A 138,242-nucleotide genomic window follows, 5' to 3' on the forward strand; every position below is an offset into this window, starting at 1 on the left:
CGGAGGAAGATCGGCAAAGGAGGTTTAGGTACTTTTGCCCTGCGACGAATCTCAAAACAGAGTCCCAGGAAAGCTCTAATTTGTTGTGCGTACCTACAATTATTGGTAAACGCCATTCGGAACAGTGTTTATAATTTCATTTCATTTCATTTCATTTATTAATACAATAATAATTTAGTCCCCACAACACGTGCTTTTACGTGCGTGGATTAAATTATTATACATCTGGATCAACACAGCTACGGTACGTTACAAACTTTCCTGTCCTGAAAAGCGTCGCAGCACATTGTTACAGGGTTTTTTTTTGGGGGGGTCCTCATATCGGTGGGACACTTTCTTGGCTCTTTCTTCTGGGACGTGAACTTTATATGACTCTATGGCACCGTTTTTGGACAAATCCAATAGATCTTACCAATGTTGCAATAGAGTCCAACTACCATCACATAAAGTTCGTTTCCCGCAAGAGTCAAGAAAGTGTCCCATAGCCAGGAAAACCCCCGAAAATAAAACCCCTATAAGCCGGTATCGGTTCGTGTTAGTTGCAGTAAGCTTGACACGAACTGCGCAGTTCGCAAAGCGCAGTGGCATAGTTTTCGGAGCATATTTCGGAGGGCAATTTAATAATAAGAACATGCAAATAAGATTAGCATACACCCTTAGGTACATTACACATACATCAGCACATACAATTCTATGAGCGCATTGTTAAATTTTCTAGTATTTTCAGGCCACAGTGTACTGGTTCTCCAAGTGTCGGAAGCGTCCGTAAAATCCTTCATCCCGCCTGCTTGTTGCCCGTGTGTTGCCAATTGGCGCAGGGGCAAAAAGGGAGGGCGAAAATCACGCGGGTGAAGGATTTTAGGACCCTATATCCATCAGGTGTTTAAAAGCTAAAAGTTTGTATCCTACCATCGCGTAAAACACGATTTGCCTTAAGTCTAAACTGGACTGCTCCACTCAGTGCGACGGTCTAGGGGTAGGGGTCGAGCAGCGTACATAAACATCAGAAAGTAAGGTTCATTTTACGATGACAAAACATAATAATAATAATAAGTTGGGTAAATTCCGATTCCGGATCATGAAATAATAAAGGCATAATACTCTCTCTCTCTCTCTCTCTCGCACTCTGCTCCCCTAGCAAACAGCGAGACCGAACCACGACGCTACTCTACCAAGCCGCAGCAAACTGCTTTGCCCGACCTTATTTTTTGCTCAGGAACGCAAAACGCTGCTGCCCCCGCCCTAGATCTGACGCGTATAGATCCGGCCACTGTATCGGTTGAAGCCCCGGCCGGAGCGTGGTCGCTGCGAGCCGCCAAAGTGGCTGGGCGGATCGCGATAGTGGCCACTGCTGCCAGCACCGCCGCCACCACCACCGACACTGCCCCCGCCGCCACTAGACAACCCGTGCCCGAAGTGCTTACCGCTGCCGGGGCCGCTTCCACCGCCGACGCCACCCCCCACGCCGCCATCGTGCATCTGGGACGAACCGGACGACCAGCCGGAGCCGCCGCCATTGCCACCGCTGCCGCTGCCACCGCCTCCCCCACCGCCCCCGTTACCACCGCCACTGCCCCCGGCGGCACTCTGCCAGTGGCCCCCGCCGCTGCCGGATCCACCGCTGCCACCCCCGACGGAGCCACCGCCTCCACCGCCCCCGCCACCAGCGCCGCCCGATCGGGCACCGCGGTCGGGGAAGTTGCGCCCGCGGCTCCGGTTCGTGCCGCGGATCGTGATGATGTCGCGCGACAGCTTGTTGTAGCCGGTCGGTCCGGTCGGCTGGGCGCCGCACGTTTCGAGCGCCAGGAAATCGTCCACATGCAGCGAGGGCGGACGGGACGTGTTGGGCGGGCGGGACCGGAACAGATCCCCACGGGTGGTGGGTGTGCGCGAAAATCCACGCCCGCGCAATGGTGTTGCTACAAAAATAGAGAAAAAGAAGCGGGGGGAGAAATTAGTTTCAGTGCAAACAACGGCAACAAACACAGCAGAAATACAGTGGATCCCCGCAAAAAGAGGTCAATCCGTTCCAGTGACTCGCTCGTTATGCAGGAGGCTCTTTTCGATGTATGAAATTTGTACGAAAAATGAAATAATTCCTCTAGAATCAACCGCAAGTGTGCTGGTATAAAGATATATAGGATAAATATACTAATAGTGCTGCACATTTGTATAAGTACAGATGTGCTTTAACAGATTTAACGTGTCGGGAAGATACATTTATGAATGTTTTAACACACAGCAATTGGAATATAATTTTATCTTCGTAATCACAACCATTTTTACCATCAAATACAACAAAATAACGAACAACTTCTATGAGCAGGGTATTTAACCTAGTCCACCAACTCTATGATTTTAATACAAGGTTTCCCACGGTTTATTGGTTGGTTCCCATATTTTTTTGGTGCGTTCCCACGATGTTTTGTCCGATTCCCAGAATTTTTTGGTTCAATTGTATTGATATCCAATCGGACGATACCAATAAATTATGGGAACGAACCAATAATCTATTGGACACGATGTATATATCGTGAGACGGGCCCAAACAATTATGGGAACTGACCAATAAATCGTGGGAAACCCTGTAAAAGTCTCTGATTGATGTTCAGATAGATGAAACCTAAATCTGCTCGTTATACGAGAATTTTGCTCGTTAAGAACGGTATGCCCTTGTGAAGGGCATTTAACATTTGCTCGTTATAAAGGAGTTCCACTGTAAACGGGGCAACGACTAAAAAACGAATAAAAATGAAACATCTTACCAAATATCTTCTTCTCCGGCCGTCCCGTGCTCGGTTCCACCTCGACGCGCCGCGTGCGGAAGCAGGGCGCAGTCGTCAGCCGGTCCCGGTTCGAATGGGGCGACGCGGACAGGTGCAGCAGGCGCTTGCAGTCGGCGGTCAGGTTCGTGTCACCGGACAGGCACACCTTCGCGAGGTCCTGCAGGTCGCACGGGATCTGCTCGCGCTCGAGATCGTCGTCGCAGGGCGTAAAGCCGAGCCAGTCCGTCGCCTTCAGCTGATCGTCGCAGTCCTCGCTGAGCAGGTAGACGCTGCGGGAGCCGTACTGCGTGACGATGCCCTCCGCCTGGGGCAGCGGATCAACCGTGACCGCACTCCAGTCGATGGGGGCGCTTTTGGCCGCTTCCGTTGTTGCTGTCGCCGCCGCCGCCGCCACTGCCAGCTCGATCTGAGTGCGCAGGAAGCTCAAATTGTCCTTCAGGCTGTCCGTACCGGGCTTGGGTGGTTCGGCAGCCGCTCCACTGTCCAACTGCATCGGTTGCTCCTTCGCCTCACCACCCCCGTACAGGTCGAGCAGCTCGTCCACAAACGGTAGCATTTGGGCGAGCAGCGCATCCTCCTCACTGTCGCACAGCGGCATCAGCATGCCGAGCTGGTCGAGCGGCAGCTTGACCGTGCGCTTGGGCAGATTGACGCAGCCGTCCGTTTCGTACGCGGCCAGCGACCGCCAGAAGTCGCTCAGCAGCACAAACAGCGCCCGGTACGCGTCGGGACCATCCCGGGCCTTGCGCCAAAACTTGTGCATCACCGCACACCAGCCGTCCCGCTTGCGCATCAGGTTCGCCATCAGCGTCACGAAGGTGGTGCTGAAAAGGGGGTAGAAAATGAAGAAAAATGTCACATGGTTTGCCGGCGGGTGGAGAGTAAGAAAAAAAAAAAAAGAAGCAATGCCACGCCTTACTCGTGCTCGGTGAGCAGCAGCATGGTGCGCAGGGCGGCCATCAGGACGCCGAGCCCGATCTCGGCGCCGGTCACGTTGGTGGCGCACGCGCCACAGAACGCCTCGATGATGTCCTTCGGGGGCAGCGAGCAGGCGAGCTGCAGGGCCGGATCGATCGTGTCGCCAAACATGAGCGCTATCTCCGCGTCGAACAGGCTCTGGAAGGTGAGGTAGATGTGCTGCTGCGTCTGCTGGTGGGCCGGCGTCTGGCCCGGGTTGAGCAGCACGCCCATCAGCATGTCCATGATGCGGCCGGGCAGGATCGACAGTACGGAGATTTTGACCGACGCGTGGCAGACGAGCGTGGCGAGGAAGCTGACCAGCCGGGCGTGGCTCGTGCTTGCCAGCCCGCCGGGGAGCAGCGGCTCCTGCACGATCAGGTCGGCGAGCGACTTCGAGACGAGCAGCGTCATGTTCGGGGCAAGATCGGACAGCTGCAGACAGACGCGGCTCAGCACGGCCAGCATCGGCGTGTAGCTGGAGGTGCAGAGCGTTTGGATCAGCTCGCCGATCGAGGGGCTTTGCGGGTGCAGATGGGCCGACCAGAGCTGCCGCTCCTGAATCAGCCGGCTGAGCTCGGGCGGGGCGAGCGGCTGCCGGCAGTGGATGGGCAGCGGCAGGGGCAGCAGCTCGGACAGCACCAGCAGCCCGGGCAGGAAGTAGTTCGGGCCGGCGAGCGTGAACCGCACCAGCTCGCCCACCATCTGCGTCCACAGGCTGCGATGGACGTTGTTCGTGTCGAGCCCTTCGGGCGGCGTCGGCTGCGTGTACGCGAGCAGTATGCGCACCGTTTCGCGCTGCACCTGGCGTGCGTCGGGCCCGGCCGCGGCGACCGACGGGACGCACTGCATCAGCGTGTAGGTGCGGAGCAGCGGCTCGATCAGCGTCAGGTCGCGGAACTCCGTGTTCCGGCACTCGATCAGGTAGGTGACGAGCTTGCGCAGGATGTAGACGAGCGGGCAGAGCAGCTGGGTGAGCAGCACGCCCTGCTGGCTCGCCAGGCTGGACGTGTGGATGGCCGGCTGGTCGAAGTGGTGCGTCAGCTTGTCGAGGATGGCGAGCAGCAGCGCCTGCCCGTCCGCCGAGTAGAACTGGAGCAGCGTGTACTTGTATTTGAACTCGGCGTGCCCGCCCGGCTGCTCGTAGTCGTCGTACGGCGGTATGCCGAGCAGCCGGACCAGCCGCAGCGCGGTGATGAGGTCGCCCGGGAAGGCGGTCACGTACTCGAGGCTGCGGCGCATCAGCTCCACCAGCGGCCCGATGTCGACGTACGCGAACAGATCGTGCAGCTCGAGCGGCTTGAGGTAGACGGCCAGCTCCTGCAGGGTCGCGCTGACGCCCGGCTCGAACTGCTCGTGCTGCTTGGCGAGGGCGAGCAGTGCCGGCCCGTGCTGGGCCAGATAGCCGACGGCTTCGCCGTGCCGCACGGTACAGTCCACCAGATCGACACAGTAGCCGACGATCGGCGAGCGATGCTTGGTGGCGGCCGCATTCGTCCCCCCGACGCTCTCCTTCGCCACCGTGCGCTGCTCGCGCTCGAGCAGCTCCAGCAGCACCGCCAGATTGTCGTCCATCGAGAGCACCTCCACGACGAAGCGGCGCCCGGGCCCGCAGGACAGCTCGTACAGGGCGTGCAGCCCGTCCACCAGCCGGTCCCGCTGCTCCTCCAGCTGATCGTTCGATGGGGCGACGCTGCCGGTGCTCGCGTTCGCGATCGCGTCCAGATGGTAGATCGTCTGCACCTTGTACACCAGCTCCACGCCCAGCAGCTGCGGGCGGGACAGCTCCGATACCTGCACCTCGTCGACGGTCGGTGCACTGCGGCCGCCCGGCGACTGCTCCCCGCCGGCACTGGCCGGCAGCCGCTGGAACAGCCACCGCAGCAGCAGGTTCGTGTACGGCAGGCTGTCCACCAGGTAGCGCAGCTTCGGCACGCTCTTGAGCAGGCAGGCGAGCAGGTTGTAGATCAGCTCGCACAGGGCCGGCGGCGTGCCGGGCAGATCGAGCAGCAGCACCAGCGACTCCACCAGCCGGTGGATCTTGAAGAACTGCACCACCGTGCGGCTCACGTTCAGCGACGACGCGATGTCCTTGTGTATCTCGAACTTGGCCGACACCGGCAGGAAGCGTTTCGGCTGCGCGAGCGACACCTCGTGCAGCGAGATCGCGCTCGTCAGCTCGGTCAGCGAGCTGCGCAGCAGCTCCATCAGCTCCTGGTCGGTGCGCTTCGCGCCTCCCTGCTGCTGTTGCGGTTCGCCACCCTCCTCGACCGCGCGCACGTACAGCTCCTCCACGGTCGCGTGTATCAGCTCCAGGTTTTCGTACAGCGAGATCTTGCGCAGCAGCGACTTCAGCGCGAAGCTGATGCGCGTCGACGGGTTCTCCTGCAGCAGGTCGAGCAGTATCTGGTACCCGTTGTACGACGGCGACAGGAAGTAGTGGACGGCGGTGCGCGTATCCAGACACGCGTAGATCGTGCGAATGATCATCAGCTTGATCGAGAGCGCCATGTGCGGCTGGGAGTACAGGCCGAGCAGCCGGTCGAACAGGTTGAACTCGTCCGGCCGGGCCCGCCGCAGCAGCAGCGCGATGAATGGTTCGTGCGGGCCGAGAAACTCGGCCAGCCGGATGCCGCTCTTCATGTGGCGCAGCTTGAACGCCGGCTGCGGCTGCACCATCGCCCGCTCGAAGTCCAGCCCGACGCAGATGCAGTTCACCAGCCGGTCGGTCACGCCCGGCCAGCCGGTCTGGATCCAGCGGTCCAGCTGCTGCTGGCAGGCGTCCCGCGCGTCATCCTTCGCCAGCAGCTGCCCGAGCAGGTGCACCAGCTGCTCCGCGTAGTCGACGAAGCGCTCCTTCCATTCGGCCGGCTCGCGCTCGAACGCCCCGGTCGCCGCCCGCCCGTACCGCTCCTGCCCGAGCAGCTGCTCGAGCTGACGGAGCAGCTTCTGTTCGCCGGGGCCGAGCAGCCGCACCGGGTCCGCTCCCGCCGGCACGTACCGCTCGAGCGTGGCCCCGAACGGGTCGAACTGTTTGGCGGGCGGCTCGTCTAGATTTTCGTACGCGGCCGGACCGGACGATCCGCTGGTTGGGGCGGGGGCTCCCGCTCCACCGCCACCACCGGTTGCGCTCTCCAGATCGTAGTCAAAGTCCTCCGGTATCTCCTCGTCGCTCAGGATCGGCTCGAACTGGTCCGGCACGGAGGCGGCATCCTCGTCGGGCAGGGTTGCCGCTGGGACGGTGGCAGCACCCGCCGGCAGCATGGTGGTCGGGGAGGCGACCGGCGTCACCGAGACGGAGACGGCATCGCACACTAGCGGGGGCGGCGAGACGACACGCTCCGGCACGTGCTGTTGCTGTTGTTGCTGTTGTTGCTGCTGATGGTGCTGATGGTGGTGGTGGTGGTGATGGGACGAACCGTGCTGCTGATGCTGGCCGCCGTGGTGCGCGTGCGAATGCCCATGCTGATAGTGATGGTCGCGCTGGTGATGGTGGTGGGACGAGCTGCGACTGGACGCCGCCGACGAGTGATGCTTCGCGGAAGCGGACGGGTGGACGGGCAGTGGTGGCAGCGGTGGCTGCTGCTGCTGCTGCTGCGGTCGACCACTCTCGATCGCCGGCTCCATCATCATCAGCATGCTGCGGCGCTTGCGGCTGCTCCCGGCGTACTTCGCTCCGTTCGACCGGTGGTAACCGCCGTCCAGCTCCATCTCCTCGTCCAGATCGTCCTCCACGTCCTCCACGTCGTCCACCAGCTCCTCCGGCTCGTCCTCCTCCTCCAGCGACGATTCATTACGGTCGGGCGAGCGGGGCCGCCGCGGCGATCCGATCGGCGAGCGGGGCCGTGGCCGCCGCTCCTCCTTCTCCAGCCGCTCGAACGATGGTTCGCGGCGCGGGCGCTCGTACGAGCCGCTGCGCAGCCGCCGCGACGATCGATGCCCTCCCGATGACGACGACGGTGTCGGTGGTGGCAGTGGAGGGTGGGCAGGCGGGCCGACCTGCTGCTGCTGCTGTTGCGACGGCGGCTCGATGTAGTCCGGGCTGCGCGACCACTGGTCACGCTGCTTGCTCGCAGCGGCACTGGCTCCCCCGCCCCCACCGACACCGCTACTCCCGCTGCCCGGCATCGGCCCGTAGTCCTTACACAGGCTCGGCGAGCGGGAGGAAAACTCTTCCCGGCTGCTGTGGCGACGGGCCCGGGGCGACCGCTCATACGCGTACGGCGGCCCTGCACCCTTGGTGCGCTTGTCTGCGAGCGGGGGCGGCTCGCACTCCCCGGGCAGTATCTTGCCCGCCTCGAGCGGCTCGTAGATCGGTTCCGGCGGGCTGGCTGCGCTGGCTGGCAGTGGGTGCGCGGTCGCGATACTGGAGGAGGTGGCGGCGGCCGCTGCCGCCGCCCGGCGCGCGTACGGCCGCGGATCCTTCGGTGCGTCCTCGCTGTCGTCCTCCGGGTACTCCTTCTGCACGAACACCGTCTCGGCGGCCGCCACCAGCCCGGGCAGCGGCGGCTCCTGTATCCAATCGCCGCCCGGCCCGCACGACGGCTCCGCTATCCCCCCGCCATGGTGCAGATGGTGATGGTGATGGTGGTGGTGGTGGTGCAGCAGATGATGGTGGTGGTCCGGCCCGACCAGCAGCTGCTCGGCCGGCTGGGGCGTCGTTTCCCTCGGCGACACGATCGGCTCGGCGATGTTCGTCGTCAGGATGCCGTACACCGCGAGCGTCATCGTCGTGTACCAGCCCTTCAGCACCAGCCCGTCGGTCGGGATGCGGCGCACAAACTCCTCCGTGCCCGGGCCCGTGCCTACCGCTCCCGAACCGCCGCCGCCGCACTGCAGATGAATGCAATTGTTCTGGTTGTACTCCAGCTCGCCCAGGCTCTCGAAGATCGGGGCGCCCGGCTTGCCGAGATCGTTCACGTACAGCTGGATGTGGAAGTTGGACGGGTTGGTGGCGCCCAGCCGGACGCCGCCCGGGAAGTCCGCATGGACGCGGGCGCCGAGCGGGATGATCCGCACCTCCGTGATGTAGACCGGCTTCGGGAACTGTACCAGATCGAGATTTTGCTGCGAGGTTTGGGTTGGTTTTTAATTGCCAAAAAAGGGGAACAAAGCGGAAAAGACAGGGAAGAGAGAGAGAGAGAGAGAGAGAGAGAGAGAGAGAGAAAAACACATCATTTTAGAAAGAATCGTGGCAACGCGGCAAAGGATTTTCGAGCGAGAGCTGTGCCGACGGTTGGCACACAATTTAAAAAAAAAACCCCAACCCGCCCAATGGGGGCTTTGGCAGCGCCTGTGGATGAGGTTTTATTGCTGCGTTTGCGTTGAACATTTTTTACGACCGGTCTCCTCCTCTTGCCGGATACGCTTTCGATCGTCGTTCTTTGGGCGCGCTTTGTGTGCATCGAATCTCGCGGGGCCTTCTCTTCGGCACCGGGGGATGAAGCTTGCTGCTTCCAGGGGGGGGGGGGGGGGGGGGATCCGAGTTGTCGGCAAGCCAGTGGAGGTGGGGGATGCTTGAAAGATGACGCCACCGCGTCCCGGAGACGGCCATTTTATGCCGCGAGTTTTATGGCCCTGTTCCCTTGCAAACGCTGCCGCGCAGTTCATGGTTGATCGGGTGTTTGGTTGAGTGAAGCCGGTTGATGCTGATGGACGTAGCGATGGACCGGCGGGCACTATATGCAGGGGGAAAATCGCCCTTTTGCCTATCAACTGACACCTTCCGGGGAGTTTAATGCTGCCGTACCGCAACCCTGGAGGTACACCCGCATCACAACATCCCATCGCTAACCCACGCTCACAGGCCGCGGATCGTCTCGGCGTGTGGGGGAGGAGGGAATAAACCAACAAAAAGCAACACACACACAAAATGCACCACCACAAACCGCTTACCTCGTACGTGTCATGAGAAAATGTGTCGAAAAACAGCAACTCCGGCAGTTCGGAATCCATCGTTTCTGGGGGGGGGGGGGGGGGCTGGCCGCCCTTACACCGCACAACCGGGTACACCTTCCTGCTGTCCGCTGTGGGTGGTCCACCTGGCACACGGGTCCGTGTTGCAGCGGGTTCCTGCTGCAGCCGAACTCAGGCCATCCAATGACGACGCGGTCGCCCGTGCAACTTGCCACACACACACCCGCTACACGCTCACTTCGCACAAAATAACACACAACCTTTGCACGATTTGCAGCCTTTTTTTTTTGGTTGCGGCGAGCTTCGTTCGCGGACAGTAGGACGCGCGTTGCAGACAGCCAGGAAAAGAATGATGGCGGCTGGCAAGTTTGCTGATATCAGCGTCATCGAGCTTCTTGTGTCTGCGAGGAGAGACCGCGGGGACGGGGCCCGGAGCGCTGTCAGTTGGCCGCTTTTTGACAGGAGAGCTGTCAGGGGCGCAGGCGTGTCAAACGTGTTTGGTGAAATGGAGAGATATTCACCACATTTCAGTTCAAACTGGTAGCTGCACGGTTATGTGTCGTGAGTATAATGATAGATTTAGGTTGCAACGTTTTCCTCATTGCTTCCTCATTCTTTATTTTCGCGGGAGGGTTGCCGGAAAAACGGGTAAATTTTCCGAAGCGCTTGTCCTAATCATCATTTGAAATGACCGTTGCGCCATAAAGCATGTGGTGAATTTTAATTTGAGTGTGTTGTGAAACTCAAAGGAAACATTTTACTCAATAAAAAAAGGTTATCGTAATGGTTCATTGTATAAAACTATTTTCCTTGTGGTGCATTGAAATAAGCTAGAAATATATATATATATATATATATATATATATATATATATATATATATATATATATATATATATATATATATATATATATATATATATATATATATATATATATATATATATATATATATATATATATATTTTTTTTTTTTTTTTTTTTTTTTTTTCAAATTTACCTCCTTCTTTACCTTCTGCTGCAGTGGCAGTCAAATTCCTTACAAAGGTGACATTGCGTGCTGAAGAGGATATTAGAAAAAAAAACGGTTATCAGAGCATATTTTCTTAACAAAAAAAACGTTATAATTCGTGACACATTTCAAATATTCCCATTGGAAAAACATGAAGTCGATCAAAACTGACTAGGTTTTACCAGAACATAATATAAATTTCAAAACCAAATTAGGAATATGTGATAAAATTTTGACTCATTATCCGTGTTATTCGAGTAGCCGAGCAAGGTCCAGTCCCAATGTATGAGCAATGTATTACACTAAATAAATAATGTATTCATCAACCCCAACATGCATGATAAAGAACAAAAAAAAACATTATCTTTCTCTCTCTCTCTCTCTCTCTCTCTCTCTCTCTCTCTCTCTCTCTCTCTCTCCCCCCCTCTCTCTCTCTCTCTCTCTCTCTCTCTCTTTCTTTCTTTCTATCTTTCTCTTTCTGTCTCTCGCCAGGTCTCGCATCACCTGATCCAGCCATCGAGTACGCTGTGCCTCATGCCGAACTAGGGATCGTTGTCGGATACCTTCTGGATGCAGCATCAGTCCGGCATCCTCATAACATGCCCCAGCCATCGTATCCTACCAGCCTGCGCTACCGTCAGGATGCTCGGTTCGGTCGTACAGCTCTGCAAGCTCCTGGTTCATCCTTCTCCTCCACGTCAGAGGATGCGTCACTCAAACATGCCCAGAGTATTTGCCTCGTCCTGCAAGACTTATGTTCATAGAGGACCACCGGCCGAATCTCACATTTCGTGCGGTCTCGAAGTCTTCCTCGACTTCAGCAGATGATGTAGCCCATGGTATGCTACAATGATCCTCAATCAAATTCTTGCTGCTTCGCGGTTGCGTAGTCCTGCCGATGATGGCGATGTTATCCACGAGGCCAAGGAATTGGAGAGACCGGTAAAGGACACCTTCCAGGGTGATGTGGAAGAGCAGACAGGAGAGCCCGTCGCCTTGCCTCAGACCCCTGTGAGATTCGAACGATTCCGATGTCTAGTGCGATACTCTCACCTTGCACTGCCCCTCCGTTCATGATGACCTCTAACAGCCTGATCAACTTCCCAGGAAAGTGATACCGTTGCATGATGTTCCATAGCTCATTCCGGTCTATGGTGTCGTAGGCCGCCTTGAAGTCGATGAACAGGTCTGGCGCTCTCTGCACTTCTGGAGGATCTCCCAAAGAGTAAAAAATTGCTGGGTAGTTTGGTTTGGTGGCTGCCGACGAAATTTGTAACAAGGGGCGCAAGTCTGCAGAACAGGATCTGGGACAGGATCTTGTAGGCGGCATTAAGGACCGTGATGGCTCGAAAGTTCGATCAATCCAGCATGTGGCCCTTTTTGTAGACTGGGCGAATGATACCCAGCTTCCACTCCTCCGGTAGTTCTTCCTGCTTCCAGATTTTCACGATCAGCTGATTCAAAGGCAAGCCTCTGCGGCCCCATCTTGAAGAACTCGACCGCCAGCCTATCGCTGCCAGCAGACTTATTGCTCTTAAGCTGCTTGATGACGCTGACAATCTTATCCAGAGATAACGGGGGTACCTCGTCGTCTGCACCAATGCTGTCGATGCTGTTACTGCTGTGCTGGTGCTGTAGGGGAGTTGAATAATACCAATAATAGTAATAATAATAATAATAATAGTAATAATAATAAAAATACTCCAATCACGTTTTACGCAGAATAATTTATTTCCTTCGAATTTTTGGGTACGAACGGTACCGGTATACTAGGAACTACATAGGGAAATACACACACACACACGCACACACAAAATACTCAATCTTGCTATCTTGTACCACAACACGGTCGGTAAACATTACACTGGGAGGGGGAGTTAGGGGGTTTAACATTTATTAGCACTTCCGCCTGGAGAAGTTTGTTACTGCGCTGATGTAATTATTATCACATTTCATACATTCCATCGCCTGGCCCCGACATTCCACGCTTGCCATCCTCTTTTTTTTTGTTCCTTTCCTACTGGGCGACGGGGTGAGGGGTTAGATAGATCCATCTACCACGTCCCACTTACGCTTAGCTCAAGTAAGACTAGAACGGGGAGGAACACAAAAAAAACCACACACAAGCTTTTCGGGCTGTCCTCCTAACGCTTTCATCGAACAATGTTTCCTCTTCTTTTTGTTGTTGTTAAGCAAAACCAAACATTCCCACAAGATATGCAATAAGTATGTTTTTGTTGTTGTTTTTTACTGGTAACGATAAGTAAATTTGAAAAGATTTCATCCTTTCACGACGACTGCAAATAATATCTTCAATTGGTTGCGTTTGCATGTTGGCCAGCCTGCAACCGGCCACCGGAGGGGTGGGCGGGCTTAGGCTCAAACGTTCTGGCACGCTACATTCGATGTAGTTTTTGTTTTTGTTTTAATTGCTGTGACACAAATTAATTTTAAATGGAGCTAAGGGGGGTTTTAAAGGATACGTGGTAAGATATGTGGGTAGAGTACATAACACCACGTCAATACGGGGCACCTAGCAGCTAGCATTGATTAACATAAGAATAATTATTACAACGATAAAAACGTAAATAACACAGAACAAAAAAAAAACACATCGAGGCACCACCCGGTTCGGGGGAGGGAGGCGAGGAGCCCTCGGAACGGGGAGAAGAGATGGCAACTGGGTTGGATTGGGGAGTTTTGGGGGATTGTTATACAATTAAAACGGGGATTAGCCGTGTCAAACCAAAAACAGACAAACAGCGGCGGAGAAATTACATTTCCACACCGCAATCCTTACTATCTCTCTCTCGATCGCTCTCGCTTTCTCTTCTTCTTTCTCTCTCTCTCTCTCTCTCTCTATCTCTCTTTTCTTCTCTCCCTAACATGTCTTCTAACAATCCTCGGAAGCGCCACCACGTGCTCATAAGTTGTTCAGCTCCTCCGAGTTGAGCATTTCAAACTCACTGTCCTCGTCCGCGTCGGTCGATTCGTCATCGGTGCCCTCCTCCTGCACCGTCTGCCCCCGGAGCGCCTGTATCGTGCTGCCGAGCGAGGCAACCGACTGAAGAATACTATGGTGCGGCGATGGCTGCTGCTGCTGGTGCAGGGCGCCCGCGTCCAGCAGACGCCGGTACACCGTGTCGACCAGCACGTTGCTGGCCAGGCTGGTGGCGCTCATCATCAGCATCGCCTCACCAGTCGGCTGCTGCCTGCTGCTGCTGCTGCTGCTGCTCCCTTTGGCCGCCGGTCGCCGGGACGCGCCGTCCGCGTCGTCCTCGTCGTCGTTAAAGTTGAGCCCCCGCGACATGTTGTCGTCCGAGTCGGACGAGCTGTTCGCGTTAAAGTGGCTGCTCTTGAACTCGATCGGCTGCTGCTCGCCCGGCCGGCCGTGCGCCCGACCCGCCTTCCGCACCGCCGGGCCCTCGGGGCAGAACAGCTCGTCGCTGCTGGAGCCGCTCAGCTCGGCCGACTCGAAATCGTTGCTGGTCGCCTCCGGGATGAGCGTCCGCAGGTACTGCTCCTCGTCCTCCTCCGCGCTGTTCCCGCGGCCACCGGCCGCTGCGGCGAACCCGTCGGCGAGCGGTGTCGTGTCCGCGCCCTGCTCACCGACCTCCTGCAGCAGCACGCGGCTCACCTCCGTCAGCTCCGGCACAAACTCGTCCATTTCCTGCTGCTCCTGCTGCAGCGTATCGTGCAAACCTTTTGTTGGGAGGGGTGAAGGGGAAGGAAAAGCAAACATAAATATTTCGACATTGATGAGGGGTGAATTCGGTCGGTGTTACTTACTCGGCGCAATGCTGAGCGGACCACCGGGCACGCCGAACCGATCCCAGCACACGACCAGCCCGGCGACGCCCAACGACAGCCACAGGGGCAGCACGTAGCACACCAGGTAGGTGTAGGTGAGGCAGCCGGCCACACTGCCCGCCACCATGCTGAGCGGGCGGGTCGTGCGCAGCGCCCACACCTTCGCCGCGAGCTCGGCCAGCGGCGAGCCGGCGGTTGCGGAGGGGGCCACCACTTGCTGGCCGGCCGGCCGGTCCCACAGGAACCCGATCGCAATCACAAACAGTATGCTGAACGGACGAAACTCGGGCCTGCGTTGGGTGGGTGAGAAGAGAAAGCGGGGGAGGAAGCTTAGTACGCTGGAATGCCGATTTTTCGAATTCTCCGTGAGACGGGATCGCTTGCAAGTACATTTAGATCCTTTCGCAGATTGATTCGCAGATGTGCTCTTTGGAGAACATTCACGACTCCAATTCGACTCCTGCTATTGTTAGTACGATTCCGGCAAAATCTGAAACACTAGTTCCGCCCGGATTTAAAGTCGTCCAGATTCGCCCGGAGTCGTTTGGAGTCGTCCGGAGTCGGTCGGAGTCAACCGGAGTCAGAGTCGGAGTCGTCTGTAATTCATATACAGGCCTTTGTTACAGGATTAATTTAGAGGTCTTACGGTAGATGTTCGGTGGATTCGTTTTAGGTCGTTATTAGAACAATTTGCTATTCTGTTTTAAAATGTTGAAGAATGTTGAAGGAGAATGCTAGAGTAATGAATCTGTTAGGGTTTAAAGTAACTAATTGCCGCTGGAATGGCTTCATGTCACAGCAAACATGTCACAGAACCTCTGAACCTTTGAAAATGGTGAAGTAAAAACAGATAGCACGAAGGCATTGCCAGTCCTTAGCATCGATTCTTAGATAGATTTTCGAAGCAATGCAATTCACACCACCAGCATGGCCGGCTAAATGTGGTACTATGGCCTGGCGATACAATTGGAGATGCATACTAGGGACGGGTAACTCTCTGATTTGAGATTCGTGAGTCTGAACGAAGAATGCTTCTTAAAGAATGAATCTGAATCATGAATCGCTCTTAAGCTCGACTATCCATGAATCATCCATGAATCATTATGAATCTTGGAGGTCTTGGATAATGGAGGTCATTATGATTTCTGAAAACTCATTCGAATCTCTGAAGATCGCCATGTTCACAAATCATTGGAGATGTATGATCTATTGAGACTAGAGCTACTAGAGCTAGATTCAGGATAATAGCTATATAGATTTATGGTTCTCTTTAGCTTTATAGATCTATAAATGCACGATTTCTGAAAAATCATTCGAATCTCTGAAGATCATCATGAAGTTCATGAATCGTTTATAGAGTTATGATCTATTGAGACTAAAGATTCACATAAATCATCAGATATTCACAAGTATGCTGAGATCATTCAATATCTTGAAAATCATAGATCTCCAGAGATTCGTAGTGTTTTAGAAATTCAAAAATCTTTAGAGATTCATCAGTCTTTAGAGAAGAATGATTCTTTGGAGATGCATGCATCTTTATGGATTCAAGAAGCATTGGAGATTCAACCATCTGTAGATATTGGATTCGACATTAGAATCACTCATCGCGGAAGCTTCACATGAATGGATCGCAACGAAAGATTCAAACTTCCGGAGATTACCGGCACCGATTACCATTCTGAAACTGATTTCCATTCCAGAAGTGATTCCAATCCCGAAGCTAGGAAGAATCGGTCGGTCCGTCCCAAAACTGTCATTTATCCCATCACTAGTTTGACTAGGCCTGCTGTGCCTGCCGCCTAGATTTGCTTGCCGCCTCCAAGGTCCAGTGTTTGGAAACCGCGGCGCTAGAGCCTGTGCGGCTCAAGGCTGGCGCTGCTGAACAAAGCACGCGGCGAACGACATTCGAATGCTTGTGAGCGGGTGAGAGGGTGGGGACAAAGGCAGACAACTGGAGCTTTGCTGCGGCGCTAAGGCCTTGCCGATGGTGAACCGGATCGCCCCTTCCCCACTACTACTACCCTTGAACGCTACACACCACGTGATTTGGCGCTTGCTTACCAGAGCATGTGAAGTACGTAGATGAGCAGCATCGGGCTGACGATGCCGCCGGCTTTAAACCACACGATGGCTTGCTGCACTCCTCCAGCCATTTTCGATATCTTCTCCCGTAACACCTTCATTCTGTTGCTGGCTACTGCTGCTGCAAAAACACACATACACACACAAAAAAAAAAAAGAACCGGATAAGAAACTGTTTTATGACTTTATCTATCTCTCTAGAAATTCTGGTATCCAGACGGTGCGATCGCGATTCGGAAACAAAAACAACGCGTCAACATAAACACACACACACACACATACACACATACAAGGGATCAAACATTGTGCCGTTGGTGAGGAGGGGGTTGTTCGACGACGAACGACTTGGCCTGACGCATTTCGGACGGTTACGACGCGGCCGCACGCTCGCTACGACGCACAACCGATCTCCGCTCCGCGGTGGCTTTTGTTTTGCCTGTGTTTTTGCGCCTTCCGTTCTCTGCATGTTGCTGCTGCTGTGACACACAGCTGTGTTTTGCCGTCGAACGCGGACGGACGGGGCGGCACTTAGTCACACACGCGGCACGGCCAAGTTGCGCGGAAAACGCGCAAAAATCACTCGCAATTTTATAAATAACAAACATCTTCCCCCGCGCCCCGAGCAGCACCCGGGTTTTCCATCCCGTGTTTTGACCCATTTTTGCCACCGCCCCGTCCCCCCTCCTCTTCCCAAGACGCTTTGTAGTGGCGTAGTGTTTTGTCGTGGAAACAACAAAGAAACGGTAAATTAAAGTGCTTTCTTTGATGCCGGGGGGGGATGGTTGAGAAGACCCATCATTCTGCTTCCTGCGCGGCCCCGCGTCATTCTCTGCCGGAAAGGACACACACACACACACACGTTCGAGAGCGTTCCGAATGTCGGTTTGTTTTTGGAACGAGGCGGCGTGGGGACCTTGTACGAATAAAACGCGCACCAATTGAGGACAGCGCGAGATGGGCCATAAATGAGTTTTTTTTTACCTTTTTGTAGACAAACAATACCCAATCCCTCCCCTCCTTCGACCACCCAACGACTTATTAGTACGCCGCACAAAAGCCGCTGATTTGCGCCGAGTCCGCAGAAATTGCACGTTGTAAACAATTACGCTTTTTTGTTGTTGCTGTTGTTGTTGTAATTTATCGAAAATGACTCCCCCCACCTACGCCAACATGTTTGTGTTTGTTGCTGCAAATGACGGGAAAGTAAAAAAAAAAAACAAAAAAAACTGCTGATTAGACGGAGGCGGTGGAGCCTTTCTAATTCTTGCAACGCATTTTCGCGCAAGTGCGCGTGGTCGCTGCGTACATCTGGAGCAGATGGGGGGGGGTCACTCGCGTACACCCGACAGAACACACCCACAATAACAACCCCAATGGGGTGGGTTGGTGATTGTGAACCCGATGGCATTGGCCTTGATTGCCGGGGATCGAAGGGAGCGGGTGGCTTGGGTGGCGCAACGTAATTTCTTGTTTACCAACGTTGCGCCTTATCACTTGGCGCGCTGGAAATCGTGTGCGCGAAAGAGGGACAGACACGCGATTTGCATGCTGCGTGGAAAGGAAGGGTATACTGATTGAGTAACTCGCCACCACCGCTTCCCTTCCCTTTCCCACCCCCCCCCCCCCCTCTTTACTGCTTCTGCTTTTCTCTTCGATCACGGCACGAAAATGTCACCGTACGCCGTTTTCACAACAAAGAATGCACACACACACACATACACACACTGATTTGGGAAAATGGAGGAAACAGGTGGAACCGTATCAGGCAAAGCAAAAACACACGCACCAAAACACATGGTGCAGAGAAAAACAAAACGGGAAGTAAATAAAGGAGCAAACACACCTTGGCGCACACTAACGCACTAATTTACCTTCGAAATTCGGCAGCACGGAAGTAACTCGTTGTTGTTGTTATTATTATTGTTCTCCTTTTTGTTGTTGTTGTTTTTGGGTGCTCCCGACCCCCGCTTACCGCCCGGGACGGTTCGATTTCTATTTGCTTTTCGCTTCGTCTCGCGGGCGCACACTTCGCCCGTTTGAGCGGTTTGATCGTGGGGCAGGGGTGTTCACTGTGTCTTACGTTTGCTGCTGCTGCTGCTGGCCAGCGCACAAATGGCGCACAATCGAATCGCGCCACCAAAGATCTGACTCCCCACCTCGTGCGGGGGCCCCGCGGTGACAGCGAAATTTCGAGCGCGCGCGCGCCCCTACCTCTCAAGCCCGCTCGTGCGGCACCCCCCAGTAGGGCTGTGGGTGGGTGGATGTGGGATTTTTTTTGTTTTGTTTGTTATGGTTCACTTTTTTCTCTCTCTGTTTCTCTGATTCTTTCACTGCACTCCGTTGCTCCGTGCGCCGAGCAAGTCACCTGCGAATGTATGAAAGTCAAGCAGATCTGCGAGCGAAACGACAGGGCGCTCCCCGTTGTGGCGGTGCCACTCTGTGCCGTTCGTTCATTTCTTTGCTCGGCTCTGTGTGTGTGTGGGGCAGGGGAGGGGAGAATGGATGAATGAAGCGGTTGACAGCTGACGGGTGGCCCCTGGGTTCACCGTAGCAATACCGTAGCAATAGACGATGCGCAATCTCAGATTGCGCATATATTTATCTGTCAAACGGGTCGGTTTGATATATTTATCTGTCAAAAAATATATATATATATCTCGGACATATAATCTTGAAAATTTATGCGCAATCTTGGCGCAATCTGAAAATGTATGGAAATGACGTTTATAGCTCAGGGTTGGCTACGCGAAATGACTTATGTTTTGATAAAACGAATATATGCGCAATCTGAGATTGCGCATCGTGTATTAATACGGATAGACGATGCGCAATCTCAGATTGCGCATATATTTATCTGTCAAACGGGTCGGTTTGATATATTTATCTGTCAAAAAAATTTTATATACATCGGACATATAATCTTGAAAATTTATGCGCAATCTTAGCGCAATCTGAAAATGTATGGAAATGACGTTTATAGCTCAGGGTTGGCTACGCCAAATGACTTATGTTTTGATAAAACGAATATATGCGCAATCTGAGATTGCGCATCGTGTATTAATACGGTCAGGTTCCGCGCTTGACAGCTCGGGCGCTGGGCAGAAACGCACCAAAGGTGTATAGAGACTGCGGTGGATGGGCGCTTCAAACTACCGAATCATACTTTTTGGTTTATTGCAAGTTGGTTTTATTTGTGTTGTGCAACCAAAAGCAATGCATTCAAGGAAGCAGATTCATTAACGATTGATATTGTATGCGTCACGTCCTTCCCAGGCCCGATTTTGATTGCTCATTTCTTTCCTGCTAGGAAAGCTTGGGACATGCAATGCGGTAAATATATGCTGTGATGTTTCAAAGTTGAGTTAAAATATTAAACGGATTAAACTAGTATTACTTTTCACTAGTTAATTGGCCCGAGTTACAGGGTTACGAAAATAAATTTCAAGGATCCTCTTTTTACTCTGAAGTGTACGTCAAAATTAACCGCTACCCCAAACCCAATTCAAACCAGGAACTTATGACGACCGATTAATTGACCGACAATCGAAACCGAAACCGGTCCTGGAACTGATACTGAGCTCATACCGGTCCATGAACTGATAACGAACTCAGCCTAGTCCTGGAATTAATACTGTCCGATGCGATCGCAAACTCAAAATTGTCCAGAAACTGGCCTTGAGCTCATACCGGTTCTGGAACTGAATCCGTACCCTTATGCAACCTGGAATAGATCCGTAGCTAATACCAATCCTGGAACTGATACTGAACTCATACTGATCCTGAAAGTGATACTGAACCCAAACCAATTCTGGAACTGATTTCGAACCCATACTAGATCTAGAACAGATCCCGAACTCATACCGGAACCTGATACAGAACTCTTATTCCGATCCAGTTCTGGAACTGATTTTGAACCCATACTAGACATAGAACAGATTCCGAACTCATACATAACTCATAACACCGACCACAAGCCCAAATAGTCCTGAAACTAATTCTGAACCCCTACTGACGCTGGAATAGATATCTAACTCATACCGATGCAGGAACTGATACTGAAATCAATACCGGTTCTAGAACTAATACTGAATCCATACCGGTTCCGGAATTGACAGTATTTAGATAAACATACAGTTACAGCATACCAAATATGAATTTGCTACCAGTTAATTCCCAACTTTGAGAACTAAGAGTTCGACTACCACGCAAGAGAATGTGTGCAATCGCGTTCAAATAGTCTTCTTCAGCCAGAACCGAACGCCGTGGGATACCCACTGTTGGCCGTGCATGACGACCAACAATCCCAAACTGACCACCAAAATCATCAAATTGCTAGCAGTATACAACCAACGGACTCATAACCAAACGCTAATGTGATGATACGATTCTTTCAACTCCTCCAACCCCTTTACACCAAGGTGAAGTTTGGCTGCAATAACTGACAACGGAAACAAACATTAAATAATTGTAGGTTTTATTTTCGTTCCTCGTTAGAAATGGTTGCGTCCCCAAAAGCTAACGCAAAAGCACGCATCGTTCGCATGCGTTCGCTCGTGTATGTGTTCATGTGTGTGTGTGTGTCTGTATGCCGCGTCTTCGCATCGATCCTTGTCCGGTTCCGGTCCTGGGTGCCACCACTGCTCGGGCGTCCTTCCTTCTCCGTGTAGTGTGTGCGTGTGTGTATGTGTTTTCCCTCCTCTTTCGGCTCCTACTCCTTCTTCTCCTCCTTCTCTTCCTTTTCCATTTTCTGATGTGTGCATAATACAAATGTAAGTCTTTGGTTTTATCACTCCCTAACGTACGCTACCAACACCACGAAGCTGTGGATCAGCTCCGCAGGAAACGCGGCCCGAGATCCTTTCGCGGGGCCGATCGAGGAGATGGATGCTTCCGACGCGGCAACCGCTTGATATGCGCTGCGCCTCTTTTGATATACATTGCTACCAAATGATTAGTGTTTTGTTTGTTTGTTTACTGCTACAGTTCATATGTCAATACCTATCTGCTAGTAGAGTTCAGTTCAGCGATACAGCGCACGCAAATTGATTTTTCACCCCGAGCAGCCAGCACCAAATCAACCGGTCGCGCCATTTTTTCACCATTTTTTTTTTTTTTGTTATCATGGCGAAGGAAGCGCGCCGGGGTTTGGTTCTGCTGGGACTTTCCTATTTCTCTCTACGATATATGTATATATGTATATACGCAGGAACCGCGGCCACGCATGGCGAGGGGCTGGTGGTGGGTGTCTTACAAGGGAACACACGGCCACATTCCGAGATTATGAGTCTTACATGCTATTTCGACACCGCACCACCGCACCCGTCGCAAGCACTTGGTTTTTGTTTGGTTGATGTTTGTTCCCCCCCCCCTCCCTCCTTCCCCCTCAGACTAACTAAATCGCTCTCTTTCGCTCTGTCTCCTACTATACGGGGCTTAAATTATTGTATCCTGCCCTCGCACGGGGAGCATTATGTTCGCCACTTTGCACTTACACTTTGCTTGTACCACTTCTTCGCGTTTACAAACGAAACCAAAAGAAGGCGTTTACTAAAATAATAAAAAAATTAAATTGAGATAAAAACTCAACAATGCCCTGCGTTGTTTGAATTGCTTCAAACGCTTGAAAGTGTTTTTAACAAAAAAAAAAACAATAAGAAGAAGAAAAACATACAGGAGTTGGAATAGAAGTGAAACAAGTAGTGCTAGAACACATTAACGTATGAAATTGTGTCAGGTGTCGCTACATACAGCCCTTAGCTATATGCAAAAGGCGTCGGCAAAGATCCACCCAAAGATTAACGTTTGGCTCTTGTCCGACAGAGACCACCACAAAGCAGTCTGCCGCTGATGTCCAAGAGAAGCGTGGTTGGTAGTAAAGAAAAAATGAAACTAATGAAAACAAGCAATCCTCCTCGTCGTCAGCGCGTGCGGGGGGGCCTTACTTTCACTGCTGCGATACACACCTATTATGTGTTACCACACTACTCTTGCTTCCTAGTTGCGCCTATTGCTCATCCTCGTTCTCCACCGTCCACACAGCCTGGGCTGGGCTTTTCTTTTACTCTAGGGGCACTTTTTTGTTTGTTGTTAATTAATCGTAACACGCTAAAGCCTATTCGTATTAAAAGCTCTATTCATAAACCACTAAACTAGTATATATTGTGTTGCTTTTGTTTCGCTACGACCTCTCCCCATCCCTTCAATTGTTTGTTTCCTCTCTCTCTCTCTCTTCTCAGGCAGTTTGTTGAGTGTTTGTGTGTGTGTGTGTGTGTGTGTGGGTATATGTGTGTGATCAGGATGATGCGCATACCCACACTCGTTTGGCGCGCACTTTCACGCACTGTTTTTTTTTTGTTGTGGCTCGCTAGATGTATTGTTTACATATATATAATTGTAACGCAAAGTGTTTTCTAACTAATATCGAACCTATGAGTATACACAGCGGGAGAATAAAATTAATTGCTGACTCAACGGGGCTGTCCCTTGCCTACCACCTCACACACACACACACACGCGCGCGCACAAGCCAGCTACGGGTCTCGTTCCCACCATGGGTTTGCGGTTGCGGGCAGCCAAACCGTCCATTTAACGAAAGGCCCCAACAGTTCAAGTAATTATATTGCAACGATTTGCTACGATTTTGTTTGACAGAAATAATAAATACAGTAACGGAAAGCAGAGGGAACAGCGTGACGCATGTGTGTGTGTGTGTCTGCTTGCAGTTTTGTTTTTTTTTTTTTGGAGCAGTCACGTGCAATAGCTATAAATTAAATCGGCACTAACTAGGGTTGGCTAGTGGCGGCTGCTATCCTTATTGCAGCAAACAGATGTGATAAACATATCCTAATTACAATGGCGTGAAAGAGGGGGGGGGGTGTTTGTGAACAGTAATGGTGAGGTTTAAAATAAAACAATAAAGCAACAGAAACAAATGAATATGACAAGAAAGCAACTACGCCTTACAACGGTTGAAAATTCCAACCATCATTCATCGTGCCTAAAGCATAACTTCTGTCTTGAGTATGTCATAAGAGTAAATGTGAGAGGATAGAGAGAAAACGAGAGAGAGAGAGAGAGAGAGAGAGAGAGATAGAGAGATAGAGAGAGAGAGAGAGAAAGAGAGATTAAAGGTACTAGGATAACTAGGTAAGATAAGGGCATGCTTTTGCATTGGGAGTTATTATCGCGGGGTGGGTGTGTGCATTGGAAGATCCGAGATAAAGATTATTGCTAGTTTAGAAGTGGGAGTTTGTGTGACCTTTTCTTCTTCTTCTTCTTCTTCTTCTTCTTCTTGTTGGCTGGCCAGTCACTGAGCATTGGTAGCATAGCATATGTATATATATCTATATACGATTCCGATTACGATTCAGTCCGGGGTCGCGGGGGAAGCCCTAGCGCACGAACCGTGGTGCACAGCCGCCCCTGGCAGGCGGCGCACACCCGGCTGCCCTAATACTATTGCTTTTGTCTATTGCTTTGGTGTTGCCGGGCGGCGGCGGCGGCGGCAGCCGTTCGTCCTCCCCGTGCATTTCGTAGTCCTCCGACACGAGTGCGCCGTCGGCCTCGTCGTCGTCGTCGTCCACGTTCGCCAGCTCACCGCCGTTCGCAGTCGTGGTGGTGGTGGTGCCGGCGGCTGCCAGCAGATCGACCTCGCCATCCTCCGGCAGCTCCAGCTCCTGCGGATCGAAGGCGGGCGGCTGCTTGAGCAGCTCGAGCTTTTCGTGCGGCGTGCGCTTTTTGCGAAACTCGTACACCAGCGGGAAGATGTGCTCGATGGCGGCCTGCACGAAGGCCACACTGGCAGCTGTTGAGGTGGAGAATTGGAGGTGGAAAGGTGTCATTAGATTCATTTTTGTATGGTGCATTGATTGTTACATGTACAATTGTTGGATTAAATAGTAAAAGGGGAAAGTAATTCATGGATAAATGGAAAAGAGTCGCCAATTTTAGAGTTATCGCACAATGCCAAAAGGTAAAAAAATGCATACATTTGATGCCAATTTCCCTTCATCATTGGTGAACATCTTCTTGAGCATTATACTTCATGGACTAGAACAATCAACAGGCACGTTTCTCTGTTAAAACAATTAAACACACGTTTTACAGGGTTTTCCAGGAGTACTGATTGCTTTAGGACACTTTATTGACTCTTTCTTATGCGAAATGAACTTCATGGATTGGGAATTGCGCTCTATAGCACCCTTGTTTGAAAAAACCAATAGCAATTTCTAAGGAGCCTGTCCAACAAGGGTGCCATAGAGTCCAAATTCCAACATATGAAGTTCACTTGCTATAAGAAAGGGTCAAGGAAGTGTCCCACAACTATGAGAACCCCTGTAATTACGAGAGGTTTCGTATGGCAAGGTACCATAACATATATTGTACATATTGGCCGTGGTTTGCGAGGTCATCACAACAACATAAATAGGTATTGCAAGCCCTTAAAATACAATTCAACAATGTCAATGGCAACTCGAATGAGATGTCACGTAACAAGCGATTGACAGTGTTGTGACTGTTGAGAACGAGACAAAAAATTGTATTTAATAAGTAAAGTTTTTACGGACTTTTTTTACAACTCAAAGCTAAATAGTATGAACAGAACGTATGAGTCCTTTTTTCATTAAAAAAAAAACAAATAAGCAAACGATAATTGTAATTACATATACAAACAAGCGTATATGATAAGCACCAATGCAATTACAACTATTAGTATACAAGAATACATATTGCAAAAATAAAGACACTTACAACTCAATTCAAAAACCAAACGGTCATGCGCTATTAGTCTCAGACTTTCCTACTGCACGTGTTCATAGAGGTCAAGTACGTGCGATGCTAAATTATTCTTCAAAAATTACGCTCGACAACTAAAACAACCCTGGTTTGTCCTACCTTACATCTACAGTAACATTAGTAACCTAAAAACAATACAATATCTTTGTTCTATTTTTTCAGTTTAACACTCAATAAAAATACAAACAAAAAAAAAACAAAACAATTCGAGCAACATGGTCGGCAGATAAACGCTGCTACGACGAACATGATTGTAACACATCCAATATATTGCGGAAAACAATGACGAATATGTTACTCATCAACTAACATAATTATTAAACAAAGTGTATCTTAAACAAATCCGAACACTGCGGCTTATGATATTATGTTTTCTCGATTCGAGTCGAGTCGAGCAACTTGTCTCGATTGCTTTTTGAAATATGCTTTATGTTACAAGAAGTATGCTTGGGAAAATCCAGCGACACGAGCATTCTAAATCACAGTAGGCGTCAAATCTCCAGTAGTGTTGGGTTTCATGAATCTTTCGTTGAGATTCCTTCATATGAATCTTCAGTGATGAGTGATTCGAATCTCGAGTCGAATCTTCAAAGATTCATGAATCTCTAAAGATTCACAAATCTTCAAAGCTTTGTGAATCTTGAAAGATTCATTAATTTTCACAGATTTAAGAATCTCCAAGGATTCACGAATCTCGAAAGTTTCACGAATCTTCAAGGATTCATGAATCTCTAAACATCCATGAATCTCCAAGGATTCATGAATCTGTAAAGATTTATAAATCCATTAAAATCCATATATCTCCAGGGATTCATCAATCTATCAAAATATTGAATAATGAAGTTTTCGTCGGAATCAATTCCGGCTGGGTCCGAAATTTTCTGGAATCGATTCCGGATAGTAGATCCGGCTTCAGTTTCCGAAATCGATTCCGAAATCGGATCCGGAATCGGATCTGGAATCGGAATCGGCTCCGAAATTGGTACATCCCTTGACACTTTTTACCTAACGAAAGACAACTTTCCCTAAGCACACATGCAGGCGGGAGGAAAAACTGTAATCTTGCTGCAATTTGCACCCACATCGCTTCACCTTTACAGCGCACACACTTACCGGTAACGGTGATGCTTCCGGTGGAAAATATCTTGAGCGTGGCGCGGGGCGAGTGCAGCTTGTACGTGACGCCCGGGTGCAGCTCCGGCTCGTAGCTCGCGTCCTTTTTGTACTTCTCCGAGAAGTTGACGATCTTGATGCCCCACGGCATCGCGCAGGTACCGAGCACGTTCACGATGCGAAAGTTACGCAGCCGCACGTTAAACCCCAGCTTCTGCAGGCAGCGCGAGTAGCGGCGTGCGGCCACCTTTGCCTACAAAAAAAAAAAAAAACAAAAAACAAACAAAGCAAACAAGCAGGGTAAGTGTGGAAGACAAACTCAGCAGCAGCGGGGGTAGAGCCAGCTGAACAATTACCTGGTCCTCGGAGGTAGCGCCCGTACAGGTAATCTTCCCGGAGGACCAGATCGACGCGGTCGTGTACGGGCGGCGCAGCTTCATCGTGACCATGCCGTTCTCGCGCCGAAACTCGACATTGTCGCCGTAGAGCGCGATGTCGCGCAGGTTCAGGTGGCAGCGCACGCTGAACGAGCACACCACGTTGTTGATGACGATGTCGATCTCCGGCTCGGGTTCGGGCTCCTGCTGCTCCTGCTCGCCCGGCTCGGGACCGGCGGCCTGCTGCTCGGTGGTGGTGGTGGTGGTGGTCTCGGACCCATCCGCCATCGGACAGTCCGCGTCCGGTTGCTCGTGGCAGTGCTGCTGCGGGTTGTTGATTGAGGCATGATTGGTTGTTGCTGGGATGGTGGGCTGCTGCCCAATGAAGACAGCGGCAGTCGCTGTGCTAGTGGTGGTGGTAGCGGTGTCGGCAGTAGCAGTAGTAGTGGTCGGCGACCCGATTGCGTCCCACAGTGCATCGGTACCGATCTCCAAAGGCGTGCTGGCGCTCCCGGCCGCATCCAGGTGGCGGACCGGCAGCGGGCTAAAGATCTCGTCCAGCGCGCTGGCCGGCGGATCCTCGCAGCCGCTCGGCGCGAGCGTACCGTACGCCGACGACCCGATGCTGCCCCGGTGCGCCCGCTGGTGGTAATGCTCCGCCCTGTGATGGAACGCGCCGGTGGCCGTGTGATGGTCCGCTTGCAGGTTGTGAGGCAGCAGGTGATGGATGAGCGTCTTCGAGACGGGCAGGAAGGTGGCGCCGGCGGACGGGCCGCTTCCGACGCCTCCGCCGCCACCGGCCGCACCCACGCTGCCCACCGCGCCCGGTCCGGCCGGACCGGACCCGTCCGGCCCGCCGCTCCCGGCCAGCCCGTTCATGTACGTTTTCTGCTGTAGCAGAGTAGCAGCCATACTACCACCCTGGGAGGTGCTATGCATCAAGTCCGGGTTTCGCGTCGGCTGGGCGGGGCGGGACGACGGCGGGGCAAATTGGCAACCAGATTCTTAGGCACGCTTTTGTAATATATATATATGTTTGTGGGTGGGTGTGTCTGTTTTTTGTTTGCTATATTACGTATGATATACGACGACAATGTCTGTGTGTGTGTGCCTTGCTGGTCACTGGTCCGCGTGTACTTTACCTTCCACCCTTTACGTTTTGAGGCGGTTAAACTTTTTGATGATTGTCGCTCTATTTTTCTAAGTTTTCTCTCTCTCTCTCTCTCTATCTCGCTCTCGTATCGCTTGCAATATTGCTGTCCGTTTCTTCGAAGGCTTGGTTGTGTGTGTGTGTGTTTTTTTGTTTACTTCACAATTACAAAATATTCTCGGAAGGCCACTCTCTGTCAGGCGATGATGCACGATCGTTCTGGAAGGATTAAATACAAACAAAGAAATATTTCAAAAAGAGGCAAAATATTAGAAAAATTTAAAAAAAAATGTATAAAGCATAAGACTGTTACAGTTTCACCTCAAGCCGAAGAAACCAAAAAGCGGAAGCGGTCTTCCACACGGACAAAAACAAACCCGTGGCAGAGCGCGGCGCCTGATACAGATTAAGATCAGTGCTTACGTAAATTGGCCTATTGCAGGGAAAAATAATTGAAAAAAAAACACCGTGGGCACAATCATAAGCATAATGCAACCGAAGAGCATGTCACACTGCACCAGCGCTGAGGGAAGTATTGATCTTGGGGTAATTAGGGTGTGATTTAGGCGTTTATTGCACCTTTATGATTTTAGATTCAATAAAAAACTCTTATTTAAAATCAGTGGCTGTTCATAGGTCCCATTCCCTTTCCTATTTTTAACCATATTTCTGTATTACATTCATTTTTGTTAAGGTTTTTTAATTGAAAAAAAAAACAAAAAAAAATGTTTTCTCTCTGGGGAATCCCAGGTGAACCGGAAATGGCAGGCAATTCCGACCCAAAAAAAAACAGCACCGAGTATTCAGCGATCGCTTCGCTTGCTGGAGGTACACTCCACCCCTCCATGACTCATGACCACATTTGCTCAGCACTCGAGGAAGGAAATGCCGCCTAAGAACTCCCGGAAAGCACTATCGGGAAGCACTCCCGGGATTTGGATTTCGCCCGGAACCGTCCGGGCTGCAGAATCCACATCCCCACTCCCCCAAGCGTAGCGTGTGTGATGTGCCAGGGTCCAGTGCAATAGCTTATCGTTTTTTTTTTAATAGTTTTGTGGCCCACAGTACCCCACCGGAAATGATGGCCGGAAGCACTTGGTCCCGCGCACAGCTGTGCGGCTGTGTAGGAAGTGGGAACCAATTTGGGGAGGGGGATGTAGAGAGAGAGAAAAGAAGAAAAAAGACAGACAGACACACACACACACACACAATACTCCCAAATAAAAAGGGCAGATCGAAACCATTCCAACAAAGGAAACATATTTCTGCACACACGCACGCACGCACGCATTTCGCCTGTGAAGAGAAATGGGCAAAGAAGCGGTGCAGCAGGAGGGGGGGGGGGCGATGAAGAATGCGATTGAAAATTGTGTTTGTGTGGAAGTGTGTGCCTGCGTGCGTGCACGTGTGTGTGTGTGTGTGTGTGTGGTCCCCCCATGTAACTTACAGTGTGTGGTACTAGTTGCGGTTCGGTGGCGCATTCCGGGGGTTCGCTTAACGAGCAGGGATGATACTTAACAGGTTAACAGGCACTGCACCTTCCCCCCGGCCTCTTCCGCCTTCCGCCGTATCGTGTCCCGTGTGCGGCCGACGATCAAAACGCACGTCGAATCAACAGCACCGCTCCACCACTCCACCACCAAACACCACCACCGACACCACGGGGGAATCTGCTGCAGCAGCACGGCATGTGAGTCTCATCTGGCGACACGGTCATCCACCCGTGCCCTCCCCCTTCCCACCCTGTCGGTGCGCACCAATTCACTGTTGCTGCTGCTGGTGGAATGCCGGGGACACGGGGATGCCCAGCTCCATCCGCACACCCGAAACCGTTCGGTGTGAGGGTTGTGTCTGTCTGTCTGTCCGTGGCCCTCCCCCGCGCGCGCCCACCACGGGGGAAATGGCTCAATTTCCTCTCCTCCTCGTCGGGGGGGGGTGGGTCGTTAGCACACCACTGCTAAGGGAGGGTGGTTTGGACGAGTCAGGCGGGATGCGCTCCAGCAGTGGGTGGCCGACCGCACCAAAGGCACAACACACACACACACACAGGCCGTTCAAGGAGCTGGTGGTCGCGTGCCGAAAAGTGGAACCATTCGTGTGTCCGATGGTGTCCGCGATGCGGGAAATGATTGCCTTTTACAATGCACAGACACACACACACACGCACTGCCCAAAAACGACCGACGCTCACAACTCAGCCATTTTCGTGTGGTGAGCTGAGAAATAACCGTAGCAATAGACGATGCGCAATCTCAGATTGCGCATATATTTATCTGTCAAACGGCCCGATTTGATATATTTATCTGTCAAAAAATATTTATATATCTCGGACATATAAATCTCGAAAATTCATGCGCAATCTTAGCGCAATCTTGGATTAATACGTTTGTTTACATATAGCGGTAGGTATTGAAACGAAAAAATATGAGATGAGCGTTGATTTTTGAGCCAAAAATCTAATTAAATTTTGATTACAGCCATGGAGAACGAATCGCCGAACGTGCCGAATCGCCGGAACTATATAAAATTGGTAAATATATAATCATTCTGTTTTTTATACCGGTGTTTTTGTAGTGGAAGCAATGCTTGGGTTTTTTTTTTGTAGCTTTATTTTTCCTTAAATGATATATGTTCAGTGTTTGTGATTTGTGTATGCGGTTATACTAAAGAAATTTAGAAATATGGGCAACAATTGAATTATTATTAAATTTCGATTATTTTCCGGCTTGGAAAAAAAACAACACCGCTGCTGCTTCTCCAGCTACCGGCAATTTTTTTAAACGACAGCTGCTTTGCAGTTTGTTAAAAAAAATTGTAAAAATTGTAGATTGTTAAAAAGTCAAATTGTAAAAATTGTAGATTGCAAAAATTGTAAAAAAATTAAATTGTAAAAATAGTAAATTGTAAAAATTGTACTAATTTAATGTACCTAGCTAGTCTTTATTGTTACAGGAATAAACCATTGAACTGAAATGTTTTATTTGTACATTGCAGCTCTTTGAGAACTGACCTGGCTGTACCACGGGATGTTATGTTTCTTATTAGTCCGCATACACTAATAATCGTTTGGAATTCTGGAATGTAGGTTATGCGGTTTTGGTCTTCTTCCAACAGGAAATCTTTCTTATATTTCGGAATACCAACTATTCCTGCTGGCCCTGCTTTCCTGCACCATTTTTGCTGCAACCTCTACCCCAACTGCTACAATGGAAGCTATTGCTGTTGCCGCTGCGATTAAAAAAAACTTTCTTATTTTTACAGGAACGTTTATGTATATTTAAATATTTTATATTACAGCTCTCCCGAGTTAGAGGACTGATAATGGAAGAAAACTGCTGCATCTTCCGGGCCATCAAAATAATAACGGGGTCATGGGGATGGTGAATGAATAGAGTCGAGATTAATCGTTTTTTTATTATTGATTTGCTTCCAGAATGTTGAGAAAAGCCTTCGGCTAATTGCCGAGGTGGAACGACGGCCTGCTTTATGGCAAAAGCGGTCGGAGTTCTACAAAAACGGTATTCGGCGAAGGGATGCGTGGACCGAGATTGGTGGACTCTTGGACCTCACCGTCGAAGAGGCGAGCTACCAGTGGAGGAAGCTGCTGACCAGCTACAGGACTTATAAGTCCAAGCTGCGTAAAAGTCAGCAAAGCGGAGCAGGTACTAATCAAATTTAAAATAATATGAAATTGTTCAATGACATAATTTTATCATTCGTAGCGGCTGAGGACGTCTTCCACCCAAGATGGTTCGCCTTCGACGCGATGAGGTTCCTCGATGATACCATGAAGGACGGCACGCATCTCGATACGGTAAGTTGTTTTGTTATTTATCTGTAAATTTTATATTTCACTGCGAGTTAAGGGCGGTCCTGTGGCACAGCAACAACATGCCCGTCATGGGTTGAAGCCTCATATGGACCGTTCTCAAACGATCGCAAATAAATCGTTTTATCTGAATAACTTGCCAAGCGTGATTCACGTTGAACCATTCTTTCATCTAAACAATGGTGGGTGGACAATGCAAAGGTACAAGTGTACTAACGACGATGTGGGTTAGCATATTATTCATATAATGTATAATTGCATGTAATCTACGCACATTCTACGATTTAATAACTACTAATTAGCTTAATAATTGACACATACAAAGAGTTGTATTGCATTAATGATTAAGTTGGTTATTATACTTAAGATCATGTGCAATGTGTAAACGTATATTCAACAAGTCGTTTGGCGTGCGACAGGGTATGCCTTGTAGTCCGCTCATTGTAGCTGGAGCTCTCTCGCCTTCTACAAAACGCCCATTGACGACCCTGTCAAAAGATGAAGGGCGAGTGTATGTATTGCGTGAAGCACTCTGTCGAAGAAAATTATGGAGATATATTGTTGTCATAATAACCGTTTTAGCTTCTTCTGGCTCTAGCAGAATCGGGCTTTTATTAATGCGGAAACGGTTGGCTAAAATCCCGAACACATTTTCAACGATCATTCGAGCACGAGAGTGACGTTTGTTGAAAACTCTTTCAATTGTCCCTTCCGCATGCATGCCTCCAAATGGTCGAATGCAGTACCTGGTAAAAGCAAACGCTTTATTGCCTAAAAGAAAGTAAGGTACTCGCATTGCATATGGAACTCGCAGTGGTTCAGGTTCCGGTACATTCAAACTGTTGTTTTCCAGCCTCTGGTATAAGCGTGTGTTTTTAAATACACCTCCGTCAGATATTCCACCTTTTCCTCCAATATCTGCATGTAAAAAGTTGTAATCGGCATCTACTACCGCAAGTAAAACAATGCTGAAATAATGTTGATAGTTGTAATACTCTGATCCACTATTACTAGGCTTTTCCACTTGTACGTGTTTGCCATCAATGGACCCAATTGCATGCGGAAAATTCCACCTTTGTTCAAACTTTTTTGATTTCTCCTTCCATTCTTCTGCTGTGGACGGCATCTGAAATGATAATAACACATACAAAGATAAATTAATTATATATTTCATAAATTTAACTCATATGTATTGCTCGTCGTTGGATATCAATGCAACCTTATTTATTTTGTAACTTTTTGATTATGCTATCTCATTATTTTTTATCTCTCTTTTCAGTTCGATGACGACCTAGAACAAGACACCTCCACCCAAGCCCACCCAATCCCTTCTTGTTCCTATTCCTCAATTCCGCCCCAACCAACAATCCCAGCACCAACAATCCCAGCACCAACAATCCCAGCACCAAATCCAGCACCAACAACAGCACGAACTACAGCACCAACTACAGCACCAACCCCAGCACGAACTCCAGTACCGATCCCAGCACCAATCCGAGCAACAACAACTCCAGCACCAACCCCAGCACAAACCCCAGCACCGACCCCAGCACCGACCCCAGCACCAAGCCCAGCACCCACTCCAGCGATGGAAAATTATTTGTCCATGTTTGGCCAGTGGGTGGGGGCATGGTTAATCCATTTACCACCAGACCAACAAAACGATGCCACTAATCGTTTGCGGCAGACGATGCTGGAGTGGGATCTGGAACACAATAAAAAATAAAATAAAAAAAATTACAAAAACATACCTTTACATAGCTCCGCAAATGTTTATTTAAACAAGCACACACATCCTTTACAATTTTGGCAATCGATGATTTAGAAACCTAAAATTATACAATACTCATTAAAATCCGAACATTTCATTTTAATTCGTTCAACATTAGGCTCTTGCATCGTTTTCGATTGCTAACTTCTCTTCACTTGCTTTTGTCCGAAAAAGTTTTATCAGTCCTGCGTACGGGGAGACGGTTTGTATGAGATTCGATGTTGCCACGGTGCTGCCATGGAAAAGACCGACGCCACTACCGTCTCCAATCGGACCGCCGAAACAAGAAAAAAAACAAAACATACTTACCCGAAACAAGTATTGCAAGCTTGCAAATGTCTCCCCCGTTGCCAAATACCGCAATGTTATTAAAAGCCTTTCTTGGGCCGTGTACGCTTCTCGCATATTTGTATCCATGCGGCTTATTTCTGGACCGACCAAGGCATAAAGACGATCGAAATCTTCGTGTTTCATCCGCATAAAATTTTTTATCGTATCGTTTACCATTTCGGCCTTGATGTCGTCCAACAGACGATTTCCATCCTGTCTTCTGCGGAAGAAAACTGGTCGCATCCACCACCGACGGTTTCGCCGAAGACGCCGGTTGTAATTATGATCGTTGTTTGATAAATAATCACTCATGGCTGGAAAATGAATCTGCTTACGGATTAACACGTTCAGTTGTGGCGGAAGCCAAAACAAAACAACACAACGCATGCAAATGACGTTTATAGGCCAGGGTTGGCTTCGCGGAAACGATATATTTTTTGACAGATAAATATATGCGCAATCTGAGATTGCGCATCGTTTATTGATACGGTAAGACTGCGCCGTCAGTTGGAACCGTCACTTGCGCCCTGCCACTGCCCGAAAGCGTGCACAAAGGGGTTGGGGAGAGAGCGAAAGAGGCGAGCAAGGTTTTTGGCCGTGTGTGTCAGTGCGTTTACACTGGGCGAATGCTGGTGCGGAACGGTTTGACGGTTACCGCCTGCCGGGCCTGCGGCTGCAGCTGCGAACAGACATACGGCTGACGACCGATCAGATGTTTTCCCTTTCCCGTTGGTTGGTTGTGTTCGTTGTGTACCCTGCGCGCGGTACAGCGACGGCCCAGGGCAGCGCTTTTTGCGCTTCTCATCCAAATGAGTATAAGTCGTACGACATAGCAGACAAATTACCAGACATCTTGTCGGCCGCAATGCAATCCGCTTCTGGGCCGCTTTGCAGTGCTCAGTTTTGGTTTTGATAATTGAATGAAAAGTTGAGGATTTTTGACTCAACTACGAGAAAAAAGTATAACAGAAGTTAAATAAGTTTCAGTAATTCATCAAAACGTGTGCGGTGTCAAACATTTCAATTGGCAGTGTACCAACATTACTACGTAAATGCGATTCCTGCCAACCTCTTCTGATTCCTGCTAAAGAGGCGAATGAGGCCAATTGGCTCAAAGTCTCTATTAAAATTGTGGTACCCTCAATGTTCGTCTGTCTCGGTCCGCGTCCTGCATCAAACTTGCTTTATCATGTCGTCCCTTTATAGTGATGGTCCTTCATCCAGTCCCCTGTTCCATGTTGTAATCCCATCCGTATTGATCTAATCCGATCTTTCGCCTGTGTGGTTTCATCTAATTATGACCTATATAGCCTTCTAACTTTCCGAGCAAAAATCTATATGAATGGTCGTGTGGTCAGATACGTGGGTATCAACACCAACGACCATTACTCAAATCTCACTTACTTCAGTGCTGGTGGTTTCCATTGGAGTTTAGTATTTAAACAATCTTATCGCCGTTCTAGTTCTAGCGATGCATAACTTCAATGCGAAACCACACAACAGTACAGAGGAAATGAGAAAGCTCTCCTCCAAGCGAGAAAGCTCAACTGGTTGGGGTATCCCACCAACAGATAGTGCCATCAGCTTTTTTGCTATTTTTAGAATGCATGAGTCGTTTGCCGTCTGCTAAACGAAGTCTTTCTATATTCCGTTTAGGTAGAGTGCTTGAGTCGTTTAGAAGCCGTTTAGTGGTCGTTTAGTGGATTTGTGGCACTTGGGTTGTAATACGCCATCTATTGAGCAAACCAATGAAGCTATGGAGCTTTCGTTTTTTTCTATGGATATTCAATTTTCCAGTCGTTTAGGGCGGTGATAACGCTGATCGGATGCAATTTTATCGGACGAGATTTATATGGGATTTGACAGATAACGTCGGACGTGCGATTTCGTCGTCCGACGTCATCTGTCAAATCCCATATAAAAATTTGACAGGCCGTCCGATAAAATCGCATGCGAAAAAGCGTTGCCACCGCCCTTAAGCTTAATTTGTGGCGCTTGGGTATTCATACAAAAAAAAGTAAATACTTCAAAGGTTTCTCAATAGATACTACTTTTTACCCACTATCCCAAGTGCCACACATTCACTAAGGGTCGTGGTAACGTTGGTCCGATGCAATTTTATTGGACGAAATTTATATGGGATTTGGCAGATAACGTCGGTCGCGCAATTTCGTCGAACGACGGAATAAAAAAAATTGCTTCCGTTGGATCGTCGCATCTCATTTTATCTGTCAATGTAATTACGCAGGTTATGTAGGAACAATATAATTTTTTTTAATTAATGTTAAACCATTCAAATCATCCAAATTATCGCATTATGTGCCAAAATAGCGTGTGACAGAAGCCTCCGATAAAATCGCATCGGATCAGCGGTGCCACCTTTTTCGCGTGCGATTTTATCGGATGGCCTGTCAAAATTTTACATGGGATTTGACAGATAACGTTGGACGGCGAATCGCAAGTTTGACACAGAAGCCTTCGAAGAAGCGAAAGAGCGACAGGCTGCGACTGTTGGAGCGACACAAGTTTGCTTCATGTATGTTGTTGCGCGTGTCGCACGCACGACCATTGCCAGACCGCGTGCTAATCGTGCATCGTTGTTTGCCGTGAGTCAAAATTTGCCGTCCGCAACGAGCACACGATAATACGTTTGCTACGAATGTTTTGAAGCACGTAAAACTGGTGCAGTTAATTTTCTTTGCTAGGTTAATGGAAGAGTGGCCTGCAGCACCGAGCTCACGTGCCCGTCCATCAACAGCTATCAACAACCGTCGACGTCGATCAACCTGCCCGGTGTGAAGAAGCAGGGGAGTTGCGTGTGCTGACAGACATCGCAGCAGTCCGTGTCGACTAGGCCAGCAACCGCGGATGGGGAACGGTGATGCGGAGGGTGGCGGCGAGCCGGCGCCCCCGGCCGCAGACGAGCGGCCGGCCGACGCGCCAGACGAGGAGGCTGAGCGGGCCGAGCTGGCCGCGTTCGTGGCCGGCCTGCAGGAGCGCTACCAGCAGAAGGCGCTGGAGCGGCAGCAGAACCAGTCGCCGGACCGGCCCGCCGAGGAGGACTTCTTCCGGTACGACTCGAGCCTGAAGAAGAACACCGCGTTCGTGAAGCGGCTGAAGCAGTTCACCGCCCAGCAGCTGCCGTCGCTGATGCAGGACGTGTCCGGGCTGAACCTGACCAAGTACATCTCGGAGGTGAGCGCGGCCCTGGTCGAGGCGAAGCTGAAGATGAGCGACATCGGCGCGGTGCTGACGCTGTGCAACTATCTACACCGGCACTACGCCGAGTTCGGGCCGACGCTGCTCGAGAACTGGCAGCGGCTGCTGCCGATCAAGCCGGGCGAGAAAGTGCCGAACCCGAGCAAGATGCGGGTCGATCTGCGCTTCTACGCCGAGCTGATCAGCGTCGGCATCTTTCCGAACAAGACCGGGCTGCCATTGCTCGGCGCCTGCCTCACCGGGCTGATTGCGCAGGACAAGGAGGAGCACGTCAACCTGTCGATCGTGCTGTCCTTCTGCAAGCACTGCGGCGACGAGTACGCCGGGCTGGTGCCGAGCCGCATGACCGCACTGGCGAAGAAGTACGGCGTGCCGATGCCCGTCTCGCCCCTGCTGCCACCCGACCGGCAGGGCAACCTGCGCAATCTGCTGCGCGACTACTACCAGTCGCTGGCGGAGCATCTGCGCACCGAGCACAAGCAGCTGCAGCTGGCGGAGAAGTCGCGCCGCAAGATGCTGCAGTCGAAGGGCGAGGTGACGGCGGAAAAGCGCGAACAGCTCGCCCAGCTGCAGGCGTCGTACGAGAAGCTGCACGCGTCGACCGGCACACTGGCCGATCTGCTCGGCGAGCCGCTGCCCGAGCTGGAGGAGCTGCTCGAGCCGGGCACGCCGGGCGGCATCGAGGGCGCTGTGCTGGACGGGCGGGCCGGCGAGGAGCTACAGTTCGGCAATCTCGACCCGTGGCGGGACGAGGAGACGAAATCGTTCTACGTCGATCTGCCCGACTTGCGCCAGTTTCTGCCCAACTACTGCGACAAACGACAGCAGCCGGCGGGACAGCAGCAGCAGCAGGTGAAGGGAAGTCAGACGGCGCAGCAGCAGCAGCAGCAGCAGCAACAGCAGTCGGACAACGAGGAGGACAGTGAGGGGGCGCTCGATCCGGACATGAGTGCGGCCGGGCCGCCCATCACGGAGGAAACGCTTGACATGCCGGAGCTGCCGGAGCTGTACGGCGATCTGGGCGAGCTCGAGTCGGCGGCCAGCTGCCTGCTCGAGGACGACGATGCCGCCTCGACCGCCGATCCGGGAGACGGGGTGACGGGTGCGGCCGGCAGTGGTGGCGCCGCAAGCGGCGGCACGCCCAGCAACCAGGGCAACCGGCGCTACTTCGAGCAGTTCGTGCAGAACCTGCAGAACTGCGTGAACCGCGAGCTGATCGACAACGCCGCGATCGACTTCCTGCTCAACCTGAACACCAAGAGCAAGCGGCGCCGGCTGGTGAAGGTGCTGTTCGGGGTGCAGCGGACCCGGCTCGACCTGCTGCCCATGTACGCGCGATTCGTCGCGATCGTCGACCTGGTGTCGCCGGACGTCGCCCACGAGCTGTGCCAGATGCTCAAGATCGACTTCAAGTACCATCTGAAGAAGAAGGACCAGATCAACATCGAGACGAAGATCAAGGTGGTGCGGTACATCGGCGAGCTGGTCAAGTTCGGCATCTACAAGAAGCTGGAGGCGCTGTACTGTCTGCGCTGCCTGCTGCACAGCTTCCAGCACCATAATGTCGAGATGACGTGCGCCTTCCTGGAGGTGTGCGGTGTCTACCTGTACAACTGCCCGGACAGCCGGATGCGCACGAACGCGTTCCTCGAGCAGATGATGCGGCTGAAGATGAACACGACCATGCTCGACCGGTACGTGCAGCAGGTCGAGAACGTGTACTACCTGGTGAAGCGGCCCGAGGGGCTGCGGATGGCGCGCAAGGAGCGCCCGCTGGTGCACACCTACATCCGGCAGCTGATCTGCCGCGAGCTGGACAAGTCGAACGTGGACAAGATGATCAAGCTGCTGCGCCGGCTCGGCTGGGACGACGAGGGGACGTTCGCGTACGCCGTCCGGTGCCTGTCGCGGGCGTACAACATCCGCTACCATCTGATACGCAGCCTGGCCGACCTGCTGGCCGGGCTGCACTCCTACCAGGAGCGGGCGGTCCTGCACGTCATCGACACCGTGCTGGAGGACATCCGGGCGGGGCTGGAGATACACGACAACAAGCTGGCCCAGCGGCGGGTCGCGATGGTCAAGTATCTCGGCGAGCTGTACAACTACCAGCTGGTCGATGCGGACAACATCCTCAACACGCTCTACTCGATCATCTCGTTCGGCGTGACGCTCACGCACGACGGCCCACCGTCGCTGGTCGATCCGCCCGAGTCGCTGTTCCGGCTGAAGCTGGCCTGCGTGCTGCTGGACACGTGCGGCCAGTACTTTACGACGGGCGAAAACCGGCGCCGGCTCGACTACTTTCTCGTGTTTTTCCAGCAGTACTACTGGTACAAAAAGTCGCACCCTTACTTTGCCGGCAGCACGACGGTACCGCCGGCTGGGACTGCCCAGCAACCGCCTGCCAGCAGCAACAGCAACAGTGAGACGGGTGCGCCGCTGCCCGCCATCTCCGGGCCGACGCGGCCGAGCGTGAAGGACCTCTTTCCGATCCTGATGGACCACATGTACCGGGAGTGCTTGAAGAGCCTGCGGCCGAAACTGAAGCTGTACGGGAGCTTCGAACAGGCGAAGGAGGCGGTCGAGGAGCTGCGCCAGAAGCTGCTGCCGGGCGATGCGCTCGAGCGGGCCGCCCAGGAGGGCTTGGCGGCCCAGCGGACGGTGAGCGACTCGTCCGACCGGGAGGAGACCTGCTCGCTGCAGTCGGACGATGGTACGGAGGAGGACGCCCGGACGCGGCCGGACGAGGAGGAGGACGGGGCGGACACGCCCTCGCCGGCGGCCGGCGGTGCGACCGACGGCGACGACGAGGAGGACGAGGAGGACGACGATGAGGAGGAGGACGAGGAGGATGACGACGAGGAAGAGGAGGAGGAGGAGGAGGACCGGGAGTACGATGAGGAGGACGAGCGGGCCCTGCAAGACGAGGAGCAGGAGGAGGAGGAGGAGCGGCCGGTGGCGCAGAAGCAGCCGGAGGATCTCGAGTTCGAGCGCGAGTTCGAGCGGATGGCGGCCGAGTACTGCCAGCAGCGGGCGAAGGACGCGGCCAAGGTGAACCCGAAGCACGTGCCGATACCGATCACGTTCCGGAGCGATACGAAGAAAACGTACGACCAGCTGCAGGTAGGGCTATTTTCGATGGGGAACGGGCCACACAACTGCAAATGTAATTAAACACTCTGTTTCACCATAGGAACCGACGAACGTGAAGCCGGACACCGTGCCGTTCGCGCTCATGATCAGGAGCAAGGGCAAGCAGCAGACGTACAGGAAGTTCGAAGCGCCCGAGGACAGCCCGCTCGCGCAGTACATACGCGAGCAGGAGCGCAAGCTGCAGGAGGAAAAGGACAGCGTCAAGCGGCTGACGCTCAACATCTCCGAGCGGCTGGAGGAGGAGGACTACCAGGAGTCGCTCAACCAGCCGACCCGGCTCGCCGACCCGCTGCGGATGCGGCCGCTCAAGCAGGCCAAGTTCAAGCATCCGAAGGGTGTGCCCGACATCGATGCGATCTTTCACTGAGCCACGCCGTCAAGCCACGCGGTAAATGCGGCGAAAAATAGGACCGGTTCGGTGGCCGTCCCGCGCCCCAAATGGGGGGCCTAAAGGCACGCACGTGACGGTAGGAGCGACCCTGGCCCCTTGCCGGTGTGCAAGCAGTACGCATTTGTGTTGTGCTCTGTGCTTGCGTCGGAGGAGCAAAATTGTAAAAAAAACAAACAAACAAACATGCAAAACCCTCTCCCATTCGTTCGAAGTTCGAATGCAGTCGAAGGTTTTATTGAATGGGTAAACCCCTTTATGTGAATAAACTGGCCAGCCTTGTTCGGTGCCGGTAGCACTGAACTGCCCTGAGCACAGATTGAGAACGTTTCAGAAAGAGAGAGAGAGAGCGAGTGTTTGAAACGCTTCAGCTCGAACGAGCAATGTAACGGTCCGTTTGAACGTGTTCCGTGCCGGGGATGTATCGAATGAGATTTCATCAAAAAAAAAAAACGGCCAGTGTTGTACGCTTACAATTTAAATGAGAATTTAAATAAGCTTACTGTTTAAACAGTACTGCTTATCGGGCACAGCAAGTTAAGGCTCTAGTTATGAATGCAATCGCTTCAGCTCATTCATCACGACTTTGCGGAGGGACGAAACGTTGTAAAGCAATAAATTGGCTACAAAAAAAAAATGCTTCAATCTTATTCCTCGCGGTAAAATGAGCGTGTGTGTTCCACGCGCGACCACAATGGAACTGTCAGGTTGACAGCGCATCGAAACTTAGTGATGGGTGAAGATGGTAAAATCCGGAATCGACTCCTATCCGACTCCAATAATTTTGGAATCGACTCCTAAGGTAGGTCCGAGCATTGTCCGGAGTCGTTAGAAGTCGTCGGAGTCGGCCGGAGTCGTTGGGAGTCCTTTGTTTCGAAGGCCGATTCCCGACGATTCCGACCCCAAACAACTCTGGGCGACTTCGGACGACTACGGAGGACTCCAGACGACTATGAGCCGGAACGACTCCGGGCGACTCTCGACGACTATGGGCGATTACAGATGACTCTGAACGACTCCGCACGGCTCCGGGCAATTCTGGGTGACTCCGGGCGACTCTGGACGACTCCGGGCGATTCCGAACGACTTCGCACGATTCCCACTCCGAACAACTTCGGACGACTCCGGATGACTACGAACGACTCTGAACGACTGTAGACGACTACGGACGACTCCAGACGAATTTGAGTCCTAACGACTCCGAGCGACTTCGGCGACTCCTCGCGACTCCAGCGACTCTGGACGACTATAGACGACTCCGAACGACTCCAGGCGGCTGCGGCAACTCCGGACGACTCCGACTTCAAACGCCTCCGGCTGACTCTGGAAGATCTCGGGCGATTACGAACGGCTCCGGAAGACTGCGAACGATTTCAGGTGACTCTGAGAAAAATAAGAAGTTTCAGAAACGAATTCAGCCCGGGGAATCGCCATGAGAATGGATTGTTTACAAATAGATTTGGATTCTTTGCGGCTATCAATATGTAGCATCATTGGATCCGAACGCCTGTTCTCATGGAGATGCCAAAACCGACTCCGATCTCGAAGCCGATTCTGATTTCGGAGCTGATCCAGAGCCGATTTCGGAAACTGATTCCGGACCTACTATCCGGAATCGAACCAGAAAACTTCGGAGCTAGCCGGAATCGATTCCGACGAAAACTTCATTCTTCCCTTCACTAATCCGGACGATTACGAACGACTCCGACTCTGGGCAGAACTAGTCGGAATCGGACTAATTACAGCCGGAGTCGGATCGGAGTCGTGGGTGCGCTCCAAAGAGCACACCACTAAATCGAAACGCTTTCACCCGTATTTCCCAGTGTCTACCGCAAGCGAAAGCTCCACAAGTGTCCGACGCTCAAGCACAACAACAATCAACAACCGAACACACCATCCCTCCACCCCCTCTCCCTTCCAGCCCAATTCGCCCTGAATCGATGGCCAACGTGCCGGACGGTGTGCCCCGCGTCCTGCTGCTGCTCAGTGGCAAGCGCAAATGTGGCAAGGATTTTCTCGCCGACGCGCTCCTGCAACGGTACGCTAACGGGGTGCTCTTTCTCTCTCTCTCTCTCCCTCTCTCTTGGTCGCTTTTTAACCTTTTTTTCTCTTTTTCGGGCCAGGCTCGGCACGGACCGGGCCCAGATCGTCCGGATCTCGGAACCGATCAAGCGGCACTGGGCGGAAGCGATGGGCCTGGATTTGGCCGCCCTGCTCGGCGACGGTGCGTACAAGGAGCGGTACCGGCGGCAGATGATCGAGTGGAGCGACGGGCGCCGGCAGGAGGACTACGGTGTGTTTTGCCGCGCCGCCTGCGCCACCATCGACCGGCCGATCTGCATCGTGAGCGACGTGCGGCGCCAGACCGATGTGCGCTACTTCCGCGAGGCGTACGGGCCCGAGACCCGCCTGCGCACGGTGCGGATTGAGGCGAGCGAGCAGGTCCGGCACGGGCGCGGCTGGCAGTTTCAGGCGGGCGTCGACGACGTCCAATCGGAGTGCGATCTCGACGGGTACGCCGGGTGGGATTTGGTGCTGACGAACGAGCGCCCGGACGGGGTGGGCGAGCTGCTCGACCGGCTGGTGCAGCTGATCGAATGCTGAGAACTGAGAGCACAAATACGGGGGCGGGGGGGTGTGGTTTAAACATAAGAAACACTTTTTTATTTATTCCATTTATCTGTTAAACTGTTATTAGGCGTTGGTGGAAGGTGTTGGGCTTTTTTGTAATAAAATATAAGAAAAAAAAATGCGCTATTTTTTTCTTGCCGTCTTAATTCCATCCTAAACTAAAAAAGAACCCCTACGCATTTGCAAATTTAAATAAAATCATATTCTATCAGGTAGCCCGGGTTAAAAAAATATCATCGCTACATGTGGCGAGCAAGTACAAAAGAATTCAAAATAAAAAAAAACCGGTGATAAAGCATCTCAACTGTCGCTTTTAGTTTCAAATGTTTGCGCAAACAGTACGCCTCCCCGTGCGCACGAACGACAGAGTTCGTAATCGTGTTAGAATCGCTTTCAGAACTTCCAAGAAAAGACGTGCCTGTGCTTCCTTCGCTAATGCTGTGGGAAGTTCGGCGCTTTGTACTTACAATGTTTAAACCTCCCCTACCCTCCTCCCCTTCCTTTCAGCACAATACTATGTTTATCCTATGTTTGAGACATGCGTACCCTTTATTCTAAATCATACTTATTCTGTTTGCAAAAAAAAAATAATGAAAAATATTAAAAATCATTCACATCCGTTCGGGGGGGGACCTGTTCTGCTGTGTTCCGCAGCTCAGCCTCTCTTGGGCCAGTACGCGTCTAGCGATAGTACTGGCTGGTGGATTGGCTCCACAGGGACGACGAGAGGGTGGAGGACGCGCTGGACGACGGTTGCTGCTGCGGCGAGGACGTTTGATGCCCGTACGGCGAGTAGCCGGTGCGGGACAGATGCTGCTGCACCGGCGACTGCTGGGGCACGCCGATCGACATGTGCATGTGCTGGTTCGCAGCTGCAATGAACGAAAAAAAAAAAAGAAAAGGAACGTTAAATTTATACGCAATGCAAGTGGAAGGCCGTCACAATGGCCGTTGCACGCTACCCGAATGGCTGGACGCGTACGAGCCGGAGCTGCCGTAGTAGTAGCCGTCGCCGAGCTCGCCCTGCCGCATCATGCCGGCCCGGGGCGAGTTGAGCTGCTCGCAGGAGTTTTTGCGCAGCGGCGCCACCCCGCCCGCGTTCACCTTCTCCGACAGCAGCTTGCTCATCGGCGACAGCTCCATCGGCTGGACCGGGACGGGCGGGTGGGCGACCGCCGTCGGTATGACCAGCGGCTGCACCGGTTGCTGGGCGGGCGGGGCCGCCGACGCCGCCGACGCCGTCGCCGCGTGCCCCGCGTTCGTCACGTGCCGGTGGTTGATGTGGGCCTGCAGGTCCCGTTGCGACAGGTAGGTGCGCCGGCAGCCCGTGTTGCCGTAGCGGGTGCCGCCGTGCGTGCACATGAACACCGTGCCGAGGCGGGTCTGCTCCACCCGCACCACCTTCTCCTTGCAGCGCGGGCACACCTTGAGCGTGTCGGAGCGGGCGCACCGCAGACAGAACACGTGCTTGCACGGTATCATGCGGCCGTAGATCAGGATCGGGTTGTCGCACTGGTCGCAGCAGTAGATCATCGGGTTGAGCACCTTCTCGCCGATCAGGTTCACCTTGTGGTTCCAGTTCAGCCGCAGCATCGGCTCGGGCGGCCCCCGGCTGATCGTGGTGAAGGTGGGCGCCTCCAGCTGGGAAATGTCCGCCTCCATGTCGATGATGAGCGGCGCGCTGGTCGGGGCGGGCAGCAGCGCACCGGGCTCCGGGTCCGGTTCGGCCGGTGCGGGCAGCACCTGGGGCGGCTGCGGCCCGCCCAGCTCCTTGATCGGCTCGTGCTCGACGCTGCGCCGCTTGCCGGACGGGGCCGGCGCTGGCTTTTCCGCCACCGCCGGCACGGCCCCATTTTCCTTTTCCGGCTCGGGGCTGGCCACCTCCTCCTCCTCGTCCGAGGAGATGACGCGCGTCGCCTTCTTGCCGCGGCCGCGGCCCCGCCCTCTGCCCCTACCGCGTGTGCCTCTGGTGCGGCCCCGGCCCCGGCCCGATCGCTTCGTACCGCTGCCACCGTCGTCCGAATCCATGCTGCTTTTAGTGCGGTTTTTGGTTCACCCGTTCTCTCTCTTCCGCTGTTCGTCCGCGTATTCAACCGCCTACGATTGCTCTCTCTCTCTCTCTCTCTCTCTCTCTCGCTCTCCTTCCTCACTACCGACCTGGCGGCCACTACTTGCGATGCATGGTGTTGCGGATCCCGTATCCAAAGGTGTTCTTCTTCTCCAAAACCAAACCACCGCACTCTGATCCTACGGAGCAAAAACAACAAAACGTAAACAAATTAGCCGCACGCATGGCGGCGGGGCGGTTCACCGCGTCGAGGTCGGCCACTTACCTACCGGTTGATTGGAGAGGCAAATGCTTTGCCGTTTCGGTGTCTGTCGCGTTTAATTCCGTGTTTTTGTTTTTCTTTTGCTGTATGGTTGAGGGCAAATAATTTCGTGACGCTTTTTTTCTTTCTTTCTTTCTTTCTTGCCAAGCTTTCTTCGGTGGTTACACGCACGCTCGAACCCTGCAGGGGCCGGGTTGGCTCACGGCGAGCTGTTTGACAGCTGTAGGCGGTGGTTGCAAAAAAGATGAAGTTTGACATTTGTGAACCCAACAGGATATACAGGGTTCGCCACCATGGTTTGTAAATTTTAGACAAAATCGGTTTGGTCATCTTGGATTTGGTAGAGATTTAACAGCAGAAAGCCCTAAAACAAAAATTTAAATATTTATTGTTATTAGAGGCATACAGTGGAGCGCCAATTATCCGTGCTCATTGGGACTAGACCTCGCCCGGATATGCGAATGACACGTATACAGTCTGTTCCCGAGTTACGCGGTTCTCGACATACGCGGATTCGGAAATACGCGGTTTTCTAAATTTGACAGATTAAATGTCAAATCAGTACAATTTGCGTCAAGTTCGGTATAAATTGCATTTATGCTAACAAATTGAAACCGCTTAAAAGCCAGAAATATTAGAATTTTCTGCACGACTCATATCAAATAAATGGTAAAGTGTATAAAAGTACAAAATTAAATAAAAAACTCCGAGTAATCAATAGTATTTTAGTCAAAAAACGTGAAATTCGACATACGCGGATATTCGAGTTACGCGGATTCGTCGGGACCGCAGAAACCGCGTAACTCGGGAACAGACTGTAATGAGTCAATTGATGTACAGCAATTATCCGCAGTACGCGATACTCGATATACGCGAATTCGCAGTTCGCAATTCCTCTAAATTTGACAGCTCCATGTGTTTTTTGTAAATATTTTAATTCATTGAAATATTGAAATTTTTGAATTTCCTAAATGTTCTGAAAACTTTTTGCATTGAATTTGTGCAAAAGATACCTGTTTTACAACAAAAAACTTAAATGCAAAACTCTGTGGCGATATTTTTCAACCCTCGAACCAGTAGTGTAAACCATTTTTTCATAGAAATTCGTTATACGCGAAAACTTGAGATACGCTATTGTGCTCGATCCCGTACGATAGCGTATATCGAATAATGAATGTATTTAATCATATAATCTTGATTTTTTTTGGTAATGTATCTTTTGTTTTGATAAAAATTACCCAGTTTTTATTAACTACATGTTTTTCAGTTGAGAATATTATAAATTTGCCATGCATTTTATTGTTTTTTGTTATCCCAATGTGATCTGATAATCGTTTTTTTTTAATATCCTCCTCAGAAGGCAATCTTCTTCTTCTCCTTCCAGAACGCAATGTCATCTTCGTATTGCACTGTCATTTCTCACCAGCACGGATAAACGGCGATCCATGAACTACATACATTTTACCGGAAAAGTATGTACGGTGTACCGTTTTATCCGGCTTTCTGTTTATACGTGCTGTTGAGAAATGACAGTTCAATACAAAGGTGACATTGCGTTATGAGGAGGATATTTGAAAAAGTGTTTATAATAGCACATTGTCATAACAAAAAACACTACAGTTCTTTGCAAATTTTAAATATTCTCATTGGAAAAACATAGTTAATAAAAACTGGGATATTTTTATCATAAAATAAAAAAAATTCCAAACCCTTATCAGGGATTGGCGATAAATTATATCATTTGTGGCATTATTCGCTTAACCGGGCGTGATCAAGTCCCAAGAAGCCCGAATAAACGGCGCTCCACCTTACAGTAGAACGTCGATTATCCGGGGGCGGATTAACCGGCGGGCGGCTTAACCGTGCTTATTAATGTGACAGCTGTTCAAACGTACGGCGAACATTTGCAGCGATAGTCAAGTGGAAACCCAGTTTTTTATGCATCTCTGTAATGTCTAGTGGTATTTTCGAAATTCATTTTTGTTCATGAATAGCTGTTAATCCTATAGTTATTAATTAAAATAATATTCTACTAACGATTAATCCATTGATTCAAGGTGAATTTATCATAAAACTAGAGAATCTTATAAATTTTATATGGATTGGACGATTATCCGTGAAAATCGATTAACCGGCAACAATCCAGTCCCGAGCTGCCCGGATAATTGACGTTTTACTATATTTCGAAAAATCCGTTATCAAAGCACATTGTCATAGCAAAAAAATTGCTAAAATTCATGGCAAATTTCAAATATTCTTATTGAAAAAAAAACGAACTAAATAAACCTGGCTAGCTTTAACCAAAACATAATTTAAATTTAAAAAACTTCAAGCATTTTTGATAAAATATTAATTCTGACCCATTATCCGTATTATTCGACTATCCGGGCGATGTCCAGTCCCGATGAGCCCGGATAAACAACGTTCCATTGTTTATTTAATTCCTTCAACTTTAAAAAGTTAAAACATAAACATGCTTTTAACGTTGATTTAATTTTCATCAGAACATTGCTTCGGTGTTGGAAAATGCACTCAAAAGTTACAAGCCTCCAAAATCGCTGGCTTTGATGGTTTTTCGCTTGCCAGTGGCAGGGTTAATACGGGTCCGTGACCCACCATCACTGACCTTACCTGGCACTTTTGACGGTGCGAAGCAGTGTAAACAGCTTTGACAGCTCGTTGCGGCTGTCAGTGCGAAAGCGATTTGCCCGCTGTTTACATTTCGGTGCATTGGTGGTTTTGTTTACAACGCGGTGGCTTTGTTGTACAACATTTTTTCACATTTTTATTTTAAATTAGACGTTAAAATTGTAAATGAAAATTGGACAATGAAAAAAGTAATGCAAAAAGGTTACATTAAGAAAAACTATCCTAAAAGTGCAAATGATTCGAATGCCTGGCTCGAGACGCTGGCAGCTTAACTTATAGGTTATGTCGGCAGCAGTGAAGTGTTGGGGCGATCAGCTGGCGAAGGGGGGTTTCCACCGTCCGGCACATCCTGTCGCTGTTTCTGGTCCACTTCAGCGCGAGGTAATTGCCCTAACCACTGACCTTACGGCAGTGTGTCGAGAAAATGTCTGCCCCAGTTTCCAAACAACTTCACTACCATTGCCCTACGATGCGATATGCACTATTTACTAAAACGACACTACGCACTAAACTTGCTTAAATGTGGAATTTTGATGTTCAACCGCGGTTTACTCTACCAGCCCTAGTGTAAGGAACGTTTTGCAGTCTCTCCCTTTTTCCCGCCGACTCACAGTCCACAAGCCACCACGCTCTACGGCTGAAAAACGGTGGACGTGGTGCTTTCGCGCACCGAGGTGTAGCGGACCGGCGCGGAGGTAAAGCCGAGCCCCTGGGCCGCCAGCCGGCGCTTGAGACACACGATCACCAGCCCGATGATGATGCCGAGCCCGACGACGATGCCGACCGACAGCAGGGAGAGAAAGATGGCGCCCGGGCGCAGGAAGGCCGGCTTTTCGTACGTCGGTCCAGCCGGGCCCTCCTCCGGCTGGTCGCACACGTCGATGTAGTACAGCTCGACCAGGTGCATCGCGGCCAGCCCGTGGGGCGTTTCGCAGCGCGTATCGTCCTCCTCCTCGTAGTCCGAGTGGGAGAAGAAGTGGATGTAGCGGAGCACCTTCTGCAGCGCACAGTCGCAGTGCCACGGGTTCTCGTGCAGCAGCAGTATCTCGAGCACGTTCAGGTAGGCGGCGGGCGGCAGGGCCACACTGCCGGTCGGTGGGTGCAGATGCTTCAGCTTCGACTGCGACAGGTCGAGCTGCGAAAGAGAGGGGGGAGTTTAGAGCGGTTGTTGCGGTTACGTTGCAGGAGCAAGCCTCGCCTACCTCACGCAGATCGGTCAGATGGTGCAGTATGGTCATGTCGAACACCTCCAGCGGCGTGTTGTTGCGCGCGAGCAGCGTGCGCAGCATGCGCACGTGAGCAAACGAGTCCACCTCGACGGTGTGCAGCACCGGCATGCTGCTCACGTTCAGCTCAAACAGATAGTCGAGTGCTGCCACACAGAGAAGAAGAAGAAGAAGAAGAGAACACCCTCAAATTAGTCCACTGTAAACAGTGCCAACACCAGGTTGCTACTCACGCTGGGCGAAGCTCAGCACCTCGATCGGGTTTTCCGCCAGGTTGAGCGTGTGCAGCGCGGCGAGCGGATAGAGCGCCTCCGGTACCGCGCCGAGCCGGTTGCCCCGCAGGTTGAGCTCGTGGAGCGACCGCATCCCGCCGAACACGCTCTCGTCCAGCTCGGTCAGCTCGGCGTACGACAGGTCGAGATGCTCCAGGTTGACGAGCTGGGCGAGGGCGCGCGCCGTACCGCCCGCCAGCCGGCCGAGCGGGTTGCGGGCAAGGGACAGCTCCCGCAGGCTCACGATGTGCTCGAACGCGTCCTCCTGCAGGTGGGCGATCGCGTTCGCGCCCAGATCGAGCTCGTCCAGCTGCAGCAGCAGCGGGCTGTCCTCGCCGACGTACTGGCCGCGGAACACGGCCGCCGTCAGCGCATCGCCCGTCAGCCGGTTGTGGCTGAGGTCGACCCGCAGCACGTTGGCGGTGTCGAGGAACAGCCCGCCCGCCACGCTGCCCAGGTTGCAGTGGCGGCAGCTGAACACCAGCGTCGTGTTGGTCGCGGGCAGCTGCTCCAGCCGGGTCAGGTTGTTCCCGGACAGCGACAGGACGATCTCGCGCTCCGGCTCGACAGTGTCGAACCGGGCCGGCCAGCCCCCGATCATGTGCGTCAGCCCCTTGCGCGAACAGTCCAGCAGATCGTACGCGTGCACCGCGCTGGTCCGGTTCGCGATCACGCACGCGCACCTGTCGCAGAGCGTCGCCGCGTCCTCGTACAGTTCCGGCGCGACCGCACCGAAGCTCGCCAGCAATATTATTATCTGGAGGAGGAGTGATAGAAAAAGATACAAGGATTAACTACACACACACACACGTGCGGGGTGGTGACTTACGATTCTTGATGCTCTCATCGTATGTGCTCCCTCGGGCGCGATGCAAACCAATACTACTGCCGTGGTTGCCGCTGGCAGTGCTATTTAAACGCGGAGCACATAAACCCTTCGCATCCCTCATGGTTTGCAGCACCTGTGTCCCCCCTATTGCTCCCCCCCCCCCCGCTCCTACTCCAAACAGTTCCGCTGGTATCAGATGCATGAGCTGGCCTCCGGGAATGCTCTTATCGCACAGCCGACGCTGCATTTATCTTATCGCGCTCGCGCTCGCCCATGCTCGGCCGTTTCGGCCATCGATTGCCAGGGGGAGAAGTGTGCGTTTCGTCTTTTGCGCCGGAACAAATCGGGCAACATGCTATTTTGCGCACAACAACCGTATGCGTCGTTCGTACGCGATCCACATATGCATAGTTGCTAGTTCGTCTGGCGCTGCTCTACTGTTTTGGGGGCTGTTGTGCGTTGCGTGCCTGTGTAAGAACAAATTGGACCGCAGGCTCTGGGAGCGTGAGAATGTTTTCCAGGCGACAAGTGCGATACAGTGCTCGGCTCCCAGTGGCACCGTAATTAGTTCAGGGTTTGGGTGTTTGTTCTATGCAACGGCTGGAACGAATCTGCTACACGACATGTTTGGCTGAGCCAGCTATTCGACCGAGGCATGCATCAGCATGCTTGTGGCATAATGTTGCCCTGCTGGGTACGATACTACTGGGCACTGGGTTCTGGTGCTGCTGGTACTTTCGTTCTGGTTCAAAGGCAGTCTCGGAACCAATTGGCTACATGACTTTTGCTACCAACCAACTTCATTGCACATGCTAGCATAGAAGTTTTACGCGCTCCCAGGGCGATAAAAACCTGGGCGACAATTATTTGTTTTGGAGGGGGGGGGGGGGGGGGTTCGTTTGATGTAATGTCTAGAACAACGTGCTTGCAGCATTCAGCATATTCCATGTTCGATAACACGTTCTGTCGGTGCTTGCCAGCCCCCGTTGGCCGTGCGTAAGGGACGGTTTTTGTGTATGGTTTTATTTTTTTGGAACTAATTGTTACATGCTATTTGCACAGCAATATGCTACCGTACGATCCACATACATACGTATGTTTGGTATTGTGCAGAGTGCGCTCTGAACGGTTCGGAAAATTGCACTTATTGTGGAGCTAGTTGCAGTTAGAGCGCGGCGCACATGCTGCCTGATGCTGGCCTTGCTAAGCGATGGTGCGTGTGTGTGTGTAAGTTTTTATTAGAAAAAGTGTGGAACATATCTGCTACATGACTTTTCAGGCTTTGTTTTTGTTGTTGTTGAGCCCTATCATAGTTTACTTTTAAGCAGCATGGCTCGCACGAGTTGTGTGTTGTATGTGTCGTCTAGAACCGATATTGCGACACGGTTTTTGTAAAAGAATGAGAACTTATTAAGAGCATGGACCGTCTAAGGTGCCAACAGAAGCAGTGTGAATGTTTTGTCTTACTAAATTATTACCGCTCTTGGAACAGCGCTCGAACCGATACAGATGCTTGAATCTATTCCGGTCCTGGAACTCTGATACTGAATCCATACTGCTACTGAAAGTGGTCTCAAACCCATGCAGGTGTTGGAATTGTTTCAAAAGATTCATTTTTTTTGTTCAACAGTCAACAATCTGTTTCTACAACTATTTTTATTGTGTTTTCATCACTTTCTCGCATAATCCTGCACCAGGAAAAAAGAAAATGTGAAAGCTGTTTGTGTGCTCACAAGGATGGACTGTGTGCTATTGGATAAAACTGTAGGCACGCACCGTTCGTTCTTATAAGAAACCATATGCTATAATGGATTTTGTTTGTAACTACCGCAACGCAAAACCATGTGCGACGAATGGATTTACATCGTTCGTCATAACGTGCCTGTATCCATACAGCTCCTGGAACTGATAGTAAGCCCATAACGGTCCTGGAACCGAACCTGAACTCGTACTGGGGCAGCATCTGATCTCGAACTTATACAGATGCTGGAACCGATGTTGGCCCATAAACTGATACTGAAGAAATACCGGACCTGGTATTGAACCCATATCGGTCCTAGAATTTATACTGTATGCATACCGGTTCAGGCACTGGTAGTGAACCTATTTCGATTTTGAGGGCTGATATTGAACTCGTGTCTGTCCTGGAACGGTCCAGTAACTGATCCTGTACTCGTACCGGTGCTGGATCAAATATATATATTCTATACCGGTTGTGGAATTGATATTGGTGCTGGACCAGTTCCAGTGTTGGATGTTATACCGAACTTATAGTGGATCTGATTCTGAACTCAGAAAGGTGCGGGAATTCATCTCGAATCTATACAGGTGCTGGAACTGATGCTGAGTCCATACCGGTCCTGGAACTGATATTGAACTCATAAGGGATCTGGAACTGATATTGAACCTATATATGTTCTGGAACTGTTACTGAACCTAAACCGGTCCTAGAACTAATGTTGAACTCATACCGACACTGTAACTGATTCTGAACCCATATCGCTCCTGGAACTGATCCTGTACTCGTACCGGTGATGGATCAAATATAGATCCCATACCGGTTGAGGAACTGATATAAGTTCAGGATCAGTTCCAGTCCTGGATCAGATCCCGAGGTTATAGTGGAACTGATTCTGAATTCATAAAGGTGCAGGAATTGATCTCGAACCTATACAAGTGCTGAAACTGATGATGAGTCCATACCGATCCTGGAACTGATCCTTGAACTCATAATAGATCTGGAACTGATATTGAACCCATATCTGTCCTGGAACTGTTACTGAACCTAAACCGGTCCTGAAACTCATACCGGCACTATAACTCATCCCGAACTTATAACGGTCCAGGAACTGATCCTCTATTCGTATTGGTGCTAGAACTAATATAGATCCCATACCGGTCCTAGAACAGATCCTGAACCTATACCAGTCCTGGAACTGATCCTGAACTCATAACGATGCGGGAACTGATCCTGACCTCATAAAGATGCGAGAATTGATCTCGAACCTATACAGGTGATGTAACTAATAGTGAATCCATACCGGTCCTGGAAATGATACCGAACTCATAACGGTCTGGTTTAATTAGTGATGGGTAAAGCAAAATGCCAATATCTGGAGTCGACTCCGATCCGACTCCGATAAATTCGGAACCGAGTCCGGAACCCAAGCGAGTCAACACGCTCGATAGTAGCAAGGAAAGTAGAAATGAAGTAGCCTTCTACTTCCCTTCTACTTTTGTTGCTTAAAATCAGAAGAATGTAGAAAACATGTGGGTTCCAGGAAAGAGCAAAAAATGAGCTCTTGAGTGTACACACACGCGACGACTCACGCTTACGTTCTTGTTCTACGCCCCTCCCCCTTCTCACTCGCCCCACAGATCTATTTTTAGATCATCACACTTCCATCGACGGCGGTCGATGTGACGATGTGTGTCGTCGCGTGTGTGTTGTCGATTTGGTCAGAAAAACTTTTTCTTCACACCAAATCTCTGACATGGAGCGTCGGCGTACCGATTGAACCATCGCGACTTTGATCAGTGCGCGCGGTTAAAACGACCTTTTGTATTGTGTTGTACGTAGCGTGCGCGCCAAAATTTTAAGAGTGCGCGGAGAGTGAATGTGGTTTTTGGGGGTGGGGGAATGAGATACAGAGACAAATTTCGCTGCACATTAACACATACATTCTCACTGCACGGGTTGAACTGCGAATGCTCAGTTCTGAGAGAATATACTCGAGCGCTCGCGCATGAGTGCAAGCAAGCGCGGTATATAGGATAGAGGGAGACAAACGATTATTTTGCTCCAAGCTTTCTACTTTTGTCCCGTTGGGAAGGTAGGTCCGCCCTGTATTATCCGGAGTCGTTCGGAATCGTCCGGAATCGCCAGGAATCGTGCGTATTTGTCCGGAGTCGTTCTAAGTCGTCCGGAGTCGTCCGGAGTCGTTCGGAGTTGTTTGGAGTTGTACGGAGTCGTCCGAGGTAGCCCTTCGAAACCAGACCTATATATGAAGTGCCTCCAAACGGCTCCAAACGACTCTGAACGACTCTGAACGGCTCTGGACGACTTTGGGTGACTCCGGCCGACTCTGGGCGGCTCCAACTCCGGGAGGATCTAGTGGTTCCATTTTGCTGGAGTTGGAATCTGACTACCCAAGCGCCACAGATTAAGCTTAAACAACTGGAAAATTGAATATCCATAGAAAAAAATGAAAGCTCCACAGCTTCATTGGTTTGATCAATAGATGGCGTATTAAAACTAATCATTATATTGCTATCCTTTTCTTGCAATGTGTTTCGACAAGTTTCATCTTATCATGACCTATATAGCCTTCTAACTTTCCTAGCAAAAATCTACATGAATGGTCGTGTGGTCAGTTACGTGGGTATCAACACCAACGACCATTACTCAAATCTCACTGGCTTTCAGTGCTGGTGGTTTCCGTTGGAGTTTAGTATTTAAACAATCGTATCGCCGTTCTGGTTCTAGCGATGCATAACTTCAATGCGAAACCATACAACAGTACAGAGGAAATGAGAAAGCTCTCCTCCAAGCGATGAAGCTCCACTGGTTGGGGTATCCCACCAACAGAGAGAGAGCGCCACCAGCTTTTTTGCTATTTTTAGAATGCATGAGTCGTTTGCCGTCTGCCGTTTAGGTAGAGTACTAGAGTGGGTTAGAAGCCGTTTAGTGGTCGTTTAGTGGATTTGTGGCACTTGGGTAATAGTAGGATTCGAATCGGAGTCGTGGGTGCGCTCCGGAGAGCACATCACTAGATCTAATATTGATCTGGTTCCGAACTCATAACGGACCTAGAACTGATATTGAACCTGGAAATGTTACTAAACCCATACCGGTCTTGGAACTGATATTGCATTCATACCAGCACTGTAACTGATATTGCAAGCGGAAGAGGTATTGTTCCTGAACCTATACGAGTCCCGGGTCGGATCCCGAACTTATAGTGGTCCTGGAACAGATCCTGAACTCATACAGTCGTGGGAATTGATATTGAATCCATACCGGTCCTGGAAATGATACCGTACCCATAACGGTCTGATCTGATATAAATCTGATTCTGAACGCATACCGGCGATGTAACTGACGTAGATTCCATACCTCATCCAGAATTGCTCCTTAACCTATAGCAGTTCAGTATCTGATACTGTATCCTTACTGGTGCTGGAATTGACATAGAACCCAAATCGAACGTGGAACTAATATAAACCCAAAACCGACCCCGTAACTGTTACATGGCGCTTACTGAACCTGTCACTGCTCGCCATTGTATTCCGATCCGGGAACTATACCTGCACCTGTCCCGGTAACGGACACACATCTCGAACCGGTTCCGGAACCTGTAAAACGCAATCTTCTCTGCTCAGGAAAACAATGTTACCGCATATATCCGATGAAACAATAACAAAATTCACTTTTACCCGCAAACATGCCCATGCTTTATTGTTCAGCTGGAATATCGCTCTGGGGATACAATTTCGCTTTTATCTTGCGGAGCACAAGCTCACCTACCTAGCGCTAGAAGTAAGATAACGAACTTGTTTGTCGGATATGCTGCTCTAGATTTTCAATCAATTTGCCCTTCTTTATGTGCAGCTGGTGCATGACGTACGCGCACACAGTCCTGTCCACGAGGCGCTGGGACGATGTGGAGCGCATGCTTAGAGAAGTGTGTGTATGTGTGTGTGTGTGTGTCTGGATGTGTAACAAAAAAGAAGAAAAAAAAATGCAGTCTGACAGTCAGTTACTTTTCAGGCCCATCGACAGCCACGACTTGGCCGGAAGCGTTCACTCCCTGCTAAACAAAAAAAAGGATCGCTCCCCCCCCCCCCCCCCCACCCCCCTACCGCACTACATGATGTCGACGTCCGGGTCGGAGTACTCCTCGAAGCCGGCACAGCTCGGGACGCCCGAGTAGTAATGGTCGACGGCGGTCACCTCCAGCTGCAGCCCGCCGGTACACTCGATGCGGAAGCCGTTCAGCACGTCCAGCTGGCGGGGCGCCCTGTACGCGTACGTCTCGAACCTGCTCCCGTTGACGGCGAACTTGAACTCCTGCTCCGCCAGCCCGATCGCCAGCTTGAACTGCTGGTCGATGATGAAGGGGAAGCCGCCGGACCGTTCCTCCTGCCGGAAGCTGTGGAAGAGACAACAGAAAATCACCGAATTGTTCTTCCCCCAGTGGGGCCGATGCGGGGCGACTCACTCGAGCGCGTCGGACGCGTGCGAATTCCGCACGACCACGTAGTGCGGATCGAAGCGGGGATTGAAGTGCAGTGCCTGCCGCTTGCTGCCATTCTCGTTGAACTTCAGGATGAAGCCGCCGCGCGGATTGCCGTACGGGATGGCGGTCAGGATGATGATGTGGCCTGTTCGTTGGTGTTGTTTTTAGAAACGTCTTTTATTTTTTTTTTTTGCAGGTGCCACGCAGGTGCTCAAATAGGAGCCGGAGATAACCTACCTGGCAGGAACGGTTTCGGGACGTCGTTGGAGAAGTAGTAGGCGGTACCGTCGTCGCCCTGCAGCGCCGGATACGGCACCGGGAACGACTGCCGATGGTCGACGGACAGCACCTGGTGCACGTCGCGCGTGATCGTGATCGCCTTGATGTCGGCGAGCGGGCCCCGGATCGGGTACGTCCCGACCGGGGTGCCGCCGAGCGCCACATGGAACTGCTGGTCGCCCACGAGCACGTACAGCGTGAACACCTTGCCGGGCACGAGCCGCTGCAGCACCCTGGCGGTGGCGCCCGCCTCATCCGGCACGTCGTCGGCCGCCGGCTGCCACTGGCCGCCGAGCCGGGCCGTGCGCACAACCCGCTGGCCCTCGTACCGCACCGACAGGTGCAGCAGTGCGTCCGCGTCGGCCGTTTTGTCCGTCTGAAAGCCTACCTCGACTCTGTCAGGTGTGTTTGAACGTGGTGTTAGTGGGACGCCGTTTAGTGTTTGCGCGGTGCTGAGGGCTTTCAACCTTTACCTTTCCGCGTCGTCCATGGATTTGGCCCGCACGTGAAAGATGTGGCCGGTGGCGACCGGGCAGCTCAGCGTACCGGCGAACGTCGTCAGCATGGTCGTGGCGTGTCTGGTCGTCGGGCTCGGCTCGACGGATGGTGAGTAACTGACGAGACAGAAGTTTGCAGTCGGTGCGCTGCGCAAAGGGAGACACACTTCTTATCGCCAACAGTCGATAGTTATCTCCGTGCGCTTGATGGATGACGTACACCACCGGAGCGTAGATGGTATTTGCGGTTGTACACATACACCCATTGGTTTACCCACTACCACACCCAGCAGTGCGCTGAGGATTTACCTTTTGCAAAACATATGCTTTGAGCCTTTCAGCCTTTTGATAAGCAGACGCGGAACGCCGACCTGGAATATACACCTGGACTCTGGACCCCGGGGGGAGGGGAAGGGGAGGTAATTGTGGGTTTTGGGGGTTTGCATTGGGGAGGGGGAGGGAAACAGTGCACACGATATTCCAAACTTTCCGAGCAAGCCCTGCGTATGTAAATGGCATTCGTTTTCCATGCGAGTGATATGTCTGATGAGGCCTGGAGGCGGGCTCTTCCGCTGCACAATTTTGAACCCACGTTTAGAAGATAAGCTAACCCACCGACCCCGCACAGCCTAACTGAACCATTTACTCTCCAAAGGCGAAACCATTCCCGGCCATCAGTTCTTTACCTTTCCCTCGCTCAACTCGATACCGTCCTCGATGGATGGTACGATGCGGGTGTACAATGCGACCCTCTGGATCCGGCTGGAGCTGAAGCTGAAGCCGAAGAGCAAGGCGAACAAGGGGACTGGCAGTATGGCCGGCACGGACAGCCACTGGAACATCCACGGCGGTAACAAGGTGCTCGTGCTGTGGGTGTTTCGCATCATCAACGGATCCAAGCCGGCGGAAACGATGAGCAAGGAGGAGGTGGGTAACGATGGTGGTTCGTAGTGGTACTAGAAATCAAATTCTAGATCTAGCTTATATAGATATAGGACATACTATAATTAAGATTTTTGGGCGGGAATGGAAAGGGAGGTAAACATCACATAAGGAAGGACGTCTCAGTTTAATGCCGAGCAAAAAAAAAAAAGGGTGAAGTATTTAAGGCGCCCTGGATAAACAAATGACAATCCTGTTTACTGCCGACTTGCAAAGACGACATTTTTAGCTGAAAAAACAAGCACTAAGAAGGTTATGCAACTTACAACCAAAGGAGAGTACATCTAATGGGAAGAATGCATCCAGATAAGTTGGGAATGAGCGATAATCCGTCCAAGAAGATGCTGGGATGTATAGTTTAATGTCGTCTGTATACAGGGTTTTTTTTCTGGTGTGGTGGGACACTTCCTAGATTCTTTCTTAAGGAATGTAAACTGTTGGGAATTTGAATCTACAGGATGCCGTACGCTGCTCAGGGTCACTGCAAATTCCTACTGGAATTGTGCAAAAAGCATGCTGTAGACGCTAATTTCCGTCTCGTAAATTTTCTCGTTTATTTCCCGGAATAAAGTGTCCCAAAACTATGAGAGCCAGGACATATCGGCAAGAATGTTGATACAATCCTTTTTGAGTATAATGAGCAGTGCAGGACATAGTGGTCTTCTCTGGGGCACACCTGACAGGTAAAAAAAGGTCTTACACAATCACCAAAATTCTTGATTATGACTATGGATATAGACCGATGTAGGAAGAAATAGGAATGCAGGATCGGATAAATGATAATACGTAACACGCATACAACATAGAGATTGCTACGCTGCTCCAAAATAAGATCTTACGAAGTAAATAATATTTCCCCTATCTCTCCCCCCCCGTTTTCCTTCAGGAGTTCTCGAAGCACACGGAAATGATAGCGAAGCACACGATCCCGCTCGAAACCGGGCTCGGCTGGCAGCAGATCGATCTGACCAACGCAGTCCGCCAGTGGCACGGCGAGAAGCGCAACGACAGCCTAAAGCTGTTCGTCGACTGTTCCGGCTGCGGCAACAAGATCCGAGTGCACATCTTCGAGCACGCGGCCAACCACCACCATCTGGCGCACCTCGCCCGGGTCGGGCTGTACGGCAGCAGCCGGAAGCAGAAGCCGGTGCTGATGATGGACGGTGCGCCCCGGTCGGTGGTGAAGGCGAAGCACCCGAAGAGCCAGGAGCGCAAGGTCGCCTACGGCGAGGGCACGGACGACGACTACAACCGGCCGCACCTGTTCGTCAGCCTGGCGACGACGCAGGTCCGCCGGTTGCGGCGCCGCGCCCTCGACTGTACCGGGGCGCCGAACGAGCAGTGCTGCAAGCAGAAGTTCTACGTCGACTTTAAGGCACTCAAGTGGGACGACTGGATTATAAGACCGCACGGGTACTACGCGAACTACTGCAAGGGCAGCTGCCATCTGGCGGACCGGTTCAGCTCCGAGTACCATTACGTGATCGACCAGTACCGGCGGCAGGGCGGCGCCGGGAACCGGGGGCTCGGCAAGATGCATCACAAGGCGGGCGGCGGGGGTGGTGGAGGAGCGGGCGGGGGCGCTGGATTGGCCGGGATTCATCAGTGCTGTGCGCCGGTCAAGTACTCGCCCATGTCGCTGATCTTTTACGGGCCGGACGGGCGCATCATCAAGCAGGATCTGGCGAAGATGATCGTGGAGGAGTGCGGCTGCCCGTGAAGTGGGCGTGGGAGGCGTATCTCGCTAGAGATTAGCAGCGGCAGTTTTTTTTCTTTTTTTTTTAATGAGAGCTTACGATAAAGCAATACACAATAAACGTATGGATAAAGCCACGCGTCGGCCGGCAAAGTAAGGATTCAAGCTGGAAGTTTTTCTTTCTCAGGGACTTGCTGGGATGACGGAGTCTGTCGGTATTCGAGATGAGAAATTCAGATTCAGTTCATTAAATCTCTGGAAATCCATCTCTAAAATCTCTCGAAATTTTCCTTCATCGCGGTCGCAGACTGCAGCTCCCGCATGGCCAGGCTACAATTCCTTCGCCGCTGCCATTTCTTCCATTCAGGCAGGATCCGCCATTGCTGAAGCTCCCATCTGGCGAGGCACACTCCGATATTATTATATCCGATATTAGGGTTTCTCAGAATGAGTGTGATCTAATTTCTTTTGTTCAAAATTGGCTAGGCAGTAGGGCCGAGTGTTGGATTGAATTTATTTCAATGCGAAAAGGAACATTGGTATTCTCAGTGTTTCGCTTTGTTTGGTTTCTCAATGCTTTTTACATCCCTCTACTCAAACTCTTTCCCCCTTTAGGACTTTAGGAGACTTCTCTCACTTATCACTTCTCTAGCAGACTAAATTATTAAGGGGAGAACGAATTTAGTCTGCTAGAGAAGTGATAAGTGAGAGAAGAAGACAATTTGAGGTCCTAGGTGCATGGCTCGAGGCAGGTAAAAAGTTATTAGTTGAATTGCGGCAAATGTTCCGAATTCCTGCCTAAACGCTCCAGCGCCTCCTACTATGATATTTCTGTCTCGGGCTGGTCGAGAACGGAAATGAAACCGTGTTCTTTCCCATATTTCACCACCTCTTTGACAAGCGATAACATGCGCGGAAGAATCAACGTACCATCCTCAATGCGTTTCAGACACTCAGCCATCTTACGACCTAGCTTGGCAAACCTTTCGCTGAGCTTCTTGTATCGCTGAAACTGTTCTTGGTCAAGCTCCGCACTCCGATTCCAATGTCTTTCATCTCTTGTATTGTGCGTTGACGTGCTTCCCGTAAACGTTTCGCTTCGGCGTGGTCCTTTATGAGTTCTTTAAAAGATTCGATTACCTCATGGATGGACTCCTCTGACATGGATCCCAAGTGCCACATATCCACTGAACGACCACTAAACGGGTTCTAAACGACACAAGCTCTCAACCTAAATGAATATATATAAAGACGGAATATATAAAGACTTTGTTTAGCAGGCGATAAACGACTCATGTATTCTAAAAATAGCAAAAAGCTGGTGGCGCCATCTGTTTGTGGGATACCATACCCAACCAGTAGAGCGCTTCCGCTTGGAGGAGAGCTTTCTCATTTCCTCTGTACTGTTGTGTGGTTTCGCATTGAAGTTATGCATCGCTAGAATTAGAACGGCGATATGATTGTTTAAATACTAAATTCCAATGTTAGAACCAACTCACCAGGCACTGAAGCAAGTGAGATTTGAGTAATTGTCGTTGGTGTTGGTGATATACCCACGTATCTTGACCACACGACCCGACCATTCATATAGAAATTCGCTCGGAAAGTTAGAAGGCTATATAACTGTATAGAGCCGTCTAACTTTCCGAGCAAAATACTACAACCACAATTACTCAAATCTCACTTACTTCAGGGCCTGATGATTTTCATTGGAATTTAGTATTTAAACAATCATATCGCCGTTCTAGTTCTAGCGATGCATAACTTCAATGCGAAACCAGACACACTCTGTACTGTTGTGTGGTTTCGCATTGAAGTTATGCATCGCTAGAACTAGAACGGCGATATGATTGTTTAAATACTAAATTCCAATGTAAACTCATCAGGCGCTAAAGTAAGTGAAATTTGAGTAATTGTGGTTGTAGTATTTTGCTCGGAAAGTTAGACGGCTCTATACAGTTAATATAGCCTTCTAACTTTCCGAGCGAAATTCTATGAATGGCCGGGTCGTGTTGGTCAAGATACGTGGGTATATCACCAACACCAACGACAATTACTCAAATCTCACTTGCTTCAGTGCCTGGTGAGTTGGTTCTAACATTGGAATTTAGTATTTAAACAATCATATCGCCGTTCTAATTCTAGCGATGCATAACTTCAATGCGAAACCACACAACAGTACAGAGGAAATGAGAAAGCTCTCCTCCAAGCGGAAGCGCTCCACTGGTTGGGTATGGTATCCCACAAACAGATGGCGCCACCAGCTTTTTGCTATTTTTAGAATGCATGTGAAGTAGGGAAAAGAGATAGCGATATCGTGGCGAGCGCCGAGTGAGCGAAGGAGGGTATTTAAGCGGCGCGCGCTGCTGGGTCGAGAGGTCAGTTGAACGCGAAATGTCCAAGGTGCAGGACGTGCGAATTGGAGAAAAATAAAATGAACTGAACGAAAGCTACCCATCTTCTTCTTTTGGTGTTTAACTGATTCTCACATGCATGAGTCGTTTATCGCCTGCTAAACAAAGTCTTTATATATTCCGTCTTTATATATACACAACTGCGCCAAATAGCTGTTTGTTTACGCTTTTTCACGAACGTCAAATTTTGTCAACTTTTGTCTACTTTTTTTCCTGGCTGCTCCAGGTTACAAAATTTTGACAAAAGCTCAAAAAAGTGACAAAAGCTCACATTTTGAAAAATTTGTCAGCATTTTGTCACTCCCATGGCCTTTCGCTTTGTGGCGTTTGGGTTGCCTCGTTCAGTTCGTTTGTTTACACGTTGCACGGGATGCTGCATACGATTAATTAATTTTGAAATTTTAACCTTAAAATCTCTTAAGGGCGGTGGCAACGCTTTTTCGCATGCGATTTTATCGGACGGCCTGTCAATTTTTATATGGGATATGACAGATAACGTCGGACGACGAAATCGCACGTTCGACGTTATCTATCAAATCCCATATAAATCTCGTCCGATAAAATCGCATCCGATAAGCGTTGCCACTGGCCTAAAACGATGTTTCTCGATGATATTTCAAGTGTAATAATTATTTATGAGTGTCACACATCCAAAAAAACACTCAAATTTATGTGATATTGTGATGAAACTGGCGCATCGAAAACAGTTATTTTTCAGCAAAACCCTTGTGTTTGGTGCGAATTTTCATTTTAACATATTCATAATTTTATTAAATCAAGAAAAACGAAAAAAAACTAAAAAATAAGTAAAAATATTCGCCAAATTAACAACTCGTTCTTTTCGAGCTTGTGTACGTGCGTTTAGAAATGGACGAGGCAACTGTCAAATTCATGATCTTTGTATTAGCGCAAAAAAGAGCTATGCTTCGATCTGTATCATGCATAGACTTTGGCTCGAAGCTCTCCCAATGTTTAGCAGGAAAGGAATGGTAACGAAAATGAGCGAGATGCAACGATACTCGAACGTCAAAAAACCCTCGCCATGTTGTACGGGCCCAATCAGTCAAACAATACCAACACATCGACCGCATCGACGGTCTCTCGGTGCAGCTGTGGTGAGAAGCTGTGGGCCGCTTTTATGTATTATTATTTGGCGAGCTGTTGATTACGGCCTGCAGTGGGCCGTGGGCTGTGTATCATTAGTGATAGCTGTACCATTCCCCCACCCCTCTCCCCCTCTTGCGCGAGGTCCATTTGGTCGTGTCACCTTAGTGCGAGTGTTGTGTGAACGAGAATGAGGTGTGGGAGGTAGTCGTTCCGCAGCGAACAACAACACAGCTGCGGTGCGATACCAGCGGGGTGAAGTTTTTCGGTGGTGAATCACCACCCCATCCACCCAACAGCACCACCCTACCGTCATCGCTAACAAGTGGCAACAATAACAAAGTGAAACCATTTTGCCTTTTTGCGCGCCCATCCTGCTGCCCCCTGGTCCTGGTCGCAATCAACAGCAACAACATCTTGCAACAGAAAAATCAACCCCCGCCCAGCAGCAACCATGGAGAAGGTGGAGGAAATCAAGTTCAAAGTGCTGGAGCTCATCAACAAAAAGGTTCTGTATGGCATGTGTGTGTGTGTGTGTGTTGGTGGTGTTGATCAGCTGAGGGTGTAACAGCTTTCAAGCTGCTGCACCTCACCACACACATAGCATTCGCTTATATCTATATCACCCCTTTGTAATAAACCCTAATGTGTGTGTGTGTATGTTACGTTTTTTTTTTGCTACAGAAAGAGGTAAAAATTCCAAAGATGGGCTTCACGGACTACTACGTGCAGCAGCAGCAGGTGGCGCGGGTCGCGGCCACACCCGCCGGCCTGGGCGCTCACACGAAAGCGCCCGCGCCCGGATCGGCGGCCACCGCCCCGCTGCCCGAGTACGACTGGGCGGACGAGATCGTGGGGCGGGGCAGGGGGACCGGCGAGCAGGCCGGCTCCGACGGCGAGCAGGCCGCCTCCGACCAGGAGGTACTGGAGTCGACCGAGGCGATCTACTTCGACGGCGGCAGCAACACCGGGCTGCACGAGCTGCGCAAGCTGTCCGAATCGGGCCAGCTGCTCGACTGCGGCTCGATCGAGCAGTCGATGGGTGTGCTGCGCCGGCAGCACCGCGTCATCTCGAAGAAGGTGCTGCAGCTGATACTGGAGCAGCGGGCCGCCTGCGACGGGGAGTTCCAGCGCATCCGCGACACGGAGCGGCTGCTGCGCGACACGGTCACGATGTGCCGGGCGGCCCGCACCAAGCTCGATACTTCGAAGCTGCTGCTGACCACGACCAACCTGGAGATACTGGCGGCGTACAAGAAGCGCCAGACGCTGGTCAACCTGCTGCGCACGCTGAACGCGCTGAAGAGCATGCGGTCGATCGACCAGCGGCTGCAGCGTCGGCTGACCGACGCGGACTACGGCGGTGCGATCGCGATCCTGCTCGAGAACAAGAACCTGTCCCAGCGGTTCCACCAGTACCGGTGCGTCGAGTCGCTGTCGCACAAGCTGCAGGACACGCTGCTGCTGACGGAGGTGCAGCTGGAGAGCGTGCTCGGCGAGATGCCGTCCGAGTTCGAGCCGGCCCGGTACCAGAAGCTGCAGGAGGCGTACCAGCTGCTCGGCAAGCAGCTGATCGCGATGGACCAGCTGCACATGAACTTCGTGTCGTCGGTGCACACGGCCGCGTTCACCGTGCTGCGGCAGCACATGGAGGTAAGCGTGGAGGAGAGCAAGAAGCTGACGTACGAGCAGATGTGCGAGTGCGTCCCGATGGACCGGTACGTGCACTGTCTGACCGAGCTGTGCCGCGCGTTCTGGAAGATACTGGTGTCGTACCATCAGATCCGCTGCTGGCACCAGAACCGCTGCCTGTACGAGAAAGCACCCGGTGGCGCCGAGGCGGAGGCGGGGACTGGAACCGGCAGCGATCGTTCGTCGGCCGCCTTCCAGCAGGAGTACATCCGGCAGAAGCTCGAGAGCGGCCAGTTCCGGCTGTGGAACGACATCCAGGCGAAGGTGTGCGTGTTCATCGGGAGCGGCCGGCTGCACGCCCTCAAGTACGACCAGTTCGTGCAGGTGCTCGCGATCGTGCAGCGGCTGAAGAAGGTGGGCGGCGAGTTTTGCGACAGCCGGTCGGAGAAGCTGCTCGGCGCGATGCAGCGCCAGAGTATGGAGTTTTTCCGGCGGTATCACGCCGCCTGCCTCGAGGAGATCGGGCTGTTCTTCGACCACGAGGTGTGGGTACCGATCGGCAGCTTTCACGACGTCACGCAGCTGCAGGAGTATCGCAACTTTCGGCACGCGCTTGCACGCACGGCGGCGGCGGCGGCGGCGGCGGCGGCCGCATCGGCAGTCTCGACCGGCAGCTCGTCTGTCGTGGCGCGGGCAAGCCCGGCCGGCACGGACCTGCTGCCGGACAGTGCCTCCTCGCTGCACTCGCAGGACGAAAGCTCGCTGTACGGGTCGTGCGGGTACTTCCTGCGCTTCACCGAGAAAAGCTCCCCGTTTGACGGTGGGTTCGACAGCACGATGCTGGAGGAGGACATACTGGCGGGCATTGCGGACGAGTCGTCCTACTACTGCTCGGAGGACAGCAGCGACAACAGCAACGAGCAGCCGGCCGGCTCGCCGTCCTCGCCGCGCCACGGACCGGCCGCACCGGCGGCGACCCCGCAGCCCCCGCTCGTCGTCGTCAACACGTCGCTGACCGTGCTGCGGTGCATCGGCCGCTACCTGTACTTCTGCAAGCTGCTGCACCCGATCACGCCCCAGATCGTGCGCTCGATGGCGGAGCTGATCGACTACTATCTGTACTCGGTGCACGACCTGTTTTCGGCCGATCTGCCCGTCCCGCGCGACAATCTGGCGAGCGGGCGGCTGCGGGCCGCATTGCAGCGCATCCAGACCGAGCTGCTGCCGAAGCTGCGCCGCGTCTGGCCACTGTCGGACGAGATGGTGCGGCCGGATCTGGCCGACCCGGACACGCTGTACGGGCTGCAGAAGCGCATCGTCGCCTCGGAGAGCTGCGTCACGCTGGTCGCCCAGTTCCGGCAGATGGAGTCGTACCTGGGCGGGCTGCTCGGGGGCGGCGCTACGGACGGCGGCGAGGATGGCTGGACGCAGGGGGCGCTGCACGAGTATCTCGCGCGCACCGGCGAGTACGTGCCGGATGTGCGCAAGCCCATCTTCATGTGCTCAACCGCGCGCGTCATCGATCTGCAGGCGGTGCTGAACGCGATGGCCAAGGTGAAGTGGGACGTGAACCACGTGAACGTGCAGCACTCGCCGTACATCGACACCATCAATCGGGTAAGCGGGGCGGTGGCGTTTCATGCTTAGTGGCTACTTTGTTTTTTATTTTTTATTTTAGGTTCAGCCTTTGTTTTTAGTGGTGGGAAAAATGAGTTTTTGTGGAATCGATTCCGGCTAACTCCGAAGTTTTCTGGAATCGATTGCCGATAGTACGGTCGGATCAGTTTCTGGAATCGACTCTAGAATCGGCTCCGGAATTGGTTCCGGAATCGGAATCGGCTCCGAAATCGGAATCGGCTCCGGAATAGGTTCCGGAATCGTCATTGGTTCCGTAATCAGAATTGGTTTCGAAATCAGAATCGGTTTCGAAACGGAGTCAGTTTCGGCATCTTCAAAAAAAGAGGCGTTAATCGATTCGGAAACCGACTCCGGAATCGGATCCGGACTCGGGTCCGGAACTGGCTCCGGAGTCAACTTCAGAATCTTCTCCAGAATCGACTCCGGAATCGGCTCCGAAATTGACTGAATCCGGAGTCAACTCTGGAATCGGCTCCGAAATCGACTCCGGAATCGACTTCAAAATCGACTCCGAAATCGGCTCCTGAATCGGCTCTGGAATGGGTTCCAGCATCGGAATCGGCTCCGAAACTGAATCCCAACACGAAATCGGGTAGATCCGATTCCGAGCTTCCACCACTACTTTATTTTTTGATAATTTTATTTTTAATTTATATCCTCCATAAATATCTCATTTTTTATTTTTTTTTGTCACATGGTGTGGTATAGTGAGTTTACTTTATCCGCATTCTGTATTACCCTGTCTGTGAGGAAAAAAGAAGTCTCGTAAAGATAAGCGAAGAATGGAATACATTTCAAAGTGTTATTTATTTTATTTCTACCATTTAAAGCCACAAAAGCCTTTAATAGCCATAGTTTTAGGAGCGTGTTTAGTAATAATTATCAGAACAGACAGGATTGTATTAAGTATAAAAGTAATTAAATATCGCTTCAGTGTCCCATGCGTTGCGACAAATTTCCCTCTACAAGACAAGGAAAGATAGCTTAATTTAGCTTAACAGCCCAGACAGTGTCACGCGGCCATAATGATGAAACAGTCTGCATTATCGATTAAAAGACGAGTTCAGTAACGATTTTCCAATCTTCTCTTGCTTTTGCAGGGCATACAGTACTTCGCGATGAAGCTGGAAGAGCAAACTTCCACCGTGATGCTGCCGCCGGACGTGCTGTGGGATAGCTTTGTGCACGTGCTGACGCATCTCCTCGTCGAGGGGTAAGTTGGATCGTGAACCCTTCTTCTTGTAATCCCTTTTCTTGTTCCCTCTCTGATTGCACCATTCGCTCCCCTTTTTGCTCCGCAGCTTTTCGAACGCGAAAAAGTGCTCCGCCGGGGGCCGGGCGCTGATGCAGCTCGACTTTACCCACTTCTGGTCGCTGCTCGAGATCGTGTCCGGCGGCAAGCATCCCGAGCACCGGGCGTACGTCGAGCAGTACGTGAAGGCGTACTACCTGCCGAAGGATCTGCTCGAACAGTGGCTGCTGGAACCGCGCGGCTACTCGCCCAAACATCTCGCCGGGCTGGTGCAGTGTGCGTGCAGCAGCGACAAGAAAACGCGCCAGCGGCTGCTTGCGCTGGTCGAGTCGGTCCCTAGTCCAGCTGCCGGCATGCCCGGTCCGGCCGCCAATCCGGCAACCCCGGCGCAGCAACTGGCGGGCGATGGGGCGGCCTAAACGGACTGAACGAGATCTGGGCAGTGGAATATGGATCTGTTGGGCTTTTTCTCTTACTCTCTGTCTCTCTCTCTTGAAATGTTTTTTGTTTGTTTATTTGTTTTGTTACGCTACCCTCCCTACCGTGCGTAGTTGTAGTGAAGTGTTTATATTGTTTATTGTTTATTTTATACATGTAGTTTTGTGGGTGTGTGTGTGGGTTTTTGGTGTAGTATTTTCTTTTTGTTCACTCACTTATCTGCCACGGACTGAAATCTCGAACAAAAAAAGCATCAATCATATTGTTTCTAGTCTTTTTGCTCCTCGTTGATTTCTACCCTTGCAATCTCTACCGTTCTCTCTTTCATTTTCTCTTTCTCTCTGTTTATGTGCAACCCTTTGATAGTGGAATAAGTTATGCTCATTGTTTATTTAAGTTCGTACACTCATTTTTAAACGAATTGTTATAAATGCGCTCACCCCGATTAGTATCGCTGAGCAGCGTGGCTTCCGCCTCCAAGTATTCCGGTTCCGGCCATGGAACGCTAAGCTAGTTAAAAAGTACGTACCGAGGCAACGAGGAGAGCGGACGGGGAGAGAAGGGGCTGATGCTTCATCTTTCCCTTCCACCTCCACGCTCCGCGAGTTTCCTATGTTGCACCGAACGCACCCGAGATCGAATCTGATTTACTTACCTTAAGCGAAATACCTGACGAAATAAGGCAACAGAAAAGACATAGCAGCAGTATTGGTTAGCGAAGGAAGTATAGATGTGTACCAAACGAGCAGGCCCAGCACCAGCAAATGCGTGTATGGACAAACGAACAAAAAAAGAAGAAGAAGAAAGGAAAACACCTGCTTCTAGAGATGTAGGATACGTCCTGGGCGTGATTGCGTGATCGCCCGATAGCAGCATGTTAATAATTGTATATTATTTATATCAAACTTGAGCTAATATATTCCGCAAAATTATGCACTTGTGTGTTTGTTACTGGATGGGTTGTGTCGATGGTGCCTGGTGGCTTCGCTCCGGAGACGGTCGGGAGCAGTGCTGCAAAATGTCAATGTCAATGTCATAAAAAATCTGACTGAAACAAAACCCACATCAGTGTTACGTACTCCAATGTGATAATCAGAGGTGATACTCAAAACGATTGGTGTGGCCAATACATGTTTAATGACATTTTTGTGACCATCGCTTGGTCAGTCACTATGTCATGACTTTTTTTTTTACCGTGATCAGTTCTGCAAAATGTCACTGACATAGTCATGACAAATTCTGACTGAAACAAACTCATGTTTTGATCACCAGCTCTACCGTGATTGTCAGAGATGAGACTCAAACAGTTGGTGCGACGATCACATGCTTTGTGACATTTTGTGTCGGTGATCATCGCGATGGTCATGGGAGATATGCCGTGCTTGCGAGTGATTCTAAGAAACAAAATAAAAATATATTTTCTCGCGCTGTTTGACCCGACAGACCATCAAAGCAGACAGAGCGAGAGAGCATGCTCATTTTGTTGCTTGGGACCCCACGCCAAGTATATTCCAAGAATGTAGTGATTATCACCGACACAAAATGTCGTGACCAAGTGAGTGGCCAAGAGTTGGGTGCTAAACAAAATATCACCAAGCATGTGATTGATCCACCAACAGGTTGAGTCTCACCTCTGATCATCTCAGTTGTGTACGTGAGCTGATTTGAACTTTGTTTCAGTCATGAGTGTTGATAACTGAAACAGTGCAGAATCTAAAACTAACTGAAACAGATAACTGAAACAGTGCAGAATCGTATAATGCAGAATCTAAAACGCATTTACGGCTGACGTTGCTTCAGATTGCAGTAAGCAGTTTAGGAATTCTCTGTAGGAAATTATACAGGTCCGTGATCCCATGTTAGGCCGACTTGTAAGAAGATCCTTCTGGACTTTTTTTTTCTCCAAATTTTAATTAAACTTGTTGGTCTTGCTAATCCGAATCTCGTGATTTCCAGCTAAAATATCACCAATATTCGTGTAATTTTGCAAGTAGGGAGCGGTTTTAGTCACTTTATGAATTATTTGATATGATTCTGACTGAATATAACAGTTTAAAACCCTTTGAAATAGTTCTTCACATTCGATCAAAAGGGAAATTATTTGGCAATTTACAATTGATGTGTCAAATCAGTACAATTTGCTCAAAGAATTGTCAAATATAGAAAACCGTGTATCTCCGAATCCGCGTATAAGAGGTACCGTGTATCTCGGGGACCGCCTGTATAGCGAATTTTCGAGTGATATTGCCTGTAGTTGCAGGTTTTAATCACTAGATTAGTTGTTTGATCTGATTCCGACTGAAGATTACAATTTTATACCCTTTGAAATGGTTTTTTGAAACGGGACTATTGATGTGTCAAATCAGTACAATTTGCTCAAAGAACTAAGAATACAATCAAATGAAGAATATCGTCTTTATAGAAATCGCGTGTATAGAGTGTGGCGTATATCGGGGAACACCTGTAATTTCAGTTTGGATGCTAGATTGTTGAATTATTCTATAATTACTTTTATCATAAATTTATGAGAAGAGTCCTTTTTACTCGCAGTGTACCCGTGTTTACCTAGCTTCCCCTATATAACTGTACATGTAACTGTCCTTAGGTTTGATATCAAATGACGTCACAGTGAGCTGGGAAAGGATTTTCATGGGAAACTAGGTTTAAAACAATTTAAAAAATGTTTCATATACAATTACCTACCTCATACCTCAAAATCATGGGTCGACAAGGAAGGAACAATTGATTAGAATTATCGATTTTTTTGACCCAAACCCAAATCAGGCAGCGTAGTACAGTCGCTTGAGCCAGCATTGAAGTCTTTGGTCGTTAGATTTCCTCCTGCTCTTGAGAATAGGTGTTTTATTCTACATTTCAGTACAGTGCGTTGCACGGGGCCTTCAGCCTTGAGCTGTAGAACATACGCAGCTCATCAAACTTTTCGGCAAAGCCTGACCTATTCGGTTTGGGCTTAACTTAAAGCAAACTCCAGTAAGCGACATTTGCAACATACGAATCGGACATTACTTCACAGGTACGTGTTTATTTGCTATCGCCTTCTAGAGCGGCCGCAATTTGCCATTTACTCTACAGATATTCGGTACGCTTTTTCCATCCTTCTGGCCCCGGGTGCTGGGGTAAATCGGGCATCAAATGACATCAGCGGAAGCGGCCCGTACTTGGCGAGATCCGCGTCTAATCCTTCGTTCCCTACGCAGCAGCCTTTGTTGAGGTTTTTTGTTGTTGTTGTTGTCCGTTTTACAATCATCTCGCTCCTTCAATTTACCTACGTAAGCTCGTTTAATGGTTAAGTGTTAGCTTGTAATTTTATACGTTTCTGCTGGCTGGATGTTTTTTCGTTTTGTTCTGCTACTCTCATATACTCGAAATTCCTTCCCATTCCAATGGCGCGTGGCAGCTACGAAGTCCGAACCACACCCAACGGGAAGGATGTTGGTAAGTTTGCTGCTGCCCAAAGATGCAGTAAATCGGACGTCGACGCAGCGGGACAAAACAAATGCAACCGCAAAAAGCAAACGCAACTACGAAATAACAGCCTGAAACGAAAACTAAAGACCAAAAAAAAAAAAAAAAACACCTCAGCTAAGGTGCCACTGGGAGAGCCAAGGTATGGCGATTTCAGCCGGCCGGCTGGTTGTGTTTTAGGTGTTCGCCGTTCGCGCATAGGTGTTTTTATTTGCGGTGTGCTGATTTATGGCCGCCCATAAGTCACTTGTAAAGATGTAGAACAGCAGCAGCACCAGCAGCGATAGGAAAATAAAGCGGCAACGGCGAATGGGAATGGGAGGCTCTTGGGTTCAGCTCCAATCCGAATCCAATTGGGCAGGCGGGCCGAAGCGTACGCGTCGAAATTATAATAATTAGATCGAAAAGCCGACGATGGCTCTGACAGTGCCTGCCAAATAGACGGAGACCGTTGAAAGACAGAAAGAGAGAAAAAAAACAATACAAAACAAAAAAGCATCAAAAGACAAAATGGGGAGGTGGCCGACTGTATCCGTTCTAACCTTCTAAAATGCGGGCCACCTTAACCGGCTGTAGTTTGTTTGTTTTGTTGGTCCAGTGGGAGGGAATGAGGGGGGAGTGACATAAATGTCGGAAACTGTACACACTCTTGGATGTAGGGTGCGGTCTGTTCAACATTGGATACATTGGGATGTTGTTTTTTTTTGGCAGTTCACAAACATGGTCTTAGCAGTTTTCGCTGATATCCGAAGGAGTTGCGATGTTCTGGAAGCCACGTCCAAGTACTTCCATGGTCTTGGATCTTAACATTTGATTACTTCAAGCTGCGACAACTTAGAAGGTTTACGTTTCGAAAAAAGGGCTTCAAAAATCTACAAAAGATACTTCAATTCTTCGCAGTGTCCTTCAATTTTGGATATATTGGGCCTGCAACCTGATAACCTGCTGAGGATCTCAGCCTTTTTTTCAGGACCTCAAAGTCTGGCAATGTCGGCAGGAGGGCCAACCTCAATTCTGAACTGGTATGTCCAGACGGCGTTGCGACCACTTCGAACTTCCCACTTTGGAAGTCCCTCTTCGGCTAGTGATGCCTTCAAACTCATTGATGCTGCAAAAGTCTCATCATTCACTGACTGCGCGAAAAGAACACAAATCCAAAATTACCCTTTTTAGGCTTCTATTCAGACCCCATCCCCTACGAATGCGTACATTCCACGCATCGATTTAATCGCTGTGCTCCATTAAATTAAGCAAAGCTCTACTTAAATATGCAAAAAATAAAATAAAAAATAAAATCCAATGCTACTGCCTCCGACTAGCACAGGTGCCTGTAATGACGTACCTGGAGCACCTTGAGGACGGCTTAGGCAGCGTGCTTGCGTGAAGATTACATGCGTTTTGTCACCGCGTCCCGTGCGCAATAAACACGCAGTTAAAGCTGGAGCCAAAGCTAACGCGGCGCTCTCCCTGCAGCCCATTAAACGTCGATTAAAAAACTGCTTAATTCCCAGCAGTCAACCCAAGGGTGGGGAAGGATCGTAAATTAATTTTAACGCTCCCGCCATTCTGCAAAAAGGGCTTAGCGCACGCGCGCGCGCGCGCGGACGATGAGATGCAAAGCGAACTAACAGTGGCACATACATCAGGCACACGGCTGTCCGGCTTCCGGCTCGGTGTTGACATTCATATCTCTGCTCTCCCCCCCCCCCCCCCCCCCTCCAATAATGGTCTCCAGGTGCCCGGGTGTGAAGTTACAGCGAGTGATTACTAATTGGTGCGGTGCCGTTTCTGCCGCCGACCCTATTCGGGATTATGCATTATTTTTGCAAATGCTCGCTGCACGAAGGTTATCGTAGGGGGGGGTCTTTATGCAAGTAGGAAATTTATAATCCATCTACGCAGTGCGTTCGGTGCGTCTGTTGGTGCGATCGTAAAATGGGCGACCCGTCTTAATCCCGTGCGTATGGGCCTGCGAAGCGAGTAGAATTAATGGGCTGTAGTCTCCCGTTTTGCAATTTAAAAACGTACGCAGAAGTCTAAGTGCCCCTTCGGGAGGGCGATTAGTACCGGTCCATTTTGTTCACACTCTGTCCCCCCCCCCCCCGGCAGTAGTAGGATTCGCAGCATATCTTGGCGTCCTACGCACGAATTCTTAGAAGCGAGCCATTTCCTTGTCGAAGTTCCTGGTAATACACGGCTTAAGATACTAATAACAATTACACAAACCAAAAGGATCCACATTCCTTGGCACAGACTGTGCAGGTTAGTTTACGACGTTAAGCTTGGTACTTCCCCCCTATGGTCGAATCTATGGCCAGTGGAGACTCCAATATTAGTGCATTGATTGCAAACAGACCCTTGCAAGCCCCTTCACTCGTTAGTGCGTGCCGAGTCTATGCCGCATCTCCACTTGCGCTGAGGATCATCTTGCGCGTTGCGGCCTGGGGGAGAAACCCAACGCTGATCGATCTGGTTGGCAATGGGCACTGGCACTGTGTGTGCGCATGCCTGTCTGATTAAAAACCCGGACCCGTACCAGTCCGGTTGAAATTCCTAACCGATCGGTGGCAGTGACTCAGCCACTACACGGTCGATACTGCGCACGGCTCCACGATGTGTTCCAGAACGTACTCCAAGCTGCTCCAACAGGTCGGCGATGCGTCGTCTATTTTCGACAAGGTCGTCTTCGTAAAACCGTTCCCCTATTAAGGGCTATTAAACTTTGTGCAGGGGGGGGGGGGGGGGGAAACAACCCCCATTAAGACCCTACGCAAGATTAGCCTGTAGCCGTTTTGCGGACATCTTGCTGCATTGTTTTAACCGCCGGTACGCAGTGCCGCGCTTTATTGTCCTATAAAAACTTTAATTGTAGCGCCGATTCATAGGGGGCCGCGATGGCTCCAGCCGGGGCACGGTCTGCCGGGTCTTTCGTCACAGACGTCTAGCCTGGGCCTGGTGCGGCTAGTATAATCAATGGTACGGATGCTGGTCGCGCCGGCCAGACGGTTAGAGGCGTACGCGCGCGGACGGAGAAGCGAAAGTAAGGCGCGAAATTGACCCGGGGCCTGCGGAGCGAATCTTTGGGCGAGCCGCAGTGTGCGAAGATCCGGCAACCGGTCGAAGGGCAGTGCAAGTTGTCACCGATGTATTACCGATCGTTTATTAACCGTGCGCAAACAGCGTACGGTGCAGGGTTGGCGACCTCAAGATATCATGCAGCTCTTCAAACTTTGGTGTGATGTTCTGCTGAGCCTTTTTAGATGAGTTCTGTTAAGTTGGCGTTACTTGAAAAGGTTTTTTTTGTGTCTTCACAAGTATTATATTACATTTTTTAATTCTATCAAACACATTCGATTCATATCGATTCTGAGTTGCTATTAAAGAATCTTGAAGTATGCTTAGATGCGCCAATCGACGTTCAATGTTCGATAAGAGCTTGTCTTCTAGATGTTGGAGGACACTCATTTATATTGGAAGCCTTGTTTAGGCAGTTGGGTTCAATTTTTTATGAAATATGCCATCATATGAGACCTCATCTTTGAGTTATGCTACAGGAACTCTAACATCTCTCGTGTCACTGTCGCTTACTTACTTTATTATTTTTCCCAATAGTAGTCATCATATCCAGCTCACATTCTCATCTTGTATTCTTCGTTTCTTTTCTTCACAATGTCAATATCTCCAATTCCCTTCCCGGAAGAATGCTTTCTTTCATTCGGATTCAATTCGCAAAACCTGAAGCTGAATGTTTAGAAATTTGAAAAAAAAAACAAATAAACGGTCCAGTGTCAGGCGGCCCCTGCATCTTCGAATGGGTGGTGACCCCTGAGCCCAGCCCCAGCAGGGTGCCCACTGATTACTTATTAACGCGCACTGGCACTGGCGTATGATTAAATATGCAAATAATGCGCGAAATAATGATGTTACACTGATTGTGCGGTGCGTTTAATTGATTAATTGGGACCCGGTTGGCGCCTCTGCCCGGACTGCCACAACGCCCGGTACCCGGCTCGCAACGGGCTAATGGTTTCGCACACGCAGCAACGAGCTGCAGCACCGAATTTATCCTCTTCTGGCCCGGCGTACGGTTAGGCACAGCATTACCCCAGGGATGATAGGAGGGGAAGGAATCTAGCAATTCAGAAACCCTTCGGTTCGTTGTTTTTGTTGTTGTTGTTGTTTACTCTCTCTGCCTGTTATTGCACACATGAAACAGGTTTGCAGGTTCGACGTCTCGCACGAACAAATCGGGACCGCCCGAAATGTTGGCGACTATCAGGACCAACCGATCGGCACGCAACCGAGCGGGCCGCGCACTTAGCCGGCTGCGCTCGCCGTCCCGGCAAACCCCAGCACTCCCAGCCGGTGGGGGCACCCTCGGGATGTTCGCGCCGCAACAGCCTCTCCCAGCTATTTTTAGGCCCGATTCGATGCCCCGGGAAGCCGCAAAGGTCATCCGATACGTTTTCCGGTGGCGAGCCACGCCTGATCGGTGCAAATTATCATAATTCAAAACACTGGTAGTAAAGATAAAGGGGCATGCCTTCCCCAGTCCCCATCGGGCGCCGAGCACGAGGGGTCCGTTTGCGCTTAATCCAATGTTTCAACCGAACCTCGGAACCTGCGGACGTACGAAGAGGCTTTAAAGAGCAAAACCAAAAAACAAAACAAAAAAAAACACAAACGCAAGCCTACAAATGGATTCCACGGCACGGGACCCGAAGACGGGAATGCCAGAATCCCGCTGGAATGCTCTGCCTAGTTGCTAAACTGGTAACCACCTTGTGGTGGAAGGGGCTGATACTAGCTTATTAAACTTGTAGCAAAACCATGGCGCAGAAGCAGTATAAGAAAATTGTGGAGCAGGACCAGCAGGCCAGCGAGCAAAATCTTGAACTTCAACAACTTCTTCCCGAACGGCCTCTCCCCCTCCATCGTTTGTTTTCCAACTTCGGGCGCAAGTTTGATGATGTTTCCAGGTACCAGCACAACCATCCCACTCCCCACTACGCTCACCCAATTGCTTCCTTGGATCGGTCTGTTTGGACAGGACCTTTCAGCCGTGCAGCACGATCGGCGTTTCCGATTCAATGAACTGGAAGCTGGCGTCGGCGCGCTCTTCGTCATTCCTGTTTGACATTTTGCGCAATTAGAAGCAGAAGGAGCAGCATCAGAGCAAACAAAGCACAAAGCGTCCACGCAAAACATCAAGCTCAGCCCGGTTGATGAGGGATCAAGAACCACGGCAACAAAAAGCGGGCTGGAAGTTAGCGCAGATGTAACGCGATGCAGTTGGGGGATTGTTTTTTTTTTGTATTTTTTTTTAATATACAACAACTACCCTGCAATGTACATCAGAGGTGGACAGTGCTGCGTCGGAAGTACCTTGTAAAACTGACGCGTTGCAAAAGAGCTACCCGCGGCTCCAAACAACGCCATTATTGCACGCACCTTAAGCGGCACACTGTGGGTTTTATGAGCAATATGTGCAGCTGTGAGCACACACTTCTCGACGATATCCGGACGAATTCGGGTGTCTCACAGCGGCGGCTTTATCAATCGTCTCAACGGCCCAGCGGGTGGCGGGTGCCACCCGCGACTACCAGGGCGGTACAGAGTAGCTGACGTGGCCAGTGCAACAGCGGGTGGGCTGGTGTCACACGAGTACTGGATCGTTGCCCATCTTCTGCGCGACAAACGACTGCGGAACGGTATGGGGCATCGTTTATTGAATTATCGAAAATATATGCCGAGCCTACTGCACACCAGAAAGGGTTCGTTGCCTAGTGCCGCTCCCGGGACGGGGTAATGAACCCGCTGCCACTCAGATGCGGCGCATCAGGTGATTGTCAATCAAACCTCTCGTGGGAAGCTCCGATGGCTGCAATTTTGGGGCAGCGCCGAAGTGGGCCTCGTACTCAAGGCTCGGTAACCAGTTTTGCTTGCGTGGCCTGGCCTTGATCTTGCGGCGTTGCCGGGCAGCCTGGGAACTGGGAGGGGATTGTTCCGACTGTCCAACCTCTTTGATCCGATTGTCGCCAAATTGTCAGGGCAGGGAGTGTGCTACGCAGCGAAGATGAGTGGTTCAACGGACTCGCTAGGGAAGTTCTCGAAGTAAGCGGGATTGCCGGTATTGCAAATACGCCAGCCCCCGGGTGCATCTTTCTGCTGGGATAGGGTGTTTGCCCAAACCAATCCCGAGCGCGTGCGATCTTGCGTGTGATCTTGAACTTGACTCGAGCGCGTGCGCGCGGTCGCTCAGCTGAGCGAGTCTGGTTTCGTCACCCGGTGATGCCTGCGAAATGTGAAAGGCGCACCCCGGAGACTTGATGCTTGCGTGCTCCCTTGCCTTGGAGGCTGGAGGATGCTTTGCTTATATGGTCTGGCAGGCTTTGCAGCTACAATGCATCTTCGCAAAGGAGGATTGGTGTACATCGCACTGCTCCTGTGCTTCACAGCTCTTGCCAGTTCCAGAAGTGAGCCTGTTTGGTTAGCTGGTACCCGATCCGATGCGTATTATTTACCGCCACCGCTCGCTCGCTTTTAATGGTCATCCGGTGAACTCTGGGAACGGGACGCTGCCGCCCTGCCCATAACTGGTCCAGGTTGGCTGCCCCCTCCAGTTGCCTGGACGACCGTCAATAGGTACAGGGAATGCTCTGATGCTAGCAAAGATGTGCAGAAGTGTGCCCAGAGGTATGTCTTGATAAGGTTCTGTTCTCACTTGGCTCGCTGTCTGACATTGGGAACTCCTGAAGAGTGTATCTTCACCTCCAGCGTCTGCTCTGCCGAGGCTTTCATTCCAGCTGCCCAGTGAATGCGTGATCCGATAGGTTAGGTTAGGTTTCGGAGGTCCCGACTGATCCCGGTCTTTGCTGCAGAGTCCACATCAAATGTCCGAATATCGATGGTGTCGATGGTTCCACACACCATCAGTTCTGGGCTGAGGCTTGGGGATCACTCATGTGTGTGTGTGTCTGTGTGTAGGTAAAGCGTTCGATCGCACGCAAGTGCGATCAGCCGCAACACATCGTTTGTGCTTTGGCGTCGGGTATGTGTGTGGCGCTTTGCTACTGCTCTCCTTCTCCCTCTCTCTTTCTCTCTTTCTGGCGTTCACGCGCGCGCACGCTCGCTCTAGTGCACACGGTCTCCTACTCCACCGTAGCCGTCCATCCTATTGCCCCCTCCCCGCTCGACCACTCCCCTCATGCTCCCCTTCTCCAACCACCCTCTCTGCCGCACCTTTCCGCATTCCTAGCAGCTTCCCACCCCGACATTCGTGCTCGACGGTGTGTCCGTGCCGCGGACCTGCAGCGGACCTTCACCGCAAACCGTAGGAGAGCGGGCCAGAGAACGAGAACGAACGGCAAGCCGCAACAGCAACAAACAGAAAAAAGCCCCTCCCTCCCACCATTGAACCCCCTTTCCTGCCTTCGTACCGGGCGCAACACACAGTCCGGGCGCGAGAGCGGTTCCGATACACACACGTACCGACAGGTGATGATGGTGGTGGCGCATGGGAGGAAGTGTGTGGTTGTGTGTGTGTGAGGTATGGAAGCCCGCTCAGCAGCCAGCAGCAGCAGCAGCAGCAGCAGCAGCAGCGGTGGCGAGAATGGAAACAAAATATGTATATCGTGCCAATTTAATTTCTGTTTCACTTAGCATTTGTCAGTGCTGAATCGTCCGCGCTGTAGAATAGATGCCTCGGGATCGCTCCGAGCTGCCAAGCGAGGAGAGCTAGGAGTACGTGTGTGTGTGTGTGTGCGCGCGTCCGCGTTTGTTATCGCAAGTCGTGTGCGAAAACGGATGAGGTTCGGCAAGGCCTGAGTTTGTGTGGTTGGAAAATTTTGGGGGAGAAAGGTGAAAGTTGTCGCCGAAACGCGCCGCACACAAAGCAGCCGGAGAGAGCAAGGAGCTGCCGGAGTGTGTTTGTGTGTGTGTATGTGTGTGTGTGTGTGTGGTTAAGTAGTAAAGTTTGGGGCCGGAAGTAGGCCCAGCGCGGCAAGGACACTCTTCCCTAGACAGGTTGGCAATAGCTTTCCCTGGTCACAGCCAATCAACCAATCAACCCAACAGCACGTTGTGAGAATCAAGCAAGTTCTGGAAAAATTCTGCAAAAATTCTGGAAAAAAAATCTGGAAACAATCTGGAAGATCCGATTTTTGGAGCATCCAGCAACTCGAGCGCCAAAATAGCCGGAGCAAGCCTGCCCGATTTGAATGCTGGGACCGACCTGGGTGTGGAAGAAGTCACGCATCAATCAAACGGTCGTGGTGCCACCGACGACGAGCTCAACCTTCCGCTTGCAGTCGACGACGCAGACGACGATACCCGGCGCTCGGGGATACTCTGGCGTCTTCTTTGCTGGCGTGCTACTGCGCACTGCTGCAGGATGCAATATGGTTGGGATCGTGCACCGTACCGCCAGTAGGGTAACGCCCCCAGTGCCTGTCGGTCGGAACAGTCCGGACGAGCCCATCCAGTGGTGCATCAGTGGCGAGCGAGGCAGCATCAGCAGTCGAAGCGTTTGACTCTAGGCGCCCATTTGCGTCCCCGGCTACGCTGAATGCGATCCATTAAGGCAGTTTAAGTAAACAACTGCAACCGAACAAACTGTAAACAGAAGCGAGCAATTTGCGTCCATACGCGAAAGCGGGGAAAAAAAGGAAAAGAAAAACAAAACCCTTGTGCTAGTGGTACTTCCATTTTTTGGTGTGTGTAATTTCTTTCCCTTCCGTGGGTTCACAGGGAGCGTGGTTTCGAAGTTGTGGCCTCCTCCCCACTGTGAGGTGTGATTGTGACCAGCTCCAGGTATCCAGGTATCACACAGGCGCCGCACAGGCGCTCCAAAACGTTTCAGTTCGTTGCCGTACTTCCTCCAACGCCGAGCATCATCGGCGCACCGGGAAGTAAGTGAATCGAGTCAACAGAAGGAAACGCGAGAGCGAGCGAGCGAGTTCCCCGCATTTAAGCACCGTTGTGCGTGTGTGTGTGTGCGTGCTTCTTGGGTGTGCTCCAAAGCGTCTTCAAAGCAGCCAAACACCGGGTCACCAACCGGGATCGCCCCAAGTGCACGCAGCCACCGCCGGGAGGATGGAACAGATCGTTACCACGAGTGTCTGCTTTTTAATGGTAAGTCGTCAGGATCGCTTGGGGTTTGAAGGGGACTATTCCGTGTTTTTAAGGGGCCGTAAATCTGGACTTGATCGTGGGAAAGCACGCACGTACGGTGACTCAGAATCCAGCATGTTGGGGAGGCCCGCCCGAGAAGCTGCTCCAAAAAAGGTGACGCGCGCCAGAGCAAGATCTCGCAAACTAGAACCACCTGGGTGGAGGCTTTGATTGGTTCTGCGACCGGACCCGGGTAACCTAAACTTTCTCCTCCATTGGGGGCCGCAACAACACCACACTGTCGATATTTCGGTCGCTCGCTTTGAGCCAGCGGTGTCAGTCGCCACACGCAACACGTCGGCCACTCGGCCAGTGTGTAGCATTGACATCAATTAGCAACGCGGGGCAGATCCACTCAGGAAGGAGCGAACAGCCGAGCCATGCTGTGACCGGTCTAATGCCTGTGTGCGTTTGCGGTTTTATTGTTGCTGTTGTTGTTGTCGCCATGTCCCTTGACAGGATTGACAGGGTTGACATTTGCGAGTGCTGCGAGGATGCGACAACAGGACACATCGAGGTGCGGTTCCGATGTGCAGATCTAGCGCCGGGCAACCTTGCCCTAGACATGGGCTTGCTTCTCCCTACCTCCACAGGTGCCCACTCCAGCGCCTGCCAGGTCCGATCGGTTCCGACTGATCGCGCACCGAGACCTCGGAAGGTTGTGCAAAGAATCGGTACGGTCGTGCGCATTCTTGCTGCGCAACTCAACGGGTGTGTGTGTGTGTGTGTGTGGTAGGCAGAGAGAGAGAGAGAGAGAGAGGAGTGAAAGCAGTACGCCGGTTTGGCACGTTGCATTAGCGATAGGCATGCAACCGTGTCCTACAGCCGTGACCTTCTCGTCAGCTGGGTGTTCTTTTTTGCTGAAATTCTACGAAACCCTTTTCCAAGAAAAAAATCAGATTCTCATTTCTGTGGCTTTTTGGACCTTTGAAGAAGTTCTAGACGATTGCCTCATGGAAAAAAGGGATTTTGAAGAATTTTTTTTGAGTTTCTGTGACTTCTGCAACATTGGAAGGATTTCTGAGCGTTGAAGAGTTAAGATATTGAAGAATATTGAAATCACCGAAACTTTGGAGAATTTTTTCAGTATTTTGGACGTTGAAGCATCATTTCAAAACATTTGGAGTTCATTTCGGTCGTTGGGGCATTCTTTCGGAATTTTTAGAGTTCATCATCAACATTTGAGCAACTTTTCCAAATTTTTGATATGACACAGGGTTTCGCAAAAGAACAAATTCTGTAAACTTGGCAAACATTGGAGGAATTCTGGACGTTGGGGCATCATCTTCAAACTTTTGGAGTAGATCATCAACGTTGGGACACCATCTCCAAACTTTTGTAGCTCATCAATCATCAGTCTTTCGGAGCTGCACCGAACTTGAAACCTGGAATCTTTTCCTCAGACATTAGTCGATACTATTGCTGTGTTTCCTGCATCCATCCTGCCACCTTGACGCGACTTGTTGCTGGCTTCCGCTGCCAAACGCTGGTTTGCGAGCATCATCCAGACCGCGTTAATGCGTCCCAGCGTCCCTGGGCGCCTGATAATGAAAGGTTTCGGCTGGTTAACGATCGGCTAGCCACAGTGGGATCTCCTGCACCGATCAGCGATCACTCTACGGGGAAGGGACCTGCTTTTATTTTGCTTCCTTTCTCTCTCTCTCTCTCTCTCTCTCTCTCTCTCTCTCGCTCCCCTCCTCCATTCCTAATGTCTCGTTACGCGACCGAAGGAGGAGGTGGTGCCCGTTCTGGGTTCGCTTGTCGCTCGCCCGCCTGGCGTTTCGGTTCTGTGCGGCGGCCGCTCCAACCTGGGCAGGGACGGTGGCGCTGCCGCGCGAACTAATTAGTATTCAACCTTGATCTTATTTCCACCCCGCCTCGTGGACCTCGGCAGCCCGTCCTTCTTGTGAAACAGGGCAGGGGCAAAAACGGGAAGCTGGCGGAAGGCTCAAACGGTTCTCGACCGCCCGCCCGCCCGCTCGCACTTGTGGTTCATTGATTTTTTGTTTTGGTTCTTTGTAGGAATGTTTTTTTTCTCTGTACTTTTTTTTTGTTGTTGTACCGTTTCGGCGTGCCAAGAATGGCAATCGGCTTCTGGGGCGGGGTGGGCGCGTGTGACGAAGGGCCCAACCGTCGTGGTTTGTGCTGCGAGAGCGTGCGCGCGCGCGCGCGCGGGTGGAGTGACTTTCACTTTTCCACTCCACCTCAATGGGTGAGTGGATATGATGGTTTTGATTATTATTAGTGGCGCTTTTTTTTTCTTTTTTGAATGTTGTTATTGGCCACTGGATCAAAGTGTTTAAACTGTAGTTTGTTGCTTGAGCGAGCAGAAACGCGCGCGAACGGGATGTACCGCAAGAATGGCGCCCCTTCCTAGTCGAGTCTAAAGGGCAGCGTGGCCCAAACTATCAAGCCAAGCCGTAGCTTTTGGGGGGGGCGTTGGTATTTTCAGATGACGTCGTTCTGCTCCAAACCGCAGTTCCTGGGGCGATATCAACCTTCCGCCCAGCGTGAAGGTACGTCATCTAATCTCAGGCTCGCACGAATCACGTGATCGATCGGTGACTGCGGCGCGATATGACGAGGAAACAGTTACGGACAGTTGGCAATCGGGCGGTTCGGTGTGACAATTCAAAGGCAACAACCAAACTAAAAAAAAACTCGCCTGAAAACCTGAATGGGAAGGGAACGTAGCAACAGCAGCAGCAGCAACAAAAAAACTGGATCAAACCAAAGCGTAAGGGGCACAACGCGGGAAGGGTGCTTCGGAATTGAAGGGAGATCCCGTCCTATTGTGGCAGAGCTCGCTGAATGCGCTGAATTAGAACGCAGAGGCGTGTTGCAGCCGATCGGGCTGTTTTTTTGTTGTTGTTGTTGTCCTGGACAAGTTTGCAAAAGGGGCACCACCCGACGGAGCCAGCAGCACACCGCCGCCAGCACCGCGACGGACTGTGAACTTGAAAGGAGATACAGGTTTGCAGGTCCCCGAGACTTACTTATGCAGAGTAGCACACACGTACCCCGGCAATGTAATGGTCCAGCGCTGACGCTCTTCACCGCGAGGGGACTATCCCTGGAGCGCAAGGTTCGTCGCTTTCACACTCACGCTGCAACAAGCGCGAAGAGCCAGCAGTCCGTCCCTAGGATGCCAAGCCAGCCAGTGTGTGTGTGTGTGTTAGACCGAAGCGGACTGCCCGGAAGTAACTAACGGAGAGGGTTACTTACGGCCCATCGTGATAGATGTATACATATATTGCTGGCTAGTGTGGAGACTTGCTCCCCAATGCTAGAATGCGTTCGCAATTACGTAACCCTGACAATGCGCACCGCTTGCGGCGCTCGCAACTCTCCCCCCTAATTTGCACCCCATCTCCCCCGGGGAGGGTGCAAGGGGGTGAAGGCACGCTTATCGTCGGGATCAGTGGCGGGAGGGGTCCCCGGCTGCGACAAAATGGAACACGATAATCGTACTCCAGCCGCTCTCCGTTCGGCACAAAGGACGGTTTCTCACGGTCCGAGCGCGCCGCGAACACTCCCAAAATTCCTTATCCTTTCCGGGGAGGGAAGGAGGGCCCAGGGGGTTGCCCCTTTTGCTGAGAGCCGGCGGGATGAAGTTTAGCTTGCAAAAATGGTAATTAGCGCACTCGTAACGTTTTCGTCTACGATCGAGAGAGCGCGCGCGCGCGCGCGCACCACTAAGGGAATATATTAATTCCACCACTTGTGCGGGGTTTCTGTCCACGCGGTTCCTTCAATACTTTCGATTTTTTTCTTCTTCTGCTCGATAACAACGGGCGCCGGAGGGGAACGGGAGGGTGTTATTTCGGTGGCGCGCTCTTTGTTATACCCGCCTGTGCGCTGCTACTGGTATTTTAAAACGGTTGAGCGATTAATGTACGCAGCCCTGCGGGGTTCGCAAGAACACGGACCAAGCCGCGCAAACAACTGATGCCGAAAACAAAATAAAAAAAAAAAAAACTTGACACAATGTACGTTCGCCGTTTTTGATGGATCGATCGACTTGTCAGTCTAATGAGCAACTGGGCGATTTAAGATTTCAAGCTCGTAATGCTTTGCCCGGGCAGCGATATACCACGAACAAGCGTGAACAAATCTGTAATCTAGCTCTCATAATAGACTTCTGGAGCATCCTATTCGCTTGGATTAGGACTAGTAAATCCAGGGGCTGGAGCGATTCTCATAAGGCCAGCGGTCAGTGTCAATTCCCGTTTGAATCTTCCCCGCGAAACAAGGACATGGGTATCGGTGTACATCGGGAGATTTTGGAACAACACACGAATCTGAGAGGATACTTGGGAGCCTAAAACTTATTTTTTTTATCTCTAGTTCAGAGATGTCAAACTGATGACCTTCTCTCTATGCTTGTATGCATAAATAATATAATAATTGCAAAAAAAAACTCTTGAAGTCACAGAAGGAAAATCAGGTATTTTGATTACAGACGAGTTATTTTGATGAAACTAAGCTTTTAATTCAGCAAATATTTGATTAACAATTACAACTTACAATTTGAATAAATTACAACAAACAATTTGATTAACAGGATCAACTCACAATTTAGTTTCAACCTCGTTCAAAATCGTGAATGCCTTACTCATATGTATGTACTTTAGGAACATTAATTTTTTTGTTTAGCCATCAATCTCTCACACTTTTTTAAAAATGCGAAAATGAAGATCTGAACTGGTCTGAACAACCTGTTTTAATTTATGGACTTTAGACAGTATCAAAAGTAGAAATTCTCTGCTTTAATTCTAGCTCAATAATATTGATAATCAAAACGGCACCAATATCAACTTTACTTTACGTATTTTTGCGTACTGAATCTTGTTAGTTGCCATAAAACTCTGCAAATGTTGAGAATATCAGAGGCCTATGCCCAACTGAAAATAATCTACTACATCTATTTTTTTACTTTTTTTAAGCGTCAAAGATTTAACTTTGTAACCATCATCCCAAAATGAAATGAAAAGATCTGCTAACGATCTGATTTTTGTATCAAATAATATCATGTAAAAACTAGGCTGCAGCGCGTGTTACTATTTTCAATGGCATTTTGGTCCGCGGTGTCAAATGAGTTTGACATCGCTGCTCTAGCTGGTTGTCAGTGGCTAGGGCAACCGTTTGAAGATCCGTTCCATTTTAGTCGTTCATATCTCACCGTATCCGGGGAGAAAAGAAATCAGATTTAGACTTCAATATGAATTGTAACATCATGGAATACAGTACATGCAGTACAGGATACAGTACAAATAACAGTGGTCCCAAGAATGCTGACTTTCGGAACACCTGAATAGGTCATGAATAGTTCAGAAGTAACGCTCCCTATTCTTAACGCATACGTTAAGTCCCTCAGGTATGATGTCAACCATTTGAGTTGTTGGACAACAGTCGGATAGTTTCGCTACAATTACGTAATGGTTGGGAAATCAGCTTACAATTGAAATATGTAATGTTCAGTTCCTGAAGTGAACGACGTGCAATCAATCAAACTTGGTCTATAGCATAGCGTGTCATTGAGATATAATGGTCTAATGTCAATTTCCATGTTTGATAATAACCCCTTCGTGGCGGTTCTAATGCAAAGAAGTATGGCAAGGAACTCTCTGCAAGTTCTAACCCTGGAATATGAATGCATGCAAATGGAATTGATAAACTGATCACTAGCTGGAGTTTGCCAATCTCTGATCTTATCTTTCTGATGTTATGAACCAGGTCAGGTCATCAGCAATTTAGCACTTCATATTTCTTAAGTTCTTTAAATTAGGCTCCTTTTCTGCCAAAAAAAAAAATGCAATGACCCAGGCCTCGGTAAAGATGTCCTCGCCAGTTCGTTACGCCACTACGCCGAAGAATTTCTGGAGGAATGCATCCGGCATATTCATCGATTCTCGTTTACAAACTGCACCTCAGAAGTGAAAGTAGGCATCAGAACTGAGTGTGTGTGTGTGTGTGTTTTTTTGCCATAATTGCAAAGGTTTGTGGCTCAACGCATTGGCATGCGGTCGCGCGCGCGCACTCCTACCGTTCGCTCGCCGTATCGTTTGGCATCGAGAGCAAGGCCTAACCGAAATGAGACCAGTGCGCATCGGATGCCTCCGCGCCGGCGTAGAGTTACCGAAAGAAATTAGGTTTCCCAGCCGGTTACACCCAGCCGCGGCCGGAGAGCGGCACCACCCGGGCCGTTTCGCACCACCTGACATTGACAGACTTTCAGCTGCTGCTACTGCGCCAACTTCTTGGAGTTGGAGCCCACGGGGAGAGCCCCCAGCCGTTTGTAACGCGATACTTTCCATTCGAACGTCGCCTAACGGAGTCAAAGTCACGCTCGCGGATGGTGGGAGCGTAGACGAACCAGCCTGCAAACGCTGACAGTGACATTTGCGACGCGGCGCTACACCCGCGACGGCCCCGGACATCCCTGGCTGATGGCAGCTTCGGTGTGAGGCAAATGGCGAGCCAAAGGGGCGAATATCTTGAGCACATGCCGTGACGCACCAGGGTCACGATCCTTGCTGGAATCCTTTTGTTTTTTGCTTGTTGTGCTCTCGTGGCCGCACCTCCCCCTGCGTAAAAGCCGGCCTAGTACGTCACACGGCCGAACTTAAAAGGATGATTTGCGTCATGATTAATGGTTTCTGTTTGACGCAAATTCTTGATCGCGTACGATCGCTCTAGAAAAAAGGGAGGAGGGAACGGGGGTGGGGGGGGGGTGGGTGTTTGGCATGTATGATTGGGACCTTAGAAAGAGGTTCCATTTCCGACGTGACGTTGCGTAGTTTTGAAGCAAGGAAGCCTAGGTTGTGCGTTTTGTAGCGCTTCCCATTGCCTCCCGATGACGCCACTGCGACTACCTCCGGAAGGCTCGGTGGATTAACGGGGTCGCGCACCAGAACCTCGCACCAGCTGTGGGCGGTGTTGGGCACAAACACCCGGGGCCTTTCCCGTCCCGCGGGGGAAGGGAAACGCTCATCAATGGCAAAACCCGCCCTGGGGCCCTGCCTTGTCGTGCCGAACGGTCCGGTTACCATTCATTGATACACATATCCGGCAGGTTTAGGCTTTTAGACAGTCCGCAGCGGTCGGCCGGCCCTAACCCGCAGCCTGAACGCTGGCACGAGTAGAATGTGTTCTGTGCAAAAGCATTTCAGGGCCACCAGGGCATGGCGTGTTGCTTTTTTGCTGCTGCTGCTGCTGCTGCTGGTGGTGTTATTCTGCAGAAGGGTTCAGCGCGGACACTCGACACCCACGCGCGCGCACACACCACACAACACGGTAGCTAGAAGCTAATTACTGTCCATTCATGCAAACCTGACCACACACACACACACACACACATACACACACAGTGAAACGAAGAAGTGGTCAAACGCAGTGGTGAAGGCCATTGCAAAGGCCACCCGCGCGCCACCCATTCGGTTCCCTTTTGGGTCGGGCAAGATTTGGTCCTTCGAACCGGATCGCAATGCGCGCGCTCGCTGTAACGGTGTGCGACAGTTCGGGCAGGGTGCATGAATCACTTGGTTGCAGTGTGTCGGGTTCACTTTGTTTTGTTTGTTACGACTGGCTTCGATTAATCATGGCACATAGGTAGGTTCCGGGTTGCCCAGTTCCCTGCCCTGATCAGCCCCAAAAGCTGGAAGCGCCCCGAAAAACTCCCTACAAAAAAAAAAGTCTCAAACATGAATGTGCCGTCTTGCAACCTGCCGATCCTGACCGCTGGAATGCAGATCACGGATGTCCCCGGTGCGACCGTACACAAAACGCTTGGCACGCAACAAAGCCTCCTTCTGCTGCCCAGTTTCTCTTCTTCCGTTCGGCGGTTCCGCTCCCCGTACCAGCTCGCACTAACGACATTGAACGGCCTTGGATGGCCATGAAATTGGCTTGCGTGCCGACCCAATGTTGGTGCAGCCGAGGATGGGTCGCTTCTTGCGCTTCCAATAGGGTTTTTGTTTTGGGAGGGGGGAAGCGAGCGTTCCGGGGGCGAGGAAGCGGCGAGATTTTTCCTTTCCTTTTGCCATTTGTGTGCCCCTCGGGCGCAATTTACGCGGTGGTGCCGATCGGGCGATTACTTCGCGATCGGTTCGCCCGTTGTTTGCGCTCTTGTACATCCATCTTGTAGCTCTCTCTCTCTCTCTCTCTCCCATTCTCGCGCGCCGTGGGTCTCTGTTTTGCTGGTTTTGCTTCGTTCCGTTCGTTCAACCGCCGGCACGGTGTGTAGCTGGGGCCGTTCTACTTTAGGCTCTCGGCTTGGCAGTGCTTTTGCTGTGCCACTCGCCGCTCGCTGTGTAGTGTTGCGTTGAGTCGTGAACTCTTTGTTTATGGTTCGCCTCGCGGGGCCAGGCTGCCAGAGGACTTGCTATATGGTTGTCTGCCAGCCTGCCGAAGGGATATGCCTGGACGCTGGACTCTGGTAGCAGCTGGGGGTGATTGTGTGTGCCCCCCGTCCTCCCTGTCCCCCCATTCTCTCATCTTCTTCAGAAGGCAAGTACGCGGTGTGACTGTTGCCGCCCCATGAGTTTCCATCGATTCCAGTGATTTGTGTGTGTGTGTGTGTATTCATCTTGCCTTCTTTCCCTTCCGATGCAAAGCTACAATGTGCAGGGAACGTGCCATTCGGAAAAGGAACGGAACGGAAGGGGTGTGTGTGGGAAACAATAAAAGCGGGCAGTTAAAAAAACCTGAAACAACGCCCTGACCACTCCTCTCAAGCCGACGTTTTGGGTCGTTCGCCTTCGCGCCGCGGTGCTGACAGCGAACGTGCGAAGAACGGAGGACGACACATGAAACAAATTACACACATCACACACACACACACACACACACACACACACACACACACACACACATGCAGGCTTGCGTTTCCGGGAAGATCAAACCGCAAGCATCTTGGGTTTGGAGGAGGCGTAAAATCCGAATTCTGAAGCCAATTGCAATACTCGAGCAAAATTCGGAGAACGAAATGTGGGGTTTGGGGAAACCTTGGGGCATTTGGGGTGAAATTTTATTACCAAATGCTCACCAGCGGCGGCACATGCATTCATGCGAAAATGGGGAATCAACCTTTCGGATCACACGATCGCCCCGCGGGGTGGGAAGCAGTTAAAATGGTCTAATTAGTTGGCAAATGTCACTCCAGGGGGTGTTCCTGGGGTTCTGCGGCTGGCAGGAAGTGATGCTGACCGCTGTTCCAAAGCGTGGCGTTACATTTCATTTGAGCGTACAGAACACACAGGAGATGTTATCCAAGTGTGTTAGATTACTGCAAGGTTGCATGGGAGTTAAAATCTGCAGATCCTCGAACTATTTTGAACTTCTTTGCTCTAACTATCTTCAAAAGTTACAATTTGTTTTCCAAAGATTTGGCAGGAAAGAATTAGTCAAGCAGCAATTTTCTGAAACAGTTACTTGTTTAGATTTAGCGTCTGGACCCATTTCATCGATCGTTTCAAATGCAATAAACGATTTGGATGAAATATACGGCTAATAAAATGATTAGTTTTTGCTGTTCTCTTGGAAGTTGGAAGCTATTTGGTTGATGTTTCTCAATTCGTTTTTCCACGCATTTTGCATCGTAGTCATGGTCATTAGTGTGACCAATAAGTTCCACTATTTTCCTCATCGGGCCAGTTCTGCTTCAATCTCCAATCGAAAGGCATGCGGTTTGCACGAAGCCAAGGGAAGCGAATGGGCCAATTACTCATTTCAGTGGAGTTTAGACTTTTATTTAAGCATTGAAGTATTCACTGCAAATGGCAACTGTTATGTTATGTTATGCGAAGATACTCTAACAATGGGGGATTTTTACGGCATTTGTCAAGATTTTACGTTAGAATACTGAAATTCCACGTTACTGGATCATGCCAATTGTGTACAAACAAAGATGATATCACGAAATCGTTTGATTTTCAATTTGTCTAATTGAAATAAATTATAATGACTTGACTGACTAGTATCTTAACAGCCCTGAAAATAGAGTACTGAGTTCTAAACAAACTAAACTGAGTTTCAAACATATTTGTTCGCCGATAAACGCAACGGGAGATTGAAAAATGATTACTACACTAGTTTCCTGCCTGTTGCCTATTACAGAGTATATGTTAAGTAGTGCTTAAGTATGGGATTTATCCACCATCAATTACCCGGGCTCGGTGGTCGAGCTGGTAAACGAATGGGCTTAAAAAACGTGCCCGTCTTGGGTTCGAATCACTCTCTGATCGGTGGTACAGTTTATAATAGTCCTTGTTAAAAGGGGCATGGCCAAAAGAAACGCAAGTAAGAAGAGAAACATAATTCATCGATTGCTCTCTCGTCCTTCCTTCCTTCCCTTCCTCCCATCTTTCTCCCGACCCCTTTCTTTCGCAGATTTTGGCCATCGTTCGCGTAGGCAGCGTTCCTGCACCGAGTGACATCATATCAGGGCGAGAGTTCCTATCGATACTCATGAAACCGACCGCCGAAACATCACCATCATCGGGTGCTGCGAATGGTGGCGGAGCTGCTGCACCGGCGCGCAACTTCCGGGGGCTGCGCAAGTTTCGGCACTTTTACCTCGATCAGTCCGGCACGAACGATGACACGATACTGCCGATCGAGGCACTGTTCACGTCGCAGGAGGATCTGGACCGGAGCAGCACCCGGTTCTACGGCTACCGGAGGGGCGGCCAGCGAGCCAGCAGTAATGGTGGCTTCACCACCACCACCACAACCAGCAGTACGACACCGTCCACGACGACGGCAGAGGAAGAAGCGTTGGTGAACGGTGTCGATCCGGGCATCACCACTACCTCATCACCGCCGCCACCCTCGTGGCACGTTGACGGCGAGCCAACGACGCCGCCGATGGAGGCGAACGGTGCTACCGCGGGCGAGAGTGCCGAGCTGACGACCCTGGATGACACTAGCACCACCACCGTGCCGCCGCCGGAGGAGGAGGAGGATGAAACGACGGCAGCGCTGCCACCCGTGGTGGTGGCCCGGTCGCCCGGTGCGCGCTACGCCAAGCGGGCCAAAGCGATCCAGCAGCCGGTCGAGTCGGCGGCGCACCATTCGCACGCCCACCGGACCGAGCTGTCCGTCGAGGAGCTCAGCCCAACGATCAGCAAGGAGGAGGACCCGGCGCCGCTCGACGACTCGGCCAAGGGGGAATCGTCGGCGGTGGCGAAGCTGATCGCACCGCCAGCCGGCTCCCCGCAGCGCTACCGCACGCAGCGCAAGCAAGAGTCCGCCGGCGGTCAACCCTTCCAGACGGTGCGCTACCACGACCGCAAGCCAGCTACGGGCGACGGCGGCACACTAGCCTGGCGCGATAATGACGGCGACCAGAAGGCGCAGCTGAAGCCGGCAATGAGGGAGAAGAGCAGCAGCAGCATCGGCCCGGCGCCGATGTACTCCGAGCCGGCCCGGTTCTACTCCGAGCCGGCCCAGTACTACTCCGAGCCGGCGAAGGTGTACTCGGAACCGGCCAGGATCTACGGCGAGCCGGAAAAGGTGTACTCGGAGCCGGCGCGCGTCTACTCCGAACCGGCGAAGGTGTACTCGGAGCCGGCGCGCATCTACTCCGAACCGGCGAAGGTGTACTCGGAGCCGGCCAAGATCTACTCGCAGCCGTCCAGCTACTGGCAGACGGTCTACTCGGCGCGCCCGGCGGATCCAACGACGACGGCAGCCGCCCCAACGACGACCACGATGCCGACGACGACGACGACGACGACGACTGCGACGGCGGAACCTGCCGCCAGCACGGAACCGTCCACCGCACCGGTGCGGCTGGTGTTTAACGAGCTGGACAAGATCCCGTACGACCAGCTGAACGCTCCGACGGTCGACGGTGAGGATGCCGGCAGCTCGATCCACAGCGCGATCGGGAAGTTTGTGCCGAAGCAGAGCCACGGCCAAGGCGCCGGCGAGGATGACACCCGGCAGACGTTGGGCGTGCAGCAGCAGCAGCAGCAGCAGCCGGCGGTGGTGGTCCAGACGCTTGCGCCCGGCGTGCTCGGCCCGGGCGACGACTCGAAGGTGGGGTACGTGGTCGAGGGCCGCAACTACCGCAAGTACCGGGTGGAGGAGAAAACACCGGACGGGTTCATCGTGGGCGAGTATGGCGTGCTGTCGCACAACGATGGCAATCTGCGCGGCGTCCGGTATACGGCCGATTCCGACATCAATCCACGCCTGATCTACGACGCACTGCTCAAGTTTCTCTCCCTGTGAGTGGTGTTTGTGTGCGTACATGTGTGCGTGTGTGTGTTTAGCATCCGAAGTCGAGTCATACGTAGCCAAATAGAAGAGCGAAGCGAGCGAGAGCAGGTTGTGGGCGCGCGAGCCAGCCAGGTCTGGGAGGATGTTAGCGAAACAGACTGTAGCGTACAGGATACATATAGAGGTGCGTGTGTGAGAGAGAGCGAGAGAGATAGAGAGAGAGAGAGAGAGAAAGAGAGAGAGAGAGAGAGAGAGAGAGCGAGAAAGCGAAAATAAAAGGGAGATAAAGAAAACGAAGAAGAAGAAGATTAGAAAGAATAAGAAGTAAAAAGGAAAAGAAGAAGATGAAGAAGAAGAAGAAGAAGAAGAAGAAGAAGAAGAAGAAGAAGAAGAAGAAGAAGAAGAAGAAGAAGAAGAAGAAGAACGAAAAAAGAAGGAGAAGAAGAAGAAGAAGAAGAAGAAGAAGAAGAAGAAGAAGAAGAAAAAAGAAGAAGATGAAGAAGGAGCATAAACAAAAGCGTCAAGTTGGAAGTCGTGTACATGTAGTCGATGCCATATTCCTTACCAACTCCACGGAAGAAGAAGAAGAAGCAGAAGAAGAAGAAAAAACATAGAGGACGTCCCCAGCTTTTAGTAGATAATAGTGCGCACGCGACAGCTTCGCCCAACCCTAGAAATGCTCTCACTCTCCCCCCCCCCCCCACCCTCTCCCGCCCGCGAAACTCGCTTCCGTCCACTACTACCCTTTCTACCGATTAATAACGCCCAAAAGCACACAGATGCTGGCCTCAGGATATGCCGTAGTAGCGCTCAATGCCTTGGAGCTCGGGACAGGAGTCTCCGCTAGTTAGATAATCAGTGGTGTCAAGGTCAGGTAATCGATTCCCCAGGCTCGTCAGTTTGCCATAACGCTTCCGGATGTGTGTTCTTTTCTATCTCTCTGTACTTAACTTTACTTTAAAAATAGGGTTAGGAGTTCCAAGTCACAACGCCCCCCCTTACCTCCAATGTGTATTACTCACACTGTGTAGAACTCACAGTAGTAAGCAGTCACTAGATCGAAAAAAGAAGAAGACCAGAACAGAGTTATTCCGAATTTCAGTATCAGCACATCTTCCTCCTTCCCCTTCCCTTTATTTGAATTAAAATGTGATAATAGCGTAGATATATTAACTTAACTTATCCTTTAGACGCGTAAGTCACCGCCACTGTGGTCTTCGCCCGCACAGCCGTGGTCTTCGCCCGCTGTATTCTGGGGGCGCCCTCCGTCCTTCTGCCGGTAGGAGTGCCCGGACGGTTTTGCTCAAGTCAGTGTTTTAGTGTTGTCCTCCTCCCCCTCTCCTCTCCTCCTGGGGCAGGTTTAGTAGTAGGTTGTATCTGTCTTTTAAGTTGTTGTTGTTGTGGTTTTGTGCAGATTTGGTGGTTGGCGATGCGCCCGAGTGCGGACGAGCGACGAGGTTGGAGCCATAGCACCTAGTAGGTCCGAAATCGGTTTTATCGGTCTAGTTCTAGTAGCAGCGAATACGACGAAAAATATCAAGCAGACGAGCTTACTGCACACTGTTTAGGATCTTTAGGACATTTACATTAAATCTAGATTTACTGGGAGAGCTGCTGGACTGGAGGTATCAAAGTCCAGGGGCTTCCCAAGGGGTAAATAGAGTATAAGACACCTAAGGTTAAGTGAACGGATAGGTAGACATCTAATAGATGGTAGCCGTGTGGTGTGAGGGTTGTAAGAAATTCCTGCCTGCCTGCCAAACTAGACGCGGCTGGCATAGGCTGGCAGTGCTCCAGAGTAGTATGTACGGTTCGCAAAACGGAGGGCCAAACATTGTTTTGCAGAGCGCTTAGGGTGTGATACAAGCTAAGAGACGCGATCGAGTAGCAGTAGCAGCAGTGGTCGTTCACAATTCCAAGAGCACACGGCAAGTGCTCGCGTTTCGTTCCCAACCAACTCTCACGCACGCTCACTATCTCTCCCTCTCTCTCTCTCTCTCTCGCTCTCGCTCTCTCGCCTATTGCCTTCTTGCCATGGTTTCGACGCCTGTGTTCGCAACCGAAACTTCCCGGCAAAACGTGTCGCTGCCGCGCACTGCCCCCCCACATCCCTGGGGATGACCTGTACCGCACCAGGAACCGAATCGATTACATCGATAAGCAGTTTGTGTAATAAATGTATTCCTCTTTTCCACCAGCAGCAGCACACGCCTCTCTGCCACGCCTCTCATGTCAGTCTGCCCCCGAGGCAGCGGTCCAAAGTTTTGGGAACTGTTTCGTTGGGTAGTAGTAGGGAGTCGAAGACTGGTTGGAGCCATCCATTTCCGCGATTCTACCGTACAGATATCACACCCCGTATCGTTGTGGACGCTCTGAGACACACACACACGTAAGCAGACCCTTGGACAAACCTAGGCCTAGTGTTTCAGGTATCATGTGGATATAGCCGCCAGCAGCAGCAGCAGCAGCAGCAGCATCGTGAATTAATCCCCCTCGTTTGAGGTAGAACGATGTCGTGGTAGCTATAAATAGCGCCGGGAAAAATGGAATCTTGGGAACTTGTTGGGCCCGCATGTAAATCAAGAACGGCAGCGAACGGAACAGCAAGGGAACACAAAATGCACACCTCACTCACTCGCTCACTCTCTCGCGCGCACTGGACGCAGTGGACTTGCAGGCCCGGGGTGTATGCAAAACTAGCCGGACACGGTTTTTCGAGCGCTGTCCGCTTTGCCTGGCCTGGGTGCGAAGTACGGGTGTTGCCCACTAACCTGTCTTTACTGTACGGTGGTGCGTGTGTCTGTGTGTGTGTGTGTGTCAAGTAGGCGTTGTCTCTCAAGTAGGCAGTGGCTCTTTGTCAGCTGATGGCGGATATCCGAGGCGTTCGCTTAATGGTGCCCATTATCAGGCCAATCGAGTTTCGGCGCCACTCGCACAGGCAAGCTTGGTTGCGTGTGTGTGTGTGTGCGAGTGTCCCCGAAAACGGGCGCCCTTGAGCGACCTTCCTGCTGGACGGCAGGAAGAGGTGTTAAGCGGGAGCGAACGAGGGAGTGCCTGTCATCATGGCCGGAAGTGGAACCGATTCGCAATTGCTAAACCAATCCCTGCTTGCGTTGGAGTAATTAGCTGAGGTCTGGTCGTCCTGAGGGGCTCCTGCTCTCGGCACATTCGGCGGTGCCCGCCTGGGCAACTGCAGCTGATGGATTATTAATCATCGGCCATTAATCTTAACGCTTTGGTCGGCTCGTAACGAAGCGCAATTTATGGGTCGATCGCATAATCCGCCCGCGGATGGTTTCGGCTCATGTTTCCAGCGCTGGTGGCTGTTGCTGCTGCTGCTGCTGCGTGTCTGGGCTGGCTGGAAGTGGCTAATGAAGTTATTGGCCGGGCAGGACCGGCCAAGCCTGGTGAATCAGCCGCAGAACTAGATTTTATGGCCGGCCGTGTGCCGTGGATGCCCCGTGAGGGATGTGCCGCACGTCCGTGTCGTGTCCTTGAATGCCGAGCTTTTCCGGATCTTCGGTTCGCCCATGATCATCGACCTTTGCGCGCGGATGGTCGCCGGGGCAGCAAAACAAAACCCTACAAAAAAGAATGAAACAAAAACAAAGGATCTGCATCGACTGCAGCGACAGCAATCATATCTCGTGGTAGCATGTCCCTTTCCAATGCCTGCAATCTTACCTTCACTGCAAGAGGTGTCGTGCGTGCTGGCACGCTGATTTGCGCTGCGATAACTGGGCTTGGGCTAGTTAACACCACCGACCACCGATGATGACAAATCGTTTTGACCCCGCAAGTGATGTACGGGCAGGGGCAGTGTACGGTGTATGGCCCGGGCGCAGATCGACGGGGTGTGATCGATGCATTTATCTTTGTTCGATAGTCATAAAACAAATGGAAAAAAAACAGATAAGAACACTGGTGGAATCTGACATGGTTGACAGATGGCTCGGGCGGTTGACTAAGTGCCTCCATGCAATGGTGATGGTAGAGCGAAAAGAAAAAAAGAGGCAACCCTGATGAACATCCTGGAGATGGATGGCAGATTACATTTATAGCTACAAGCGATGCCGACAGGGATGGTTTCAATTCGCTCGCTTCAGTCTGGGTGGCTCATGCGGGTGCAATTGAATCATTGCGGTCAATAAACTTTGCTGTAGCTTAATTAAAACGGTGAAGGATGGAGCAAACCACTCTGGGGATGTATCACTTTGGGTCATGCTAACTTATCTCAGTTCTTAAATTTAAGTTATCTCTTGTAAAATTGGACCTTGGTGTAACATTCTCGGATCAGATGTTGAGAGGGAATGAAGCATCTCGAGGAATTATCTTGAGGAAATATCTTCAGGATTTCGAGTCCCAAGTGACTTCAGATCTGTAAAAATACTTGCCGGAACATCTGAGTACAAAGAAGGATATGGGTATATAGAACTGACACTAAGAATAGGACCTATCCTAAGATCTGGCAATTACAATTCTTTAAGTTTTTCATCGGTGTGAATTTTGAGACGTTGAGATGTGTTATGTTCATTAGACTGTGCTTAACCATATCCTCAGGACGACCTCAGAAGGTCGTACATTCTTTACCTCTCCGTCCGACAGCGACTACCATGTCCGTGCCATCGTTTGCGGATTGGTTTGAGGGGCCTTTGGTGCTCTGTTTTGTGACAGACTGGTACTTCAAATCGGGTACTGCATGAAGTGAAGCCTAGAATATCGAAAGGATCTAAAATATCTCGATGAAAGCATTGGAATTTCCGTTAGTAAGATCGCTGCGTCTAATTTGAGAAAACGACAACGTTTCCGATCCTCAGAGGCATTGGTCAACGCCCTGGATAACAAATGGCACTTTAAACTCTTCTTCGAAAGATCTTCGAAACTTCATCCCGTAAATCAAAAGGAGCCTGTTCCTCCGCAAACAACAGTCAAATATGCTTGTACTTGTCTCGGGAACCAAATAAGCTGGTCCTGGAAGATGCATTAGGCTCTAGTTTGATAATGTTTTTTTTGCATAATTGCAAACTGTTCCTGCAATTGCAAACTGCAAAGGCTTCCGTCCAATGTGAAACGGCTAGTACACTATTGCAGGCTTTAAATAGCTTAAAGACCCTTTGAACTGTCACATACCCGTGCAGCGAGGAACGCAAGTTGTCGTTGAGTCATTTTAGTGAATAAATTAGAATCCTTTGATGGCGCCAAGTTCGTTTGATTTGAATTGTATTACTGCACCGACAATGGTCGTCACTGTGTGTATTCTTTGTTGGCAAGGAATGCTTTTAAAGCTCTTTAAAAGCTTAACTTGTAAAGGAAGCTTAATGCATCGTTTAACGACAGAGGTGTCAAACGTGTTGCTACGGGTGAAGCTTTTTGTATTTCTGAGTCGCTATTACAGATTTTTTGCAACTGTCGTTCTGTTCAAAATTTGCCCTCTCTTTGCTACATTATGAACCACCACTAGCCGCGATTTGCGATGGCGCTCTATTCCTGTCCAGCTGATCTGCTTGACCCTAGTTGATCTTTCTTCGCGACCGTTTGTGAGGTTTCTGATAATTCGTCCTCATTTTGGTAATCCACTTGTCTCGTAATTGTATCTATTTGTGCCTTTCTCTATATCCATGGCGCCATCTGGTGGATTTACGGGATCTGTTCTATTGTTTTTTTTTGTAAACATTTTGCTGTTTTGTCTGCACGTGAATGATACCGCGCCAACATCTGTGAAGGTTTTGTGCAGATTGGACTGTAAATAAATGTAGCCCATTCAATTTTAAAGATACATCCTTCATATTCGAAAACAAAAAATCACTGCTTACATCCACCCTGTTGTTACGCCTATCTGTCCTTTCTGGCTAAACTTTTGCTACCGTACGGCAAAATAAATCCTACAAAAGCCAGTCCTAAAAAACCCAAGTGCCAAAAATCCACAAAACGACCGCTAAACGGATTCTAAACCTCTCAACCTAAATAGAAAGACTTCGTTTAACAGACGGCAAACGACTCATGCATTCTAAAAATAACAAAAAAGTTGGTGGTGTCATATCTGTTTGTGGGATGCCCAATCAGTGGAGTTTCCTCGCTTGGAGAGCTTTCTCATTCCCTCTGTACGAAAAAAAAATCAGAAAAAGGCAAATTAGGTTGTGTTTGACACCGCTGAACCGAAAGCTTCCACAAAATCGAGCAAGCGCAAGCTTTAATCGACGAACCTGCACTGGGAAGCAAAGCTTTTATCTCGAACGCGCTCGCTCAGCGAGAGAGTATCGTTGCCGCGAGAGATAAAGTGCAAAAGAGACAGAGAAAGTAAGAAAGAAAGAAAGAAAACTAGATATAGAGAGAGAAAAAGAGAGAAATATAGAGAGCGAGACTTAAAAAAAAAAACTCCACCGAGAACCGACCGAGCATTCGGGTCGTGCATGGCAGGATTACAATTAAGAACATTTTGATTACTTACGGGCTCTTGCACGTGAACGAAACTGTGCTGTACTTCTTGCACTTGTACCAGTGGATCACCCCCACTCGGGAGGGGGAGGGAGGTCCTGTTTTGTGGGAAGGTAGGGTAAAGGTTAAGGCGTAAATTAGTTTACGTGCCCGGAATGGGCATCATCACCCGCCCAACCCTAGCAGCCCAGCCGCTTCGCTGAGCCGTGTCGTACACCGCGTACGTGCTTTCACGATTTTAACACGATAAAATGTGCAAACGACACTGGCACGCGTAAGCCACCTTTTACCTTCGTCGTATGGTCAGCAAACCAGGCCCAACACCGGGACACACTTCCGGGCTGATGCCCGCGATGCCAACTGTCACGGCCGGGCTGGATGGATATATCGGCCACGAGGCGCTTCCTTTACGAGCCTTGCAAACGTGATAACAATCATTAACGGTGTACCGGCCCAAAACACCTTGCCTGTAACGATCGGATCGATACAGGGAAACTTTTTCTGCTAAAGTTTCTGCTAAAATCTTCCTTGCGTTAGGGGTTTGGGGAATGCGATCGATCGATGGGCAGTACCGTTTGATGTGCACATGAGTGGGGGAGAAGGTACAATGGTCCGTTTGTTTCCCATTTTCCTTGTGCAGTAGCTTTTGTGTGTGTGTGTGTGTATTTTTTGGCAGGTATTTTGTGTGTATGGAGGGGTGGAATCAATATTAATAATTACGCTCCCGGTTTGACATTTCGGGCTACACATTTATCCCGGCCGAGTTCCGCAAGTCCTACGGTGCTGGAATTTCGGTTATTTAGCATGCGAGCTGCAAACTCCCAACTATCCCCCACGTTTGCCATTTATGGAGGAGAAGGCATTAAAAAAAAGAAAAAAAAAACAACAATAACGATGGGAGAAACATTCCAAAGAGTTCTAGGGAAGCGCAAGGCACCCCGTTCTGGCACCCGTTCGCAACGGGCAAATAGTACACGCGTGTGCGCACAGAATCCTCTACCCATCCTCAACCCCCATTTCCACGCTTTCCACTCTTTCCTTTCCCCTCTCGACGTGTTGTACGCATCACACACACACACACACCCACAAAATGGTGATGACCGTGCGCCAGTGACGGTGCGGGATCACACTCCGGCACTGTGCGCCGCCTAACTAGGTCAGTGAGTAATCCTCAAAACTAAGATAAATCCTTGCCCTCTCATACGGCCCGCACAGTTGCTTAATCGATCTAGCCTGCCCGCTGCTAGTTCGGAATGGATAGAATTGCGCCTAAATGTAGGCAAGGGAGAAAGCGCTCCGTCAGACCGTTCCGGAGCGTTACATACGGGAAGCGGATTTACAGCACACACACACACACACAGCCACACACACACACACATACACACAGCCACACACAGCCACACAAAAACAGAGGGTTTTTTTTTCTTCGTGCACTAACCATTCTACATCGTAATGATCGATCATGATGTGGAGGCGACAGGCGAAAAGCTGGCATGTCGTTGACTGCGTCGTTTTGGAAGGATCTATTTCGGGTCAGTAGCAACTACTGGCACTACTGGATGTGTGTGTGTGTATTTTAGCAGGAAAAAGGCAACGGCGTATGCAACCTCCCCCCCCCCCCCCTTGGGCGCTGGGCAAAACACAGTGGAACAATAATGGCCGGAACGGTTGAAACGTTCCGTCTAAATCAATTAATGGATGATTCGCATATCGCATATTCCCCCTCCCTCACCAACCGCACGTGCCCCGGCGAGCACGACGTGCACAAGTCTGTAATGGACAGCGGAGGGGGAAGGAAGCAGGCGAAGTAAAACTGATAGAGCTGCTGGATGCTTTTCCCGTCTCGATGGAAGACGCAGTGCCGACCGAATCCGGTACGCACGTACCGGCAGCTGGGATGATAACGATGGCACATTTGATTATGCTTTTTCCTAAAGAGTGGGATTTTTCTCCCATTCCCATTGCCTGCGGAAAGCAACAGTAGCGGAAGGAAAAGAGAAAGTTCTCCCTTTGCGTCGGTGTGCAGGATTTTTCCCAGGAATGTGAGGAAAGACAGCACCGGCAAAGTGGGAATAAAAATCAGTTTTAATATTAAATTACAGCAAACTCGCAAAGCAGACACACACACACACACGTTGTCTTAATTACGCAGCGAGCATATTACAGGGCTTTCCAGGAGTTCTCATGGCTGTGGGACGCTTTATTGACTCCTTCTTACGTGAAATGAACTTAAAGTAGTGGGAATCGGACTCTATAGCACCCATGTTGAACTAATCCAACAGGAATTTCCAAGGATGCCCGTCTTCACATAGGGAAAAGTCAAGGAAGTGTCTCACAACTATGAGAACCCCTGGAAACCCCTGTAAAGACTGCTAAAACAGCTGCTCTTTAAGCTGAGCTAAAGAGTGCAGCAGTGCAACTTGAGCACAAACAAAAAAAAAAAAAGAAAAACAATCGCATCGCGAAACCCGATCGGCAAAAAAGCTTCTTCCGTTACGCGTGTTGCATACATTTGGGCGTTTTCGCGCTGAGGGTAAATAAAGTATGCGCCTACACATAAGGACACTTGGTCCCGGTCCGTCTTCAATGGCACATTGTCAATCGGAGTGCAAACGCCAAAAAAAAAGAAGAGGAAGAAGAAGAAGAAAAAAAATGCTTTCACATTCCAGTCCGCTGCTCTGCCCCAGTTTCACACTCCACTTTCCCCTTCCCGATGGTGGTAGAATACTTTTCCGACCGTACTGCGAAGCGTTCACCGTTTTGTGCGCTCGTCCCATAAACGGTGTCGCTGATGCTACTCAATCTCTCTCTCTCACCCTATCGGTATCTCTCTCTATCTCTCGCGCTATCTATCGTTCTGCGAACTTTACGAACAATCGATATCACGGTCGAGGTCGAGGGATGCTGCCGCTATTTGATATCCACTCGACCACGGTTAAACTCGCACACGCTTACCCAGTGCGCAGGGTACACAAGGAGGCCGAGTGAAAAATTCGCAACAATGGATGAAGTGGAGCATCCGACGGCGCACGGACAGGACGGTTTGAAGAATGAGGAAAAATAAAAGCCCAAACTTCCCCCTACCGTTCGTTTTGCTATCGCTGCGCCTGCAGCCCGGGATCAATACAGTGGAGTGGGCCGAGGGGGAGGGGGGGGGGGGTGGCTAATTTTCCGTACAATTTTGTTTTTTTGTTTGGCGCGATCCCAGCCAAACCAGGAAAGCCAGCCTAGGCCCAGGTGTGCGGTGTGGCTCATCGCTTATCCACCGTTGCGGTTGGCAGGCTGGCTTGAAGGTTTGATCTTTGCACTCGTACAAAAAGCACCCACACGCACACACACACACACACACACACACACACACACACACACACACACACATACACAACCACAGTGGAACACCTGTTCAGGCGGGATGGGGAAGATAAGCGCCCGCAAATATCAATCATAAAAGTTCAAGCGCCTGAATGTAGGCACGCACGAAGCAATTTAGGGACAAAAAGGGAAAAAAGATACATACACACACACACAAACACACACATGCAAAGACTGGAGAACCATCTCCGTCAGCCCATTCACTCCCATACACTCTCTTCATCCTTGTGTGTGCGTGTGTGTTTTCTTCGCTGATTTTCCGTTTTTATTTTTTTAAACTCCCACACCGCTCCTGTTTTCCTCCTTGCGCTCCTTTGCGCGTTTCCATTATCGCGAGCAGGTTGCAAGGTTGCGGGAAAGCATAGCTTCCCACGGCTCCCATCAGCAGCAGCAGCAGCGCGGAATAGAAACATAAATATTGCTCCATTGTGCAGCGAGCGTAGCCGCGTCTAGTGGTTCGCGATAAATTATCACACGCGGGCGCCACCGGGCCGCGGAAACGCAACGGGGGCAGGCAGCCCGACCGTACCGTTTTACCGCAACCGATCGAAATCATCCTGCCAGTGCCGTTGGGGTTCCCAGCCAGGGCATCCGAAAAATTAACGATGCAACTTTTCTTTTTCCCACCCGTTCGTGATCCACCGTGATCCTTTTGTTTGCTACAGTTCGGCAGTCGAAAGGGCCTGTTTCTATTGCGGCCTGGGGTTTTTTTTTCTTCCCTCTTCTTCCACTTTCCCGGCCTCATCCTTTGCAGCAGCACCGGGATGCTATTGTTGTGCGGTAATTAGAAAATGTTTATGCGTAATAGAAAAGCGCCCGGACGCACCGAATGTAGGTCCTTGAACAAAAGGGGGGGGGGGGGGGGGGGGGGCGGGAGAAAATAAATTCCAAAACAAAAGCGGGCGAACATTTGAGCTGGTGGTAGTGTTGTGGGGAGGGGGCGGAATCAAAATGGCAAACCCACTAATGGTATGTATTTAACGATGATGGGAACGGGTGACGGGAGAGCGGGCAGCGAGTGCCGGGGGCTGAAGCTCACCTTTTCTTTACCGTTTTCCTTCCATGCAATGAAGAGCGGGACTTTCTGTTATCTCTCTGGCGTGTTCAACGCGTCAGGGTCCGACCTAAAGGTAATTTTGTTACGCGTGGTGCATAGTTTCAGGGGGCGCACTGCCCGTGAGAGCACCGTGCTTGCATAGATTTAGGATTGCGCGCGTTGCACGGCGAGTAAAATTTGCATGATAATGATGCTCACGATTTCGGGTTGTTTGCTCGTTCGTTTCGGTTTTGGTATGCGGCGAAGAAGAGTGTAAAAATACTTTCGGTTAAAGTGGGCGTTATATATTATAAATTCACAGAACCTTACATTGAGAACTTTTAGTATTAAAACGGTGTTGTTGATTAGCATTGTGTTCGCCATAGTCAATATCAGTTAAGCAGCAGCTACGATGTGTTAATCACGAGATGCAGATAACCTCGACGAAACGATTTTCGTCGGCAGCTTGTTGCAGTTCAGAAAAGCATAAATGACACCTCATCTTCAAGAAATCGGACACCAATCTTATCGACAAAGGATCGAGCTTCTTCTTGAAAAGGGAAACTTCGAACTTAGTTTGTTTGCTACCATTGTGTTGCAGAGACTTCAAGACATAAGTTGCAGAATTGAAATAGCGTCGACTTCGATGAAAAAGTTACTTATCTCACAACGTTTTTTGTTCCACAAGAACACCAAACGGACAAGGTTATGGATCTTGTGGTAGCATCAGTAACTATATCTTGATATTCTAATTGTTATACCAGATCACGATAGTGTGCAACAAAGTCATTGAGCTCGTCTGCAATCAATATCTTGAAATTTTGTCTCAATATCAATATCTTGGAAAGGATGATCAATATTTTGGAAATTTTGGAAACTACTTGCCTCTTTCGACAGGAACCACAGTCGGATGTCCACTGGAATGGGCAGTGAGGGCTTTTGTGTTGGGCATGAGACCATCTGATTGGCATGTGAGCCCACCAGCGAGTGTCGCTGTCAAGAAAGTGCTCTTGAAACTACATCCCTACAAGGTTCGGCAGACATGTGTTGCGCCATGCTGCCACCTTTCACTGAGCAAACGCTCTTCTAAGCCACTCTGCCCAACGCCAAGGTGGACCGTGCACCTGCTCTCGGCTTCCAAGGTTATCCAAGGTACGGTTAGGTCCAAGTTCCCCAATTCCTCAAAAAAAACGGTTCCAGCCACGGAATGTTGATTGTTCCGAGCATTGCGAACAATTCGAACAAAAAACCCTCCTCTTGGCAGGGTCATCGTGAGTTTACTCGCCTCGGTTGACGTGCGTCCTTGAACGGGAACGGGTTTCCTGTCCACCTGTACACTGATACCGTTTCGGTGTGCGCCCTCAGGCCTCCGAAAAAAAAACAAAACAAAGAAAACAAGATAATCCAAACCGGGGAATGGGAAATAAGCGCTCCAACTAAGCAAACGTTACGCGGCAGCCGCCGAAAAGCTTGGCCCGCCAACGATCACACAACGACTCTTGGCCGCAGCGGTCACCTTATTATAATCCGCGGGCCTTTCGTTCGATCCCAACCATGTGTGTCCTATTCCATTAACGGGTTGGGCGTGCTGTTCCAGTTCGTAACAGTTCGTTTCATACGTTCATTTCGGTTGTGGTTTCTTCTTGCTGGCTCAGCTCGGTCACTCAGTCATTTTTTGTTTTTGGACCATACCACGCGGGACCACGCGTGTTACATGATTCGCCGCCTTTCGCAAAGACCCGTGCGGTGACATTTGGTTTCCTCGGGGCCCTCCCCGCGGGGGTTCGCAGGATGATGTGCGAGTTGTGACATTTCTGGTTTTGGGAGATTTTCTTCTTCTTCTTCTTCTTCTTCTTCTTCTTTCGATATGCGGGTCATTAGTGAGTCTGCTGCTTTCGGGAGGGCTGTAAAATCCCATAAACGGATTGTTTATGAGGTTAATGCCTGTATTTATTGGGGCAATTTGGGGACGAATGCAAAGGCCTGCGAAGGGGCGCCATGCATGGGAACCGGAGCGGGCAGCTTTCGCCCGCCCATCAGGTCTCGTTGGTTGGCGTTCCGTGGGCTGAGGCGTGTAAAACGATGATTGAAGTCATCGAGTCATTGGCGGTGTTGTTGGAGTTTGCAATCGGCACCGAATGCGGCCAAAAACAGCACAACGGCCGCAAACTGTGTGTGGGGGGGGGGGGGGGGGGGGTGTACCGGCAAGGAAGTAGCTCGTGCTGAACTAGATCGCTGCCAGTTCGTTATGCATTAGCGGCAGCCCCTCTCTCTCTCTATCGCTCTGGCGGGAACCGGTTTCGTGTGTTGCCCACCCCTGACACGACCTTGCCCGAAGATAGTTCCAGCGTACATTTCCCTTCGCGCGTGCTTCGTACGGCAGCTCAAATGGAATTTGTGACCTAACACACACACACATTCTCACACATACCTAGAGAGAAAAATGGAGGTAGAAAAAGGAAGCATTTTATGCAAACGCGCAAAGAATGAAAACCGACTTTCAACGCACCCTGGGGGAGGTTGGGGCTGGGCGAGCCCAGTGGTCCGGTTGACGAGCTGCCGAGGGTGGGGTGCTACCGATCGCCCCTTCCACGGGAAGCAGTATTGAACAGGAAAGCGGCAACTACGCCGTTCCGTGGCGGTGGTTCTTGATCGATGGCTTTAATAAGGAAACGCTTACACGCGCGTACTTGGATGCTGGGGGCTAATCATGATGGTGTAGCGGTTTCCATTTTGTTTGTCTGTGTATCTGTGTATGCGTGTTTGTGGCTACACATATCCTTGAGCTCATTAAAGGCCGTTGGTTTCGGTGCCGGCGGGTAGCTGTGTGGTGGTGTGCGATAGAATTCAATAGATATGGCGACGAACCTCCGGTAATGCTGCTCAATGTTTTAATACACTTGCTACAAAGTAGTAGTGCACACGCGTCTAATGATACATAGTTGGCGTATTCGATCTGATTAATTTGAAATAAAACAAAAAGCCGTAATCGTTTGCTGGTAGACGATTGCAGTGCGTCGCGTCGTACTGTGCGGTGCAATAAAACGGTCATCGTAAAGTTGTAATAGCCCACAGATTGCCCATCCTTTGCCAGATATTGATGTTTGATGTTAAACCAGCAGAAGTTTTATGGCGGGCAGTGCACGAGCAGCCATAAAATAAAAAAAAAATACGTATAGTTCCGCCAGCTAGTTGCCAGCTCGTCGTCCAGGCAGAAATTCATATACTCGCGCGAATGCCTCGGCCGAGCATGCCGAGTGCGGTACCAATGAGGAATGGCCATTAAATGCTTACTGGTCGCTCCCTCCCCACTTTATCGCTTCCTTTATGGAGCAGGCCTTTCGCTGAACACGAGGCCCTTAGGGCCGTGTGTTACGTGAGCGTAGCTGGCGCTGTGCAGCCTGTGAAAGATTCTGATCCACAGGGACGGGAGGCCTGGTTGAAGTATTTCACCAAAAGCATATTTCTCACCCGAATGGTGCAGTTTTGAGGTTAGCATGGAACCGTTTGGCTCCAGTGCCCAGAGACATCCGTCCGAAGTTCGCACGGCAAGACGGCACGCATCCGATCACTGCGCGCGGATCATTGCACCGTACTCTCTGCCTGACCTTCACCTGTCACTCACACCGAAAGATACCGCTAGTGCTCCGAAAGAAATGCTGCACACAGCAACACACAACAAGAGAAAGAAAAAAATCAGAAACCCGTTTATAGTTTTTCGGCTGCTTTGTGTTCGTCGCTCCGCTCCGACCCGCTCAACCGAGCGCTCCGCACCCCTCCAAGGTGCAAGGTGAGCTACATTCACATTCCGCGTGCGTGCCGAGATCGCCGTCATCCGTCAACAGGTTGTGTGGGGCGCGTCGGGGGAAACACGCATTTCGCGCGCGCGCTCTCGACCGCTCCCTCTCTCTCTCTTCCCTCTGTTGGCCATCCGTTTCGAGGGGTGAATGAAAGTTTTGCGCTCTCGCACCGCACGTTGGGCGGTGTTGCGTTTTCGGTTTTGTTTTCGGTATTCTTGGACTGCTTTCCAGCAGCAGCAGCAGCAGCGGCTGTCACCGTTGTTCCAGCTTTTACGAGCTTATTGTTTGCCTTTCGCTGTGTGATTGAAGGGTTTTTTTGTCTCTCGTTCATTTTCTCGCCCACTTTTACAAGTGGCTGCTTTTAACGCGCTTCTGGCTGCACACTGCACCCTGGATTGCATGCACACGTAATATAATGCAGCAAAACAAAAACAGGCGACCAGGCAAATGGGTACCGCTTGCTCTAATTTCCTGACCACTTGCACACACATGGTGAACGGCCTTGCCCAGAGGCTGTACGGTGCACGATTGCTGTGTGTGTGTGTGTGTGTGTTTTTTTTCTGCCAATTCTTCTCAATCATACGAGCCCCCCGGAGAGCGCTCGGAGCGGTTCCCTGTGCCACTGTAGCTGCATTCCAAGTACGATTCCGTGTTGACTTTTCCGATTGGCAAACCGCGCGATACGCGGTTTCGTATCGCGGGCTCCTAACCCTCCCAGAACACCAGCAGCGGGTGCTGGTTGAGGTACCGAGATAATTAATCGGCAAAGGAACCGAGCTCGCATACGTCAATTATCGCGCACGGAGTGTCTTCCAAGATGGACTGGTTTGGCAAGCAAGTGCCCGTTTAGGGTGTACTAGCTAGAACCTGCCGACTGTAAAGATCTTCTGATCTGATTTCTAGTGCGGGGTGGAGGTTTTATTTTTTAATTAGACACTGTCCAGACGTGGACTGGTCGCATCAGCAAGTCCGGCCTTGAGCTGCATTGCGCAAGCAGTGCAGAGTACCGAGAGCCGTGCCGTAGACGTTTCAGGATATTCTGGACATTGGTTGTTTCATTGCATAATGCGCTGTATCTTGCCCGAACATCAGCTTACTAGCGGTCCAGGTGTAGGTGTTACTCCGCTCAGTGCCTCAAATGCCCCAACATCAGGATTTTGTAGCACCCTAACCCCGGGGAGCAGCTACTACATATGTGACGCGTTTTCCTGAAGTCGCCAAATTCCCGGAACGTTCGGGTCTTGCAGAGCGACAGTTGCAATTCCCCGCGCGTTGCTGCCGCACGACTTGCCAGGTAAGGAGTTGCTAGCCGATCAAATGCTACAAATGCTCCCAAAACCAACCGACATCTGAAGCTAAATTGCGCCAGAGTGCGCTGGATCTAGCGCCTTACGTAAGGCGGCATTCCAGTTTTTGCACCGCCCGGTTACGGCAGTGCAATTTCAGACGCACGGTAATGAGAAGGCAATGCACCCGACTCCCCCCCCCCCTGGCTCGATCAGAATCGGGCGGCGTTGGTGCCAACGCTCCCGAACCAGTGCTATCGTCAATTGAATGTTGTGTGCTGTTGTTGTTGTTGTTGTTGTTGTTTTTTTGGTTCGTTTACTTTAAAAATTTCAAACGCTTTGCAGGCAGTCTCATAACTTCGTTTATCCGACCGATTTCACCCATACACGGGCGGCGGCGGCGGCTGCCCAAGATAATTCGATCGATTGGTCGGGAAACGGGGAGAAGGGGAGGAGTGAAAAAGCGCTCTCCATGTACATAAACTGCATACATGATTATTGGTTTGGACGTTTTTGGCTGTAAGGACCGCGGGTACGAAGTGGGCCAGAGCGTGTGTCCAAGCTGGACGCCGGGGGACAGCTGCGCTCCGATCGCAACCCCTTACCCACGGTGGAGTGCACCCAATGGTTTTGGAACATTTGGTAATGGAGGGCGGATTGGAGGGGGGGGGGGGGGGGTTTGGATTAGACACTGTGGACAGCGTCGTTTGCGAGTGTGAAGCCATACATGGTTTTGTGCAATTAAGAGCTCCAACAAGTTTTGTCGTGTTTTTAATTGAAATTTGAACCGTTTGTTTTCAGTGGAAAGAAATTACTCATTAATAGTTCATAACATTTTTCCATCGTTTACTCAACCTCTTCCCAGTTTGATGATACAGTTTAGTTACTTTGTTGTAAAACCAAGGCTCTTTATTTTGGGCATTAATCAATGTCTTCAATTAATCGTTGCTAGAGATGCTACTGGCTAGATCATGCTCCATCGATGAGAATAGGTAGCTATCCGAAGGATCTATGTCTTGGCAATGCAGCATGTTTGGTAGAGCTGCTCACAGAAACTTTTTTACAGAACAGAACAGGTCACAAGTGAACAAACAGCGTTCGTCGTCCGTCGGATTCAGCTCCTAGATGACCGAATTCATTCTGATTGCTTTTAATCGATAGTATTAGTGATGGGAGAAATGAAGATTTCGTCGGAATCGATTCCGGCTGGCTTCGAAATTTTCTGGAATCGATTCCGGATAGTAGGTCCGGAATCAGTTTCCGGAATCGATTCCGAAACCATTTTCGGAATCGGCTCCGGAACCAACTCCGGAATCGGCTCCGGAATTGGTTCCGGAATCGGCTCCGAAATTGGTTCCGGAATCGGCTCCGGAATTAGTTCCGGAATCGGCTCCGGAATCGGAATTGGCTCCGAAATCAGAATCAGTTCCGGAATCAGAATCGGTTCCGGAATTGGCTCCGGAATCAAAATCGGTTCCGACATCGGAATTGACTCCGAAATCAGAATTGGCTTCGAAACGGAGTCGGTTTCGGCATCTTCGTAGAAATTGGCGTTTGGGTCCAATGATGCTACGTGTTGATAGCGACAAAGAATCAAAATTTACTTGTAAATGATCTATTCACATGGAGATTCGCGGACTTATTTCGCTTCCCACACGTCTTAACTCAATTCAAACCATTCCATTTCTGGAGTCAAGTTCTGATTCCGGAGCCGATTCCGATCCTGGAATCGATTTCGGAGTCGACACCGGAATTGGCTCCTGATTCAACGCTGGAATCGGCTCCGAAACCAACTCCGGAATCGGCTCCGGAATCGATTCCAGCATCAGAATCGGTTCCGGAATTGATTCCGAACACGGAATCGGAATCGGGTAGGTCCGATTCCGAGCTCCCACCACTAGATAGTATGACTAGTTGAGGTACTATCAACTGTCTACTTAACGTGTTTTTGTGCAGGATCTTTATCTAGCCTTTGACTCTTAGTTGCCTATCCTCAAATTTTCGTTGCATACTGAATCGTTCGTCTCCAGCTATAACTTCCGACCAGTATGCTAGAGCAATGTTAGCATAAACTGTTACTAAACGACCGCTTTCGGCATATTGTTTCCATATTATGAGAACGATAGCGCAAATTTGCGAAAAATTGGCATCGTTTTTTTTCGCAACTCTTAATTAAATTGAGCTCTCTCTATGTCTTTTGTCTGTTCTGTTTTTTCGTTTTTGTTTTCGAACGAAAACACCGAAACTTGTCCGAAAAAGGCCTACCAAACCGTGTGTGGTTGTGTGTGTGTGTCGAGTGAAATCGAACAAACCGAAAACATTATGCCCGCGCAAAATCCATCAAAAAACAGCGATGCTGTCACGCACCAGGGCCTCCCCAGATTCGTCGCTTTCTATCCAGTCCGAACCACGGTCGAGTATCGGCAATGCGATCGATTAGGTAACGGCCGCACGGAGCAATTATAAAACTGCCCCCCCCCCCCCCGCTACCTGGTCCCGCGCCCCAAAAGCCCTAAAATCTAAGTAATGAAGTGTGACCGTTGCTGTTTTGCGGTGGCGTTTATTTACCGATCACGAAGTATGGCACTGTCCCGTGCGCGCAGCATGCCGCACATACACAGCATATTGGCAGGTAGCTCTGCATTGCACTGCTGTTCCATTCCTTTTGCATTCCAAATGTCCCCAGCAAAGCGCATCGCACCCGCAACGACGGCGGACGGGGTTGGGGCCTGAGCTGGCGTCGGCAAGTCCTACATCCGGAGCACGTTGTTTGATAATCATCATCACGCGTAGCTCTCTTCCGCTCTCCCTCCCCCCCCTCCCCCCCTTCACCTGCTTTTTCTCACTCTCTGGGCAAAGGTTTACGGGGAAAGGGAATTAAATATGCAGGACACTTCGCGATGGGACACTCGGCACATGGGGCTTCTGCCATTGTTAAAATTTTGAGCAGCTTCACCGAGCCGCGGCGTGCACTTTCTCCATTTCTTTCACACTGGCATCCTTCCAGTGTTGTGCGGTGCGGACCGCCCAGCCCCAGCCCCGGTTAGCGCTCGAGTGGCGGTTTTGTGTGCGCACCTGGCGCGGAAAAGGATGATTGCAGCGACCAGTTGTTGTGTCGCGCTGGAGAACAACAACGACGGCACAAAAACTGGGGCGAAAAACGCAGCACACCAACGCAGTGCGGGGAAAAGCGACCGGCAGCAGTTGGAAAAATATATGGCGAGCAATAAATTTTCATTAAACGCAAACCCACAGCGTGCTGCAACGGTGGTACGTAGTTGTGCAGTTGATGCACTTCTGGTTTTGTATTTTATTTTATTTTTTTGTGCATTTTTGGGGATGCCACAAACGCTACCAATTCCTGCGCCACGTTGATGTGTGTGTGTGTGTGGGTTCGCTACCTTGCATCGGTGTTGTTGATCCTTTCCACTCGCGCGCAGGGAACGGGTTTAGGGCGGAGGGTCGTAAATTTATTCATGAAACTGCCAACAATTGTCTGTCAACTCGGGCGAGCAAGATGCTAACCGAGGCGCAGCGGGCGCCACTTCCTGCCAAACGCTTCTGGTACAGTGTGTGGATTAGTGATGGGTGAAGCTGGCAAAAATCCGGAGCCGACTCCGAATCGACAGCATTATTCGGAGCCGTTTGGAATCGTCAGGAGCCGTCCGGAATCGTCTGGAGTCACCCGAAGTTGTTTGGAGTTGTTCGGAGTCATCCGGAGGCGTCCAAAGTAGTCTGGAATTGGCCAAAGACGGGGCCATCCAGAGTTAACAGGAGGTTTGTTTGGTCAGGCATTTTATTTCCAGCTCCGACTCCGTCTTCTTCTGTCTCCGGTTTACTCAAACCGCTATTCCTAGAATGTTTAGGAAGTGCACGCGTAAAAAGGAAAACAAAATGAAATGCCTTCGGCCGACTCTGACTGACTCTGGACATTTCCATGCGACCCCCAAACTCTGGGCGTTCTTAAACTCCGGATGACTTCGGCCACTTCTGGACGACCTCAGACGACTCCGGACTCTGGACGACTCTAATGACTCTGGACGACTCCGACTCTGGTCGACTTCAACTCTCGGTGTTTCCGACTGTAGGTGGAACTATTTCTAGAATGTTTAAGGAGTGCACGCGTAAAAAGGAAAATAAAATGCCTCCGGTCGACTCTGACTGACTCCAGACAATTCCATACAACCCCCAACTCTGGGCGTTCTTAAATTCCGGATGACTTCGGCCACTTGCGGACGACTCCAGACGACTCCGGACGACTCTGATGACTCTGGACGACTCTGACTCTAGTCGACTCCAACTCTCGGTGATTCCGACTATGGGCGTAACTAGTTATTCCGTTCGATCGGAGCCGTAGATGCTCTCACAGAGACCACACCTCTAGTGTGGAGGGCTTCCCGTCGGCGCACGGTGTTTCGGTCGGTTCGTCGTTAGCAGCACGAGGATTACGGGGCCCAAATGGGACCAAAGCAAAGCAAATCAAGTGGGACCAAAGCACCCGAAAAGGTTGTCGTGCTATTGATTGCCATCGATTCTACAATACCGTGTGAGCTTTTAGTTTACGTTATGTTATGAATGTAAACATAAATTCAAATTTGAGATTCTCCTTCAAGTAAATCATCCAACTTTGCACAAATAAGATAAATTTCATTGCTCGTCACAAGATTTGTGAAATTGGGTGCATTTTTCAAACATTTCACATCCTACAGTACAGCAAATTTTTCGACGAGGTTCAATATAAGTATTCCATCAGAGGACAAAATGAGCAAATAAAGTTTGGAAGCTGTCATTATACTATTGCAATTTCCCACACATTGATATTGCAAGTTATGCTATGCAGTACTTACGGCGAGCGAACGTTAGCCCAATTATCCGTTCAAGTTTAGTATTTTAAATGCATGTTTGCGCCTACAAAAACACAAACCGTGTACAGTACATTGTTAGCGGATATTTTGGGCAAACTACCCTATCGTGCCCACGTTGCTTCCAGTTGCTGTAGCATGATTTTCCCATTCCGTTGGCTTAGCGTTGCGCTTTTGTTTGTATGATGTGTGTGTTTTTTTTTTCATTTTCGCGATTTTTTCACTCTCCCTCCATGTCCTGTGTGTTTTTTTTCTGTTGCTATTTGTCAGTCTATATTGTTGACAATATTTTTACGCCAAGCCGGCCCATCGGCAACAGCCCGTGTGGTCCCGGATTAAAGCCATGTTTATCGTTCCGCGGGCGAAAGCGGGAATGGCAAGCGATGCCAACGATCCTTCATCTCTTTGCTTCCCCCTTTTTCCAACTTCCAACAAAGAGCGGGAGCGAGAGAGGGAGAGCAAAAAACAACATCAACAAAACTGCTCCCTTAATGCATACGGAGCGAGATTACGAGAGTACAAAAATAATATAAATAGCGCCACGTAATCCTTCCACATCCCGTGCCAAGAACGTGGCTGCTGCTGCTACTGCTGATTCTGTGTTCTACCACTGTCCCCGTGTGTCTGTGTTTGTGTTGAGCTGTTTGACTTATGCTGAATGTGTGTGTGTGTGTGTTTGTGTGTCTGTGTGCTGCTGCCAAACAACTCACTGTTCCATCGAGGCGGGGGCCAACAACTTTATATTCTACGCTTGTCGCGCCCGGTGCTGTCCCGAAGCGGTTTGGGTAACGCGTGGTAATGGTGACTTCCGTCGCACTCACATCCTGCGACGGTTGTTTGAGCGTCTAGGCTGCGTGGTGGTGTTTTGGAGAGGAGCGCGGAGCAGGTGGATACAAACAGGGGGGAGTTCTCACTGTCATCGGCAATGCTGTGCCGTGGAAATCGTGAACCGATGAAGCACTCCGATGTGCCATCATGTCAGAAAGTGAAGAACGAGCGCGCGCACTATTGGAGTGGCGTCCGCTGAGTGTCCTGGTGGTGGTGGTGGTGGTGGTGATGGTGGCACAGGACCATAAGTGTGACGGAAGATAGCTTGGCTGATGCTGTCCAAACCTCTGGCGCTGTCGAAATCCTGTCAACTTATCTCGTGTGTGCTACTGTGCACACACACACACACACACACACACACACACACATTCACACACACAGAGGAGCGTTTCCAAGGGGGCCTTCCCATGTTTAGAGCCCGACCATAGAACGGAAGGATCTGGAAAGGGCAGATCAAGGGCTTTGGGGCTGTCCGAGGCCATTGCCTTTGGCGTTCGGCGTTGACCTCAACCACGTGGTCTAGCGCGACCAAGGGATGAGGGCCGAGCTGGGGCACATCAGGATGATAGTTTGCAATTTGTTTAACAGGGCACGAATGATGGGCAGGAGCAGCCGCGGAGCGTGGCGGCAGTTCTTTACACTGGGGCGGAACGGGTGCAGTACACAGACACACGAACACGTGGTGGTGTGCAGTACGACTCGACCGACATCATGCATAGCATTTGAATAATATGCATTGAAAACGGTGGAACAATGGACCGTTGTCGAGAAATGGCCGCTGCAAATGGAATCCAGCACCGGTTCGGGGTTTTGCTCGGGGACTTGCTCTTCCCACAGTCGCCATTCAGTCGTCTCCAACCAAACCTTTGACCCCCACCCGGGGTACGACAGTACATGGTCTGACCTACATGTCTATGTGTGTGTGTGTCTAGTTGTCGTCTCCAATGTCCTACTAGCTCCAGGTCCAGCACGCGTGCACCACAATCCGGCTGCTGCAAGAATCGGCAAGATTCTGAAGTCCAGTGCGGTAGGTCCTCACAGTTCTCCCAAAACGCACTCCAGGAGCTATCCAGACGCCTGCCGGACGGAGCGGATGTTGGGCACGCGGGTCGCCGGTGAGCTTTATCGGATTTCCGGACGAGTGAACTTGCCGCTTCCCGGAATTTGGCCGATTGCCGCCCTTGGAGATGGGCAAAAGGGTCCGATTCCGACTCACCGCACTGCCCTCGCGGGTTTCCCTGCTGCGTTACGGAGATCTTCCCAGGAATCTTCTCCGGAAAAGGTCCCTTTTTTGCGATTTCTTTTCAATAATGTGGACTTTTTGAAAGCAAACCACTGGTTGTGCAAGGCCCAAGAGCGCAAGCTCCTCGTGCCACTAATTAGGAAAGCGAAGAGTTAACTTTTTAAAGAATGGAACACGGCTCGACTGCGGAAGGGTGGTACGGTCCGGGGGTCAAACTTTGTCCCCGTCGGTTATGGACACAGGCGGAAAAGCGAAGCGGATAATTCCTTTTTCCAGTTTCCTCGGCTTTTCGGCATAATCAGAAAGTCCAATGCAGCCGTCTCGGGATCTCGGTGGGGAAAAAACGGAGTTGCCGGCAAAGGTTGAAGCTTCAAAATTCAACGGGTTTTTTTGGTTGGAAAGTTTTTGCGGCAATTCTTCGGCATATCTCTTTCCACTTCACAGCACGTAAACCGATGGAGGATGGAGAGAGATAAAGAGAGTGAGTGAGAGACACTGTTTAGTTATCGTTAGAATTAACGCTTTGATTGTCAGGCTTGGTTTTAACGGGGGATCTTGCGATTTTTGTTGTTGTTCTGCCTCGCGAATGCTTTAACAGGATGAGGTGGCGCCCCGCCAGTACGACCAAAGAGTAAAGCAATGTTTGCGTAATGAAGATTGACAATTGTTCCTCGGTATTTGCGGGCGATGTCGCCGGGGGACCAAAAACCACATCACCGATAAAGCTGAATATCCAAATCGCACGCCAATCGTGAAGGGTGGTCCTGCGACATGCGGGCTTTGTTGACACGTTGGGCGGTTTACAATCTGGGAGCTATTTTGTTGTTGTTGTTGGGTGACCTCGTTGCTGGTAGCGTTTTCTTCCGGCCAGGCAGCGCAAACAAGCCCTTGTCGCCGTGCTGACAACATGCGAGCCTACGCAGCCGTTTCCGAAATGGAAACACGCGAGTCCACGTGTGTGTGTGTGTCGGGTTGCACTTTGTGCCTTTTTGATTATGCATCGATGTTCAGACCACAGTGTTGGAGAAGGGAGTCCAACAGCAGCCAGCTGCAGCTGGCCCGGTCGTGCGAGGCGGAAGAATGTGATTGCGGAACGTTCGAGCCCGCCCGCACCAGCCACGAAAGACGTCGATGGTGGTGGTGGAGTGGTACTAACACAAGGGAGCTGTGAGTTAGTAGTTAAGGGTGTGGTCATGGTCTAGGTAACATGCCAGGCAACAGCAGCAACGCTCCAGAACGGTGTGCCGTCCGCTGTGTGCTTTTTAGAACGTTCTAGGACCATGGCGACCCTTCTAAAGTGGAACCTCTCGGTATGCAACCTCAATCACACACACGCGCGCGCGCGAATGCCGATGACGCTCGTTATTGGTATGGCAGCGCAAATTGTGGCGCCCGCCGGAAATAGAATGCTTTGCGCGATGTAGGGCAATGTTGCTGCTGCTGCTGCTGCTGCTGCTGTTGCTGGAGAAGTGAATGAATGAATCCTTGCGATGAGAGGCCTTCAATCATCTTGATGTCCAGTTGGCAGTTGGCAGCTGGGCAGGCCTGATTATACTGCAAGCCTTAGTGTCGGACGATCATCAATCAAACATTCGTCCGCTTCGACCTGGATGTAAAGTAATTGTCCGTGGCCGGGTCAAACCTGTCGTCGATGCTTTGCTCTAGTACCCTGTACCGTGCAGAGCCCGCGAGTGAAGATGTTGGCAGCGCCGAACGGGAATCAAAGTTTGGGAAATACCGACGGCATTACATCTCCAACTGGATGACTCACCGTGAAGCAGAATGTGACGAAGAAACCGCCCGGACCCCATTAATTCTGCAATGTTTCGCTCCGACAACTTCACACCCTTGCCTGCCATTCTTGGGCAAGTGAAGAAGGTCTATTCAATTCTGTGAAATGCAATGGAAAAGTTGAGCGCTTGGGCCGGTCGAAAGCCTTCGTCCGATGACAGCACTGCCTGGCTGGACGGCAGTCATCGCGGTCACGGCTGATTAGATCGCCTTCGAGCTACCTGTCATGTTGTGATGCGCCGGCTGCGTTTTGCGAGCCGATTTTTTGGCGCAGCCAACCGGAGCGCGCGCTTTTAGGGCAGGTTGCGAGATGGAGCGCGCGTGCCCCAGTAATTGCTACCGCCGACGCGAACGGATTCCATTTGGAAAGAACTGCACTTACTTCCGTCTACGGTCGAAAGGAGCGGCTTGGCTGGGTCCACAGACCACACACTCACACATACACATACTGAAAGAGACACAAAACGTAACGGGCGTCCGGTATCAGGCGCACGCTACGTGCAAGAAGAGAAAGGACTACAAGCACTATACGAACAAAAAAAAAAAAACAGAGTCGATAAGGTGTTGAGTTGCATGGAAAGGGGTCCCAAGCCCAAGCGACTAACTAGCTTCCCCTCCTCCGCCCTCCTTCTTCCCAGTCCCCTCCGATACCTGTGCCTTTGTTGGCAGAGCGGGGCAGAGCGACTAGCAGGTGTGCGACAGGGACAGTGGACCAGGGCAGGTCTGCACGACTCGTTTTCGCTCCAACCAACACCACACACTGGGGCTGTTCGAGGCATACACGCACGCGAAAAGAGTACCACTGTGCCCAACGGAAGGAGAGGGGGGGGGGAGGGGTTTGGTGCGAGTGAAACAGGTGTGCGAGTGTGTGTGTGTGTGGCCGGCGGAACGGGCCACTGTCTATATATAAGCGCACGGGGCGTATTTGCGTACGATCTGTTTACAAACAAACCTTTGCGAGCAGCGGTTGCGATCTGAGCGGACCGCACACGTCAAGAGAGGAAACCAACCGCGCAGGGATCAGTCCAATTTTGCAGCTTGAGTTTTGGTCCGCGACATCCGTACAGGGTACTCGCCTTAGTGCTGCGGTGAAGGTACGACAGCGACACCACGGCCTGGTTTTTGTCGCTTTAATCAGTGTTTATTTCTGTGTTCTGTATGCGTGTGTGTGTGTGTGTTTGTGTGTTTATGTGCGTGTGCTTAGTGTGTGTTCGATTCTTCCAGTTTCTCTGATACTACCTCTTTATTCACCTTCATCTTCCCTCGGTATCGCTGCGTGACCTTGTGCAAAACGTGCCCGGGCTCCAGGTCATCGACGCAGCCAACAGCCAACAGCAAGCTCTTCGACCCACCGGCACTGGGTAGTCGCACGAACAACAGCGCCAACCACCACAGCCAAGCGCAGCTTAAGCGGAGGGTCCCTCGCTCAACTCAACAAAAGGCTCACAAGACAATCAACCAAAAATGAAGTCTCTGGTAAGTGGATCTCCGTTTTTGCTCCGAAGACAGGGGTTGCTGCAGTGTGAATCCACCTGGAGTTGTTCCAAGGCTCTCGTGTGTGTGTGTGTGTGTGTGCGTGTGTGTAAAATCAATCAGTGCGCCACTATGTACCAAGTGTCCAAGCGCTCCATAACAAGTCAGTAGGAGTTCCTAGGTTAAATTCGATCCCCGCGCAGCGAAGTAGAAGACAGCAAAGAAAAAACCGGATCGAATTTCTCAACAACCTGAAGTTAGCTTTCAGAGCATTCAACAAGGCAATGCTTTCCTTCTGTTCTGGTTTTACCATCCCAACCCCTCCCACTCCGATCCCATCAGACAGCCAGACTCGCATTACCGCATTCTGTCATTACTGGCGGTTTCGGTTCTTGGAGCTCCCCTCCTGCTCGGATCATTATCGAACTTCGTCCCAGAGCGATAACTTTCCCGAGATTTGTACCAAGCAGACGCGTCCGAAGACGAATATGGACATTGTAACTGTAGTACTGCTTTCTGTGCGGCGCAAAACTCGCTTCCAGGGAATCCAGCCAACCCGGAGTCCAGCCTGGGCTGGTGGTTAGTCTTGGGGACTTTGTCCGATGTTTCGGCATGGGTTTGCTAATGACATTTTGATGCACACCCAGGCTCATCAGTTGGTGGAAAAGGAAGAAAAAAAATACACACACACACACACACACACACACACACACACATTTAGGACAGAATGTTGGTGTTGGTCGGCAATTAAGCTTCAGTTCCTGCCGAAGAGTTTCGGGTAACAGTTGCCTACCTGGAGCAGCGCGTGAATGTGGGGACAGGAAATGACTTTTCAACAAACAAACAAACAAACCACAAGAAAACGGCAGGACCTATCCCAAATCGTAACGCACTCACGTAATGGGACCGAAGTTCGGGCAAAAGGTTAATATCTTCAGATTGAACGCCGTCTGTCACCGTTCACCAAGCAATCAGGAATCCTCAAGGTCGTACGTGGCGTTGGTGGTGCGTCGGCGTTAGGATATCATTTTGGAGCAAGAAGCACACACTCACGCACGCATTGGGCTTAGTTTTAGCCGTCATCGGCGCGTAATTATCCGCAGCCGGATGGGTAACAGTCGCCACTTCACCCATAAGGGAGAGTGCGTCAGCGAAAGGTGGGGAAAGGCGAAGAGAGAAAGAGACACACATGATTTATAGACAATCTGGCGCGATGATCTGGGGACTGGTGGAGAGGCGCACGCTCATAATTTATTTATTTATTCATTAGCTTGGGTGACGGCGTGCAGGCAATATCGCTATACAGCGGGCCGCGCGCACACGAGACCCCGTCGGCCCGGTCGACACCTCTAGTTCGAGCGAGCGACAAAACAAGGAAGTGGGCCCCTGCAACCCACGCGCATGGGGCACCGTAACAGCACCGTAACAGCGCGACTGTGTATTTGTGTGTGAGGGCATGCGCCCTGACAAGATGTATTATACATCCTAATGGGGTTTTGCTCAATGGTGCAGTTTTTTTTTGTTGTTGCTCTGGTTGTGTTTTTCGGCGCTGTTGTTATTGCTGCTTTATTACACAACTCATTTACCATAGGACCCAGTGAGGCCGCCCGGGGTTTGGATGATGTCCGCCGCGATTTTTTGTTTTGTTTTCGTTGGACCGAAAAATTGCTCATCCGCTGCACCCGCCGGTGGCGTGTTCGATGAAGCGAGCGACCGTATCTCACCATCGGCCCTTAAATTGCGTTGGTTGCTGTTTTACTGTTTTTGGGAAAGGGAAATGCCTCAACGCTTCAACTAGTCTCAGAAGTCAACAGTTGTGTAAAAGCGAGCGATGAAGTCCTCTGCCTGTGGAGGTTTTGGTTTTGGACTACGGGCAGTCAGACGAGAGAGAAGGTGAGGGAGAGAGAAGGAGAGAGAGAGTATGGGTGAATTCCTGAATCAGCCCTTTATCCTCACACGCCAGTCCGCCTGTGGGAGGCGGTAGTTCATCCAGCCAGAAGCTCTCTGGAATCCAGAATAATGCCTCGTTAAGGAGCTGCATTGTTCCGGCGACCCATCTCATAAGGGGGCTCAGGAAATGTCTTGAAGATATTGCCAACTTTCTTCACGGGAGTGTGCAAAAGCCAACCCAAGAAGGCGTTACAGCAAGTCAGGTAATCCCCATTGATCCGTGAGTAGACTGGAAGCTATCCGTGTGGAAGCTTTTACAACGCAGCTCTCAGGGTGGGGGGGTTGGACTAAAATCATTAGGAGCGTAAATTGACAAAATTTTAGCACGTTTAAGCTATTATGGCATTTCACCGCTGACGGTCGCTAAACTCCGTGTCACCGTAGGCAGCAGCAGAAGAAGAAAAAGGAACAAAAACTCTCGCCCCATCGCTGAGTGGCGAAGCTTCTCGGAAGGATGTTTTTACGTGCAAGTGCTTCTAATAAGAGTTCTAGCCTCGTTTCCGTACGCCTGCCTCCCTTGCTTGGCCCGCGGAATCTGGTGCTAGTAGAAAGCGGAATTACCTTTAATTTTCCATCCAGGTGGCGTGCGCCGGTTTACGGGCGTCATAAAAAAAAAACCTTCCCGATGTGGAGAAGGAAGAGGAAGGCCGTGAAGCTTTGGGTTTTGGGTGCCGACATTTTTATGCTAATCTGCGAGAATTAACATTTTTCAATTAAATGCCAATTCTGGTTCACAAAGACCTTTGGCTGTGTGCTTTAGGACCTAAGAACCGTCTCCGGAGTGTTCCGACTGAGAGTGTTTCTGGTAAAGAAAAATAACGTACTTGACTCCGATCTGACACACATTTTGGAATCGAATCTGGAAGGTAAGTCCGCCCAGCATTATCCGAGGCCGTTTGGAATCGTCTGGAGCTGCTCGGAATGGGGACTCCGCCTAACTCCGGAAGACTCCAGTTCTGGGCGACTCCTGCTGACTCACAACTCCGGATGACTCTGGACGACTCTGGATAACTCCGGAGGACTCCAGACGACTCGGGATGACCTTGAGCAACTTCAAACGACTCTGGACGATTCCGGAAGCCTCCGGATGACTCCGGACGACTCCAACTCCGGATGACTCCAGATGACTCCGGACGGCTCCGGTTCTGGGCGACTCCTGCTGACTCCAACTCTGGATAACTTTGGAGGACTCCAGATGACTCAGGATGACCTCGGACAACTTCAAACGACTCTGGACGATTCCGGAAGCCTTCGGATGACTCCAGAGGACTCCGGATGTTTCCGGATGTGTCCAGACGACTCCGGACGACTTCGGATGACTCCGACTCCGGACGGAGTAGGATCGGAGTTGTGGGTGCGCTGCAGAGAGTACACCACTAGTACTAACTATTTCCTTACAGCATGTGTCCCATCGGTAGAAGGAGCATGCACGAAAAAACCTCCCAATCTCCGTAACACAACAAAAAAATGTATATAAATATACCTAACCAGATGACTTCCCCAGCAGAAAGGATCAGAAGTGAAAAGCCAATTTCAGTGGCCGCCCACTCCACTCGCGCCTATTACGCAAGAACGGTTCTGCGTGTGCTGCAGCAGCGAGACTTCAGCCCCAGCGTTCTGCGAACGAAGGCCCGGTTACCTAACCCTCTGGCAGGCGTGTGTCCTCTTTTTTTTATTGTTTTTTGTTGGTTGCTTCGTGTAAAAATAATGCCACCGGCACAGGTCGCTTCGATATGAGATTGCTGTCGTCGGGTCGAATAGGTATTTTTTGTTGTTTTGGGTGGTAGGAAAGTATTTTCTGATCGGGACCGGCCGGCTGATCACCGGGCTACGGGCCGGGGTTCACTCTTCACTTCGTATGTAAATAAGCGGGGGTCGGCACCCGCAGGCACTAGCCTGGCTTTGCGGGAAGATGTGTCAACATGTTGGCTCGCAAAAATATTCCAGCACCGAACCGGGCGCACTCGCAATATCCAATACCACTTGTGTGTCTAGCAGTGTCTCGTTGCGGATATTGGAAGGATCCGGGGGGGTTTTCCAGGAATGTGAAATGTGGAATTTTATAGTTGCATGCCACTCCGAAACCGGCAGGAATCTGTGGCAGGCCGGCTTTTTTTTTGTTTTCGGAACAGGCAGTGCGCAGGGCTCCGGTGAAGAGGAGTCACCGAAAAGGCAATGTTTAGTAATATGCATGTTTTTTTGTGACTTTCTCTATTTTGCACGTGACAGTTACTACTCTCCGCGATAGTGACGATTATTGCGGCCCAGAGAGACTACACCACGCCGGTGCCGATCCTGAAGCAGATCAACCGACACAACGAGGACGGCAGCTACAGCTACGGCTACGAGGCGGCGGACGGTACGTTCAAGATCGAGACCAAGTACCCGAACGGGGAGGTGCAGGGCAAGTACGGCTACGTGGACGACGGTGGCAAGCTGCGCGAGATCGAGTACGGTGCGAGCAATCGCGGTTTCGAGCCTCAGGGTAAGTGTGCTCTAGGTGTGCTAGTTGCGTTCCCGAGGAATTATATCCAAACTCCTTCCCATCCCCCCCCCCCCCCCAAACTTTCCCAATTCCAGGTACGGACATTAACGTGCCACCGCCGACGCTAAGCAACAGCAACTATCCGCCGCTCGGCCCGAACGAGGAAGACGACGGCCAGTACCGGGAGGACCCGAGCATCTACTACAAGGACTCGCGCTACAACTCGAAACCGGCGCCGTACAATGCGCCGCGCCCCGCACCGGTAGCGTACAGCCCGGCCCCGCAGCAGTACTACCGCGACGCGGCGTCGCAGCCGGAGCAGCCGGCCACCAGCTACCAGCCGCAGCACCGATTCCAGCCCCAGCCCCAGCACCATCAGCAGCAGCAGCAGCAGCAGTACTATCAGCAGCCGGCGGTGCCTCAGCACCGGGCCGACATCTGGCACCCGAACGCGAAGGTCGACATCAACACGGGCTCGTACTCGCTGAGCTACACCGGCAGATAAGGTGACGGGCGGACCCGAGACCCCGGCACAGACAATCCAAATCCAAATCCAAACAGACCGTCCAACATGGCAACTCTCACCGAGAGAAAACGACAACAGCAAAAAGCAACAACCACTCTAATACATCCTAAGTCATAGACACGGTGACACGGTCTTCCCTGTGAAAACTCTTCTCCACCCTCTCCAAAAACAGCACAGGAATTCTAGCTATAACACACTCCGACGGTCACCGTTTATTTGTATGGTTTTGTTTTTGATTCTGCGCGTCCGTCGCAGTGACCAACTCCGAATGTCGGGTGGGGAAAAGGAAGGAAAAGAAGGCCGCAGAGATGTATGGACGGCCAGGGCACAGCAGGCGCAATAAAAGCGGGTAGAGATGAGCCTCTATTTCCAAATCGAAACACGCGTGTCCGACAGGTGTTTGCAATATGATTGTATCGCGCTGGGGTTTTCCTCCGCCCTGTTGGCAACTTCAACCTCTAAGATGTGGGTGTCGGAACTTGTGGGGGTGGGGCAAAACCTCAACATCTATAGGTAATCGATTGCCACCCGGGACCGATAAATCTTCGAGCCTCGGAATGGTGGAGTTTGCACCAGGTGTGCGTCCTGCGCCTTCATTTTCTTTCGTAGCTGAGCTTCGGGAGCGCCGAAAGAAAAAAGAAGAAGAAAGGACGATGCTTCTCGGTACCTTGGGCAAGAGGACCTTTTTGTAGGTTGTGTTAGTTCCGGAAATTAGTCCCCAGAAGGAGAGAAAGCAAAGGGAAGTACAGCAACGAATCAATATCTGCTGCCGGGCGTACCACCAGCGGGTTGTGCAAACAGCAAACACCTCCAAACGAAAACCCGCTTCTCACACAAACTCCACCACATTCATGCGACTGGCGGCACCGCTCCGGGCTCGGTGACAGTTTTGTGGCGACGGCAGGAGCAAGCAACGAACCCAACACTACACGCCCACACTTACACACGGGCCCGTAACCTATCGTTTTGTAAAGCAATGGTCGCGTATTTGCTATAATTAATTCATTGCAACATTCTCGCGCTTGGCACCGGTGGGGAGCGGGTGGTTCCGGGAGCACTTTGGCGTCGGGTAATTAATTTATCAAACCGCATACCGTTCTGGGGCAGGCTCTCCATTGCGGACGGTTGGAACAGTGCGCCCAAGATGTCGTCTTCACAACCTGCCCCTCCCTCACGGGACTGTCAATTAAGCACGGTTTGGACGCACCGGAGCATTGGTAGAGCATGGCGGCGGTAATGGCATGTGTCAACCTGGGCGCACTCTCACAAACACGCACCTTCACGATTTTTCAGTTTTATCTTCAATTTATTGAATGCTCACACAAGGCAAGTGGAAAGGTTTTGGCCGGACACGGCCGGCGGAGATGGAGCGTTCGGGCGCACCAGCGCGCGCTGCTTGGCGGGCTGAGGGCTGTGGGAAAGTACATTGAGTATACTACCTTCCTACATCACACACAAACACAAACGAACCGACTGCTGGTAATGAAGTCCTGACGGTCCGTTAGCAGAGCGGCTTTGTGTACCGCGCCCGATGGGTCGTCGTCGTCGGCGCCGTCCAGAACCGGTCGAGTGCAGCAAAATCAGCCTAAAAGGAAAAGGCAGGAAAGGAGGGAAAGGAGGGAGAGGAGGAACATCTTTAGGCTGGTGGAGGTGTGCAGCAATTTGCTGTTTTTCACTATCTCAAAAAAAAACAAACAAAGCAAGAAACAAAAAGAAAAACAACAAACTAGCCTTGTTCAAAGCGGCTCTTTTCAACGGCTTAACAGTGGCTCTTGAGCAGCCCGCCGCCGCCCGCTAAAGCTGCACGCAAAAGACCAGCAACGGTTCTGCGCCCGGGCGTTATGCAATTATTGTGCACAACCGCGCCAAGCAGTTGACAGGCCGTCGGGCGCTCCGTTTCAGTACTTGCCAGTTTGCATGCTGCTGTGCTGGCCCGCCGTTGCTCGTCCCGTCCCGTTCCGTGCCACTGCCCAAAAGGGGGTCAAACAAAACGACCCCCCGTCCCCAGGATATCAACAAGTCAAATTGTGTTGTTATCGGTTGTGGCGTGGCAAATCCGTGAAACGTGCCAATTGAGCAAGCACATTGCGCTGCCTGTTTCTGTCCCTTTCTCTCTCTCTCTCTCTCTCTCTTGAGCACGTCTCAGGTGGAAAGGGGCACCGGGTGTCGGAGTGCTTGGGCAGCGGAAGGTGGCTGCTCGTTATTGTCTCGGTTGCACGATTGTCTCGTCGCTCTGTTTGTGGAGCGAATTTTAATCCACCATCTTTTGCCGCACGATTAGCGCATGTTCGGCGGTGCGCCCCACAGCTCCCCTGTTGTTTCTACTGCAGTCTCCTGTGCCGGAACTCACTCAGATTTATTAAATTCGGGTCCTTCTCCCCAGCCTTTCGCAATCCACTTAGCAACAGGCAGAATAGGAAGATGGGAAATAAATACGTACTCCGGGGTTGATCGAGTTTCGCTTGTTTCGTTCTTTCATGCTTTTGTTTTTTTATTTTTATTGTTGTTGTTGTTGTTGTTGTTGTTGTTGTTGTTGTTTCTGGTTCAGCTCTGGGTGGCCTTCAGAAAGATTGTAAAGTGACATTTAGGCTGAAGGAAAAACGCTTTTCGGGCGAGGTGCAAGCAAACACCCTGTGCGCTCGTGCCGGCTGACATTTTGTCCAGTTTCGTTGCGCGGGCCGAGCAGAGCAGTGTGGGAAGGGACGCGCTGTAGGCCCCGGACGCGTAACGCAAAACCCAGCTGACATTATTCTCGTCTTCCGAGCGCACTCGCTACTGCCGTCGCGCTGTCGCGCAACCGTTCGGGGTGGCCGGTCAAGCCGATGAAGAGATAGCTTTTCTGCTGCTCCGCCCTTCTGTACGCACTCCCTGGTAGTGGAGTCCAGCTAGGTCGAGTGTAAATATAGACTTTCGTACCAGTTCGTACCGTGCGGTAAGTACACATCGGCCGGCCCTGTACGTACATTCGAGTGCTCGGTGTATGTGTGTGGGATTTTTTTTTGTTTGTTTGTTCATACGCCCTTCCTTTGCTGCAGATATAAATTATGACGCTCCCAACCTCTTGGTGCGTTCTGCTTTCCTGCCCTTGCCTCCGCGAAGCGAATGATTCGTGAACCGTGAACGGTAAACAATCGAAAGGCTTCCCGAGCTTTGAATCTCTTTACAGCTTCACCGGCAGCAGCAGCAGCAGCAGCAGCAGCGGCTCCATTTTACCGTACAGCAGAACATGCAAACAAGGCAAAAGTGGAGTGGAAGCCGCCGCACAGAAGAAGGATGCGATCTATTTATTTTTGCACCGAGCGTCGCACACCGACAGCAATAGCAACAACAACAAAAAAAAAGAGAAGAAGAAGTGTAGCTTTGGAAATAAAATTCACAGAATTACGCGAACGGGCCCTTAGCAGGCAGACACTGGGGCAGGGGGCTCATACGAAAATACACTGATGGGGGGGAAAGAAAGCAACCGAAAAACGGGATGCAATGAAAATAATAATAGCTAAGAATAAAAAAAAAAAAATAATAACCCAAAATACATGCAAAACGAGGCGAATCTTGTTTACCGAGCGGGGCCCATCCTCCCATTGTAAGGCGTAACAAATGTAATTTCGATAAGCCGGAATTTATAGCAAAAAGGACCACCCTTTCCCGACCACCCCTTTTTTATTTTGAAAAAGTAAGTACGTGCGTGTGTGTGTGTGGGTGTGTTTGTAAAAGGACTATTACAGCGAAAGGAAAAAAAAGGGAAATGAGCAACAGCATAGGGTTTGCAAGCGATCCAACCAAAACACAGAACGGTCGTGTGCGAAAATAAGAGCACCGTAAACCAAATGCTTTGAAACATAACAGAACGGAGGCGGGGTGCGGGTGAAGGGATGCGAGGCAAAAGCAAGCACTGTCTATCCTTCTCACCACACACACACACACACACACACATACACGCGCACACGCACACAGAGCACTGAGGCAAGATTAAAGCTCACCGGCTGTGTCCTGGCCCGGTGCAAAACGGTTTTCATGCGAGCGTGTTGCTTTAAAACAAAAGGCTTTAACAAGAAAGGAAGAAAAAAAAAAAAAAACAGCATCCTCTCGCACGACACACGTGCACACGTTCGCCCTACACGTCCATTAATTCATCTGTCTGCTGCTGCGGGCCAGGTGGAGGTGGTAGCTGAAAAGTGAAAAGAATTTTTCCATTTCGCATTAATAAGAAGGGCGGCTGGAAGCGTATTGCATAACTTTCGTGCGCGTTCATGCTGCGTGAAGGTAGGTGCTGTGTGCAGATGCGAACCAAGGAAAGAAAACAAAAAAGGAAAGAAAACAAAAAAGGGCGAGAGAAGAAATCTCCAGAAACAGAAAGGAAAAGGCGTTGCGGGTGTGGGATATTTGTTTGCACGCCGTACAGCGATCTCGCGTATCGAACGCGTCCTCCCGTCTCCTTGTGCGGAGTTTCTTCTTCTTCTTCTTCTTCTTCTTCCTCTTCTTCTTCTTCTTCTTCTTCCTTTCGGGAGCCTTTTAGGGAGGTGTAAAATTTGGGGGAGTGCTGAAAACGGCAAGGCCAATCATTTGCTGTCCGAGTTTCCCTTTCCAAGGTCACCGGCCCCGGTCACCCTGGTTACTGGTCCGGGGTGTGGCAGCAAAGGTATAAACGTAACAAAATCGGACCCGTAGCGGTGAAAGCAAAGCAAGGCAACTAAAAAAAAAAAAAAGAAAAAAAAAAAAACAGATATCCACCGGGGTAGGAGGGTGAAATAATAAGCCTCGCCCGGTCGCGGAAATGAGTCAAGGCGAGTGAGAAATGGGTTACCTTTCTCCCAGCGGCCCTCGGGCCGGTTTTAACGGTTAGCGAACGAGTTCCGTAACACTGGTTGCAGCTAATCAGGGGCGGGCAGCGGATCCTTTTAAGGAGGTGACAGGTGCTTGACCGGTTCTTGGTTGGTTTGTGTTTAATTATAAAAAAAAAAAAATACACACACTCCGTTAATCTTGTTTGACCTTGCAAGAGCTTAATGCAGCATAGTTTCGAAACTAAGCATAAAAGATTGCATCAACACTTAACTGTGTAGAAACCTTTTCCAGTAATACTCGATAAAAAGTATCAAGACATTGACTTAAGTAGGAACAGACTAGTGCAAAGTGGATGGATTGTAATGGATTTTCCAAAGATTTAAACTGTTTCCTAAACACGTTTTCGCTAAGTACAGAATGTTTGATGATTGGACCGGACAGGATTTGGTTATGGTATTTTATTATTATTTTATCGATTTAAAAAAAAAATCTAGAGCATTAACAAAGCAATTTGACAGCAATGTTTAGGCTCAACGAAAGAACTATTGAACGAAACTTGAGACGTCTCTAGCAATCGTCTTTATTAGATATTAGACTAATAGCTATATCTTTGTATTTGTATATTTTAGCTAGAAAGCTAAAAGAGAGACAGAGAAAAAGAGAGAAAAAAGAGAGAGATTAAGACAGAGACAGAGAGAGAGAGAGAGAGAGAGAGAGAGAGAGAGAGAGAGAGAGAGAGAGAGAGAGAGAGAGAGAGAGAGAGAGAGAGAGAGAGAGAGAGAGAGAGAGATTAAGAAAGATGGATAAAGACAGAGAGATAAAAAGAGATAAGGAGAGAAATAGAGGGAGAGAGAGAGATGTTATTTTTACTAATTGACTAATCGCAAAATGGAAATTTGGAGGAATAGGGTAAATGTGTAAAAAGTGGTGCAATTTGCAATGCTACAAATATGTTTTAAAAGATGTTAAGTGTCAGGAAGGTAAATTCATGTATAATTTAACGCACAGCAATTGGAATATGTTTTATCTTCGCAATCACAACAATTTTTTACCATTAAACACATCAAATTAACGAAAAAATACATATTTTTGTGACTGATTCGTTGTACCTATAATGGTGGTATGGTTCCTACCCAAATAGCCAGTTCCTACTTTATAGCTGATTTGAGGCTGTTTAACAAAAAAAATCGTACCGATGTCGTACTTTGTGGCTGATTAAGAGATAGTCGGTACTTTGCGGAACTATGGCGCTTTTTAACAAGCACTCGGTACTCTTTGGAACTTTGCGGCTGGTTAGCCCGATGTGTATGGCTCATGATGGAACTTAAAGGCTTGTTAAGAAAGCGTACCGAGCTTGGTGGAACTTTACAGCTTTTTAATGCATGACACTGGTACAAGTTGGCTCTTGTCAAATTGTCAGAGACTGACGCTGTCAATCATCTCATTGCTGCTGCAAAAGATACATTAGTTCTTTGAAGAAGGGATTTTGAGTGAAGTGATTGTGATTGTACAGTAAATTGTGATACACTTCGTGTAAATAATGAATATTAAGGATTTAAAAATATACAGATGCACACAAACAAACCAAATCCTGTTGTTTTTTTTTTGTCGATGACGCCTTGCTTGAAAATAAAACACAAAGAAAAATAATCCCCGGTACCCTGGCACAAGGAAGCTGCTGAGGCGCTGTTTAGAAGGGCCACCTTAGAACTTTGATGCTGTTTATCTACTGCGGCGAATCTTTTGGGGTTAAAGGCGAATTCAAGCAGCGATCTTTAGCTTGCCAAAATTGGCTGCTTAAGCAATTTTGGCTATTTGGGTATAGTCGTCGTATCGTGTTTCTATAGTGGTGGTAAACAAAGATACCTTCAAAACAGTGTATAATATCAATGAAACTTAGTTTCGAAGCTGTTTTCGTACGGGTAGCAAGGATTGCTGCCATAATATTGAATTTCTTGCGTAATTTGATCCTAAAAAATGTGTACATTTGATCGATGAAACTATTGACTAAAGTACTGCATCACACCTGTCGTTAACCCACACCCGGAAGAGTGTGCTTGATTTGAAGTCATTTTTTCGTTCAGCCAAATAAGCGAATTTTGGTCTTTGTTTTTGCTAAATTACCTACATAAAACTCATTTCTGTGGCTTATTTTACTGAAAACAGTAAGACATGTCAAAAATATCTTAGTAAAAATCTAAAATGACCTGTTTTTATTGATTTTATAACTATAACCACCATAGGAGCAAGCCTGTTTTGTGTACCTATAATGGCACTATGGTAAAAAAACACTTAAAAAAGCATAACTTTGGTCAAAAGGCAAATAACGGAATGGCCCCATTTTTCTTTTAAACCCTTTGTAAAAGGCTAAGGAACATTTCACACTAACATAAATAACTTAATTGCTTTTAATTTGCCGTATGGAGCGCATTTTAGTGCAATACCACCACTATTGGTACTACTACCACTATAGGTACATTTACCCTACATAGATTTGTCAGTTGGGGACAGAAAATACGATTGCGCTTCCAATATTTGATTTATATATGGCACCGACGAGCTTTCAATTTCTTTCACCTGCTCTACCTTAAGCGATGCATCATGCAAACTAAAACTGAAGTAAGAATGACAATTGTTTTCCATTTTTTTAAACTACATTGGATTTGCACCATATTGGAATGGTTAAGATATTGTACATGCTTTATCAAGGTCCTGTGTACACTTCTTGTACAGCTTTTTGCTTTCAGTTTTTGATACTACGAAAACTTAAACTAATTCAATCTCGAGAAAAAGCTTCAAAAGTCTGAGTTGAAAGGAAAAAGCTGACAAAGTATCAACATTTGTGATATTAACTGCAACGATTGTAATTTCATGTGGTGTTATTGTACCCTAGCAATTCAGTTTTAAATCGGGCTTTATATTAACATTGATTGCTTCTCGTGCAAGCCAGCTAGCTGCACCAGTTATTCACCCTCATCACCCCCCCCCCTCTTTCTCCCTCTTTCTCCTTCCCATTAACGATCACACCCATCCGAAGGAACGGAGAATCTGAACTATGCAGTGCATCAAACCCACACGATCATATTATCAAACAGCGAACCGCACCATCGCCACCGTCGCTGGAAACTGGAGCGAAGGCGTGCCTGTAACAAGAAGAAAACGAACGAACAAAAAAAAAAAAACCACTCACACACCGAGCCACCGAGAGCGTGAGACCTTCAAACTGAAATCGAAAGTACACCGACCAGTTCCGCATGCCCGGGCTTTCGGTGCAGATGGTGAATGGCGCACCGCGGCCCGCCGGTACGCAGCGGTGAGAAACGTTAGCCGGGCTGACGAGGGTTGGTTGTTCGGATTGGTTTCGAATTAAGCCGGTGGCAATGTTGAATGCCACAGCAACCGGCCGGGTCGGGTTGGCGTACAAAAAAAAAAAAAGAAAACCTCAACATTTAAAGAACTTTTTTGGGGCCTTTATGTTTACGTGTCAATGTTAAAAAGCGATAAATAGAAATTGAACTACCTTTGCTTTGCTAGAGCACACACAGAACAAAGCAGGATAGGCTCGCGACACCGCTAAAGTGGCCAGTTGCTCCCGCCTGGCTAGCGCACGGCCCATTCACAGCAAGCCCAGGTTACATCACCCAGCAAACCGCCAGCTGGACCGACCCCGTGGCCGTGGCGGTGGTGTTGCTAGCAGCACGGAACCCTGCACACGTGAAGCACGTACCACCGAAGCCTGACCTGATCGACTTCTTGAATCGTGCCCGATAGAACCGACCGGCTGGTGGGCACCGATGGATGTTGCAACGGATCACGCCGGCAGTGAAACCGGTCCCGCGAAACCGCGCGAGCAAGCGAGAGTGTTTTTTTTTTTGGAGGCACTACGAGCATCGGTGGGAATTCTAGCGGGCCTGCTCATTGTGCCGCTTTCTTTGCTTTCCCACGCAAACGGGCTGGCTGGTGTGAGATCGTGAAGTACCCGCCGGACGATCGTCACGCAAACGCACTTTGGGGTTGAGTGCGGCCAGGTGGAGTGGTTTAGAAGGCCGAAATTTAGGCTTGGAGGGCACACTTTACGTTTGCTTTTCGTGCGAAGCTTTGCAGTAACAGCCAGCGACAGGCTGGTTGGATAATTAGTTTTATGAGCCTCGGTTTTGCAGTCGAGCTTCCTGCGGGAATGTGTCACACAATTAGCGAAACCCGAACGTGGTTGTTGGCGTGGAGTTGGCGTGCCTCGTGCGCCTGATCGTGCACATCGTTCACCCGAGCTAATTAGACGAACCATGGTTCCATCGCATGCGAGGCGACCTGGTGCAGGTGTGCAGGGATGCAGGTACACCCAGTTAGCACTACTAATTAGCCCTGATAAAAGACGAAGTACGGTTAAAATTTCAGTGGCTCACGCAACGCAACGGCACACTTTGCGGTGCCACGGCCTCTTCCTCTGCGGTTTTTGGGATTCATGAAGGGGTTTTTTTTCTCTCTCTCAACTGGTTAGATTCACCTAGAGCAGCAGCAGTACAACAGTACTGTCGTCAGACACCTGTTGGTGGTGTGAGAATAGATAAACAAAACAACATCAATAACAAACAACCAAACAAACCGAAACTGGAGCAGGCTGGGGACGGTGGGCCGTCGATGGTGACACGAATTGAATTTGAACTGGTTTGATCGCGTGCAATGAGAGGAGAGGGATTACATCATAACTGTCGCACCGGTGAGCAGTTTGGGTTTGCTGAGCATTCCAAGCCCCCCATCGTAGGCCAACGACACGATGGCATCGAGGCATGCGAAATTCTATCCGAGCAACGGGTTTGCGGACAGGTCGTCCGACCGATCGCGTCCTCGCAAGGGGCTTGAATGGTGTTGTGGGGAGGGATGGGAAAGACATCCAAAACCGAGGCGTGCAGGGCAAGGTAATTGGAATCGGTTTCTGTGCGCTGCATTTCGTCATCGATCGACCCTCGGCGCATCGATGTGCCGCACCGGAAAACGGCTTGAATTTCCACAACACCCGAAACCGGGCATGCCGATTAGTGTCGAGTTGTGGCGGGGTTGCCTTGAGCGCCCCCGGTTTACACATTCTCCTGCCCGGTGCAATTTCATGCATGATGCCGGAGATGATGCGCTGCACATCTCGACAACTTGGATCGAGAAATTCCACCCAATGTCCGAGCCACCGAACCCCTGCCCATCAATTCGAGCCAAAACAATCCACATCGGCGGCACCGTATCGGCATCCGTGTATATGCAAATTATTAAATTAGTCTTTGCCAATCGGGCTTTGACAAGCGATGATGCGTGGGAGGGGGCGATTCGCATTATTCCCCACCACGAGCGGCGCAAAATTATGCAACTTCCCCGCTGCGCCCGAATGGTAGGCAACGTGTGCTGCACGCCTGCCAAATAGCTAAATTAAATTAGTCCGAGCAATTGGATTTCTGCCGCTCTCGCACATCCCAACGCATCCGTCCGGCACGCGGAAGCATGAGACATTATCTCTCTATCTCTGCGTCTGCCCCTCTGTATCTCTTGCAGCTCTTCTGCAGCAGCCATTCTTCCATTCTTGCCACTTTCCACCCCCCCAGGGGAGCTCTCACTGGTGCCGTTTCGACTTAATTAGCGCGCGCGCAATCGATGCGCTAATTTCATCAAACCCCGTCTACAAAAGGTGCCCGAGCGGAATGTAGGGGCATTTGTTTGTGCTCAACGGTGATGCAAATTTATAATTGGTTGTTCAATAAATTATGCTTGCCGTACTATGCTCAGACGGGAAGGTCAGCTGAGAGTGCTTTATGGTGAGGCGTATGAGAACTTTGAGGGATAAAGTACGTCCTCCGGGTAAACTATGAGCCTGATCGCTTTACATTTTCTATTTGGAGTGTACTTTTGACATCTCACGTCTTACTTGTCACCTCGCGATATTTTTTCAGAGTTTTTGGGCTTATCTTCTGAGTTCATATAGCTCAGCAATCTCGTAGTTTATCCTTCTCCTCCAAACTCCATGCTCGAACACACAGGCCAAGATGATCCGGAGGATGTGTCGCTCAAACATGCCCAGATCGTTGGATGGTCGAAGACTCAGAGGACCACCGGACGAACCAAAGAGCAATATATCTCACTCATTTCGTGCGGTCTCGAAGTCTTCTGGGTCTCAGCAGTCGGTGAAGCCCAAGCACTATGCATGATTCTCAATTTCACTGCTGATGTCGTTGTCCGAAGCAACGATCGTCTCAAGATAGTACAACTCATCTGCCACCTCGTGGTTGTTACCGTCAATTAAAATATTGCCTCCCAGTTTGGTCCTATCATGTACTTCCTCTTAGTTGCATTGATGGTTATTGGAACACACCTTCGCTGTGGTCTTGCCGATGATGTCGATGGCATCCACAGAAAGTCAAGAAATTGGAGAGAGCAGTAGAAGATCATGCCACGGATATCGTTGTCTAGTCCCGAACTTCGAATGACACCTTCCAGGGCGACGTTGAAGTTCAGACAGCAGAGTCCGTCACCTTGCCTCAGACCCCTGTGAGATTCGAACTTTCAGCTTTCATAATGTACACCGTTCATGGTTCAGCATGGTTCAAGGTTGCCTTGAAGTCGATGAACAAGAGGTGCATAGGGATTTGGCAAACTCTGGAGGAACTGCCGAAGAGTAGAAATTTGGTCGGTGGTGGTTTTGCCTCCAACAAACCCAGCTTGGTAGATGCCGATGAAATTTGTAGCAAGGGTCACAAGTCGGCAGAATAGGAGATGAAACAGGATCTTGTAGGCAGCATTGAGGTCTGCAATGGCACGAAAATTCAAACGTTCTAGTTTATTACCCTGTTTGTAGGCTGGATGAATGACAACCAGCTGCTAATGTTCCGATAGTTCCTCCCTGTTCCAGTTTCTCATATGCTCATATGCCAGCTTACCACTAACATTAATTTGGAGGTTTCAAGCCTACATTAAGCTCCCATTCTACCAAAGTAGCTTCTTCTGAAACTCCTGCACATCTCCACAAACGCTATCTCTACTCAAACTATCCAATCCAAACACACCTTGAGAGAGAAACTCGTTCTGATGTCAAACATCATGTGAATCTGATCACAATATTTTTTTTGTTTGCATTTGTAACCAGAAATAGACAAGATCCATTGCGTCTATGCATCGCCAAACTAAAAATATCATTTTCTGCATAGCAGCGCTGCTGAATAGCTGAAATCAAACTATCAAATGATCGTCGATGTAGGTGATGTTTATTCGCAAATATGGGCTTTATTGTTTTTTAAAGGTGAAATCTCAGGCAAGCTTCAGGTGGACCGGGGCTTCCTGAGAATGCTCGGGGAAAAAAGTTCATCTGAAAGGAAAGAAAATGAATCGCAATAATATCACCTCATACTTTATCACAAATCAGGCTCGTTTAGCGTAAGCGCACCAACAGCACATCAGCACTCTGTCTCTCTTGCGGGGGACAAACAGGGACAGGGCAGGCCGCGTTGCTGCGAGGAAAGTGCCGTTGACAGCACAATTGAGTCACGAGCTGAATAGGAGCTGGATGAAGCTGCGGAGGCGGCGAATTGCATCACTCCAATTTCTGACGTTCCGAGACCCTTCTTCACACACACACACACACATACACACCCCGAGACACGGCTGCCGACTGCCAATGATTTGTGCGAACGATGTGCCCGACGCAGCCCGCCAGCTGCCAAAAGACGAAGCAGCTCAGAAAGCGTTTCGGGACCGGGGTGCCATTTTCTTCACATTCCATTTTTCCCCGTTCTGCACCAAAACCTCGTTCGCTCCATCCTGGCCGTGGTTTGCTTGCCTGCTGCTGGTTAAAAATAGTACCCGCAAGGATCGGAACGATGGGCATCATCAGCGCAGAGAGAGACAGGCTTGTGGGGCGAATTCTTTGCTGTCAATTATGACGAGTCCTTTTCGTTCCCGCCGGTGCGACGAAGGAATTTCGGAGCTCATTATGATGCTCAACCGTGCCTAACTGTGCCCGTCAGCGCCAGACAATCAGCGGGCCCGTTGTCAAACTGCACATCCTTGCTCTCACCAGCTCCTTGCCAGTTGGTGAGCGCAAAAGCGCAGTGACAGGGTGGCGCCGCGCTATTAACGAGCATCTTGCCATTGTTTCGCCAGTGCCACGTTCTCGCCTGTGCCATGCTCTTGCAGGAGTAGAACAAAAAAAGAAAGGGATTGGAGGAAAGAGGTGCAAAACTGGGACTGTTGACTGTGCCGCTGGGAAGGGTGCATGGGGGGGGCGGCCGGAACTCTCTGAAGGGTATCTTGTGTCTTGTGCCTCTCCGTTCCTATTGCTCATCACATTACACTCATCACACCGTCGTTGTCGGTCGTTTGAGGGGGCCGGTGTATTCTTCGTCCCTTTTATGAGCCTGTGTGTGTGTGTGTGCTCTAGCTATCTCATTGGCCATTCTCTTCATTATCAGCAGCATCGTTATCGTGCCTCGTGCAAATACGCAGATTCCCGTTTTCTCTCTTTTGAAGTGAAAAATCTTCGCCACTCTACGCCACTCGACTGCGGCCGCACACCCTGAGTGTGCCCGGGCGGCATCGCACCGGCAAATCGGAAACGGTCCCCGCACACCCGCAGCCTACAGGAAGAAGATGGCAGCAGAAGACGGGTTCTGGGTAAATGGTTTGCCGCCTCTACTTTCGCTTTGCTTTCGCTTTTTGTGCCGCACCGTTTTCGCTCCCGGCGAGTTCTCGTG

The 138,242-nt window shown here is 50.5% G+C and overlaps 13 protein-coding genes across 16 annotated transcripts; 6 read left to right on the forward strand and 7 right to left on the reverse strand.

Annotated features, from left to right (window-relative positions):
* Positions 1-638: 638 nt before the first annotated feature.
* On the reverse strand, positions 639-10,065 carry LOC1271926 (protein virilizer). Its single transcript, XM_061658605.1, has 4 exons — positions 9,639-10,065; positions 3,706-8,810; positions 2,766-3,610; positions 639-1,919 (listed from the first exon to the last, which is right to left on the reverse strand). Exons 1-4 carry the CDS (start codon positions 9,696-9,698, stop codon positions 1,243-1,245), a joined length of 6,687 nt encoding a protein of 2,228 aa, XP_061514589.1. The 5' UTR covers positions 9,699-10,065; the 3' UTR covers positions 639-1,242.
* Positions 10,066-12,377: 2,312 nt separating this feature from the next.
* Positions 12,378-19,110, reverse strand: LOC1271925 (uncharacterized). Of its 3 annotated transcripts, none has more exons than XM_310782.5 (4): positions 18,437-19,110; positions 16,545-16,686; positions 14,460-14,770; positions 12,378-14,372 (listed from the first exon to the last, which is right to left on the reverse strand). In XM_310782.5, the coding sequence occupies exons 2-4, from the start codon at positions 16,664-16,666 to the stop codon at positions 13,594-13,596; spliced, it is 1,212 nt and encodes a 403-aa protein (XP_310782.4). In that variant the 5' UTR covers positions 16,667-16,686; positions 18,437-19,110; the 3' UTR covers positions 12,378-13,593. The 3 variants fall into 3 exon arrangements, with proteins under 3 accessions (XP_310782.4, XP_003436973.2, XP_061506180.1); XM_003436925.2 differs by having other exon boundaries at positions 16,545-16,683; positions 18,437-19,060; XM_061650196.1 differs by lacking the exon at positions 18,437-19,110 and adding an exon at positions 16,856-17,193.
* A 1,912-nt stretch (positions 19,111-21,022) lies between these two features.
* Positions 21,023-30,228, reverse strand: LOC5666743 (uncharacterized). Its single transcript, XM_001687723.3, has 4 exons — positions 29,449-30,228; positions 26,831-28,220; positions 26,475-26,727; positions 21,023-24,369 (listed from the first exon to the last, which is right to left on the reverse strand). Exons 2-4 carry the CDS (start codon positions 27,788-27,790, stop codon positions 23,957-23,959), a joined length of 1,626 nt encoding a protein of 541 aa, XP_001687775.3. The 5' UTR covers positions 27,791-28,220; positions 29,449-30,228; the 3' UTR covers positions 21,023-23,956.
* Positions 30,229-32,032: 1,804 nt separating this feature from the next.
* LOC133393537 (uncharacterized) lies at positions 32,033-34,279 on the reverse strand. Its single transcript, XM_061658819.1, has 3 exons — positions 33,911-34,279; positions 33,582-33,659; positions 32,033-32,956 (listed from the first exon to the last, which is right to left on the reverse strand). Exons 1-3 carry the CDS (start codon positions 34,241-34,243, stop codon positions 32,168-32,170), a joined length of 1,200 nt encoding a protein of 399 aa, XP_061514803.1. The 5' UTR covers positions 34,244-34,279; the 3' UTR covers positions 32,033-32,167.
* Positions 34,280-36,396: 2,117 nt separating this feature from the next.
* Positions 36,397-41,331, forward strand: LOC1271923 (regulator of nonsense transcripts 2). Its single transcript, XM_061648741.1, has 2 exons — positions 36,397-40,276; positions 40,347-41,331. The coding sequence occupies exons 1-2, from the start codon at positions 36,800-36,802 to the stop codon at positions 40,671-40,673; spliced, it is 3,804 nt and encodes a 1,267-aa protein (XP_061504725.1). The 5' UTR covers positions 36,397-36,799; the 3' UTR covers positions 40,674-41,331.
* Positions 41,332-42,491: 1,160 nt separating this feature from the next.
* On the forward strand, positions 42,492-43,350 carry LOC1271922 (phosphomevalonate kinase). The gene is made up of 2 exons (XM_310779.5): positions 42,492-42,732; positions 42,818-43,350. Exons 1-2 carry the CDS (start codon positions 42,635-42,637, stop codon positions 43,296-43,298), a joined length of 579 nt encoding a protein of 192 aa, XP_310779.4. The 5' UTR covers positions 42,492-42,634; the 3' UTR covers positions 43,299-43,350.
* Positions 43,351-43,851: 501 nt separating this feature from the next.
* Positions 43,852-45,877, reverse strand: LOC5666744 (E3 ubiquitin-protein ligase Hakai). 2 transcript variants are annotated; one of them, XM_061649770.1, is made up of 3 exons: positions 45,659-45,877; positions 44,288-45,572; positions 43,852-44,197 (listed from the first exon to the last, which is right to left on the reverse strand). In XM_061649770.1, the coding sequence occupies exons 2-3, from the start codon at positions 45,351-45,353 to the stop codon at positions 44,007-44,009; spliced, it is 1,257 nt and encodes a 418-aa protein (XP_061505754.1). In that variant the 5' UTR covers positions 45,354-45,572; positions 45,659-45,877; the 3' UTR covers positions 43,852-44,006. The 2 variants fall into 2 exon arrangements, with proteins under 2 accessions (XP_061505754.1, XP_061505743.1); XM_061649759.1 differs by having other exon boundaries at positions 45,663-45,867.
* A 2,536-nt stretch (positions 45,878-48,413) lies between these two features.
* Positions 48,414-51,508, reverse strand: LOC1271920 (leucine-rich repeat and transmembrane domain-containing protein 2). Its single transcript, XM_061651533.1, has 4 exons — positions 50,632-51,508; positions 49,764-50,559; positions 49,507-49,676; positions 48,414-49,439 (listed from the first exon to the last, which is right to left on the reverse strand). The coding sequence occupies exons 1-4, from the start codon at positions 50,647-50,649 to the stop codon at positions 48,936-48,938; spliced, it is 1,488 nt and encodes a 495-aa protein (XP_061507517.1). The 5' UTR covers positions 50,650-51,508; the 3' UTR covers positions 48,414-48,935.
* A 4,548-nt stretch (positions 51,509-56,056) lies between these two features.
* Positions 56,057-57,759, reverse strand: LOC1271919 (32 kDa beta-galactoside-binding lectin lec-3). Its single transcript, XM_310776.2, has 4 exons — positions 57,623-57,759; positions 57,108-57,544; positions 56,853-57,015; positions 56,057-56,783 (listed from the first exon to the last, which is right to left on the reverse strand). Exons 1-4 carry the CDS (start codon positions 57,712-57,714, stop codon positions 56,498-56,500), a joined length of 978 nt encoding a protein of 325 aa, XP_310776.4. The 5' UTR covers positions 57,715-57,759; the 3' UTR covers positions 56,057-56,497.
* A 2-nt stretch (positions 57,760-57,761) lies between these two features.
* LOC3289663 (inhibin beta chain) lies at positions 57,762-60,444 on the forward strand. Its single transcript, XM_061646984.1, has 3 exons — positions 57,762-58,065; positions 58,302-58,573; positions 59,475-60,444. The coding sequence occupies exons 2-3, from the start codon at positions 58,364-58,366 to the stop codon at positions 60,306-60,308; spliced, it is 1,044 nt and encodes a 347-aa protein (XP_061502968.1). The 5' UTR covers positions 57,762-58,065; positions 58,302-58,363; the 3' UTR covers positions 60,309-60,444.
* A 3,302-nt stretch (positions 60,445-63,746) lies between these two features.
* On the forward strand, positions 63,747-69,694 carry LOC1271918 (syndetin). The gene is made up of 4 exons (XM_310775.6): positions 63,747-64,310; positions 64,487-67,051; positions 68,173-68,285; positions 68,374-69,694. The coding sequence occupies exons 1-4, from the start codon at positions 64,257-64,259 to the stop codon at positions 68,741-68,743; spliced, it is 3,102 nt and encodes a 1,033-aa protein (XP_310775.6). The 5' UTR covers positions 63,747-64,256; the 3' UTR covers positions 68,744-69,694.
* A 10,155-nt stretch (positions 69,695-79,849) lies between these two features.
* LOC11175580 (proteoglycan 4) lies at positions 79,850-94,020 on the forward strand. Its single transcript, XM_061649737.1, has 2 exons — positions 79,850-81,380; positions 91,809-94,020. The coding sequence occupies exons 1-2, from the start codon at positions 81,342-81,344 to the stop codon at positions 93,654-93,656; spliced, it is 1,887 nt and encodes a 628-aa protein (XP_061505721.1). The 5' UTR covers positions 79,850-81,341; the 3' UTR covers positions 93,657-94,020.
* Positions 94,021-119,211: 25,191 nt separating this feature from the next.
* LOC1271915 (pupal cuticle protein 27) lies at positions 119,212-125,111 on the forward strand. Its single transcript, XM_310772.6, has 4 exons — positions 119,212-119,391; positions 119,606-119,773; positions 123,950-124,205; positions 124,301-125,111. The coding sequence occupies exons 2-4, from the start codon at positions 119,762-119,764 to the stop codon at positions 124,708-124,710; spliced, it is 678 nt and encodes a 225-aa protein (XP_310772.5). The 5' UTR covers positions 119,212-119,391; positions 119,606-119,761; the 3' UTR covers positions 124,711-125,111.
* Positions 125,112-138,242: the final 13,131 nt, after the last annotated feature.

Source organism: Anopheles gambiae, chromosome X, assembly GCF_943734735.2.
Source record: "Anopheles gambiae chromosome X, idAnoGambNW_F1_1, whole genome shotgun sequence".
Lineage (NCBI taxonomy): Eukaryota > Metazoa > Arthropoda > Insecta > Diptera > Culicidae > Anopheles > Anopheles gambiae.

Excerpts from the sequence above, each read along its gene's own strand:
- LOC1271919 (XM_310776.2), bottom strand. The coding sequence starts at position 57,714 with ATGCTGACGACGTTCGCCGGTACGCTGAGCTGCCCGGTCGCCACCGGC. Across the intron at positions 57,545-57,622 it reads TCCATGGACGACGCGGAAAG|AGTCGAGGTAGGCTTTCAGA; the intron begins GTAAAGGTTGAA and ends CACACCTGACAG. Across the intron at positions 56,784-56,852 it reads CACGCGTCCGACGCGCTCGA|CTTCCGGCAGGAGGAACGGT; the intron begins GTGAGTCGCCCC and ends TCTCTTCCACAG.
- LOC11175580 (XM_061649737.1), top strand. The coding sequence starts at position 81,342 with ATGGAACAGATCGTTACCACGAGTGTCTGCTTTTTAATG. Across the intron at positions 81,381-91,808 it reads CGAGTGTCTGCTTTTTAATG|ATTTTGGCCATCGTTCGCGT; the intron begins GTAAGTCGTCAG and ends TTTCTTTCGCAG.
- LOC5666743 (XM_001687723.3), bottom strand. The coding sequence starts at position 27,790 with ATGCATAGCACCTCCCAGGGTGGTAGTATGGCTGCTACTCTGCTACAG. Across the intron at positions 26,728-26,830 it reads GCGCTACCTCCGAGGACCAG|GCAAAGGTGGCCGCACGCCG; the intron begins GTAATTGTTCAG and ends TTTTTTTTGTAG. Across the intron at positions 24,370-26,474 it reads CGGAAGCATCACCGTTACCG|CTGCCAGTGTGGCCTTCGTG; the intron begins GTAAGTGTGTGC and ends CCACCTCAACAG.
- LOC1271922 (XM_310779.5), top strand. The coding sequence starts at position 42,635 with ATGGCCAACGTGCCGGACGGTGTGCCCCGCGTCCTGCTGCTGCTCAGT. Across the intron at positions 42,733-42,817 it reads GCCGACGCGCTCCTGCAACG|GCTCGGCACGGACCGGGCCC; the intron begins GTACGCTAACGG and ends TTTTCGGGCCAG.
- LOC5666744 (XM_061649770.1), bottom strand. The coding sequence starts at position 45,353 with ATGGATTCGGACGACGGTGGCAGCGGTACGAAGCGATCGGGCCGGGGC. Across the intron at positions 44,198-44,287 it reads GTACGCGTCCAGCCATTCGG|CTGCGAACCAGCACATGCAC; the intron begins GTAGCGTGCAAC and ends CGTTCATTGCAG.
- LOC1271925 (XM_310782.5), bottom strand. The coding sequence starts at position 16,666 with ATGAAGGTGTTACGGGAGAAGATATCGAAAATGGCTGGAGGAGTGCAG. Across the intron at positions 14,771-16,544 it reads TACGTACTTCACATGCTCTG|GCCCGAGTTTCGTCCGTTCA; the intron begins GTAAGCAAGCGC and ends CACCCAACGCAG. Across the intron at positions 14,373-14,459 it reads TCCGCTCAGCATTGCGCCGA|GTTTGCACGATACGCTGCAG; the intron begins GTAAGTAACACC and ends TCCCAACAAAAG.
- LOC1271923 (XM_061648741.1), top strand. The coding sequence starts at position 36,800 with ATGGGGAACGGTGATGCGGAGGGTGGCGGCGAGCCGGCGCCCCCGGCC. Across the intron at positions 40,277-40,346 it reads AAACGTACGACCAGCTGCAG|GAACCGACGAACGTGAAGCC; the intron begins GTAGGGCTATTT and ends GTTTCACCATAG.
- LOC3289663 (XM_061646984.1), top strand. The coding sequence starts at position 58,364 with ATGGATGGTACGATGCGGGTGTACAATGCGACCCTCTGGATCCGGCTG. Across the intron at positions 58,574-59,474 it reads AAACGATGAGCAAGGAGGAG|GAGTTCTCGAAGCACACGGA; the intron begins GTGGGTAACGAT and ends GTTTTCCTTCAG.
- LOC1271918 (XM_310775.6), top strand. The coding sequence starts at position 64,257 with ATGGAGAAGGTGGAGGAAATCAAGTTCAAAGTGCTGGAGCTCATCAAC. Across the intron at positions 64,311-64,486 it reads TGGAGCTCATCAACAAAAAG|AAAGAGGTAAAAATTCCAAA; the intron begins GTTCTGTATGGC and ends TTTTTGCTACAG. Across the intron at positions 67,052-68,172 it reads ACATCGACACCATCAATCGG|GGCATACAGTACTTCGCGAT; the intron begins GTAAGCGGGGCG and ends TTGCTTTTGCAG.
- LOC133393537 (XM_061658819.1), bottom strand. The coding sequence starts at position 34,243 with ATGAGTGATTATTTATCAAACAACGATCATAATTACAACCGGCGTCTT. Across the intron at positions 33,660-33,910 it reads GCTTGCAATACTTGTTTCGG|GTTTCTAAATCATCGATTGC; the intron begins GTAAGTATGTTT and ends GTATAATTTTAG. Across the intron at positions 32,957-33,581 it reads ATTTGCGGAGCTATGTAAAG|ATGCCGTCCACAGCAGAAGA; the intron begins GTATGTTTTTGT and ends TTATCATTTCAG.
- LOC1271915 (XM_310772.6), top strand. Across the intron at positions 124,206-124,300 it reads TCGCGGTTTCGAGCCTCAGG|GTACGGACATTAACGTGCCA; the intron begins GTAAGTGTGCTC and ends TCCCAATTCCAG.
- LOC1271920 (XM_061651533.1), bottom strand. Across the intron at positions 49,677-49,763 it reads GGTGCTGAGCTTCGCCCAGC|CACTCGACTATCTGTTTGAG; the intron begins GTGAGTAGCAAC and ends TCTGTGTGGCAG. Across the intron at positions 49,440-49,506 it reads ATCTGACCGATCTGCGTGAG|CTCGACCTGTCGCAGTCGAA; the intron begins GTAGGCGAGGCT and ends TCTCTTTCGCAG.
- LOC1271926 (XM_061658605.1), bottom strand. The coding sequence starts at position 9,698 with ATGGATTCCGAACTGCCGGAGTTGCTGTTTTTCGACACATTTTCTCAT. Across the intron at positions 8,811-9,638 it reads TTTCTCATGACACGTACGAG|CAAAATCTCGATCTGGTACA; the intron begins GTAAGCGGTTTG and ends CAAACCTCGCAG. Across the intron at positions 1,920-2,765 it reads GCCGGAGAAGAAGATATTTG|CAACACCATTGCGCGGGCGT; the intron begins GTAAGATGTTTC and ends CTATTTTTGTAG.